Source organism: Anabrus simplex, chromosome 10, assembly GCF_040414725.1.
Source record: "Anabrus simplex isolate iqAnaSimp1 chromosome 10, ASM4041472v1, whole genome shotgun sequence".
Taxonomy (NCBI): domain Eukaryota; kingdom Metazoa; phylum Arthropoda; class Insecta; order Orthoptera; family Tettigoniidae; genus Anabrus; species Anabrus simplex.
The window spans coordinates 117,212,791-117,356,969 of record NC_090274.1 but is presented as its reverse complement, the minus strand read 5'-3'; the positions used below and the strand labels follow the sequence as shown (position 1 = coordinate 117,356,969).

At 39.0% G+C, this 144,179-nt stretch overlaps 1 protein-coding gene and 1 long non-coding RNA gene across 2 annotated transcripts; one reads left to right on the top strand and one right to left on the bottom strand.

The window, feature by feature from the left end:
• The first annotated feature begins 22,186 nt into the window (after window positions 1-22,186).
• Window positions 22,187-49,113, top strand: LOC136882057 (uncharacterized). The gene is made up of 4 exons (XM_068229366.1): window positions 22,187-22,282; window positions 27,364-27,491; window positions 39,664-39,744; window positions 49,027-49,113. Exons 1-4 carry the CDS (start codon window positions 22,267-22,269, stop codon window positions 49,111-49,113), a joined length of 312 nt encoding a protein of 103 aa, XP_068085467.1. The 5' UTR covers window positions 22,187-22,266.
• A 42,304-nt stretch (window positions 49,114-91,417) lies between these two features.
• Window positions 91,418-141,229, bottom strand: LOC136882031 (uncharacterized). The gene is made up of 4 exons (XR_010861068.2): window positions 141,090-141,229; window positions 125,983-126,108; window positions 101,062-101,142; window positions 91,418-92,008 (listed from the first exon to the last, which is right to left on the bottom strand). It is a non-coding gene; the product is annotated as an uncharacterized lncRNA (long non-coding RNA).
• Between the last annotated feature and the right edge of the window lie 2,950 nt (window positions 141,230-144,179).

Here is a 144,179-nt window from a genome sequence, read left to right as displayed (position 1 = left end):
TAAGTACGAATAACAAACAGCTTTGTCTAATCCCTGTAAGTCCTCGAGCAAAGAACTCTTTCCGCTCTCTGTACCCCAATTGTCATCATAAATGTCTTTGATTGCTCAATAGGTATATACAGTATACATATATTATTTGCTTTACGCCGCACATCAACACAGTTATGTCTTATGGCGTCGCTGCGATAGGAGCGGCCTACGAGAGGGAAGGAAGCTTCCATGGCCTTAATTAAGGTACAGCCACCTTTAGGACTGCCAACAGTGGGGTTCGAACCCACTATGTCCCGGATGCAAGCTCACAGCTGCACGCCTCCAACCAGACGGTCAACTCGCCCGATAATTATAGCGTATTATATTATGTTATATTATATTATAAATTTAGTGTGGCTATTTCTAGCCGGGTGCAGCCCTTGTAAGGCAGACCCTCCGATGAAGGTGGGCGGCATCTGTCATATGTAGACGCGTGTGAGTTGCAGCGATGTTGGAGACAGCACAAACACCCAGCCCCCGAGACACTGGAATTAATCTATGAAGGTTAAAATCCCCGAACCGGCCGGAAAATGAACTCCGGACCCTCTGAACCGAAGACCAGTAAGCTGACCATTCAGCCAATGAGTCGAATATTATATTATATTATATTATATTATATTATATTATATTATATTATATTATATTATATTATATTATATTATATTATATTATATTATATTATTTTAGCGGCTGAAGAGGGCAAAGGCCTTTGATTAGGAGCAGATGCAAAAAAAAAAAAAAATCCAGCGAAAACATTTGTTTTCACTCGGTAACAAATTCCTTCTCGCTTCTGCAGTGTAGTGGTTAGTGTGATTAGCTGTCACTCCCGGAGTCCCGGGTTCGATTCCATACTCTGCTACAAAATTTGAACAATTGTACGAGGGCTGGAAGGTGGTCAACCGAGTAGAGGTGGGTTCGATTCCCACCTCAGTCATCCTGGAAGTGGTTTTCCGTGGTACCCACCTCTCCTCCAGGCAAATGTCGGGATGGTAATTAACCTAAGGCTACTTCCACTTCCTTCCCTCTTCCTTGTCCACCCCTTCCAATCTTCCCAAACTCCACCAAGGCCCCTGTTCAGCATAGCAGGTGAGGCCGCCTGGGCGAGGTACTGGCCATCCTCCCAAGTTGTATCCCCCGACTCAATGTCTCATGCTCCAGGACACTGCCCCCGAGGCGGTAGAGGTGGGATCACTCGCTGAGTCGGAGGAAAAATCCAACCCTGGAGAGTAAACATTAAGAAGAAGACAAATTCTTTCTTTATTAATCGATTTACCCTACAGGGATGGTTTATTACTCAGACTCAGCGAGGGATCCCACGTTTACCGCTTCAAGAACAGTGTCCTGAAGCGTAAGACTTTGGGTTTTGGGATACAACTGGAAAAGAGGATAAGTACATCGTCCAGTTGGCCTCGCAAAAGTTCAAATAAAGCGTATAGGAATGTTTTGAGACATTAGCGAGCTATCGGCTGCCCTGAGAATACTTTACTGCAGTTTCCTATTTTACTTGCAGGTAAACAGCCGATTGCTTCCATCTGCTTACCCAGTTCCATTTCATCTTCATTTTTCTAGAAAAATCTTCAAATGTTGAGGATTTTTCCTTCATTAAAAATATTTTTCCCCTGTACAAGCATTTTTGCCAATGAACCTTGTTTGTTCAAAATTTAACGATTAAAATCTCTCATACTTTTGTAGTCACATTCCCGCAGATACTTGCGACTTGTCGCTAGCGCACTGACGTTGGGAGCTTTACTAATACATCCATTTTATTTTCTCAATAATTACTTTTTTGTTGTTGTCCTTCTTTTTGTTTGTTTTAGAGCTATCTGCAATAATTTGAATCTTTATTACTCCATGTTGGTTGACGTGAGTCTTATCGTTAGAATTAAAATGCAGCGCTGCGCTAAGTTCATTCGCATTGCGCCGAGTCTAACGCACTCTGCTCCACCATCAAGCTAAATTCTGTGATTCATAAGCAACTTTCACCTAATCCTTTTGTAGACATGATAAAGTATTTTATCAGAACAAAGAAGAGTTCGTAAATGTGAACAACTTCTGTTTTCAACGTGAAGTCGTGAGGTTAAATTGTTAGTCTTGCTCTACTTTGTTTCCAATAATAATGAGTCTAGGTCAAGCGATTCAAGGTCAGACGAGCAGTGAATATTATATATAATGAAGACAATAATGTAAATATTTATTATTTCTCTCTTTCTTAATCTGTTTGCCCTTCAGGATTGGTTTTCCTCTCGGACTCTGCGAGGGATCCCACCTCTACCGCCTCAAGATCAGTGTCCTGGAACGTGAGACTTTGGTTCGGGGGATACAACTGGAGGGGAGGACCAGTACCCCGCTAGCCTCTCCTGCATGCAGAACAGGGGACTTGTGGAGGATGGGAAGACTGGAAGGGATAAGGAAGGAAGCGGTCGTGGCTTTAAGGTAGGTACCATCCCTGCATTCGTCTGGGGGAGAAGTAGGAAACCACGGAAGTACACTTCGAGGATGACTGAGGTGGCAATGCCCCCTCTACTACAGTGGCGGACATTATTATTATTATTATTATTATTATTATTATTATTATTATTATTATTATTATTATTATTATTATTATTAATAATAATAATAATATTATTATATTTCATTTTACATAATTCACAATTTTATAATTGGGTTTATGAGCTTCTTCGGTACAATGTACATGGAAGAAGTACTATTTAGTACATACGCACACATGCTTCATACATATCGGTATATACTTAACATTGTTGACAAATAGACTTGACAGATATTTACTACATATAAACGGCCAAAATTATTAGTGGACGATTTTCATTAGTCCTCTGTGTATGGTGGATGGTGCATGCCAATAAACTTTCTTACTTTATGGCAAGTGGCCAGGATTGCTGCTTTCTGTAATTCTCTGTAAGCGAGAGGGTGGAGATTAAGAGCTTCAATGCTCCTGTGTAGTGTCTTTGGTATAATACCATTACATCCAATCACTACTGGAATTATGATAACATTGTTGAGTTTCCACATGGTTTTTATCTCTGCGGCCAGATCGGTGTATTTGGAAATCTTCTCTGTATGTGTTGATTGAAGGTTGTGAGTATTAGGGCATGGTAGGTATGTCAATTATGAAACAGATTTTCTTGTTTTTATCTACGAAAGTTATATCTGGTCTATTGCAGGTAATTGTTTTATCAGTGATGATACTTCTATCCCAGAAAATTTTGTAATTTTCACTTTCCAAGACTGATTGCGGTTTGTACTTCCAATATGCTGTGGTACAATGGATTAGGTTATTTTTTCGGGCTAATTTCTGGTGAATGATTTTTTGCAATTTGGTCATGTCTGTACTTGTAGTCTGTGTTTGCCAACCTGAGGTTATGTGCTGGATGGTTTCTGGAGATGTATTACATCGTCGGCGCAGATCTGACTAGACAGACGGATCATGTAGCATATGCTTTCTGTAGTTCCTTTTGGCAATAACTTGATCTTGTATGGCGAACATGAAGCCCTCTGTATCCGGGTATTTATCCGAGTGTGGCAGCCACTCATGCGACGCTTGTTTGTCGATATATGGCTGATTTAACTCATTTGGATATCGCCCTTGAAGAGGTTTCTTTTTTCACAGAACGATCTTTTCCTCATTTGTGGAGAATGACATTGTAAGTGAAGCTGGGCTGTTCATATTGGGGGGTGTAAAACCGTTATCTGCTACAACCATTGCACTATGTAGGGCAGAGGTTTCTGTTTTATGCTTGAAGTAGCACTTTAGTGATGTAATTTTTTCATTGTGTAATTTATCAAGGTCTATTAGTCCGCGACCACCATCGGAACGAGGCAAAGTGAGTCTTTCTGAGGCTGATTTTGGATGATGCATGTTGTGTTTTGTCAGTAATACATTCACTTTCGTTTGAAGATCCTTCAACTCAGTTGTAGTCCACTTTATGACTCCAAATGAGTATGTGAGAACAGGTAGAGCGAACGTGTTGATGGCCTTAACGATGCTTTCTCCTGTGAGCATAGAACGCAAGATTCGTCTTACTCGTTCAATATATGCCAGTCTCAATGCCTGTTTTGTGTCCTTGTGTTGAATCCTAGCTGATTGGTTATATCCAAGATATCGATATGTTCCATTTGTTGTCAGTGGTGAGATATTATTATTATTATTATTATTATTATTATTATTATTATTATTATTATTATTATTATTATTATTATTATTATTATTATTATTATTATTATTATTATTATACAGGGGGTACGCCTCCTCCGTCCTGTTGAACTGCGCGCCTTCTATAGGGCCATCTGTGTAAGTGAACTTCAACTAATATTATACAAGGTACCGTACTTGGGTTTGCAACTGTTAGACGTCGCTGCCATAGGTCCTAGTGTCTCCTGTGGTGGAATTAGGACAATTAATTCCAAATTGAAAGTTAATTTTCAGAGGTGGTTAACCATAGTTTTGAAGATTGTTTAGTTCTTCCGTCGAAATTGTCAACACTCCTACTGTTTCCTCCTTCCTTGGTCACCAACCAATTAGGAATTTTGCGAATATTTTCTCTAGCCAATTAGAATTGGGGTTGTGTACAGGCATCCATCCTGACCGTAAACAGTTCTGGAAACTTCCCCTCCAAATGCTGTAAAAGCTGCCCGCTTTAAGGCCGTATTGTCAGCTCCATAGCTCCAGTTCAGTGAGTGAGACGTGTGATCGGGAGGCAGAGGCCGCAGGTTGGTGTTTGGAAGGCCCAGAAAAACAAGGTAATGGATGAAGTTCCTTAACATGTGATAACTCTGGTAGATAACTTGAGGGGAAGGTTTAAAATCTCTTTCATTTTATTCAAAGTCGTAATTTTGTGGTTTAAATGTAGATTTTCAATAAGTCTGAGGACTGTTCAAATCCCTGCTGGGAAATATATAAACCAACGGAACGAAGAGTGTTCACCCTTTGTTGGTTGCCATTCAAGTTGGTATGGGGTGACTAAAATTGTCTAACACATTGTTGTCATTTAATATTTCGTGTTCAGTCACCCCTCTTAGCCTCTGCAACTTCGGGCCACAAGAGTTCTTCTAAAAGGGGTGCAAATGTTTCGCCTCCTAGCCTTTTATTCATGGCCGATCACGTTTGACCTTTTCTTTTTTACATTAAGGCCGTTTAGAACGGGCACCCATTGCCCCTGTTGAGAGACCAGTGTGTTAAGCAGGAGTGACTTTAAAAGCCAGATTGGAGATTTGTCAGGCATAACCTTGCAAGAAACTTGTTGAGCTCAGACTCCTAGGCTATGTGGAGCAAACATAGTGCACCTGTTCCGAGCTCACTCCTTGTATATTATCGTGTGGTTAACTCTCTGTTGTCAGAGCTGACGAGCGCATTTAACTGTTCCTTGTCCCAAATCTTCTATCTATCAAATATTGGAGTAAAAAGCGAAGAAAAGACATAAAATTTCAAAATATACTGCTTTATGTTCTGGTCGTTTCCTTGTCCGTCCGTTCACCTGTGTTCCACGAAATTCCCGTATCAATTGTTTTTATCATTATTGTAACTCCATCATCCTTCTCTATGGTGTAGTGGTTAGTGTGATTAGCTGCCACAGGAGGGCCGGTACGATTCCTGGCTCTGCCACGAGGGCTGGAACGGGGTCTACTCGGCCTCGGAAGGTCAACTGACTAGAGGAGCAGCCATTCTCGAAGTAGTTTCCGTGGCTTCCCACTTCTCCTCCAGGCAATACCTACCTTAAGGCCACGGCCGTTTCCTTCCCTCTTCCTTGTCTATCCGTTCAAATCTTTCCTCTTCCCCACAAGGCCCCTGTACAGTACAGCAGGTAAGGCTGGCGATGTGCCGGTCATCCTTTCCAGGACACTGCCACTGAGGCGGTAGTGGTGAGTCCGAGAGATAAACCAACTAACTGCCTCACCATTGTACATCATCTGAATTACTGTGGATACCTCGTCATCGTAACGAGCGAGTGTGTTCGTGCACGGAACACACGAACAGCAGAGAATTACAAGCTATGGAACACAAATGATTGGAGATTGCATTTTCCTTAGTTTTAACATGTTTGACGGCCAGATGGCCTTAATTTTGTGTCAACCATGGTTACCCGGTTCGATTCCCAGTGTTGCGTGAGGAACGCCACCTAAGTCACGAGTTTCCATTTCTGCCTGCATTCTACGCAATGTTCATGTCTACTCATGCTAGGAATCGCGGTACTCGGCACTTTCGAGTCCACGCTCGGACTCGTTTCCCTTGTAAAGACTTGATGCCGGCATGACGTCATAGTTCACTCTCTCGCCCGCTCTTCGATGAGTTGCGAATGCTTGTTAGTGATCGCTGAGCGACAGCGCGGAATTATATTCCAATGTGCTTGATCTTCTATTGAAAAGGTTTCAGTGATGAACATCTTGTATGTGTTGTCTATCATTATCAATAAGCTGTCGTTAGAATGGTTTCCCGTTGTTTCCGATTCTCGTCACCAGACCACGGCTACTACCCCTCCTTTGCCTTTCACCGCACCGCACATATCCTGGCCAGAGGGAGAGCAACAAACCTTCAGCCGTGTGTGGTTAATTCCCCGAGCTTGGGGACGTCATCCTCTCTTTACACCGGTCACACTTTTGGTGAGCAACCCCGCTACTGAGAGGATCTTTATAGATAAACAAAGATTCTTTTAGTAAGATGTGGGTCAGTCTTGATGGTGATGTCTTCCCGATAACCAGGATTCGTTTCACATAATGAGCATTAACTTTCTCTAGCGTTATCAAGTCGTAAAATTTAATTTTATCCCAGATTATATGGATCCCATAAGTTGCTGTTTTAAATAGTATCATTGCTGTTTTTGTTGAAAGTTTTTGTGGTTGTTGAATGTTGCTTTTATTGCTGATGTTGTTCTTTCTTTGATGTGATTCTAGTGTTGCTTGAAGAGTAACTCCGAGATATTTGAATTCTGTTACTAATTCTAGAGGTTTATTTCGAAGGGTCACTGTGTCTTTTGGAGAGAGCTTATAACTTCTTCTGAAAGTCATTTGTTTAGTTTTGTCATGATTTATTTGTAAGTCATTTTCTAGTGCCCATAAAATGAGTCTGTTGTTTTTACCAACTGGAGCTCTTCTTTGTCTTCTGAACCTATTACCATATCATCTGCATAGAGTAGAACTATTGCTGAACTGTTCTTAATGATGATGCGACAGTGGTTATGGACACTGACGAGTATAAGAATAAGATATCGGTTATATCGTCAGAGCCTGTCTACAGAGTGAGCTCACGTGACCGCACCACTCGTGTTTCCAACGCCACCGCGAAGCTCTTAAGGCAATTTTCAATTCCAAAAGAGGAGGCTAAACATCTGTTCCAGGAGGATGCAGTGCCACCTAGATTATATGGACTGTATAAGATCCATAGAAAAGATATTCCCCTCAGACCTATTGTTAGTGCGATAGGTTCTCCTACGTATGCTCTGGCTAAATATGTAAGCAAATTGCTTCAGCAAACATAGGACGTACTGAATCATACGTCAGGGGCTCTCGGTATTTCGTCAACAAGCTGTCAACCATAACCCTTCAACCTAATGCACTTTTGGTGAGTTTCGATGTGGAGTCCTTGTTCACTAAAGTGCCGATTGACTCGGTCATGTCATTCATTGAACGCCTGTTCCCGGAGGACATTACTAAGCTATTTCACCACTGCATGACGTCCAGCTATTTCATGTGGGGTGGGAATGTTTACGAACAGACGGACGAAGTGACTATGGGAAGGCCACTTTCGCCCGTAGTGGCTAAATTCTTTATGGAGCATTTTGAGAAGGAGGCTATTGCTTCGGCGCCCGTCAAGCCTATGATATGGCGGAGGTATGTTGATGATGTATTTGTGATCTGGACAGAAGGTACTGAGAAACTTCATCTATTCCTAGACCACCTGAATCAGCAACATCCGTCAATAAAATTCAGTATGGAGATGGAGTTGGAAGGATGTCTTCCTTTCTTGGATGTTCTAGTAAGAAAGAAACCGGACGGCTCCTCAGGACATACCGTCTATCGTAAGCCTACCCACACAAACCGCTGTCCTCATGCAGATTCTCACCACCATCCTCCACAAAAACAAGGCATCCAAGAGGGCGAGACGAATTTGTGAGCCATAACATATCCAGATGGAGATGGACACGCTCAAAGTCACGTTTAAGGGTAATGGTTACAGCGATTTGTAGATTCATAGAGCCCTACATCCCAGAGGAACGACCAAGCAAATCTTACAGAAGGAAGAAGTGAAGGGAACTGCCTACTTGCCTTACATTCACAACACCACAGACTGAATTGCCAAGGTCCTCCGCAAACACAATATAAAAACCGTGTTTGGCACCGCCATTAAAATTGCTCACAGTCTGAGTAAAAACAAGGACAAATTGTCCCCAATTTTACATCCTGGGGTATACGAAATTCCCTGTACGTGCGGTAAAGTATACATCGGCCAAACATGACGGTCCATTGGTACCCGTATCAAAGAACATGAACGTAATATTCGTCTCAACCTACCTGACAAATCAGCAATAGCTGAGCACTCTCTATCGTCGGGTATGATGTCATGTTCCAAGATGCTCGAGCTCTTACCCACACTAGACAATACAGGTCCAGGATTATACCTATCAGTGTCGGTGCGACGTAAAGCAACTAGCAAATAATAGCCTCTTGGGACATATATTTCCGCTGTACTTATCACAGTTCCAACAAAGCGCTTATAATTAAACCTTGTCGGTGGAATCCAATCCACATATTTATCTAAGTTTTCTGTAAATAGTATCCACTTGGCTGTGTTCAAGTTCCATTTAAGATGTGGAAATGACCATATTATTGTGATACTATGGCCCATTCCAAAGATAAATGCTGGTTTTGGCTATGTGGGAAATCTGTCTTGACGCTGGCAGTGGTTAATGATTATTGTCAGAAGAGACGGATCAGAGATCAGGATCATGGTCTGTCTCCCAAGCAGCGCATCGGAATAAACATAGATTTTTAGCTAGAAAGATAAGACTGAGGTTGTGCTGTTCTATCTAATCAACCAAAGCTATTCCATTGCCGTCATTATGACGATATTTACGCATTTCATGATGACTGTTGAAGTCTCCCACATATATTGCGGGATGGCTGTGAGAATGTTATCCGCGGAGGTTTGTAAATATTGACCTCAGCAACTTCACTTATCTTAGAAACAATCTCATGAATACCGTTATCTGTTTCAGTCGACACAATATATACGTTGTGTATATTACATAGGATACGTTGCAATACAATAGAACTTGTCATATATAGTACCAGGTATGTAGCCACATTAATAGAGTTGGTTTTCATCTTCTGCACGTGTTTCTTGTATCAATTTCATTACTGCACAGGATCTTGTGCAATATTTAGGTCCGCTAAAGATTTCCATATTCAATCGACAAATCTTCACATAGTGACCTAACTTTCTGGACAGTAGGTCCTCAGAAGGACCATTTACTGACCCACTTTCCATTGTGTATGGTATGCCAGGAGATCCAAGGGATCATCTTACACCCAAAACATCAGAAACGTATGTACAGAATAAGTTCACAAACTAACAAATACAAGAACAAGAGTGGATATCAACCACTGCTAATTGAACAAAGTGCTATCATCTTGAGGTGACATACTTAGAAACAGAAGGTCGTCAGTTCTGAACTGAGGGGTCTAATAGCAAGGACGGCAATCTCCAGTTTTGTATGTTTTGAGATGTAAGTCGAAAACTGTTTCAGGTACAGTGTACGCTCATTTTCATCAAATAATATGCACCGGTATCCGGAAATATATTTTAAGCCTCAAGAGATATTTAGAGACTAACGTATTGCTCAATGGTCTAAAAGATAGCATTTAAAATCTGGAGATTGCCGCGTATACTGGTAAAAGATGGAGATTGCCATGATTGCAGTGGTAAGTAAAACACATAAATGGTTTACCGTTATGCATTGTTTAAACAATATATTTTAAACACTTCCAAATTGAAATATTTCCTCTCACACTATTTAGTCATTTAGTTCTTCAATTTGGCCTCAAGAACCTCGTTAATTCTTAAATTTTTAAACAAATTTCAGACACTTGTAGCATTTAAATCTGAGTCCCCTCGCCACTAAGTTATCCAATTCCTCAATCCTATCGCACAATGGCTCTTCATTACAAGGCCTTTCTTCCCTTCATCCCTTACAGACAGATCACTGTAGTATCGTAGGCCGTTGACGTACCAGTCTTCTCCGTAACGCTTAATCAGTAAATTTCGATGTCATTCTCTTTTTCTCCTTAACACGATTCCCTTCTCGAGTTACCTATATCCAATATATAGTCAGGTTGTCCTCATATAACGGTACTAATAATTGTTCTAGTTCTCCTTAAGCGGAATCTCTTGAATTAGGAAATTTGATAATGCCCTGATGCAGTTTCTGCCTTCGCTGGCAGGACCTAGTGTTTACGGTGCACTATGTATTCTGGTATAGGCTAGAGCAATTTTGTTACTTTCATAGATCTGTCTCTGTCTTATCCTTGGCTTTGACAATATGAAAGTGACTGAGGTATTAGCGATGCTAGTAATGCCAATCCTTATGCAGCCAGTCTCTGCTATGAATGGTGTGAAAATGTTGCTCATAGGCTCGGTTGGTGTATGCATTTCAGTGGGCTTGGCAGACTAGTATGTAATAGCAAATCTGGCTCGGTGAGGAAAGCAACGGGAAACTACATCACTCCTCATTTCCCTAGTGCGCCTCTTCAATGATGCCTAGGCCATCTATGACAGCTGATGGCAGAGCTGTTGAGGATCCCACCAGCGGCATCGCTAACGGACTGAACACACATACATGATGCAGTTACCTTAAAACATTCCTGAACAACATTTTTCCAATTATATCCAGCACAATTTGGTTCCTAGTTTTACGACAGTCGTATGATCATCATCTCATCAATAATGTCTAGGTAGTGACCAGAAGTTGCAATCACTTTATTGGTGTGGATACCTTATTGAATATATCCGAAAATGTTATCGGGCAGAATGAAGCTATGTCCCACTAGAGGAAAAATTACTTCCATCATTTTCAAGTTCTGTGGGTTTTGTGTTGTGTCCACACTTAGGATGTTCTGGCAATGATTTAGAGGCATACCTTAAAAAGAAGCGGTATAACGTAATATTAATAACAGAAATGATAATATCACACGCATGCCTCGCTACACTTATGCAAATTTGGAGAATATAATACCAAATAGAACGAACCTCAAACACTTCGCTACATCTCTTTTCCATGTCTTTGGTGTTCTCGTTGCATTCGTTGGTGATACTGGAGACACTGACTGCTCTTGTATTCACATTAACATGCTACAATTGTAGCACAAGAAAGGGAGGAATCAAACACAAGACCATCAAAATGTGTTCTCCCACTCTCTGCGAATAGAGCAGCAGACTGTGTCACGTGATGCCGGTGCTGTTCAGCGATTGGCTGTGATAGAGAGTGCCGTCCTTGCAGTATAACATTGACTGGAAAGTGCCGTGTTTGCTGTTAATCCACAATTTCTTGCCTTCATAAAACAGGGAGAAAGTCAAGTATGCTACGGAACGTTTGAGGATATATAAGATAAAGCTTTCAAATATTATTATCCACTGTGAGCTAATTTTCCCAGAAGAGTGGAGATTGCAGGGTTTGCTATTAGACCCCTCAATTCTGAAGCAATATTAGGGATCAGTACAGATCTTTCACAAATCCAAGACGATGATTTTAGGTCAGTGTGTTGAATGTCAGCGAAGACGTGGTCTATATGATCATCAACGGTGTATACCAAAGCGCAGAACCCACCCGAAATGTCTATCACTTTTTTCTGATCATTCGCCAATTTCAAGCAACGTCCTTGTGAATTCACCTGCCCTGTGATCTCCTCTAAGTTTGACTCACTTATTAGATGTCAATGAATGCCGCCATAATTAAGAATATTTCAGGCTGTTATTTCTGAGAATCTGATCGAGAATTTCAGTGCTCCCCTTATGAGCCAATGTGCGTTCGTCCCAATCAAGAAGCCGGCAGTCATTCAACACTTGGGTGGTGCTCCTTCGTTTAGAGATTTTGCACGAAAGATAATCAAATTTTGTCTTTTTAGGTTAAGAGACGGCCTCCGTGCAAGAGTAGCTGCAGCACGTGAAGATGATAGTGAGGCTGATCTTTCCGATACCTCTTGGACCATCCCTCAAGATGAACTGGATAAAAACTCCTTTGGTCTGCTGTCAAACATTTGCTCATGGTTGATTACAACTCCATAGATTATCTACCACAAATACTATACATTTTCTAAGATTACACCACGCTACGTAGCCTTCGGTTGATCGTACTTGTTGAGAGTGCCTCCTCCCATCGTAGGAATTCTATCCCCGAGCAAGACAAAGGCTCAGTTGAAAATTCCTTGTCTTTGCACATTAGTGATTTCTTACGTGAAATACATTCTTTCAACCTCTTGCGTTCAGTCTTTTGACATTTTTCGACAGAACTGCTGCGTCAATCACTTAGAAAAAACCGTAAAATTATGGCAAAATCTCACGCAAAAATGAGTTTATCTCGAAACAGCACCAACTTGCAAACTTTTATGGCTATGACTGTCCTCTCCTAACGTGCAGACTGACTTGTTGGGTCCAAAGCACCACTTAGAGTATTCGAGTCTGCAAAGCAGATTGGCCCTCGTACATGTTGACAGTGTATTTCGAGTAGGAAGTATTTTAAGTTGCTTGAATGCACGGTGCAAACCCTGACAATCTCTCAGTCATATTATACACCCGGATGTTTCGGGATGGGAGTTCCTTGTTTCCTTCCAATAAACGTGTTATTTCTTCATAAATAATGCGTGCGTCGTCAATATAGTTCAAAGGAGGCCGTGAATGACGTATTTGCAACATCTTTTCCAGTAAAGTAAATACGTTGACCATATTCCAGGTGACTGACGCATTATCCGGAAAATGCTTCGTGTAACTATTAATGACGCCAGAGAAGCAATTTATGAAATAAAGTCAATAGTATAATAGGACAGTTCTGGCGCCGCCACCTCCTCCTGGCTTCCAGGGGCCTCCTCCACCACCGCCACCCGAGGGGCCTTCCCACGGGCCTCCTCCGCCACCGCCACCCGGGAGGCCTTCCCAGAGGCCCGCTCCTGCTCCCGCGGGAAATTTGAATTGATAAACAAAGCCACGTGCTTTTTGACAGCTGTCATCGACAACAACGCATCGCTAACCTCACTGCTGTAATCTTAACGGGCCTAAACCTCAGTGGTACCAACCTAACCTAACTAGCGCGAGATTTGAATCGGTAAACAAAGCCACGTGTTTTTGACAGCCACGTGCTTTTGGACAGACAACAACGCATCGCTAACCTCAGTACTGCCATCTTGACGGGCCTAAACCTCAGTAGTACCAACTTAACCTAACTAGCGCGAGATTTGAATCGGAAAACAAATCCACGTGCTTTTTGACAGCCACGTGCTTTTTGACAGACAACAACGTATCGCTAACCTCAGTGCTGCCATCTTGACGGGCCTAAACCTTCGTGCTGCCAACTTAACCTAACTAGCGCGAGATTTGAATCGGTAAACAAAGCCACGTGCAGCTGTCATCCGTAATCAAGAGAACACCGTGCTGCCCTCTTTCGTCAGCTGTCATCCGCCATCTTTAATCTACAGAGCACCGTGCTGCCCTCTTTAGTTGAAATGTGGTGGCGGCAAATTCTACATTCTCTTGTTTGGAAACAAACCCATGCGCTTTTTTGACAGCTATCATCCGCCATCTTTAATCCAGGGAGCACCGTGCTGCCCTCTTTAGCTACTTACCTTTGAAATGTGGTGGCGGCAAATTCCACGTGCTCTTGTTTGGAAACAAACCTATGTGCTTTTTTGACAGCCATCATCCGCCATCTTTAATACAGAGAGCACCGTGCTGCTCTCTTTAGCTACTTACCTTTGAAATGTGGTGGCGGAAAATTCCACGTGCTCTTGTTTGGAAACAAACCTATGTGCTTTTCTGACAGCTGTCAACCGCCATCTTTAATCCAGAGAGAACAGTGCTGCACTCTTTAGTTGAAATGTGGTGGCAGCAAATTCCACGTGCTCTTGTTTGGAAACAAATCAACGTGCTTTTTTGACAGCTGTCATCCGCCATCTTTAATCAACAGAGCAATGTGCTGCACTCTTTAGTTGAAATGTAGTGGCGGCAAATTCTACGTGCTCTTGTTTGGAAACAAATTCTACGTGCTCTTCAGCTGTCATCCACCATCTTTAATCCAGAGAGCACCGTGCTGCCCTCTTTGTGGTGGCGGATAATTTGAAAAAATCTTTTTGACAAGCAGCCATCTTTAATCAACAGAGCATCGTGCTGCCCTCTTTAGCTACTTACCCTTGAGGCGGTTAATTTCAAAAAAATTCTATTTGACAAGCTCCATCTTTAATGAACAGAGCGTCGTGCTGCTATCTTGCGGGTAATTTTTACGTCACAGCTGTCATCCACCATCTTGAATTGCTAACCTTAGTGCTTCCCTCTTTAGCTACTTACCTTTGAGGAGGACTATTTGAAAAATCTATTTGACAAGCTGTCATCCGCCATCTTACACCGCAAACCTCAGTGCTGTACTATTTAGTTGACATGTGGTAGCGGATAATATGAAAACATTCTTTTTTGACAAGCAGCCATCTTTAAACTACAGAACACCGTGCTGCTATCTTTATCGTAGTAGCGAGCAATTTAAAATCTAGATGCTTTTTTCTAACAGCTATCATCCGCCATCTTTAATCTAGAGAGCACCGTGCTGCCCTCTTTGTAGTGGTGGTAAATTCCACGTGCTTTACAAACCCACGTGCTTTTTTGACAGCTGTCATCCGCCATCTTTAATCAAGAGAGCGCAGTGCCGCACTCTATGTGGTGGCGGATAATTTGAAAAATTCTTTTTGACAAACAGCCATCTTTATTCAACACAGTTTCCGCTATCTTACATCGCTTACCTCGGTGCTGCACTCTTTAGTTGAAATGTGGTGGCGGTAAATTCGAACAACTTTAACCATACATCGGGGGAGCTAGAGTAAGCACGTGCTGCAGTGATGACGTCATCATGCATGTTTAGACTTGTCCGTTTTCTTAAGAGTAAGTCGGTGTAAAGGAATGTAATGGCGGTAAATTTGAACAAGTTTAAACATGCATCGGGAAAGCTAGAGTAAGCACGTGCTGCAGTGATGACGTCATTGTGCATGTTTAGACCTGATCGTTTTCTTAAGAGTAAGTCGGTGTAAAGCAATGCAATAAGTACAACATTTTTGAATGCGATCAAATATTTATTTATAAATGTACTACAACAGTGTTCGTTTTTGCTGCTGACAAGGTTAGTATGCTTCTTAACAACGTATGCTTCTGAAATGCCTCCTGCAACATTCAAATTAAACAAAACATTTAGAAATATATTATACTAAGTATGTTATGCTTTACAGAGAAGATCATATACTTCTTACCTTGTTGTTATTCCTTTTCGGAATCATCATCATCATCATGAGGTACTAGAGAAAGTTCATTCATACACTGCGTACAGTGTTCAATCTTCGGATTTGGTCCATCCCAATCATCATCACCATTTTCTCCTCGATGCTTTTAATGTCGTTGACAAGTTCTGCATAAAGCTACTTCGATCGATATCTTACTCTGCAGAGGAAGGATGCCCCAAAAATTATGTACGTAAGAGGCAGCGTAGGTAGATAAAATTCCTGGTGGTAAGTATTGAATAAGATGTTTCGGCATCGACGATCTATGTTTATAGAACATATTAATAGCCTCACTCACTCGTGTAAGATAAATAAGATGTTGCGTATGAGCAAGCAAACAGCCATGCAAATTTACAGTTTTGTTCCATAGCGTACGATGTCGAAGCACACACTAATGAAAATGATTTTACCTAAACAGAGACCTAGCACCGCATGTACGTGACATCAGTGTTAAAATAGTACCCTTCAGTGATCACCACGCTGGCCTACTGAAGATTCGTACCACTAGGAGAATACCTGTTATCGGGAAGGGATATTGGAAACTAAATAATGCGTTGCTTGATGACGAGCAAGTGAAAGAGGACTTTCAACAGATGTGGTCAAATATGCTCAGTCGTCTCACCCAACAGGGACATTTAACTGTACACAAGTGGTTGCATAAGGTTAAACCGGCGATTCAATCCTTCTTTAAGAAACATGGAGCAGAAAAAGCACGTAACAGACGGAAAACTCTGCACTCTTACTGCACTATACTAACTGACCTTCTGGCGCGTCAACAGGCAGGTTACAACGTAAACAGTCACATAGTCGCAGTTAAACGAAGAATAACAGCTATTCAGGAGAACATCCTACAGGGTTCCTTAGTTCATTCGTGTTCTAATTCACCCTTAGTAGAAGAAAAAGCTCAGCTTTATCATGTAGCCCATGAAAAAAGGAACGGGAAGAGCAAAGTAATATCTACTCTTCATATCGATGACAACAGACAACTCTTATCTACTAAAGACTGTCTAAATGTAAGTGAGAAATACTTCAGAGAAACGTTCCGGGACTGTGAGGATTCCCCGCTAGATCAAACGACCATTCTGTCGTTCCTCGATCAACAACTCAGTGATAATGACAGGCAACAGCTCCTCCGTCCAATTGCAGAAAGTGAACTATTCGAGGCCCTACGATCGGCCAGTAAGAGATCAGCTCCAGGCCCTGATGGGCTGACTTACCTCTTCTACAAAAAGTACTGGAACATCTTGAAAACAACCCTTTTAACACTCATGCAACTATTGTTCGCCAATCTACAAGATTGCACAGGCGTTAATGAAGGCATTATAATCCTTATACCCAAACTCGCCGCACCACGAACTGTATCGGATTTCCACCCGATAACACTCCTCAACACCGATTACAAACTCTTCATGAAAATACCGGCGAAAAGAATACGACCCTACCTTAATAACATCATCAAAGAAGGGCAAATAAGTGCTATTCCCGAAAGGAAAATTACCCACATCCTACAGGCAGTAAGAAATGCAGTGTTACACTTTGTAGCAGAACCAACTGAAATGGGCGCGATTCTCAACCTGGACTTCCGAAGAGCTTTCGACAGAGTGCATCATGGGTACTTGTTAGCAGTGCTGCAACGCTTGGGTCTCCCAACCGCAATATGCAGTCTTATTCGAACCCTGTATAGTTCGGCGCATTCTCGAATACTTCTTAATGGACACTTTTCTAGACCAATTCCAATCAAGACATCGGTTCGACAAGGATGTCCCCTATCCATGACTCTTTTTGCTTTAAGTATTGAGCCCTTTATTCGGGCAGTCCACTTTGTACTGTGCACGATTCCCAACCCCCAGAGCCTGTTCACGGTTGCAGCCTATGCTGACGACGTCACCATGTTACTGCAGACACCAACCGTTGCCCCACAGTTGAAGAGCATAATAACAACTTACGAGAAAGCCTCTAATGCCCAAGTCAGTTATCAAAAATCCGAGATACTACCGCTTGGTAGCTGGTCACAAGAGATGACAATTGCGTCCGTACCAATTAAAGATAGAATTAAGATTTTGGGATTAGTGTTTACCCCTACTATGTCCCAAAATATTGACATAAACTGGACAACCATAGTTTCAAGGGTACGCGCCACATTGTCAATCAGTTTGAGTCGAAACCTGAACATCATCCAAAAGGTGTGGCATATAAACTTGTTTGCCTTGTCTAAATTGTGGTATGTGGCACAAATTCTGCCCAAGCCGGTGAAAATAAGCCAGCGAGTTGAACTCTGTATTAGATATTATTTGTGGCGCGGATATATGTTTCGTGTAGCAAGGTCACAAGTGAGAAAATCCGTAGCGCAAGAAGGACTGGGTCTCATAGCAGTCGGCGAAAAATGTCAAGCGCTTTTAATGCGAGAGATAATGATTGCGAAGACAGGAGTAGGAGCTGCTCATAATACTTATTTTTGGAATACACATCAGCAAAACCCGAAGTATTTAGTGCCGACACGATGTTTTAGTAGAGCGCTGCAAGCGATAGATACGGTACGAGTGACAGAAAACAACGTTCTTCCTACACGAGTAATATACAATCATCTATTAAAGAAGAACGAAACACAACCCCAGATCACGCAGAAGTACCCAAATCGGAAATGGAATGAAATATGGAGTAATTTCAAAGATCCTCATATACCAACTGACTGGAAAGTAGCCGCATATAAAGCTATAAACGAAATTATCCCCACAGAAGATAAAAAATTCCGTCACAACATCACCCAATCCCCACTCTCTAAAAAATGTCTGGAGGTGGACACACAGAGGCATAAACTTACTACCTGTGGAAATGTCAAAGTAGTCTGGAAATGGTTTTGTTCTGTGCTAAGGCAGATGGCAGGATCGGCGAATCCTAATGCAGCTTACAAAGCAGCCTTAGAGCTCGATTTCGGTACGCAGCACTTGAAATTTGCGCAAACCTGGCTTGTTATGGGGTATCTTTATTATGTCCAGACAAACGAACAGTGCACCCTGAACACATTCATTCGTCTTCTAAAAGATGCCAAACGAAAATTACTGAAACGTGTGCCATCGAGTGAGAAACATCAAGTTAAGGAACTGGAGAGTGTTTCATTATAACAGTCGAATGGTCGTGCAGTGGCTAGTGCAGTGTTTCTCACGCAATGTGTTTTGTGCCAATGGCTTTTTTCTTTTTCTCTTTCTTTTTCATTCTCTTTCTTCTCAGTTGAATTGACTATTCTCTAGAACAATCAGGACAGAAGGACTTGTGACTAGTGCACATTATACTGTTATAAGATATTGAGTGCTTTGCTTGTTGTGTTACTTTTGTATGTTGATACTGTATCTTGTTATTTGTGAGAAATAAATGATTTACAAAAAAAAAAAAAACCACGATCTCCTATGGTGTCGCCCGTGATGTTCATTTCTTGGAGGTCGGCGTCAGTTTCTTCTAGCCAGTTTTTTTGACCTTCTTTGAGCTGATTACTAAAAATAATCTTTTGGTGAGTAATTAAAAAAAATGAGTGGTGTCTTTAAAAGTAGGAAAGATAAAGTTGGAATTCAGGAGGACAAATTGGGCAAATATTCATTTAAAGCAGATGGAGTTAGGGATTTGAATAACTTACCACGGGAGATGTTCAATAAATTTCCAATTTCTTTGCAATCATTTCAGAAAAGGCTAGGAAAACAACGGATAGGAATCTGCCACCTGGCCGACTGCACCAACTGCAGATCAGAATTGATTTATTGGTTAAATGATTGACAATCTACATATCAAAACTGCAAGCACATCTTTGACAACAGTAAGGAAGCTTAAAGGCCTGTTTTCACATGTGGGACTGTGCTGCGACTGTGCTTCGACCGTGCTGTGTCGTCCGCAATCGCCAAACAGTATAAACCATTCCATCTGCACTGAACAGCAGTTGAGTATTTTCACATGTAGGACTGTGCCCTACCGTGTTGGTACTGTGCTGTCATGGATCGCCAAGCAGAGCCATTACGGTTCACACAACTGTCGCCTGGTCTCAGCACAGTACCACATGTGAAAATTAGAAACGGTCGCCCTAGTGTCGCCAAGCCGGACTTCCGTCTTATTTCGGTGGTAATCGGAAGCACTCGGTCGCACGTGATCCAGAGATCAACGAGCACAGAATAACATCGAGTGCGCAATGCGCTGTCTGAGAATTGTGCTCATTGGTAGAGATACAGTGTCGATTGTTTGCAGTACAGTAGAAGTCCGATAGTCCGGCACGTCCGGGACCGGCCCGGTGCCGGATTACAGAAAATGCCGGACTATCGGGCGGTACCTCTTACTACGATATAGGTTAAGGTGTACAGCGAAAACAGCTATAACACGGCGTTTTGCAGTAAAATTATGATCAGCAGAATCATTAGTTTAATAACACACTCCTATTTTCAAACGTATTGTTTCTTATTGCCATTCCATAATAATGCCGGAGTTCATCGATGTTTTTATCTGTAAGTCTTCCTTTACAATTTAGAGACTTTCCATCTACAACTTCTCTTTTCCTTCTGTCCGCTTCAATTTTTGAAGGCATGTTCCCATCCGTTTTTGAAGGTGGCCCATACATTCAATTTTTGAAATCTGTTCTTTTATCATATGGTTGGCTTTCCAGTGTTCAGTGTAGCGCACAGCCTTCTAGACTGATATATTTCCAGAGATAGAGATAATTATTTAAGTAAGTCAGTGCATAACAACTGGAGTGTATGAGATACATTTGCACTTTGAACTTTGAAAAAATAAGAAATACGCTTCGAATGGTTTCGACAAACAATGCATCACATTGTTCAGGAGAGATCATTATTAAGAGATAATAACATTTAAAAAATCCTGGAATGGTGCCGGACCATCGGGCGTTCCGGACTGTCAGATGCCGGGCTAATGGAATTCTACTGTAGTAGGTGTGGCGCAGTTGTCTTCCGTTAAGATGGGCGAACAAGTGATAATTTTAGTTCAACAACATGAATGCCTTTATAATTTCCAGCATAGAGACTATGACATCAACCATTTAAAATACAAAATATGGAAGGATATTGCAGTGCAACTAAACATCACTGGTAAGTTTCTTCTAGAAGGCTGTTATTGCGCAGGAAGATATAGTTTAGGCCAAACTGAAGTGATTAATTTGTACTTCCCTGCTATTTTCAGCTGGAATGCAAAAATAAATGGACTTTGCTGAGATCTTACTATAGAAGAGCCTTGAAGAGGAGAGGGTGGTGGTGGTGCTTATTGTTTTAAGAGGAAGTACAACTAAACAACCATCCTCTATATAACACTAATCAGAGAGAAAAAATTGAAGAGGTCCGACACTTCGAAAAATGAAGTTATCGGTCAAAGGAAGACAAGGGCCACGAAGGGCGTGAAAATGAAAGACTCCCTAGCCCTCGCAAACCTAATAGCGCCGGGGTCGGAAAAGAACAAGAGTTGCCCAAGGGAGGTCGGATAGGATAGACGAAAGTGAGGAGCCTGGCACAAGTAAGTGGAAGCAATACCAAGACTCGGCTAAGGGCCCCGTGGTCGCCAATCCGCACTCCCAAGATGAAAGCCCCTTGGGCCCCTTGTAGTCACCTCTTACGACAGGCAGGGGATACCGTGGGTGTATTCTACATGTGTGTCCCCCACCCGCAGGGGGTGACCATAGAATTCTTCAGATATTTTCTTCCACATTTCCTCAGTAGGTTGGGACATTTCTTGTGGAGACAAAATGTCGCAAATAGCCTCACATGTGGAGACTATTATAGAGTGAACAGCTGACGGGGAAATTCTGTAACTGAAACTCATGGAGATCTGCGAATTTCCAGATGCGAGATACCTGGAAAATGTGTAAAAATTAATATTAATATCAACTCAGTGCATATTTGAATGTTAATTAACTGCATATATATGCGTATAATGCTAGTGGACATGTAAGTGCCAAATTTACACCAAACGTACACTGATGTACGATCAAAATACTTCAGTACATATGAATATTATTTACCGTAACGTTAATGCTAGTCTCTCTTCTGCACTTATGGATTTCCTCCATTTTGAATTCTTTTTCGTGAGATGTGCTTTCAGTTGTTGAAGCAAATGGTCGAACTTGGAGTAACTCATTCGAAAATATTTTACGATTTTTTCTTGCTCATTTCGTAGCCAACCGAAAATTGTGTGAAACTCTCCTTCTTCTCTCGTTGTCAACTATTTATGAACCCAGTATCGTTTCTTACTTTTCTTCTTCTTTTATAGTAAAACAACGTACGCTGCACAGGCAATAACTACGTCTTCTTCGTTCGGATCCATGTCTCCAACCTGTGAGCACAGGTGCAATGAACAAGGACCACATGACCACAGCACAGTCGCAGCACGGTCCTACATGTGAAAAGACAGAGTAGGCGACACCGCCATAGCACGGTCGAAGCACAAACGAAGCACAGTCCTACATGTGAAAACAGGCCTTAACAGTTAACTTGTAGGCTAGTTAGCCTATGAGCAAAGTGGTAATTGGTGGTATACGCTTCTGACTCCCATTCGTCTCTCGTCTGTCGGTAGGTACGCAAGCCATGTATTTTCTGTCTTCTTGTCTGAGTGTAATGGTGAGTCTTGGTTGTCCCAGATGACTTCTATCTATGTGCAGTAGTTAGCTGGAGATAAGTGAATTATACCGGGTATGTATGTATACGGTCGAGGAATGACGCCATGGTTATAAATATATGTGAGTAGCCCAACGAGCTAGAATAACATAGAGGGGCTGTATACCTGACATCAGCGCTCCCTGCTTGAAGCAAGTTGATAAGGGGCAGCCATGTTAACGGTTGTCAAAACAAAGCGAATTGGCGCGAGAGCATATGTTGAGGTGACAGGGAGATCGTGCATGCCAATTTAATTCCCTAAGTTTTAAGAAGTGAAAAGATAGATTCTCGCTTTCAAGAATGCCAGCCGTAAGCTCAGCGTATAGTTGTACTAATCGGAGTAATAAAACCAAGGATATATCGTACTTTAAAGTAAGTATTACTGAATTATAGCCGAGATTCCTTTTTGTAATTTCTGTTTGTAATTAAATCCATTTTATTGTTTACTTAGCGAAAGTACGGATAGCCACGGTAATTATTTGTCGAATTTTGTTTCAGACTTCGTTTAAAGAAAAGGGAATTAACGGAACAATGCGTTGTGAGGGCGAAAAGAGATAAATGGTATCCCACTTAATTCAGTTACTTATGCTCTGTACATTTCCAGCCCTATTTAATTTTCATTCACATTTACAAATAAAGGAAATGGAACGCCCACCACCAAGAAAACGTAACCACAAACAATCACTTATTTCGTTCAAACGTACACCAAGTATGATAAATACAGCATTTTAGAGCTATTTTTGAAATGTATACAGCCTTTATTGTAGATGTCTGTTGCCTTGGTTTTTAAAACTAAGCCACACTTCATAATGGACAACTTTCAAGCTAGTAATCCCAGTATGATATGATAATGGGAGAAACATGATATCCCCCCTATATTATAATAAATAATTACACTAAACGATTATTGTGGTAAAGTATTCATGGGCCGCCTCTGTGGTGCACTGGTTAGCGTGAGCAGCTGCCACCCCTGGAAGCCCGGGTTCGATTCCCAGCTCCGCCACGAAATTTTAAAAGGGGCACGAGGGCTGTAACCGGATTCTATCAGCCTGGGGAGGTCAACTGAGTAGAAGTAGGTTCGACTCCTACCTCAGCCATCCTCGAAGTGATTTTCCGTGGTTTCCCACTTCTCCTCCAGGCAAATGCCGGGATGGTACCTAACTTAAGGCCACGGCCGCTTCCTTCCCCCTTCCACAAGGCCCCTGTTCAGCATAGCAGGTGCAGCCCTCCCTCACAGTTGTATCCCCCGACCCAATGTCTCACGCTCCAGAACACTGTCCTTGAGGTGGTAGAGGTGGGATCCGTCGCTGAGTCCGTGGGAAAAACCAACCCGGGAGTGTAAACAGATTAAGAAAGGAACACAGTACTCATGAGGATGCAATAATTTTAAAAATATAAACAGAATGAGGTTGTAACCTATTATAGGTCCCTATGATTTTAAGGTTTCCTGTCATTAATATTTATGTCCATCGTTTTTATTCTAATTTACGCTTAAGCACAACCGCCATGCAGGGTAACGCTCTTGTTCCGATTTCGAGGCCTATTCGTATGTCACTGTGCGATGATTTCGAACTACCCTATAATCAACTGATCGTGATGTTGGCCTCGTGCTGCAATATGATGAAGTAGCGGTATTCGCTTTCATGTTTCAAGCTTTCGGCAACGGACTTTAATTCTCCCCCAGCGATTCTAAAATGCGCATTTTCTACACTTTTCGTCATTTAAAGGCCATGCCCCTTGCTTGTGTGACAACAGGAAACATGGCGGACGTTCGTTCTATTAGGTTCACCCAGGCAGCGCTTCCGCCTCTCTATGTTATTCTAGCTCGTTGGAGTAGCCCTATTCGCTATTTCCGGTTTCCTTTCGAACTGGTTGGCTTGTCGTTATTTAATGTTCGAATTAACTTGTTTTGTACTGTGCATCTCGGACATATTGCGGCTGCTTGTTAAGGTTTGTTCTGTGGATGGTGTTGTTTCTCTTTAGATTTTCTACATCAGGTAATTGCAGTTTTTTACGTTTTACACCGTGTCCAAAGGAGTCCGAGTCTTGTACATCTCCAACTTTATCCCGTACTTTACGTGATAGGAAATAAGGTAATCTTTATTGTTCAATTCGTATTTAAACATAAAAGATCAGCGGCAGATAATTCAATTTCTCAGTCGACTGTAAGCTGTCTCCGTTAAATATATCACAGTTACCATTCTTAGAGATAATACATGCAATTTTTTTCGAACATGGTACCGAATTGATTCTGAATAGCCTGCTCTTGCGCTGTAGTATACACTGGCACCCAAAAGTATTGGCACACCTATCATTATATACAAACTCCACACAAATAAAGGTGGTACTAAGGCACCAATATATTTATTGAAATGTACAATAGCAAATATAAGGTTCTTCAAGTATAATTGGTTTCTCGCAAAAAAAAAAAAAAAAAAATGTTTACAAAAAAAATCAGCTGCTCTCCACATGAAAAAATATTGACACACCTATACCAAACGAAATTAAGGTCTCTGTAATTCATGTAACTCAAGTCTAATAGCCTATGTGCATACCAGTGGCACTGATGACAGTTTGTAGACGTCTTGGCATAGAGGGAACCATGTTGCGAGTTATCCCTCCTGAGACACCGTCTGAAACTTGCGCTTCCCTGTACAAAGACATTTTCAAACTTTTGTCTCCAAGTGGTTTCAGAGATGCTCTATTGGGTTAAGACCAGGGCTCTGTGTGGAGAGAAAGCTCTTCTTGGTGCATTATATAGTAACCACTCCCGCGTTCACGAAGCTGTATGTTTTGGGTCGTTGTCTTTTTGAAGGTAAAAGATGCCATCAAACCCAGTTCCTGTACACTGCTACATAAGTGGCCTCGCAACACATTCGTATATTTACGATGATCCATGACACCTTCAATAATTGCCAAGTCAGCAAGACCAGAAGTTCCCATGCATCCCCAAACTGCTATCCTTCCTCCCCCGTGCTTTACTGTAGGTAGGGCATGTTGATTGTAGCTCTGTATTTGGTTTGCACCACACTTTTACATTTCCATCACATCCAAACAAGTTAAACTTGGATTTGTCAGATAATATCACAGAATTCCAAAAGTCAATTGATTTACCAACATAATCTTTGGCAAATTGGAAGTGTTTTCTTCGGTTAACTTCCAAAATAAATGGTTTCTTTCTGGGAGATCACCCATGAATATCAGCTGCATTCAAATATTCCTAATAGTTTGAGGACTGACTTGTTAGTTGGATGTTGACTGGATGTCTGATACAATCAACCCTGCATTTTAAAGAACTCTTTTAGTACATGACGAACTATGCTTTCTTGGACGTCCAGATCTCTGTTTATTGTCTGTTGTACCAGTCTCTTGAAACTTCTTGATGATTGCCTACACAGTTGAATAACTAACAGATAGTTCTCTACCAATTCCATGGTAACTTTTACCCTGCAAATGCAGGTGTGGAATGACAAGGAATGCTCCTTCGCCTTTGGATGCATTGTTACAAGTGAATGACCCATACACTGGCGTCAGGCTAGCTACTGAACTGTTTGTCAACTCTGATTGCACAAATCTGGTACACACGGCGCTGTCTGTAAAGCTCAATGACAAACGACGTACAGTTTGCCAATAATTTTTTGAGCAGGAGAAAACTCTAATTTAATAGATTACATGTGTTCAGGTTGTGTTTAGCAAATAGTTTAATATAGAAGTTATTTCTTTGTTCAGTAATTGTTTAACATTTTTGTAACAATTTGTTGATGGCATTGATACAGTTTACAAATGCCATTTACTAATTCCAACAAACCATTATTAACAATCAGTTCTGGAAGCATTCTGGTATTTATGCAATTGTATTAAATGCAAAAAGTTGTCTGTGCCAATATTTTTTGGTGCCAGTGTACATGCTGTTCCAACAGAAATTTGGAATTGCTTCTGAACTGTGAGTTCTGAATTCATACTGTTCTACCTCATTCAGAACCATTTCAGAGCCAATGCCAGCAGTGCACATTCATTACCAGGGACTGCATGTTCTATACATGCATATTTGATTACACCAGTAAATGGTGTGACTACATGCAGTATTTCTCATTGCAATAGCGAGATCTGCCATCATCAATTGTTTAACATTTTTGTAACAATTTGTTGATGGCATTGATACAGTTTACAAATGCCATTTACTAATTCCAACAAACCATTATTAACAATCAGTTCTGGAAGCATTCTGATTCATGTATGCTCATTATAATTATTTTGAAGGAGTTCATAGTCAGTTCGGAACTGTTTGTTGTAACAAACGAGTTCATAGCCATTTCGAAACTGCTTGTTGTAATGGACATACATTATAACCTGTAGCATAATAAGTAATGGTTGCAACATTTTGGATAAAGTTGCCATTGAGTACCTGGCTGTCCTATATTTTTTTTTGCAAGCTGGCTTATGTCGCACTGACACAGATAGGTCATATGGTGACGATGGTATAGGAAAGGGCTAGGAGTGTGATGGAAGCATCTGTGGCCTTAATTAAGGTACAGTGGGACAGGGAGTGGGATTCTGCCTTCACAGGGGCTAAAAGCAGATTATTTGCCCTGCAAGTTGAGCAAGAAATGAATAGTCTGGAAGGTTTGGTTGTAGAATTTTCTTTTTGTTTGTTACAGTTGGCTTTACATTGCACTGACACAGATCGGACTTATGGTAATGTTGGGATAGGAAAGGGCTAGGAGTGGGAAGGAAGTTGCAGCCCTAGAGACAGTTTTCTGTGTTTTCCCATTTTCACACCAAAGAAAAGCTGGGACTCTACCTTACTCAAGGCCACAGTCGCTTACTTCCCACTCCTAGCCATAATGCCATAAGTCCTATCTGTGTCAGTGTGATGTAAGCAAATCGTGAAAAGAAAAGAAGGTACATCAAACCAGTCTTTAGACTCCCAGTGTAGTGGGGGATATTTAAGTTGCATAGTCACAGGATTTTCACAAGGGTTATGCAAATTAATCCCTTTCTGTGGCTGTGTGCTGTCTATTCTTTCATTGAAAATGTTTATCCCTGAGATTCAGTTCCAGGTAAAACTGGAGGTCATGTGGCTATGAGCACAATATCAACAGCACCTAAAACTACAGACTTGACTACAAAACAGCAATAATAGTGTTTGTTGCTCATGTTTCAGTGCAAGGTCTGTGGACGTACTCAACATCCCAAAACAGTCTAAACCTTCACACGCTATTTAAAATGGACTTGGAAGTAAAGATCAAAGAGGAACCAGCCTGCTTTGAGGAAACTTCAAATACTTCATGTGTAAGTATCATTCCAGGTAACTTTATAGTAATTACAATAAAACCCTGTCAGTCATCTGAGTTTGACTGGTTACATAACTCTTCTTTTATCTGATGTACGGGAGATATACGAGTATCTTGCTGTCTATTCATAAGGCACAGATATATTTGTATACGAATGTCAAATTGACTAAGTAACATTTTTATGATTACACAAATGCAGAATTTCCACGTATGCACCTTTTATTTGGCACAGCATTACTGAAAGCTGAAGAAGAATTGGGTTTCTCTTCATCTCTCTTTGCTTTCTAGATCTAGTCAGGAAAAATGGCAGTCTGAGTAGCTCAGGTTGTGGAGGGGTTGCCTTCTGGTTTCGAGTTGGCATATTAAATCCTTTATCACCCTGATGGTATTAAAGGTGCTCAAATACATTGGCCTCTTGCGGAAACAATTTTTGTCATCTTAGTGTTTCGAAGCCTTTAAAGCTAGTTTGCACGACATGGAATCAATAAGTGTTAGGCTGGTGAGTGGGTGGTCTTCCTCCGCTTTGATAATTTACTGTAAGTAGAGAAAATCGTAGACACTAATTCAAGGACATGTCGGGAGGTTTGATCCACTCTGTCGAAATTCCAGTCCAACACCAACATAGAAAGATTCCATCTGACATGATATATTGAATTACATGATTAGATCTTAAGGAGTCAAATAATTCATTGGTGAAGCAGTTCATTCTAGAAAGTGTTCTAAGGATAACAAGACGAAAATGTTAACTTTGGTAGATAATAGTTAATTTTTTAATAGGCCTATGCTTACGTGGGCTACAACAGAACAAACAGTAGCAAGAATCCTTGCATCACTGATCAATTTTTCTAAGGAAACAATCTGACGTTTTAATACATGTTTGAAAGTGTTATGCAACATAAGAATAACCAGTTGAACTTTTCATAAATGTTCTAAAGTATTCCATTATGTTTTAAAGTGTTCCATTACAACAAACATTATTAAGAAGTGTATGTGTTAAAAATAATGGTATATATTGATGATGTCTGATGCATAGATGATATGGGGGATATTGATTTGTGTTGTAGAAATCGCTGATGGAGTGAGTTGGGGCTCCGAAACATGTACAAGTGAAATAATTGTACAAAATTAGAAAATGATAATATATTGAGAGGGCAGACCAAACCATCACCCATAGTATATTATGTGCTGGATGTCATTCATTGTTATTAGAAATAGTGGATAGTTGTTGGCATTGGAACCTTGTATTCAGTATTTTTCCCCTTGGATAGTTTCGTGGTTGGTTACGTACCACTAATTATTTTCATTGTAAATTAACTGAGCAAGCCCTATTCTTTAAAGAATGAGCACCTTTATCTTACATCCGAGGCCCCAGTAAGATTTTCAATGAATTTGGGATAGCAGTACCTGAAACTTAGTGCTGATTCTGAATCTTATCAGTGCTATGGACTTTTTTCATTATGTAAAACTACTGCAGTGATATTTAGGTTAGTGTTCATGATAAAATTACTGACTGTGACTGGTCACTTGCTTTTCGCCTAAAATCTTTATGGGATTGAGTCCATTAATGCGGTATTGATAATTCTAATTTATCCTGTTTGGCACGAACAGATTTAAATTAATGTTTATATGGGGAGCTTGCTCATTATTGTCTTTTACTCATCTTTTCTCTTGATTGAAAAGGTTTTATAACATTGATGGTCACCTTTGATAATTGGATTTTCCACTGTCACAATACTCTTAAGGATTCCTAAAGTGTTGCTTTTGTGATTGCATAGAGGGATAAATCTAGGGGAGTATATACTTATTCTCTGTTAGGGTGAGGAATTTACAGGGCTCGTAGAGATGGTTAAGTACTCCATTGAAATGAAAAGGCACCTTATACTGTATTTAAAACCAGTTAATGGCAAAATAGTGGACCATATCTTTTTTCACCATGATATTACAACACTGGTATCACCTGACCTGAGTGTGTGGCTGTAGGCACTGCAACAGCTTTATGATTATTATTATTATTATTATTATTATTTTTAAATGCTGTTTGTTTGGGGCGTCGACCTATAGAGATCTTTTGCCCCTAGTTGCATCACGTAATATGGAGCTGCATGTAATTGGAATGGGGGACGTGTAGAGTGTTGAATGTGAGGAAAGGAATGTTAAGGACGATACAAACACCCATTCCTCAGGCCAGGGATATAAATCATTTACAATTAAAAAACCCTGACCCAGCCGGGAATTGAACCCGGGCTAACGGGTAATAGGCGGGCGCCTTGCCCCCTACACCGCGGGGCCACCTTTAGTAATGTTCTATGTAATCTAGCACAACTGTAGGAATGTTATAACATTTAAATCTAAGAATTTCATTATTATTATTATTATTATTATTGCTATCCTTTTAGAAACAAATTCTTGCAGAATTTCATTAATTTAGTTTAGGAGCAGGTCTAGAGGTTTAGAGTGTTAGGGCAGGCCATGATGTTAATGTGATAAAAGAATTGTGGTAAATATTAGTTTAACTACAGTGCTATCCCTAAGACCTCGTAATGGGTGAAGTGCCCTGACATGTTTACAGACTGTCCAGCTAATATAACCTAGATATGCACAAGTTACATACTGTAAAACTGTTTAGTTAACTTATCAATCATGATTTTCAGCATATATACATCGGAGTTTAAATGTTTAGAGGTTTTGAATGATGTCACAGACCAGTATGGCTCTCCACAACAAAGGAATATTAATCCCCAGTATTGGATGATTATGAATGAGCAGTAAAACACTAGAAGTTCAAAATCCTCTCTTGTCTTGTTCAGGGTAAAAATAGTAAAATTGTTCAATTTTGCAGTTACTGTTACCCGTCTATTAATATGAATGCCTTGAGGGGAATAAATTGAAATTTTTCATATCCATTTTAGTGCGTAGTATTCCCCACGTAGCCACTCATTCGTGATACCCAGCTGACAAAAATTCTAGGGAAAACACTGCACTACTTAGGGAAGAAGCTGTTAGGACAGGATCAATTGACATGGAAAGCTCCATCATTCTAGTCCATGGACTGATAAGCCATGCATAATAGTAATGACTGTAATCTATATGAAAAAAATTGTAACAACTGTGTATCTATAAATTGATTATTTTAACAGCATTTTCGTTTAATTATCCATTTCACGTGTAGTAATGATACCTGAATATATTTTAGCTGAGTGTTCTTGCCTTTCTTTCTGTTGTTATTTCAGTTCTTGTAACTGAAGAACTACTGGATGTATTTGAACCCACATTTAGAATCCTCTTATCCATGGATAGTTTTTAGGTTCAATATAATATCAACATCCATGAATTGACTGGGGATTTATGTGAAGACTGAAACAGTGATTTTACTCTCCCAAAAAATATACATGGCCAACTGTATTTGAAATCTACCAGCCTAACTGGAAATCTATTTGTAAAACTTTCTGCTCATGTACACTATTTTGATAGGAGGATTAATGAGGGAGATGTCTTTTCAGAATGTCTTACCGTCTTAATTCCTAAAGCACATAGCCTGTGAGAAACTTTCTTTCTACCTGAGAGGAACTTTACATTTATTGTAAATCACTTAGATTTAAGCAGTTTTTATATTCACATTAAACAGTAGACGTGCTCTCGTAATACCACTTTGAGGAGTGATGTGTCAGACTGTTCATGGGAGTGAAAGCTTTTGGGACAGTCATCAGCATCCTCTCCCGTTTCAGAAGTCACTGACGTGGACTAGTCACCTCACCTGACAATGTTTTCAACCTCACAAATCTTCCAACTCTTTCCCACGATACACTTCCAGCACCCATGTTATTGGCCAGTCTATCCAGTTCCCCCCAATCACCTGCAGCCAGCACCACATCCACTTCTCCAGTGTTCATAGACATCGTATTCTGCTTCTGGATCAACTGACTTAGGTACTCCTCTCAAAATCTTGTTGCAACTGCAGTAGAAATCAAAATCTCCTTGACAAGTTCACAGAATCCAGTTGATCTAAATCTAGTATTGCCATGCAGACATCGTCTTGCAAAATATTTGAAGGTGAAAGTTGGTTGAGATCTTCAGGCAAGTAGGTAAGAGGAAGGGAATTAAAGATGGCTGCACACTCACACAGTAGTGTCGTCATCTCTTCACAACACAGTGAAGCTCTCCGGAGGACACATCTCAAATTTCTCTTTACTATCTGAATCAGACTTTGCTACCAACCACCCCACCAGCCTGCTGTGGGAGGGTTAATCCTCTACTGTATTCGCTGCACTGTGGATTCTCTTTCGGTGTGGTTTTAATTGACAGTTCAGAACCTATTATCTGTACCAGTGAAATTTGTTCCATTGTTGTTGCAGACACTTTTGGTCTTTCTCATGGGGTGATGAACCATTGAAAACTCCTTAAAAATCCATTCATTATGAAATTGCTGACCAGTTCCAAGTGCACAGCCCTATACACAGCAAATATAAAGAGCATAATCCACCCCTTCCTTTTTACTTTCAGTTTCAAAAGAGTCCAGCAAGGTCTGCACCTGTCACCTCAAATACCACAGCATCTTTTATTCTGTTTTCCGATAGAGTTCCAGAATCAGCATCCGCCTTCTTAGCTTTGTGCCGTTTTTCATCTTGCACATATTGACAGCATGGTCTGGCTGCTCTTTCGTCCTTGTATAACTGAAAATCTTTCACGCAAGTGCAACAGTAACATGCGAGTGTCAACATGTAATATTTTAACACCCAGTGCCTCTCTCTAAACCTGAACAGAACAGAGGGAATAATTTCAATTAAGTTCGGACCTTTGTCATACAGTCATTCAGTGCCAACTCCCTCTTCCTTTCACTGGTTATGTCGAGTATCGGCCTAATTCCCATCGTTGCACTGTCTTTAAATAAACCCCGATGAGGTAGAATGTAATCTTTACCTCTAGCCCCTTTATAATGTCTCACTTCAACAATACCATCTTCAGACCATTCTTAGCAGGACAGCATCATACTCATCATCTCATCAAATTAATTCTCACAGCTTGGTCTGGCTGCTCCTTCGTCCTTGTATCTTGTATCTTTCATGCAGGTGCAACAGTAACATGCAAGTGCCAATGTGTAATATTCTAACACCCACTGGCCTCTCTCTAAACCTGAACAGAACAGAGGGAATAAGTTCAATTAAGATTGGACCTTTGTCAGAGAGTCATTCAGTGAAAACTCCCTCTTCCTTTTACTGGGTACATCGAATATGGCCCTAATTCCCATCGTTGCACTGTCTTTAAATACACCCCGATGAGTAGAATGTAACCTTTACCTCTAAAACCAAACCAAACCCCATGGCACTGCAGTTCTTGAAGGGCCTTGGCCTACCAAGCGACCGCTGTTCAGCCCGAAGGCCTGCAGATTATGAGGTGTCGTGTGGTCAGCACGACAAATCCTCTTGGCCATTATTGTTGGCTTTCTAGACCAAACCTTTACCTCTAGCCCCTTCAGAATGTCTCTCTTCAACAATACCATCTTTAGACCATTCTTAGCAGTACAGCATCATACTCATCATCTCATCAGATTAATTCTCACGAATAATTTTCTCAGTCATAGAACACAGTCTTTTTTTTTTTTTTTTTGCAATATCGCTGTGTGTCATATATTACTTGCAATCCCTATTGTTTCTGAACTCTTGTGTCAAGAGGGCAATGTTGCTGGTGAAATTATTCTCAAAAAGGAATTGGAAAGGATGGTAGTAGATATACTCCAGTGTCATAAAGCAGCAGGAATAAATGAAATTGGACCTGAAATCATGAAGTATATTGGAAGGAAGTGTTGAAATGGCTTCAAAAATAAAATTATCATGGAGTGTTAGTACCTTCAGATTGGATGAAAGCTGTATTTGCACCTACCTATAAGCAAGCAAATAGTAAGGATTGCAAAAATTATGAAGGTATCTTAATAATCAGTATACCATGCAAGGTGTTCACTGGCATCTTGGAAGGGAGGTGAGTTCAGTGGTTCAGAGGAAGTATGAAGAAATGGAGTGTTGTTTCAGACCATAAAGGGACTGTCAGGATCGGATATTCTGTATTCGCCAGAATTTTGAAAAAATCATTGTTGTTCGTAGTTTACATAGATCATCTGCTAAAAGGTATAAAGTGGCAGGAAGGAATCCAGTAAGGTAAGCAATCTGGCATATGCTGACAACTTTATCTTAAGGGCAGATTTTTTTTGCTAGTTGCTTTACGTCACACCAACACAGAGAGGTGTAAAATGGGAAACCACAGAAAACCATTTTCAGGGCTGCTGACAGTGGGGTTTTGAACCCCCTATCTCCCGGATGCGAGCTCACAGCTGCGCGCTCCTAACTGCATGGCCAACTCGCCCGGTAATGGCAGATTTTGCCTAGAGCCTGCAGTCTACTCTCTTGGAACTTGAAAATAGTTGCAATGGGTTTGGTATGAAAATTAGCATTTCTAAGAATAAATTGATTTCAGTAGGTAAGACATCCAAGATAAATGAATGTTGGATTAGGGATACGAAGTTGGAACAGGTAGATAATTTCGAATATTTAAGATGTGTGCACTCCCAGGCTGCTAATGTAGTAAGTGAACTTGAATCAAGCTAATGCAGTCTGCTCACAGTTGCAATCAACAGTATTCTGGAAGAATGAAGTCAGCTCCTGGACGAAACTGTCTTTACATAGGTGTGTTTACTGACCAACTTTGCTGTATGGGAGTGAAAGCTCGGTGGGTTCAGGGTAACTTATTCACAACTTAGAAGTAACAGACATAAAAGTAGCAAGAATGATTGCTGGCAAAAACAGGTGGAACAACGGCAGGAGGGTACTTGTTATGAAGAAATAAAGGCTAAATTAGAATTGATCCCAATGGATGGAGCTGTAGTCAGGAAGCGAATCATGGTGGGGTCATGTGAGGCGAATAGAGCAGGATAGGTTATATAGGAGAATGATGGAGTCAGTCATGCAGGGTATGAGGAATACAGAGAGATGTAGACGATGATGATTAGATCCAGTTTTTAATGATTTAACAATATGAGATATAGAACTAGTTAGAAATAGGTTATTGTTGTAGTGATTAGTACATTCACAGGGGCTTGCAGACTGAGCATCAAAAGGAATAGCAGTCTATAATGAATATGTATGTATGTATCTGTTCCTTTAACAGGACGTTTCATAATGTGCTCATGGATAACAATTGAATTAGTTCAGTGTTCGTGTTTGCCACTTTTGGCAGCATGGTCTGAAGTTATCCCGGAAGATTTCTCTGTTCTTTGTGCAGTACAAAATACTGAATGCATTCTTACATACAATCATCAGTTTATTGCCTTATTACATGATATACAAAAATGCTACCTGATTTGAGTGTTGGTTCACTTTTAGTTCACCTCCTTGATGGTGATTTTTGATCAGTCAGCCCCATTAAGGAAGAGTCTTGCTATTAGCACATTGCGGACCGGGTGCCCTTCACCCCATGCACAGCCCTGTTCCCGGCCACTTTCTAACTACCTCCAAACTGGAGTGCATGCATTCAAATAAACTGCCAGAACTTCACTAGCATTTGAAGGACTACTGTGTTTTATTCTGGAGGCATTCCTGATTAGCATTTGAAATGCAGTTAGGTAAGTATTTGCTGAAATCTATTTCGGCTCATAGTTTTCCGAAATATATGGTTTTCTATTAGGGGATTGGTTGGCCAGTAATCTTTCAGATACAGTTTCTTAATCTGCCCTATCAATATACACAAAACAATTTTTTAATTTCCCTCCTAGGGACATTAGTCCACTGTAGGTTTTACGGGATACGTTATGAGAATGTGAATTCTGCTCATAGTATAAGTTTGTCTGCTCAGCTACATAATGAAAAAGTTCTCACAAACATAAGTACTGATACTTGTCCTACGTTTCCAGGTTCATTAGGCCATACCTTTATATCAGGAGCACGTTCAAAATCCTCTAGCCTAGGTTTACTGTTGTCCATAACCTAGTTGTCAGAAAACACTATATTATTTACAATATTTAGAATATTTACAACCGTAACACAATTATGAGACTCGTCCTGCGCCACGTGAGTTCCACACCTGGAAGATAAGGATATCTACTCGTCATCACTTGAAACATTTCCGTTAGAATGTATTTCATCATCGAACTCTAAATATTCAGCATCACTTCGACATTCTGAGCCTGTATCAGCACATAATACGCGAATAATTTCATCCCTGTCTAAACACGTGTGATCTCTGAGCGCTGCCATCTTGCATGGCTCTTCAAACGTTGTAAACATGTTGTCAGGAAATGTAAAGAAAAGCTATGATATGAAGAATAATCAAAAAGAAATGCGACTATTGATTGTGTAGAACCATGCATAAGAGTTCTAGCACCTTTGACCTCCAAATAGTTCCGGTATATATCAAAAGATAGCACTAAACTTCAGTCTGCTGCTAACACGAGATAACTCGGGACCGGTCCGCAACGTTCGGCCAGGCATGCACGAGTTTTCTCGGGACCGGTCCGCAATGTGTTAGAATAAGAATAAAACAAAATTTTCAAGGAATGGTCCTTCTCATCTTAATTTAGCCATTCAGAATAATAATAATAATAATAATAATAATAATAATTGTTATTGTGGCCTGTTGCCTGTTGCAGATTTTTGAACTGACACCTATAGAAAAACAAGAATGTCTAAGTACTGAGACAAAGAACACTAAATGTGTCATATCTTCCATACTGTGCATCTGAACTGTGATGAAAAGAAAAGGATGTGTTTCATGTAGACTCAGTACACTACCGATCCACATGTGTCAGTGCTTGTGCACTACAAAGGAATTATACCTTGATAGGACTCTGTTGGATCCTCATATTCAGTACAAGATATGAATTGCATTAGTGCAATGTGCATGTTTTCTCCTATTGGCAGCATGGCCTAAAGTTATCAGTGAAGTTCCCTGGAAGTTTGTGTTGATTAGGAGGATGTATTAAAGTCTTGTAGGTGTATAATTCAGTACTGCCGGTACGGATAAGAAGCTGATATTATGTAACACTGCAAAAGATGTAACTACTGCACATATGTAATTGATTTAGAGGTATTTTTTTTTTTTTGCTAGGGGCTTTACATCGCGCCGACGCAGATAGGTCTTACGGCGACGATGGGATTGGAAAGGCCTAGGAGTTGGAAGGAAGCGGCCGTGGCCTTAATTAAGGTACAGCCCCAGCATTTGCCTGGTGTGAAAATGGGAAACCACGGAAAACCATTTTCAGGGCTGCCGATAGTGGGATTCGAACCTACTATCTCCCGGATGCAAGCTCACAGCCGCGTGCCTCTACGCGTACGGCCAACTCGCCCGGTGAGGTATATTTTACACACTATTAAGTTAAAAGATGATATTTGATGGTTCAACCTTCCAATTCTATTAAAATAAGAAATGTAATTTTTACATTCCTACTTAATTATAATTTGTACCGGTTTTGACCATTATTCTTGGTCATCATCATCCAATCACAAATAAGTATAAAAGACTATGCACAGGCAAATAAAATGTGAAGTTTAAATTATTCCATCATTTGCTGGTTGTGAATCACTAAAACACACTACGGATCACTGTGTGTTGAAATTTGAGCCAATCACTAAAAAGTATAAATGACAATGCACAGGTAAACAAAATGTGAAGTTTAAAAAATTCTGTCAGATGCTGTGTAAGAAGCACTATAACAGATTAGGAAACACTGTATGTTGGAAATTCAATGTTATGAAGAGATCTAGGATCAAATACGTATTTTTAGTCGTAGTTCGTGAAGCAAAGTGCCAATTCGCACATATGTTTTGCTACCCTTCAAAACTTGCTCCGTTCTACATTTACATATTTGATCAACAACTTCTTCATGAGTTTGGAACTATCAACAGGCTGTGCTGATCCCTGAAATTATATAGTGCCTCACAAATTACTCTCCTCTATAAAACCTCAACTGCCATCAATAGATATTGCCCAGTGACAGAAAGGTTGAAAATGTGTTGGTGTAATAATTTCTTGAGGTACCGGTAACAGTAAGGATACTGGGGATATCGATGCCTTAAGTCTGACAAGGTCTTGGATCACCTCTTGGAAATAGCTACCCAGAACATTGAGACCTGAATCATTATAATTCTTGTGAAGACCTTCAGTGATTTCTTGCTGATGGAAGACTTTCCTCCTGTTCCTCTTGTTTGCTTTGCTATGATTTCAGCTTATTTTTCCTGGTAGCCTGCACCAATAGCTGCTTTTATTTCTTAGGGATGGGAGAAAAGCTGTAGTTTTTTCATAGGTTTGGTGATTTAAAAAATAAAACTAAAACAATGTTAAAACAATGTCACCCAGATCACTACAGTTTAAAATTGCATGATAAATAGGAGGAGCAAATGGTTAGGGGAAGATAATTTAAAACTATTTAATAGTCCTCACTTTATATACTTCAATTTCAATAGGTTGCCTCTGGTAGGTTTTCTGGGTTCTGTTTCATTGGCAGTGAGCACTCTGTTTTCCTTGTTTGCAAATGTGAGGGAAAATAAAATGCTTAGAACCATGTTGTGTTTGGCAGTAATAGCCACTGATCATTTGATACATGTAATTAACTTCGAAGTGTGGAGAGCGTAAATGGCTGTATTGGGTGGGATACTATTTGTCTCTTTTCATCCTCACAACCCATTGTTGAGTTAATTCCTTCGTCTTTAAAAAGGAAATCAGAAACATGATCAAAGGAACGATAACTCTGCTCACAGTACTTCCTCTGTTTAAACATTAAAATTGGTTTAATATCAAACAGAAATTGCAAAAGCAATGTCAGTTATAATTCAGTAACACTTAGTTGAAAGAAAATGTATCCTTGGATTAGTTACACTGATTAGTGCAGCCATATGCTGAACATAGGGCTGACATTCTTGAGAGACAGCAATCTGACCTTTTGCTTCTCAATACATATGATGTTCTGTCATAATGCACAATATATCTATATTGAGCAAGTGGCCTTGTGGTTAGGGTGGTTAGGGTCATACAGCTGTGAGCTTGTATTTGGGTAATAGCAGGTTGGACCCCACTGTTGGCAGCCCAGAAGGTGGCTTCCCATTGTTTCCTGTTTTCATGCCAGGCAAATGCTGGTGCTCTACCTTAATTAAAGCCATGGTCACTTCCTTTCCACTCCTAGCCCTTTCCTTTGCCATCATTGCCAAAAGACCTATCTGTGTCGGTGCAACGTAAAGCAAATTGCAATATCCCTGTCAGCTGACCATACGTACTCATGCCTTCCACAAGGAACACTGATGTAAGGCCCTCTATGATATTGTAGCTAACCTATAGGTTATGGTTCATGTTGTTTAGGGCTTATGACTTCCTTATGAGGTGGCCTACCCTAGTCCATCTCTGGTGAGATACTGTGTGCTCAATGCCTGTTGCCTTCTGGATTGGCCCAGAACAAGTTTGTAACTTGTAGTTTGGGTCTCAATCTCATCCTTGGCTCTTACAATATGAAAGTGATTGATATATGAGCAGTATGGGTAACACCATACCTAATACAGCCAGATCCAATAGGAAAGGGTGTAAGATTGACGTTCATATAGCTGGTCTGTGTGTACAGTTCAGTGAACATGAGAGACTCGTATATAACAGCACTGTCTAGCTAGAAGAGGAAAGCAATGAAAACTACCTTACTCTTCATTTCCTTAGTTTGCCTCCTCAGTGATACCTTGCTCTCTATGGCAGCTGATGGTAGAGCTGTTGAAGATCCTCCCTGCCTTCAGGCTGAGCATTTCATATACAAGAGGAAATATGGAAGATACTTTTTCCTGCTGAGTTGTATTTGTTGGTACAGGATGTGAAAGATAACAGTGATAAATTGTGAAGTTCTTAATATTTCAGAAGTGGTTTGTTTACATTGAGCAGATTATTTGTAAGTATGTCTGTACATTTTCGTGATCATTTGGTGTTATTTTGGAAGGTTTTATATTATATAATTGTTCTACTCTTCGAAATTTACTCTGGGCATAGATGTCATGCTTTTATGGATACTCAACATGGAGATTTTCTGACAATGATAATTATTTGAAACTGAAACTGTCTCATTTACTAGGAAATGATGAATTGTTTAGCCCACTCATATATAAATACATTTCCAGATGTGTCTAAAAAATTTGCCTAATATATTAATTTTTCCACAGGACAATTACAAAATTATATCAGGAGAGATGCATTTAAAAGAAGAACCAAGATCAGAGTTGGCAGTGCCAAGAGAAACACAGGTGAACATATTTGAAGTAATCTAATACTTTGATGACCTTTTTCTGTTAATGGAAATTGTAACAAGCAGCTGAATAGACTTAATTGAGTAACTCCTCATTTTAAAGCAGACATTTTGAAGATCCTTGGAAAGATGTACTGTAAGATTTCCAATATTTTGAAATGATTTTCATATATTGTTCATGTACTTCAAAATTTTATGCTAGGTAATATACAGCAGCTATCATTGTTCCAAGTCCCTCCACTGCATGGCATCTTGTGGCTGGTTTCTTCACTGTTACTGCTACCTTATCCTAACCGGATTTAGGCTATGAGCATGGCTATCTTCCTTTTGTCATGTGCTAAAGTGCTCCAACCCATTTCTTCAAAATATTGATCTGAGATGTCTGTCTTCTTCTAAGTCCTGTTTTGCCCAAATTTTTTCCTCAAAATATTTGTTACAGATTGTCCTGTTTAGGAGTCCTCATAATGTGATGCATGTATCCATCCTCTTGAGTTAAATTGTCTTGATAAGCTGAGGTTGACAGCTCGTTGTGTGGCGTACCCCACTGTCGGCAGCCCTGAAGATGGTTGTTATGGTTTCCCATTTTCATATCATTAATATGCTGGGGCTGTACCTTACTTAAGGCCACAGCTGCTTCCTTTCGACTCGTAGCCCTTTCCTATCCTTTTGTAGGCATAAGACCGATTTCTGTTGGTGCAACATGAAAATAACCCACAGGAATTACACAATTTGCTATTATACATCCACATCTTGAAATTTTAATTCTCTTTTCAGTGGGTAATAAAATATATAAGGCTCTGCAGTATTTAGTAGGATGGAGAGGACACAGCACATTGTTTTTCTCTTTTTGAGCTTTATTCTGAGATCATTTCAGGACAGGAGTTGCCACATGCTAATGAAGATGGACTCTGCTTTCTATATGCAGCAGTTGATTTCAGCACAATGGTCCTATGTTACTCCCTAGATATATATATTTTTTTTACCCTGTGCCTGTATGTTGTACATCAGAAACGTTTCCGATGGTGCAAGTTTCATTTTTACATTGCCTTTGTTGTGTTGAGGATAAAGTCACAATCTTTGGGTACAGCTTTTGCAAATTGTGGAGAACACTCATGTAAGTGCAGGACAGGAAGTGCGCTGTAGTGGAGGGTGACAAGTAGTAAGATCGAGCATACATAGGAGAGTATAAGTGAGGATATTGTACAATGCATGCCTTATGAAACATACAATCTCATCGTAAATTATAGTATTCCTGTTAAGAAGCCTTTCACAAATACTTCCAATAATATTACACACATAACTCAGTATGTCAATCACTCGATAGAAGATTATGGATCATTCAGTGTCACTGTATATAGAGAATGCCCCTCTCATGGTTTCATCATATTCTATATCCATGCCTATTTCAATTCTGCTCACAGTGTCTGTAGTTTTATTACCACTTTCTCTTGCGGTTTCAGTATTGCTTCCATCACTGTCACTATTTCTGTCCATTTCACTTCCCACGTTTATGTTTACCAAGGTCCAATAAAACTTCTGTTGAAATTACTGATCATCAAATTTATTTACATTCTCACAAATTTTACTTCCAATCCTCATTTGTAATAGAAGCAATTTGTTCACCGTAAATTATAGAAATTCTGAACATCATCTTTTGTTCAGAAATGTCATTCTTGACACATGCCCATATCAGCATAATGAGATTCAATTCTGGGTGATATGGAGTAAGGTGTAATACAGTATGACTTTGTTTGGCTTAAATACAGTCTATTTTATAACTGCACTGGACTGGCTTGTTCGTCTTGATTAATGAAACCGGGTTCTCAGCATATCCTCTTGGAAACGAATTGCACTCTCTGTTAACCAGGACACAATTTCTCACATGTTAGTGTTTGAGAGTCATCAGTCCAAAGACTGATCTGATGCAGCTCTTCATGTGCTCCTATAATGTGGTTCCTTTTCATCTCTAGAAAACTACAACATCCTACATCTGCTCTGATCTGCTTGTCGTATTCATAACTTGTTCTACCCCTACTGTTCTTACTGAATACAATTCTCTCAAAAACCATCTGAACAAGTCCTGGCTGTCTTAAGATATGTTCTATCATTCTATCTCTTCTTGTCAAATTTAGCCAAATGGATCTCTCACCAATTTGATTCCGTATCTCTTCATTTGTGATTCGATCTAACCTGCTCACCTTGAGTATTCATCTTTAACACTACCGTATATTTTAGGAGCTTCTACCCTCTTTTTTCCTGAGCTAGTTATCGTCCATGTCTTTCTTCCATACAACACCATGCTCCAGACAAATGTGTTCAAAAACATCTAAGCAATCCATTTATCACTGTTTGGAAGATGCAAATTTGTTCACAAGCTAAACACAGCAAGTGCCTGCTCCCCATATTCCCTCAGTTGTGTTTTCCCTGTTATAGTGTGCAGAGTGTAGCCTCGTGGTGATCGTGACAACATGAGGGCACAAGGGCAGGTTAGAATACTCGGCCGCCTGGAAGCAGGTCCAACATAGACCAAAGTCACCGTATTCTTGAATGTGCCACAAAGTTTCATTTCCAGGCTTTGGAGACAATTTCGTGACACAGGAGATGTTATTCGTAGGCCAGTACCAGGTCGACCAAGGGTAACCACCCCACAGCAGGACCGATATTTGGCCTTAATCACCACACGAAATCACAATGTATCTGCAAGACAATTGTCGGTGCGCCTTTCTGCTGTCTCAGGGGTTGCTGTTTCCTGGCAAACTGTTTACCAGAGGCTCAGAATCGCAGGGCCGTTTGCTCGACGTCCAGCAGTGTGCGTCCCGCTCACTCCAGCACAGATTCGGGCCCTTTTACTGTGCAACCATCAACATCGAAACTGGGCCATGAATGAATGAATGGAGGCATGTGCTCTTCACAGATGAATCCTGTTCAATTTGCAGGACCATTCCCATTGCACATTAACATGGAGAGCACCAGGTAGCCGATACAACCACAGGAACATCATGAAACAGGACCAGTATGGTGGTGGTAGCATCGTGTGTGGCGGCATCATGTTGAAGTGCCGTACAGACCTGCACATCTTCATGGGTAGTCCGAGGAACACTGTTAGCTGTTGGAGAGACAGGGATGAGGTACTGAGACAACATGTTCAACTCTTCACACGTGCGATTGTTCCAGACTTCCACTTAATGGACAATAATGCTGGACCACACCATGCTGCTCTGGTGGATGAAATTGTGGTTGGGGAAGACATTCATCGCATGGACTGGCCAGCGAGGTCTGCGGATCTGAAATGTGTAGAACATGCCTTGGATGCACTGGGGAGGCGAATTGCATCCTGTCAGCCTCTACCAAGGACCCTCCAAGACCTTCGCATTGCCCTTTCGGTGGAATGGGATTGACTTCCACAAGAGCTCTTGCACCATCCGTTAGAGAGCATGCCACATAGCTGCAAAGCATGTGTGGCCATTAGGGGTAACCATGCATCCTATCAACAGCATATGCTGTTGTGGAAGACGTTGCCAAGTTTTGTTAGTTGCTGGCAATAATGTATCTTAACCTTTACACTGCTACGCCCGAGATATCTCGGGCGTGGTAATGGGTCACGTCCTTGTTGCGCCCGCGATATCTCATCGGTAACTTTAGCTAAATTTCTGAACAGAAAATATATACCTTTGGAGTTTCCTTTGTTTTTCAAACTTGAGAGGCAGCAAGCTACATCTTTTAGCAGCATAATGGGCCATCAGTCAAAACGGAGATTGCATTTTAACACTATCTATGGTCAAATATCTAAAGTAATACACTCAGCCCAGCGTGCAATCTAGGTTGGCAGTCCCGCAAAGCACCTGTATCCAGGCTTTGTAAAAATGGCTTCAAGTAGTGGACGGTGCGTTCTTTCCGAGTTCGAACTTATAGAAGCTGTGAATACCCTTGAATCGGAAGATGAGTACTCAGATATCAGTGATTTGGGTAGTGATTACAGTCCTAGTGACAGTGATGACAGTGATAGTGCAGAGCCTCTAGTACCAGCTCCACAAACCAGGAAAGGAATTCCTTCCAAACCTGATTTATTTCAATGGTGCATGGGTAATATGTTTGGTCCTGTAATACACAGTTTTGATGACCGTTCATCAGGTATATCATTCGATGTGATTCATGATGAACCAGCAGTTTTAGACGTATTTCAGTGCTTCTTTTCACGAGAAATTATGGAGCATATAGCAGTTGAAACAAACAAGTACTTTGTATTTGTTACGCAAACAATGCCACCGTCTCCAAGTTCAAGGCTACAGAAATAGAGGGAAACCACGCCTGAAGAACTGTATGTCTTTTTTGCCTTGACAATGCTTGTGTCAAGAATGAAGAAACTTACAATTCTTGAATACTGGTCAATAATGACCCCGCAGTTCTCGGATTTCATGTCTAGAGACACGTATCTCTTATTATTGCGGTTGTTACATTTCAATGACAACAACAGTCAGCCTGAAGGTGACCATCTTAGAAACAAGTTCAGAGAAACGTTCACCCCGTTTGAAAACATTTGCATTGATGAAAGTTTGACGCTTTTCAAAGGCAGGCTTTCATTCATTCAGTTTATCCCATCTAAGAGACACAGATTTGGAATAAACATTTGTTATCTGCGATTGTGAGACCGGTTACGTGCTGGATTTTATTGTTTACACAGGGTCAACTACAGAAATAATTCCTGAACGTGAATTTGGGGTATCAGGTGCAGTTGTCTTGACACTAATTGAAAGGTACTTGCAGAAAAGACATACATTGTGGATAGATAACTGGTATTCAGGTCCACAACTGTACGATCACCTACACAGAAACAAAATGAACACATGTGGTACCATCAGGAGAAACAGGAGGGGTATGCCAAAATTTACTACAAAATTGAAGAAAGGACCAACTGAATCAAAAGTGACAGATAACATGATTGCCATCAGGTCGTTCGATCGTAGGAAAGTTTGTATGCTGACCACGCGACATACAGACAAAATGATACCTACAGGGAAGATGGACAGACAGACAAGACTGCCTGTAGAGAAACCCCATTGCGTTGTTGACTATAATAAGTATATGGGTCCTGTTGACTGGTCAGACATGATGATCAGTTCTATAGAGTGTGTGCGGAAGTCAATGAAATGGTGCCTAAAGTTCTTTTTCCATCAGCTGGACATTGCTGTACTAAATTCTCATGCCCTCTTCAATGTCAAAACTGGACAGAACGTATCACTAGCAGATTTCCAGCTACAGCTCATAAGGGAACTCATCCAGAAGTACCACGTATCTAGAGAAACCAGTAAAAGAGGATGTCCTACATCTGGTGACCAACCACTCAGACTAACGGAGAGACATTTCCCATCCCGTGAACAGCCTACTCCAAAGAAGAAATTTCCTACAAGATGCTGCCATGTCTGCTCCAACACAACAACTGGCGAAAAGAAGAGGCGGGAAACCCAGTACATGTGCATCAAATGTGACGTGGCCCTCTGTGTTCACCCCTGCTTCGAAATATACCACACATTAGTGAAGTTTTGAAGACGGGCACATGGAGTGTGTGTTGTAAATTTTGAAACAATTTGGTGTATATTAGGTGAGTTGATGTTTTAGAACTTGGTGTTTTCACTACATTTCTTATTTTGGCCAACCCTGGCTTAAATTTAATTTTTGTTACATTACTGTAATGTTCCTTGAGCTTTTTATTATGAAATAATTAGTCATAACCGATCTACTCAAAGCGATGACCAGTGAGTACTTTGACTATTATGGACAACCCTGATTTGAAAAATAGATAAAATGTCTCACATTCGTAACTGTTGAAAAAGCGTTGTCTAATTTGGTGAGAATTTAGCACTTGTTAAAATGGAATATAGAATTTTTCATAGGAAAGTGTATTTTTGGCTCACATGTACAACCCTGATTTATTCTGTTGTTATTTTTTGTGAAAAAAAATTAAAACGAAAGCTGTTCTGGAATTATTTGCCAATTCATATGAATTTTGCACAATTTTCATATTTTTCATGTATTTTGAGAGATTTTATTTTTAAAAAATAATTCAGCACCGAGGGTTCGGATAGTCGCTCACAATATTAGCAGCGAAAAGGTTAACTATCAGAATCTTTTTGAAACTGTTTTTTTACGACAATTTGTGTGACAGGGTGTGTGATTCAGCTTCCGTTTGTTCAGCAATCCTGACAATCCTATCAGGTGGTATGGCCTCGTTTAGAGATTATGCTTAACATTTGAACACTAGTGTAGAAGTTTCACTGAACTAAAAAGAGTAATGTGCATGCGGCACAAGACTTATCACTTGCTAGTAACTAAAACTCCAATCGTTTATAGGTTGGTACGGAACAGTTCCGTATGTCGGTGTTCGGTTCAAATTAGCGGCGTAAGGAATGGTTCTGTAAGTCGGTGCCAATGAGTTAATGCCAAGGTTGCTTCCTTCCCACTCCTAGCCCTTTCCCACCCCATCATTGCCATAAGACCTATCTGTGCTGGAGCACCATGAAGCAAGTTGTAAATAGAAACTATTGGGTTGGAACTTAAATAGTAGCAAGTATTCAATTAGAACTCATACAAAAGACATGAATGTTATACCATGTCTTACTGCCCTTCAGAGAAGTCACCAACAGCTTGTTACCAATGATGTGGACACCATGGAATATCTATTGCGGCACCTGTTATGGTGATAGTTCAAATGGAGCAGTTTACTGCCTGACCAATCTCTGAAACAGTTCTGGAGCAAAGACCCCGAAGTTGTTCCTTCATCTTGTGAATCAAGTTAAAGTCACAATCGATTAAATCTGTGGACTATAGTATATGGTACAGCAATTCCCAGCCCCATCAACCAAACAAATCAGCCAGAGTTGTACACTATGCAGCCGTGCATTGTCGTGGAAAATGTTGAGTAATACGCATTGACGGTATGCTGTGGAGGAACATAGTGCATTAGGATTAAACCACCACAGTCATACATGATTATAACAATAACTTTCATATGGCTGGGGTTCTCACAAACTCTCAATCTTTGTGGTTTCCCGTAATGTTGCCATTATTTCGATCAGCATTTCAGCTTGTGGCTCATACAATTTAGCCCATGACTCATCCAGCATAACAATATTGCATAAGAACCACTCTTCTATGTACTTAAAGTAGTCCAAATGGTTACGAGCAGCATCGAATTGTAATAATTTCTGCATTTCCGTTGAATCACAATGAGCCTATTTTGATGAGAATTTTCTCATGGCCTTCTAATATGAAGCACAGTCGTATTCGCTAACCCAGTGTCCTGGGGCAGCTCACATACCATATGACATCATCCAGTGTCCATTAATACGGCAAGAATATGCACTTCTCCTTCACTGACACTAGGATGACCTAACTGACACACATCTGCCACTTATTGGTGTCCCTTTTTAAAGACTTTTACTCACCATGCCACCGTCCCGTAAGGCTATGCAGTTTCACTGCAAGCTTCTTGCCAGCTAACCCTAGGCTGTGTTCATTATGCCAGTTTGCATGCGTGTGATGTGAAAAGGTATGCTCTGAGGTAACGTGTGCTGTCAGTGACATTATTAGATTCCATTGCACGGCGTCTCATCAGCTGTGTTGTCACTCTTAAAGTTCCAACCATCTTATCTCCCGTACTCCAGTTCGCCTTTATTTTCTAGAGCCAATTAAACATCATTTCTGTTTTCATTCACCTGTGGCCTACTTAATCTTCATATGACCAGTCTATTGAAAATATTTTATGGATATGTCTGGAGAATCACCTCTTTCCAGCATGTTTCTTCTCATGAAGTTAATATAGATTGTTGTTTAAAGCTTTGTTGTTGTGAACATATAGGGTTGCCTTTCTGGTATAAAATTTTACATTAAAGTTAGTATGATTTTACATGTTCTTCGTGGCATATCCGTAGATGGAGCCGATCCTGAAGAGACTCATCTGAGAGTAATTGTGCCTTGATAGTTTCCAGGGAAGTGTAACCCATGTGCTTTGGATCCTTGATTTTTTTTTTTTTTGCAACATTTGCTACACAGGAAATTGGGTATTTCTTCTCTTTTGCTGGTTGTTAATTTAATAATATACAACATTAATTATGATCCTTCAACTGCCATTAGTAAGGTTTAGATTGATGAATTCATTTGAATATTGCTCTGTTGATGAAATAATCAATGACGTTTAACTAAATTGAATCCTTTCACCCTTGTTAAAACAGTGGAAGTTTCATTGATGAGGAAGTAAAGTGTAAGGTTTCTCTCTCAAAAAACCCGAGAGATAACATTAATCTAACATTGCATACAAAGTCAAGTGTAGATTACTTCAGTTGAATGATAATTTTTTAAACAGTTTAGGCTATTCTGGTCAATTTTAGAAAACATACTAGGTAGTTTTAAACTCTCTGAAAAGAGTCCCTTTAAGACCAAACCAAAACCTGTGGCTGTACTGCTCTAATGAGCATTACACTGTCAAGTGACCCCTGCTCAGCCTGATGGCCTACACTTTATAAGTTGGTGTGTGGTGAGCAAAACAAATGTTCTTGGCCATTATTCTTGGCTTGTTGGACTAAGGACTAGACCTCTCTATCAATTAACAACTTCTTTGTTCTCATACAGCCTGACTGGACCAGCAACTAGCCGTCAGAGTCTGATAATAATCTCAGACTTGTCTGAGAATCAATTCTGGGGCTTCTGGGAATGCAGTGTACTTGCTATCCATAGAAAACACGGCCAGCATTGTCCTTTAAAATCTGAATTTATTGTTGTAAGTCTATATTAATAAAGCCTTCAGATTGTCTAGAGTCAATGAAAAGTCCAACAACTGACTACTTGTTGCACGAACTTGAAAATGGTAACCTTTCTGAGGTTAAAATCCAAAGGTTGTTATCTGACAATCAGTCATTGGGAACACCAGAAACAAACAAGTGACCAGTCATTTAAGAACACATAATAGGGTGAACATGATGACAGGAAGTTGTAGGAAGAGAAGAAAAAAATTGCAGAGATTATTGTTGTCCTTCAAGTTTTTCTTCTTCTTTTGCTCCCTCTTCCAGTGCTGTCCTCTTTACCTTATTACGAGTCCCATTTCTTGCTCCTGTTCTTCATATAATTTTGACTTGACACTTGTTTGCTTGTTTCGTTTTTACATTGGGAGAATAAATTGATATTTTTGTTGTGCAACTATGCAGTTTATTTTATAAGCTGTCATGTCTGTTTATAAACTTTTACTTTAGTTATTTCTTACTTTGTTTTGCATATTTATTCCTTACAGCCTTCCAGCAATGTTAAGAATGAAATAACTGTAGATGAACACCCAGTAGGTCAGTTGGTCGCTTGTGTCAAAGAAGAAGACAAGTAAGTACTGTTTAGCTTACTTAGAGTTTACACCCCTAACCCTCGACGGTGTGGAATTTGCTATTGGTATGTTCAGTAGCTCCCTCTGTAGGCAAAAGGTGGAGTGAAGTCCTTGATATCTGAATATCTTGGGTCAAGGTGAGCCCAGGTTCATCCAGATCATTCTCAAATTCTGTCTCCTGTACTTCACTCATGGTCCAAATTTGTTGGTTTGAACATGGCTCGTGAGAAAATTCCACAAAATTAAAATAAGTCAGCCTGTGGTGTCTAGTGATCAGCAGGCCGCCTAGTTGGCACCACTTGGTATCTGAACCAGTACAATGATAATTAATATTACCATCCCAGTTTTTTTCTCCATGTTCTAATAGGTGTTCTTGGAGTGTCTGGTTGACCTTGACTTTGCTGTTGGCCATTTTTGAAACATGACCAGTCCAGAGAATCAACCTTCTGTGTGTTAGGTACTGTATTCTGTATTCTTTCATTCCTCTGTACATCTTTATGATTCTTCTTTCGAAACCCCCTAGTTCTTTCATTAGTGTCACTTCGCATATACCTTCTTTCTGTGATATTGATATACTTACTGTCGCCCTCAGTGGCTTGCTCAGTTTCAAAGCCATTACATATAACGGCTCATATGATGGCATAGTAGATTTTTATCTTGGTGTTATTAAGTACATATTTTTTAATGCTTTTTCAGGTGGAAGAATAACATCGAAAACCTGCCTGGAATATTTCTTATATTTCAAGGCCCGATTATAAGCAGTTGGATGACCATGTTTTGATGTACTCAATTTGCTTTCCAGACTCAGAATTTAGTCTGACCTTTGATAATTTGATTTTGGGATCCTTTTGCTCAAAATCCAGCAATGATCCACACTGGCTGGTGTGTTATATTCCATCATCTGTATTTTGTTTATTCTTCTTCACCTCTATCACCTCATTCTAAACACTACTCCATGCAGTTTGGAGATGTTTAAGTGTCTAAATTTCAAGTCTTTATTGCTCTCCAACATTTAACTTGGCTTCCTGTTGCTCTTTCACAGTCTTTGTTCTTACATCTTGTCGGGGCGACGACAGGATAATACTATAGTTTGATATACCACAATGAAATAAAATGTACCATAATTGATAAGATAACGTTAGGTGATCAAACATGCTGAATAAAATATAGTAAGAAGTAGGCTATGATGAGGAAAATCGCGCAGTAAGGAAGGAACTAGGCCCAAAAGAAGATGACCAGAATAACAGTGCAAAATAATATATAAATATATTTTAACAACCATAAGTTAACAACCAGATAAAAAATTTGGAAATGGAAGAAAAATCTAAAAAAGATGTGCCACATTTACAAAAGTATATAATATGCATCGAAACCAGAACCTTGAAAAGGAAAAGGACGCATGGGAAGGGAAAGGGGACTAGGATGAGAAAGATCTTCTTCACTGGGTAATAGAATAGTTTAGGAGTAGCAATAGGTCATAAATGAGATCTGAAGAAGCTTTCTTTTTGCAAATAGTCCGTAGCGCAGTTCATAAGTAGAAAGAGTCTATGTGAAAGTTTTAAAGCGAAGCATTGCCACTTGACTGAGTAAAGTATTTATAATAGGCAAATGCCAGAATGAAGGTAAAGTCCAAATGTAAACAAATGTGTTATAAGCCTTGTTCACCGAGTTGTAGCAGATAATGTCCAGCTGAAGTTGACATAATAGCACAGCACACAGTTGTTAACGTGTTACACGTGTTAACCACTCCGCCACGAAAGCCCGACTCAAGGATGGATGGGCGGAGAGAGCAATTTTAAGAGGAAAGGAAGTTTCCAGAAACTAAGCAAAGGCTATACACACTAGCGAGTTCTAGAAAGAATAAAGTCACGTGGTGCACAGTACACAAGCACGGCAAAGTGTAGCACAGCTGACGTAATCAGTGGAGTTGACAGTAGGTGAGCAGAGTACATCATGCGGCGAGCGTAGAATTGAAGCAAGCAGCGCCAAGCAAGGTAGGGAAACATAGAGTATATAGGGAGATCGTAATAATAGTCCCCACATGCCGGCGAAAGCGAAGCGTCCAAAGATGAAGCAGCGTGTAGGTGACGGAGTGACGAAAGTGTAGCGGTCTTGACGAGTGGCGCCCACTCGAAAGAGCGAAGTACGCTAGAAGCAGAAAGCAGACGGCAAAAGACAGAGTACCCAATGAAGAAAAGAGGCAATGAAGAAAGAAACTGGAAGAGATGGGAAGGACTAGAACAAAGGAGGATGGCGAGGAGGATGGAGGGGGAGATGAAGATGAGAAAAATGAATACAAGGATGACAAGAAACTGGACCGGTCCAAAAATAAAGGAGTCATAGGTTAACACAATTTTTAGATATAGATACACATGTTACAAAAAGGTACAATATAAAAAAATACAACAAATATATATATATGTGGCATGAAGATATATAACAATTTAGTGGCAGATACATGAAAGGAATTCCATGAGAGAAAAAAAGAAAAGGTTTATCAAAAAAGGAAAATATTCAAAGGACCCAAAAAAATAATATATATATAATAACTGAACTGTGCTAGGAAAGAGAGACCCGAACAAAGATGGGTATAAAACAAGAAGTATCAATCCGGGAAGAAAATCAATTCCCAAGAAAAGGAAAAGGGAAAAGGGTGGAGAAAGAAAGAAAAAGGAGAAAAATATATTATTTATCAGAAATAGAAGTATTGAATTTCTTTAGCTGAGAGATATGCACACGTTTGACATCAACAGGATCAGAAGTAGACTGTAAAAGGGCATTAGCAGGGGTAGGCAAAGAAATAATGCGAAATGGGCCTAACCAGCGGGAAGCTAATTTCGCAGAAATCTGGTCACTAGCAGAACTTTGGGGATGGTTACGTAAAAGAACCAAATCACCTAGTTTAAAGGTGGAGGGTCGATGACGGAAATCATGAGTTTTCTTGGAGAGGAGTTGAGCAGCTTGAAGATTGGAAAGAACTTCTGACCAAAGAGATGGAAGAGATGAGAATCATCTGATTCTAAAAGGGGATGTAGATCCCAAGAGAGTGACAAAGGGGTGTGAAGGTCACGACCCAGAAACAATTTAGCAGGAGTGAATCGGGTGGAAGAATTTACTCTGGAATTAAAGGCAAGAACTAAATCAGAAAGATTGCGATCCCAGTCCTTATGATAGGAGGAATGAAAAATGGAAAGAACAATTTTAAGACTTCTGTGATAGCGTTCGACATTGTTAGCCTGAGGATAATAAGGAGAAATATTGATCTTCTTAATTCCAAGTTGAAAGCACATTTGAAAGAAAGCTTTTGAGGTAAAGATAGATGCATTGTCAGAAACTAAATTTGAAGGCAAACCGATAAGAGGAAATATAACGTTGGAAAGAAGATCGATAACAATAGAAGAAAAACCGTCCAATAAAGAAAAAATATAGGTGTTACCACGTGATGAACGAACAAGAGGTCCGACCAGATCAATAAAAAAGATGTGAGCTGGGTAGGTGGGGGGAAGAGCAGAATGAAGGCCAGCAGATCTGACAGGGTTAGCGGGTGGAAACATAGTGACGGACAGAATTACGCAAATTAGGCCAAAAATAAAGAGAGGCAATGCGGGCTTAAGTTTTAGCAAATCCGAAATGCCCGCCTACAGGAGAAGAATGATAATAGGAAAGTATCATGGGCTGTAAAATAGAAGGGGCGACAACTCTGGGAGAAGACTTAGGTGTGGGTTTGAAGAGAAGTAAACCTTTAGAGAAAACAAAAGGACCATGATAAGAAGGGTCAGAAAGCAAAGCCTTCGTTTTAACACAAAAATCATCCTGAAGTTGATGAGATTGACAGGATTGAAAGGATAATGGAAAATAAATCAATGAACAAATTAAAGTATCCAAAGGCGGTGAATCAGAGGAGGGAAGAGACTGAGAAGTAGGAAGAAAAGAAGAAACATCAGAAGGGGAAGGATCAAAAAGATGAGATAGAGCATCAGCAACATAATTCTGAGTACTAGAGATAAATTTAATAGAAAATTTAAAACGAGAAAGACGGAGCAACCAGCGGCCAGTTTTTCCAATTTTAGGGGCATTAGAAAGGAGCCATGAAAGGGCTTGGTTATCAGTTTTGACGAGAAATTCCTTGTGATCAAGGTAGTCGGAGAAATGTTCTAGAGTAGTGACTAAAGCTAAAGCCTCTCGCTCATAAATAGAGTAAGTGCGTTCGGCAGGTGAAGGTAATTTACTAAAATAAGCAATAGGTAGAGGGTTATCCTGAACAATTTGATGAAGAGCTCCAGAAATAGCATGATCAGAAGCATCAGTGTGGACCTTGAAGGGTAAAGAAAAATCGAGAAACTGTAGAATGGGAGCTTTAACAAGAAGAGATTTAAGGGTAGAAAAGGCCTGTTGTTGAGTAGAAGTCCAAAGAAATTTAACACCCTTACATTTAAGATAGTGCAATGGTTCAGCAATGTGAGAAAAATTGGGAATAAAACGATTATAAAAAGAAACCATACCAAGAAAAGTACATAGTTGTTTGATGTTTTTAAGAGGAGAAAGTTGAGTAATAGCAGCAGTACGATCAGGATCAACAGAAACGCCTTGAGAAGAAATGATATGACCTAAACATTTCACGGAGGTTTGGGCAAGAGAGAGCTTGCAAGGGTTAATAGTGAGACCAGCGGTACGAAGACGGGAGAGTACTTCAGTAAGATGAAAGATATGAGAATCAAAATCAGGAGAAAAGATCAATAAATCGTCGACATAGGGATAAAGATATAAATATAATATAATGTCCGAAAAAAGGGAGTCAACAAGGCGTTGCATGACTTGAGAACTGACGTTAAGATCGAAAGGCAACTTAGTAAATTGATAGAGGCCATTAGGGGTAATAAAGGCAGTAAGTTTAGAACTCGCCGCATCAAGAGGAATTTGGTGAAAGGCAGAGTTGCAATCAAAAATAGAAAAATATTTGGCATTAGCAAAAAACTGAAAGGCGTTTTGTAACTTAGGTAGAGGATAGGCATCGTATTGAATCTTATTGTTGAGATGACGGTAATCAACTACGAAATGCGTAGAATTGTCAGGCTTATTAACCGGAAAGGCAGGAGAAGCATAATTGGAGGTAGAAGGGATAATAGTGCCATCAGTTAGCATTTGGGATATGTGCCGTTCCAAAAGTTGCATGCGAGGTGGACTAAGATGGTAAGGGGGGGATCTGATTGGAGAGTGGTCCAAAAGATCAATGTGGGCCTCATAATTGCGAACAGTACCAATTTGTTCCTTAACGACATCAGAAAATTCATCAAGAAGTGAAGTTAAGACTTCTTGTTGAGACTGAGTAACATAAATATGCAGGTGAGAAAAACGGAACGACGTAGGGTAATCAGAAGGATTAATCAACAGAATACTAGTTACAGAATCAAAGTGAAAAGAGATGGAAGAAGTGTGAGAGTGGAGAATGAGACCAGTATGAGAAAAAAAATTATAACCTAGTATAAGGGGAATAGGAAGATCCTGAGCAACATAAAAAGGAAAAGACCAAGAAAATTTAGAAATCTCAACTGTAAGAATAAGTTGACCCAAAATATTTAAGGGGTGACATGAGATAGAAGTGCAGAATAAATACGAAGAATGTAATTGCAGATGAGGGTGTAATTGCAGTAGCTGTTGGAAAAACGAGGAACTGATAAGTGAAAGAGAGGCCCCAGAATCTAACAAAGCAATAGAAGGAATATTCTGAAGTAGAGCCAGAATGTAAAAAGATGGAGTCGAGCACAGGACAGCAGATGGCAGATTTTCCCCCATGGACCGAATGCTGCCTACACACGGCGGGAGGGAGCGTTTCCCGAACGTGGAGTGGGACAATTACGGGCAAGATGACCTCGGCCTTGACAGCGGAAACAAGAAAGTGAAGAGATGGGCGGAGGAGTAAGAGAAGAAGGAGGAGAAGAAAAGGTAGGAAAAGGAGGGGGAACAGAAGCATAATACGAAGCATTACTGTAGGAATTAAAGGTATCCATTTGAGCTAGATGATAAAGATGAGAAATAGAAGTAGGAGGAGAAAAGGGGTTAATTAAGATTCGAACCAGAGGGGCAGCATAAAAATGAACAAGCGAAATGATTTCTTGAGGATGTTCGGAGAGAGCAAGAACGTCAGCAAAGGTGATAAGAAAATCTAAAAAGTCATAAGTGGGTTCGTCAGGGCGTTGATGACGACGTAAGAATACCGAGCTTAATTGTTGGCGAACTTCATAGGGAAGAAAATAACTATGCACAAGAGAGCGGAATTGAAACCAATCAGAACAAGCAGACATATGTTGTAACAAAAAATTGCTGAAGTGGCCAGTAGTTTTAGGATACAAAAGGGAAAGCAGTTGAGAAAATGGAGCCAGATTCAATTTAAAAAATTTCCGAGCAGAAAACAACCAAAGGGTGAGTACATGCGGATGCGTAGAAGTGAGCTGGGTGACTAAGTCGACAGAAGTCTTAATAAGATGACAATTTATGGCATCCGAATGAGAAGAAGTAGAGAAAGGATTGGAAGATTCATACAAAAATTGCGGAGACAGAGTAGGTGGTGGTGTAGGCTGAGGGGGGCGGTAGGAGAGAAAGGCGGGGGAGGGGGCGATTGACAGAGCGAAGTTTTGTCAGGCAGAAGGAAAGCCGTATAATCCCTAAAGGGTGCTTTCATTGGTGAAGAAGTTGCAAAGGATAATGCAGAAGACGAAACAGAATCTGTTGAAGAAGAAAAAGAACTAGTAGAAAGTATATCATAAGTAAGAAAAGGGTTTGGAGCAGAAGGAAAAGTAGAAGAAGTGTCAGATTGATAAGGAGAAAAATTATCGGAAAAACAAGCCATCATAAAAAGACGCAAAAGGCAGAGAAAAAGAAAAGACAGGAATCGAACCCGAGTTGATCTGCTACCAATACTGTCGGGGCGATGAGAGGATAATATTATAGTTTGATATACCACAATGAAATAAAATGTACCATAATTGATAAGATAACGTTAGGTGATCAAACGTGCTTAATAAAATATAGGAAGAAGTAGGCTATGATGAGGAAAATCGCGCAGTGAGGAAGGAACTAGGCCCAAAAGAAGATGACCAGAATAACAGTGCAAACTAATATAAAAATATATTTTAACAACCATAAGTTAACAACCAGGTAAAAATTTGGAAATGGAAAAAATCTAAAAAAGATGTGCCACATTTACAAAAGTATACAATATGCATCGAAACCAGAACCCTGAAAAGAAAAAGGACGCATGGGAAGGGAAAGGGGACTAGGATGAGAAAGGATCTTCTTCACCGGGTAATAGAATAGTTTAGCAGTAGCAATAGATCATAAATGAGAACTGAAGAAGCTTTCTTTTTGCAAATAGTCCGTAGCGCAGTTCATAAGTAGAAAGAGTCTATGTGAAAGTTTTAAAGCGAAGCATTGCCACTCGACTGAGTAAAGTATTTATAATAGGCAAATGCCAGAATGAAGGTAAAGTCCAAATGTAAACAAATGTGTTATAAGCCTTGCTCACCGAGTTGTAGCAGATAATGTCCAGCTGAAGTTGACATAATAGCACAGCACACAGTTGTTAACGTGTTACACGTGTTAACCACTCCGCCACGAAAGCCCGACTCAAGGATGGATGGGCGGAGAGAGCAATTTAAAGAGGAAAGGATGTTTCCAGAAATGAAGTGAAGGCTATACACACTAGCGAGTTCTAGAAAGAATAAAGTCACGTGGTGCACAGTACACAGGCACGGCAAAGTGTAGCACAGCTGACGTAATCAGTCGAGTTGACAGTAGGTGAGCAGAGTACATCATGCGGCGAGCGTAGAATTGAAGCAAGCAGCGCCAAGCAAGGTAGGGAAACGTAGAGTATATAGGGAGATCGTAATAATCTGACAGTGTAAGTAGTAGCTGATTTCTGCACAATCATGTGCAATGTATGGTAGAAATGCAAAACACCACTCACTCACTCATCACAATATTTCAAGAACTATCAAATCAATCAAACTTAAATATGATCATGAGTAACAGGTAAGCAACCTATTTTAGAAATGCATCATGTTACGGCAAAATTAAGTGAGTAAACAAAGGCAAAAGTTGGGTTGATTCAGAGTGAGAGGTTGGCCTCGGCATCCTCATTGTTCTGGCAGGTGGAAAGTATATTCTGTAATAATAATGTTGGCAACACTGCCTCTTGTCTGGCTGTGTTGTATGAAAATGAAGGATTCGGATGTTTAGTTTAGCAAAAATGCAATTCTTGAATATTTAAATATGCAGCTCATCACCTTAAAATAACCAGAAAATAGTTCAAGATGGTGGCCAGCAGCTCCGTAGTGATACGAGTTCTCTGAGTTTGTGTCGTGTTTTTAATGGTATAAAGTGTAATAATATCTGCAAAAGTAGTATGAAAGTACTCCTTGACAAACAGAGAATTGTACACAGATTTGGAAATTAATAAGCGTTTATTAGTAGTATCTGATTGTGAGATTAATTCTTGGGCATGGTGTAGATGTGAAGGTCTGCAGTCCACCATAGGAATGGTTATTAGACGTTTGGGGGGTTTGAGGGTTACCGTAGGGAGCAAAGTTACCAAACCGCCTGTATCATTTCCCCATCTTGTGATGTGTTCAGTTGGTCGTAATGGAGATGTGGAATTGAACCCGGTATCAAACACAAAAGTTGCATTCATATGCCTGTGTAATGTGTAATTATAAACATCATGTGAATCAGCTATTTGTGACATCTACATCTGTTCACTCACCAGTCCGGAGGACATGTGCTATGATTAATACATCTCTACTGTAGAAAATTAACTCAGGGGTGAAGACATGGTCATATTGGAACTGTAGTTCTCATCAATCTCAGAATCATTTTTTAACATGACATCAAGCGGTGTAAATAATGATGTTAGCAACTCAGAATATTGGACTGCACATAACAGGACAGTTACTGTGTTTTGATTTAGTGTTCACAGCCTGAAATATGTGAAGTGTAAACAGGCTGTTCTGACAACTCTTGCTGCTTTAGACCCACCATTTTTGTGCATTAGTGAATCCTGGCTGAATTCGTCACTCTATGACAAAGAAGTGATGCCTCAGTTGTACGCAGTATATAGGAAACCCCAGGGGGAGGAACACTTATTGCCATGAAATCCAAATTCAACCGTCTGCACTTTGAGGGGTTGGAAACCAAGGCAGAATTTTGTATTATAATCTATCATTTTCATGTCCGTATTGATACTTGTATTCACAGTTACAAAGGAAGTGTACCATCCACCTAATCAATACTTTATTATATCTTATTACTATGCAGTACCGGGTTCGACCTTCAAAGAGGTCATCCTCAGCTGGTCATGAGATCCAAAGGAAATGTAACGTATTATTTGAATACATAACTATACCAAATGAAGGAAGTGACATGATATGAGTGATAATATTAAAATATTATCTGTCCTCTGGTTTAAAAACAAGCATTGATATTTTATGACATGCATATGTTACTTAAATTTCTGGTGTACTGTTCGTGAGTAATAGATAATTTGTTAAAATACAATTTTTACACTTAAAATGTTTATAGCATTCTTGAGGTACACTTCGGAGTTTAATTCATGTTAGTAAATCGTTGAATATGTTCATGGATGTGTTTGTACCAAGCATTCCAGAATATTCCAAGATATGGATATGATAAAATCTAGTAACACACAGCACATTAAAATACAATGTTCTGTAACATAAAATGTCACGGTATACTTGAGGTACACTTTGGAGTTATATTAATGTTGGTAAAACATTATGTACATTCTCAGGTATGTTTGTACCATGCGTTCTAGAATGTTCAGTGATGTTTATCTTGTGCGTTCATACAGTTGAGAATGTTGGATGATTTACATCGAAATATTGTGGTGTGTCATTAATTTCATTTTTACTAATCTCGTTATAAGATATTGAATAGGTGCAGATGCTCCCTCCTTATAGTTGTGTTGTTGGACATGCTAGTAATCTACGAGAACAGAAAAGAAAGTGAAGAATAAGTGTTTTGTCAATGGAACGTCTATTGAACATGTGGAATAAGTGCTTACATACATAGTAGTGTTGACTGGTCGATGTGTACAGTTAGGGAGCACGTCGTGCACTGCTCCATGTACGTCTAGGGCTGGTACTTGCAGTTATGGAGAGGGGAAGTGAAGGGGCAGTAGGGGTGTTGATTGGCGAAGGTAAGGTACAGGTGACGGAGAGGAGGACTGGAGGGGAATATTGGGTAATGATTGGGGAAGGTGAGGTAGAGCTGGGTGTGTCTTTGGGAGGTTCCTTGATTTGTATTAGATTCTGTTTCTTAACTATTTGTATGTAGGTGTTTTTCTAAAATCGGGATAACTGTAAACTATCTGTAATTTCATTTAAGTTAAAATTTGTGTTTGCTTATTGATCTGTACTAATGTAAAATACTTCCATTGTATTGGGTGGAGGGTCCTTGAGGATCATACTTAGAATCTGCATTTTGTTTTCAATATTTGTAAAATTATGCTTATAATCCTCGTTATGTTGAGCTATAGATGAAAAGTGATTATGTTTTAAGGTTTTGATGTGTTCATTGTAACGGATAAAGACATTTCTTCCAGTACGTCCGATTTAGCTAGCTTCACAATTGTCGCATTTCATTCAATACACTCCTGAACATCTGTATCTACTATTATCATTAACGGATTTGATGTTGGCACTGTTATGCATGGTTTTATATGCTAATTTTAGATAGCATTTAAAAAAATTATTAGTTATAGAATGAACATGGGTATTATTGTATGTGTAAAGTACATAATCTTTCTTGGAGTCATTAGCTCTGGTTAGTCTTGATTTGGGTTGATATTTTATCTTTGATCTTATTGACCATTTCTCTATTAAATCCGTTTTGATGGGCTATTTCGTAAATCGTGTTTAATTCTTTCTTCAGCTCTTCGTGGGAAAGAGTTATATTGAATGCTCTGTGTACCACTCTGTGATAAGCTGCTTTTTTGTGGGTTTTAGGGTGGATAGAATCTATTCTAATTTTATTGGAGGTTTGTGTGGGTTTCCTATATACTTGATATGTCAGCTAATGACAGATATATGAAAATAATTCAAAGTCTAGTCATTTCCTTTTTCTATTGTGAATTTTATATGTGGGTCTATTTAGTTGTTCTAACACGTTTGTCTTATTGGTGAATCTATTGTCTATAATAACAAAAATGTCATCTACAAAACTGCACCAGGAAAAGATGTTCTCAATTTCGCTTATCTCTTGGTGCTCTAAATGGTCAGTGTAGATTTCTGCTAGTATACCTGAAGCAGGAAGACCTTATTTTTGTTCTTAAATAGTGTATGGAATTTGTAATAATTATTGATGATGGTGAATTCAAGGAAAATCATAAACTTTTCTCTTTCGAGGATGCTTAACGCATGGGTGACGGGCCCCGAGAAATCTTGTTGTACGCTCGCCAGCAGTGGGTGACGGGCCCCGAGAAATCTCGGTTTTATTCACGACACTGTTTCCGGTCTTCCTGTGACATCTCTTGACCATATCTTGAACTATTTTGGACGTGCACATTGAGTAGAATAAATCATAGATGTATATCTGCCACTTTTCTTTTACTCACGGCCTCTTTTATTCTTTGATTTAGTTTCAAAGCATTGACTTTCTTTCTGCCGATTCAGTCAATGACAAGGTGGAGCGCCTGCAGAATACGGTGTTAGCTGACAACGATATTTTAGAAGAATTATATGCCGATGATCGTTCAAATGGAAATAGTCTAATGAATTAGTGCAACCTGAATGTGAGAGTGATAGTGGAAGTGATATTCAAGCCTCTACAGGCCGTAATTTACCTAGTGAACCTATTTATTCAAGTGATTCTGATGACGACAATGATGTACACATAGGTTGGGAATTGACGCTGAAGATGGTTTTGTAAAGGCAGATCCACTACTACTAGGGGCATTGGAGAGTACCCATACCAACTTACAGATAAAATATTGACTGGTTTAATATTTATGTACATTTTTATAATCAAGTTCACCCTAGTATGCTTAGTAATGTGTTAAGTTACTGTGCTTTTTAAAATTATTTTCAAATAACTTTATTGTTTTTTGAGTAGGTACATTAGGATCCGTTTTCGTTATATCGTATGATGCTAGACTATGGTACTGCTTGATTCCTAGTTTTTTGGTAATGTTGCAAAATTCTATAGAGTTCTGTATTGTTCTCTGGGCTAAAAATATGTAATGTTTGTTCAGGAATGTATGAATAAACTGCGACAATTTGTAAGTTGGGCTAGATATGTAATTTATGATTGGTGTCGTAGGTACATTTACTTTATGAATTTTTGGGAAAGCTTTTGCGGTCGGTAGTTTCGGGTTCATTAGAGTTAACTTTGCGATTTCTTGTTTATTTAAAAGAAAGTGAGTATTCTTCAGTTACATTTGCAGATTTTGGATATGGTGGGGTCTTTACGTTTAATTTGAAAAGTACTATCTCGGAAACACTGTTTGGTTTTGGTTATGTATTTATTTTTGTCCATTATGACAATAGTGTTGCTTTTATCTGTTTTCATCACTATTAAATTATTTTGCTTCATTTTGTCTTTCAGTTTTTTATTTGTGCGATATTGATGGTATTATTATTATTATTATTATTATTATTATTATTATTATTATTATTATTATTATTAATCTTGGCGATGTATTGTGGCAGTTTTCTCATTATTTCATACCTGGCTTCATCTCGTAAGTCATGTGGAATTTGTTTAGGGTGTTTTCAGTTTCCGTGATGATGGTCGTGATGTTTTGAAAGGTTGAAATAACCCCCCAGTTGTGTTTGGGTCCTCTACTCAATATATCGGCTTCTATTTCATTAATGTTTGTGTATGTTAAGTTTTTTATAGGAGGGTGAAACATATGTTTATCAGCTTTGTTAGGTTTATGAGGGATGTTTTCATCGAGAGAATTGTCCTTTGTGCTTTGATTATGTGAATGTCTAAGTGCGTTTAATTTCCTGTCTAATGTATTTTGTTCCTGGACTGCTATGTGTGCTCATTTTTTTGTGTCATTATTAGGAATTTATCCCAATAGCTTTGTGGTAGATTTTGCGAGGCTCTTAAATGTGCTTCATAAATTTGTGTGTTGAGGAAATAGACCTTTAAAAGTAGTTAGTGGGATGTAAACCAAATAACATTATTATTATTATTATTATTATTATTATTATTATTATTATTATTATTATTATTATTATTATTATTATTAGGAGTTGAACTAGTTGTTCTGTACATGATAGTGTGTATACATTTTTTATATGGGGTGGGGATGTGGTGTAAGGCCTAACATATCTGAATTGCTTATATGGACGTAATGCAGGTCGATCTCAGGGCTGAGCGACCATGGAGTCGCTTCTTGATTTTAACCTTTTTAGCTTATAGATTACAGCTAGAGACTTCTAATTGCATTCCATAATGTTTACATCACTTAGAGATTAAAGCTCTGGCTTCAGAATTTTAAAAAATTTGTTGAAAGGTAGCTATCAAGTCTCTGTAGACTAACTTAGGAGGTGAGCGCTCCACTGTCATCAGCCTAAAGGGATGATCTAAGGTTCACTAGACAGAGGTGATGCTGAAACATTGCAGACTAACTTAGGCTGAGTATCTCAGGTGGCAGAGCACTAGCTTTTTGAGTCTTGAAATACTGCATTGCGCTGATCTAAGAATAATAGTAAGAAGTGAACTTAAATACGTAGTAGCATTATATTTATTTATTTATTTATTTATTTATTTATTTATTTATTTATTAAATGTGCCACCAACAGAGACACACTTCAATTATAGGTGGCTTTTAACAATTATTTTACACCAAACACACAAAAATACCAAAGAGAAGAAAATATGAAGATGCTATGTAAATGAGATGATGAAATGGACGAAACAATATCTCATATACAGAAGTCTGCTACTACATTAAAAAATAAAATGTAACCAAATCATGTAAATATTATACATATAAACAAATCACTTTGACGAGTACAATTCTTTTAATATATTTACATATGTGTCATATTCATACGCAAAGTCAAGATCTATATGATATTTATTAATTTATTGTTTCACACTTATTGATAAATGGAGAGTTCTTAAAAAATACAGTTTTGTAGACTGGAGTTATGAACAATTGCCGAAATCTTAAATTTCCCATTTTCATACCAGGCAAATGCCGGGGCTGTACCTTAATTAAGGCCACGGCCACTTCCTTCCAATTCCTAGGCCTTTCCCATCCCATCGTCACCGTAAGACATATCTGTCGGTGCGACGTAAAGCAAATAGCAAAAAATTAAATTTCCTTTTCTAACATTAAAGCGTAACTCATGAAGCAAAGTATTATTGTCAACTAATGCATTAACTATCTTATAGAGATAAATGTATTGAGCTATTACATGCCCACTGACTAGTGATACATATTTACATTCATTCAACAAAAATTCATGTGGAATATAATTTCTAAAATGGAATATCTTATATTTATATAATAAAGGTACCTTAAAAAGCGTTTCTGCAATCTTTCAACTTGATTTCGATAATATTTATAACATGAAGACCAAATTATACATGAATACTCAAGTTTTGATCAGACAGTACTATTGAACAATAAGGTGAGTGCATACACGTTAGTAAAATTTCTTGAATTTCTAATTTAAAAAAAAAACTAATTTCCTATAGGAATCATTAATCATGGTATTAAGATGCTCCTTGAAAGATAAATTTCTTGTAATAATTACCCCTAAGTCATTAACAGAGTGAACAACTTTGACTTCGTTATTAATTTTATATTTATAATTTATTAATTTATATTAATTCACAAACAGTTTTCAGTACTCCATGCATATGAGTAATCTTAATCATATTGTAATTTCAACATATCATCAACATTTTTACTCTCTTTATAAAGTTTGATATCATCAGCATATAATAAACATTGAGAAAATCTAATTCTAGTGGCCAAATCTTTAATATATATAATAAAGAATAATGGACCAAGGTTTGACCCTTGTGGTACACCAGAAGTACCATTGTATGCATAAGATTCATGTTGATGATAGCAAACATATTGTTTCCATGCACTAAAATAAGATGCAAGCAGTTTTAACCAAGGATGGGTCAGACCGAAACACGACAATTTTCTCATTAATATGCCATGATCTAATTTACAAAGGAAAAAATTAAATGTATCCACCTAATTCAATACAAAACATAATTCCATAATTATATGGAGCAATAAAATTCAAACATATTTCGGCTCATTTGAGGCACCTTCAGTGAAATAGGGCAGGGTTAAAGTAATCTACATAATACAAGCTAAAAATATGCCAAAAACATAACAAAGGTACAAATGAAATACAAAGGAGACATGACAGAAATAAAAACAATAACAATATCCTGTACAATATTTACATTTAGAAGGAGCAATAAATAACTCGCTATCGGGCGAGTTGGCCGTGTGGTTAGGAGCGTGAAGCTGTAAGCTCGCATCCGGGAGATAGTGGGTTCGAACCCCAGTGTTCGCAGCCTCGAAAATGGTTTCCAGTGGTTTCCAGAGTCTAATTGTTATTGGCGTAAATCCTAAAAAAGTTTCTTTGTCACTGATAAGTACAACACTATTTTATCTATAACAGTTCATCAATCCACCATTTTATATGTACATTATCATATCACATACATGCAAGCACAGAAATGGTGTCCCGACGTAAACAATCAACACTGCCCAACTCCAGTACTGAAAGGTGGCGAGGGAGTGAAGGTGTAGTGTCGAAGGCCACTCCAGTACCGAGAAAGAGGGGAGGGAGTGAACGGGTAGTGCTGAAGGCAGGGTGTGTGTATTGCTATACATCCAGCACTGTGCCCATTTCAATCACAACAGTCTTGTAGCGGGCTGTCTACCTGCAGCAATGCGTTAAGCGTGGAGGTGGGGGTATACCATGCTTTGTTTATACCGGGACACCATTTCTGTGCCCGCATGTACACAGTTCATTCTTTTTAAATCTTATTTCCACAATGTAACTCTGTCTTAGGACTTCGGCAAATCTATAAGTGTATCTTAGTAAGGCTGATGATGACCCATATAGGGTCGAAAGTAGTACCTTGGTAACGTATTTATAAACATTGCAATTACTGTACAGTATTGAGTAAGTGGAATAAACTTTTATATTATATGTAATCTTAATTCAATGTGGAACCAATAATGAAATTTATAACCTTGAATGCTGGTAGTAAATATTAATTACATTAAAATCATTTTTCTGAAAATACAACAGCTACATAGTCTCATTTAATCCATTCACAGCGTCAAGGGTTTTTAGATTAAACACCCTCTCTTTTTTGGAGTATAATGTTACCTCGATGCACTTGCCATAGAAAAGCATAATTTCTCTCCTTAATTTTTCGAGCTTGGCCATGGACCTTTTTTTGGTAGGGACATCAAACTATGGTTTATATACATACACCGTATCATACTCAGAGAATCTGAGATGAGACCCATTTAAATCCCTTCTAACCTTGTGTTTTTGAATGAGTTCATTCTTAACACTACGGTGTACAAACTTCAATACAATGACACCTGAAACTTGATGCAATTGCCTCTTCAACCTATGACATGCATCAATTGATTCATTCTTCATTTCCACATTTAATACTCGACCTACATGCTTAACAATTTCATAAACATCCTCATTAACTCATTCAGGTATGCCTAACATTTCAACAGTGTTACGACGACCATACTGATTGAGTTCATCTGTGTTTATGTGTCTTCTAATTGCTTCTTAAGATTTAAATTTTCTTCTCTCAATTTCTTAATTTTCTCCAGGCATTGATTTATTTCTTCCGACTTAGAAAAAAAAAAAATGTTGCATTCTCATTCTACTTTACGTGAGCTAACTCCAATCTTTTGCCTAACTCTCGCTCAACCTCTACACTTGATTTCTTAACCTCTGCTATTTCTTTCTTCACCTCATATAAGAGCTGATAGATGTCCCCAGTAGATTGTGTTGTTGCTAGTTCCAAGCCATCTGCATTATTTCTTCTTTCCTTTTCACAATGAGCACACCTCCAGACCTGATTTTCAGATTTTATAAAATATAAATGTACATCTCCTGTATTAATACATTTGCAATGGAAACAATCTTGACAGTTACTACTCTGAATCGTACAATTTAAATTTTGCCTAGAAACAGCCTTCTGACCTGCTACACCAGAGCTCATGGTGGTGAAGAATGGTATCGCGATCTATATAGAAATTGAATGTGTAGGCTCAGGATAACTGCACTTCACCACTCTTTGGACATATGTTCAAGTTTGTAGCACTTCACCTCAATGTTTATACAAACAGATTCTTCCTCAAATGACTTAAACTTGACTGGGAATACCTCAGTAAATAATATCAATAACAATCTAATACGTACATCAGTTCTTCAAACCTTAGTAATCCAGCGGCACACAGTTTCACTTCGTTATTCAAACTAGGTACAACCATAATTACAAAATATTGAGGAGCCCTATTGTCGCACATCCACTACTCAGCCATTGCCATGTTGCCATATCTAGTTTGTATAGACTGAGTTAGGCTGAGGAAATGTCATCTTATTCTCAATATGGTACAAACACCCATCCATCTTCCAAGTTTGGTAAACTGCCTTGGTGAGGGGTAAGACTGTTGAAAACTGCATGGTCATCAGCAATGAGCAGTTGCTAATTAGAAAGGGTCATTTAAGCATGACATAATGAGGAGGGTCTAATAAGCAATTGCAAAAGATCAGGTGTCCATTGAGCAAGAGAGTATTAGCAGTTACAAATGGCTGCATGCTAATGAACAGTGATTAAAAAGTGTGGATTAATGCGGTGTGCGTTACAAGTTTTTTTTTTTTACATTTTTTGCAACTATCTCCCTACAACACAGTTAAGTTTATATTGTTGAGTATATGTGTACAAAAATTTGGAAACTCAAGTTCAGCCAGAAATGATTAGAAATGTTATGTTTTACATCTTTAGTTATGTAGTATAGAACAATAAAACTACTACTAACACTGTTATACAAGAATTACATTTTATACTTCCCCCTAAACTACCATTTTAACTAGCCTACAATTTCAGGTGTCTCTCTTGCTTTATCCAGGCTTGAGACCTGCTTTACAGATAGAGTTGTAGAAAACACCCTAAGAGATGTAGGTTATTGAAGAGTCTGCAACATTATAGTGTACCGTATACCACAGAAAAAAGAAAGGTACTGTACTGACTGTATTGTAAAATCTATTACTCAGTAATACCCACACAATGTAATTCTTGCCCTATTTCTAGAATCTCTGCTTCATATTTTGTGTAATGACAACCTTGATTGGCTCTTTTCTCTTACAAGCGTTCTACAAGTAGGTTAGGAACTTACATCTGCATATGGTAACAGAGGCTTGTTGTTAACATTTCGGACTATGTGCAGACAGTTGATATGTAGAAAACTGTACTTAACTTGCTTTGTTGGTAAAAAGGCGTTGAGACCTTCTCTGTCATCTTCTTTTTCATTGCCTTCTTCATTTTGTACTTCATCCTGCTGCTCTCCTTTAGATTTTTGCACTGCAATAGAACATACAGTAGGCTTAGGCAATGAAGTAAAATTAAAGACTCTGATGGTAAATACCATTGAGATCATCTGTTTCTTCTCTTCTTTATCTTGCTTCTCTTCCTCTTGAGATGTGAGCATAGGAACAGAACTTGTTGTAAATCTAGACAATGAAGTAGAGTTTGAAATAATTTGTAAAGGTTTACTATTCATAAATAAATAATTATCTGGTAGAATACATTTCAGCTCTTTAAACTTCTTTCTCGATGAAGCTACACTACAACATTCTACATAATGTTTGCCGTTGGAAGGGTTGTAGAACAGACTTTTACGCTGTTTGCACCAAAAATTGCACTACACGACATCTTATGGCACTCTTGTTGTACCACCAGAGGAAGGTTCTTCCACAATTCTTGCTAATATAATTCTGGGTAGGTTCTTTCATGAGAGATATATTCCTAAAGGCAGAGAGAGGCAAAGAGAAATGAACCAATGTTTTTACTTTAACAGTTATTTCATTCTCCCCACTACAGGAGTGAGCCATCAGTCTAACAAATGGACTCTGGCCAATTACATTTACAGATATTTGTTTCAGTTATGGTTATGTGCTAATTTCACATGTTTAATGGAAGGAAATTAAAAAAACTTTTCTTCAGCTTTTGAAAAATACATATTGAATCATGACAAATATAATAAGAGAACAGGAAACATAGTTTTTCTCGAAGTGAAATAATATGAAATATATTTATTTTCTATTTTTACTAAGAAACATTTTTATATATTTCAAATTTCAATATATAGTCGATGACAAAAAAATTATTAGTTTATTCTTCTCCATGTGAATAAGCCAAGTTGTCATAATTTCTGAGGAAAAAATAAAAAGGAGAGCCTTAGTCAGAGATGTGCGATCTGTATTTGTACACAATTCCATTTTGAGCTTAAATTTATCTACGGTCTGACTCAGAAGCGGGAAGTGATGCTTGGTAGGAAGATTGATTTGTATGGCTTTTAATGCCCAGGTTTGACCTAACAGCCAGGTGAGGAGGTGAATCCTGTGGGATGCCTTTTTATAAATTTGGTCGAAATGTACATTCCATTGAAAATTATCTTGAAACGTTATGCCTAGGTAGGTAATTGTGATTGTTACAGCAAGGGGTTGATTATTTAAGGTTAGAAAGGGTTTGTTAATGGCACCCCATGTACATTTACAGTTACAAAAAAAAATTATACATTTTTGCTGACATTATTTTTGATTTGTCAGAGATTGAGCCATTGTTCGAGTTCATGTAAATTGGTTTGGTGATGGGATTGCAAGGATCAGTTATTGGATTCCATAGCCAGTACTGCTGTGTGTTCGGGAGAGTATAGGTTTTGTCGTACTGATACAAAGCAGGATATATAAAATTGGTGCCAGTGGGATACCTTGCGGTACTCGTTGCTTTAATTGGAGAGGTGCAGGCAAATGTGTCTTGGATATTAATTTTGGCTAGGATATTGGTGATTGTCATTGGAACTGGAAAATGATGGAATTTATGTATCAGTCGATCGAAAGACATTCTCAACATATTTTTGTAGATAAATATTTTGTGATGGATATAGAGATATGAAAGACATGGTCATGTAAGGAGTGCTGAGGACAGAAACTGGCCTGTTACCGAGGAATGAAATGGAGGGAATCAAGATAGGTGTATATACAGTGAGCAAAGATGGTTTCTAAGATTTTAGAATACTCTGTTAGAAAATTTATGGAACAATATGAAGTTAATTTTCATTGTAGTTGTTGAGGTTTTCAAAATGACAACAGTTTGGCATGTACCCAATTAGGGGGGAGGGGTGGGGGAGAATCAAGGATGGAGAATTATGGTGTATATTTCATTTTGAAATTGTAGGTGGGGATGTGGAGCTTCTTTTATGTGTTGGTAAGTAATTTGGTATAGTCCAGCGGCAGTGTTCTTCATAGTCCTGAGTGCGTCTTTTATGTCGTAGACTGTGATAGGAGCATTTAGGGGGTGTTGGGAGTCAAGAGCTGGAGGTGATTCAAAGATAAGTCAAAGAGGATTTTGTGTGATATCTGAATATTCTGATATTGCATCATGGTCAGGATGGTAGATATTGGGATCAGAAGATGGTGAGATAAATTACTTCATAATGATGTTAAAAAATGTCTGTCATTGTTTTATTATCACAGAGTACAGACTTGTTATGCATTAGTAGATAATAGGGGTAGGATTGCTTTATGTTTGTCAGTGAATTAAAGGTATTTTGGGTCCAACTTTTCAATACTAATTTATTTATGTGATTTATATCACATGCAGTTCATAAAAGAGTGGTACTATTTTCGACACTAATTACCTGTCATCATCAGCCAGTGATACAATTAAACAAAATACCAACATCCAAAAAACACTACCAACACATGCCACACATACAGTAGTGATTAAAAATAAGTTAAAATTATGGTACAAAATTATCGAATGGGATTATGGTGCGTCAGACCATGAAGTAAAATTCTTTAATATCTAAGGTGAGAAACTCAGTTGTTAAGTCCGTACACACATGAGAGATTATCCAGCTTGAAGCATATAAGTCATAAAATGTTCATATCCTCGTCTTGTTAAAAGAAAGTAGCAAAACATATGTCATTCATGTGAAGAATAACTGTTGTTTTTATAAGGTGTGGCGTTTGACGGTCTTAACTCAGGTGGTTCCAGAGAAAATAGTATGGTCATATGAAGACCTTATTTTGAAACCATGCTTGATTCCCAGTTCAATATGGGACCATGGACATCTGATGAAAAAATGATGAATGCCAAATTAGTCATATATGAATTACAAACGCGGAAGGAAGAGTAGAAAAAGGTTTGAACTCTTCCTGAATATTTCGGTCACAGGTTCGAAGGTATGCCTTGTAATGTTCACCAGTATATTTTAATATTTACAGTGCTTAGGGAGGCAGGGGAGGTTTGCATGTTTGCATAGATGGGAGGTGTGCTGAGGAATGTGGAGTCGGTTGACAATAGTTAGTGGGGATTCTAATTTCTTAACTTTATCTTGTAATTCATGCTGTGAAGTATGTGGTTCACTATTGCATATTATGTCTGATATTGTTGGGACTGTTTGGCTATGTTGGTTATGTTGCTATGGGTTTGTTAGTATACTTTTTATGGTTAGCAATGCAGGGACATGGTTATTTCCGATTGAAGGGAGCATGGTGATGCCACTGTCCATTGCTAGGTTAGGGCTGGGGATCAGAAATTCGGGGCTCGTATTTCATGTAGGGCGGGTTGGGGGTAGGGAAGTTAAGTATATCATGTAATTGTTGATCGTAAATAGCTTGTTGTTGTTGATATGCTGTAATTTTAAAATCTATGCTCGTGATGTATGTACTGTATTTATGATCAGTACTTTCTACAAATTTCTGAGGTGGGGAATAGCCAAGAGTTATGTACATTGTTGATAAAGCTACTATTTGATTTCCAATAGTGATTTCTATTTATAAGTTTTCAAATAGTTATTCATTTAAAGAATGATAATGTTGTTCTGAAGGAATGGATTTATGAATACTAATTGCTACCCCTCCGTGACATCTATTGGGGCAGCAGTCACTTGACCCTTAAAGAACACACATTAATGTAATAAACATTCATTTACTACAACAGTTGACTAGGATCAAGGAGAAATAATGCACAATGCATTCACGTCCCAGAGAAGGTTCCGTCAAGGTGAGTCAGGAAGATCAATCGTGCTGCTGGCTGGATCTGATACAGAACATCAGGACGTTGGAATGAGACAATATTCTGGAGCTCCATAGTGATGATTCTCAGAATGATCTCAGTAGATGTAGTGGGAGAGTGGAAGGGGAGGGTGGGGCAGAGGTGTAAATTGGTGTGATAGGTAATACTTTTTCCGGCTGCGTGGGAGAATTTTGACGCTTACCCCTACATTTAACTGAGAAAGGTGGATAATCTTCACTGGAAGTGTTGCATTTGTGTGATCCCTTTCTCGTGCAAAGACCCGAGGTGTGTTGGCCACTACAAATAGCACACATTTTGAAGAGAGCAGTAGTAGGATGTTCATAGGATTGGCAGTGATTGCAGTGTCTGCGCTGTGGTCAAGATGACCACGAGGTCTCCCCATGATGTCACTGCATGTAGATCAGCAAACCATCCCTTAGAAGCTGGTTCATGTTGCCATAATCTGGGACAGGATACGCATCAGCGAGGTGTGCCCGTTAGAATTCCGGATCCGAATGGCCAGGAATGTTTGAAGTCTCTGTTTCTGAAGATGGCCAGTGATTGCATCCTCTTTGTAGCTGCTATCAACCCCATGTACCAACGCTGATAAGTGGAGGCTCTATGTAAAGGTGGTTAGTTGTGCCGCATTCTTGAGACAGGTTCTGTGCTGCAGCATGTGTCCAAATTGTGCGAGTCCTATTTTGTTGTCTAGGACTGTATAAACATTTCTAGATATTTTGATGGAGTGGTCATCTTTGCTGTACAGAATTTCTAGGAGATAATCTCGTGTGGCATTGGGCAGAAGCTTGGTGATTATATTGTTAGATTTGGAGGATGTGGTTGATATCCGGGTTCAAATTTCTCATCCTCACTCTGTAGAAAGGGACAGGAAGACCAGTGTTTGTCGTTGTGCCACTGCATTGTACTTTGTGTGAGCAGTGCTGGATTTTTGCTGCCTCTGGTTAGCTCCTGATATTTAATGGCATAAATAGGGACAAACTGTCACAGCTGGTAAATGGAACTGTGCTAGAATATCACTCTGATGTTGAGATGTGATGTGCTGCCTAATGTAGTGTGCTGTGTGTGTTCTCCCAGTCACTGCAAGTCGTATTTATTCCTCTGGAGCAATAGCAAGCTATGTGCAATGATTTGGGCTTGGAGAATCACTATCTTCCAGGCTCCTAGCCTGCTTGCCTGCATTCTCCTACATCGCAATTTGTTTTCCTCGTGATGGTGGTGATGGTGAAGAATTTTCAGACACCATGGAAGAAGCTTTTCCTGCAGTAGTATATTTCTTACTGATGGTGCTCTCTGTTGTTTTCTGTTGAAGTTATTATGTCACAGCTCATAGTTGCTTTGCCATACTACTCAATATCATAGGATATAAAGTTCATGGCTTTGATCCGTATTGAATTGTGATCACAATAATAATTAAACTTATGTTTAAATGGTCCACCTTTCCAATACCATATAGTCTATACACCTTGTATAATATAGAATTGAAAGGTGGACCATTAAAACATAAGTTTAGTTTTAATAGTGATACTACTCAATAGTCGAATCTCATTATGAACTGATTTTCTATAAAAAGATTATATCAATACCTGTTTCCTAAGTGAATATGAGTGTAGTTTTTGTTGTAGTTTTGAGGGTTCAAATCTCTATCTCAGAACTCAGAGATTCAGCGTTTGTTTCTTAGTGGTGTTGGTGGTAGTGGTGGTGAGGAAGGAATTTGTTTTAATCTGAATGGATTAAGTATAAATGTTAACAGGAATTCATTTAGGTCTATTCGATAAAGGTCTAAGTTTGATTATTACTGTAAGAGGTCTGGGGGATATATCTGAGATTTACTCAATTTATTAACAGAAGTGAGTACTGAGTAGGAAGAGGTCATACAATACTCTGTCCATATGAGAAAGTCAATTGCTACTACTTATTTGAGGAGAGGGAGTTTCACACTACAATGACGTTATGGTAATCAGCTGGGTATGAAACTGTGAAACCACTTTAAAGCTATCTTTTTAACTGCGGATTCGAACTTACCATCCTTCGAGTGGGTGTTCATGGCTATAGGACCTAAAAACATTTAGCAAACGCTCTGTGGAGGAGGAAAGCACGCCGACACCGGTATGCAAACAGGCTGATGCAACATTGAGCACGGGACCCCAAGCTAAGTTGTATGTTTTATCCTAAAGTTCCTTATAATCCTACCCTGCATAGTGAAGTCATTATAGCATTGTCAATCGGATCCACTGATTGTTTTGAATACATGCTAATTTTTCATCATCATTTTATTTAGATTTTTGTCAATGAATACATGTTCAAGTTTTAATTGTTTCATTTTGTTGCACCTTATACCAATAGTGTATGATTACCTAGCGGGTAGGCCCCTTTAAACCAGAATTATCATCGTCGTCATCATCATTGATCTAGTCGGTGACCGTGTTTAGTCCCGCTATGTGGGGAACACCATTGGTCTTTGTTACTTGTGAGTGGTGCCACTATGTATGACATGCCATGTGTCTGTATTACCTCTGATTAGTACCACTATAGAAGGAATGCCATGGTTATGCTTTAACGGTAATTAATGCTATTGCAAGGTTCAGGTTCATGGACTTTGGACCCTTTTGACAACAAGCATTATCTCTGAAAATAAGGCATTGTGAATTGGATCCACTGGTTGTCTTCGATCCATGGCCATTTTGTCATTGTCATTCATTTTAGATTTTATTTCACAATACCAACAAGAGCATTTCCTTTAATTGTAGGTGTTGAAAACTTGATAATTGTAGCAATTCTGATTGTAGAAAATTCAAACAAACATTGATTATTGCAGTAAGTTTGTCAGGGAAAAACCTTTGTATCTATGTTTTTGCTTCTCATTTATCTAAACAGTGTAAGCGACACAAGTGTCAGTATCATGCAGCGGCTTCAAATCCAAAGTGGTGAATTAAGGAAGGCCCAGTATTTCCTAAAAGAGTTAAAAGGAGATGACCTGCAATTATATTAGCAGCTAAGCGAATAGCTAATGTGCCTGGACCTTATTGGTTTGTAAAGAACAAGCAATTCCCAATAATGATATAATTGTTAGAAGTTCTGCAATTGTGCGCCCCACTCAAATATTTAGTAAAGTACAGCTTGTGTAGCAGTGAAGAACAGTTCAGGAGAGGTTGTACTAGTTAAAGATTTTTTGGACTGGGGGAGTTATTTGTTCTTAGTATCTTGTAGTCTTGTCATGGAGCTTGGCATTTGTACTGAGATTTGTAGGCAACCTATCACCTGGTGTATCGCCTGGATGATCCCCATGCAACGTAGTTTCGTTCTCTAATGTGTCTGATTGTACATTGAAGTCGAACTGTGCAGTTGTGAATACAACCACAAGCCAACTTCCTGCACAACAAATTGATTGCTCCAGTTGGTATATTGCTTGTGATGCCATTTTATGTATTAATATCTTTAAGCAGCATTCTGCTATTTATATCTTGCTAGAAGCTGAAGTCTACTATGATATTTTGTCTTCTAATAAGAGAGGTTATCTCGCCTTGTTAGATGACCAAATTTGGTTGGGGATTGTGAAGCACCATTCCTGACTTTTGTGTTAATAATAACGCCAAGGTTCGGAGTGCCGGGCTTATAAATCTTGGTTCTCCTTACACAAAATTGCACTGGTTTTGGAGGCTTGAAGAACTCTTATCAACCATTTCTTACTCCTGAAGAAAGGGCATTCAAAAAATATTTTCTTGAATAATGCTCAAATGGATGATTCTGGCAGGTTTAATGGCAAATTTCGTATTCGTCCTGAAGAGTCACCTGTAGCTCAGTCTAAGCATAATGCTCGAACACATTGTAAATAAGTTTTCTAGATTTCCAGATTTGAAACAGCCGCATGTAATTTTTGTCTGAATAAAGTGAAACGTGACACACGGAAATTGTACCCCTTGTGACTTCTAACTCATCAAGCTTTCATATGCCCCATCATTTTGTGCTCATAGATTGTAGCACGACAACCAAGCCAAGAGTTGAGTTTTACAGATATGGAATAGTTTTGAACTCTCTAAATGGTTGACCCTGAAATTCAGCCTGACTTCCTATCTATTGTTTTAAGGTCAAAACTTATCCTGTTACTCTCTCAGCTGATATTCCTAAGATGTACAAATTTGTGTTGATACATCCCGACCACAAGAGTCTTCAGAATATTGCGTGGCATGAATCCTCTGATGAAGAGATCAAGGACTACCACCTTACTGTTGACAGGTACTAGCTCAGTTGAAGTAGCTGGGGAGCTTCAGTCAGCAATTTCTTCCCGGCTTTATAGTACACACGTGTATCTCAGAAATTGGACGTCAATTTGTCCAGGAGTTCCTGCCAATGTCGCTGTAGATGATAGAGAAATCTTGTTAATATGTTACCTCACCAAGGATGAAACTATTAAAACATTAGGTGATATTTGGCATCCTAAATATGATGAATCTCGGTTAAAAGAAAGTTGAAGAATGTACGTAAAGAAATCACTAATGGAAGCATTCTCACAGTTATTGCTTTCATATTGGACCGTTTTGAATTGTTCGGATGTGCTGTGATTAAGTGCAAACCTATCGTATATTCTATTTGGCTATTGAAAATTATATGGGCTTGTGTTAGAGCCTTTATCTGAAATTATTGAGATTTGTAGTGCTATGAAATATGATAAGAAGCAATCTTGATACATGCATTATGTTTGTTTCTGGATATTGTTTTTGATTTTGTAATCTTAATCATAAAAAGTAAAGACTTTTTGTTTTCTGCTTTCTAGTTGTGGGAATGTTGCTTTATTGACTGGAAGTCCAGTGCGTACACGTAACAGTAGGTGCAAGATATTGAAAGAAGGAAGTGAGGTAATGTGCATTTTGTCCACTCGTGATGATTGCGACGTACACATGTGCTCTGACTCTGATCAAAGGCAAATCCATCCAATTAGCCGAAGGGCACTATGTCGTAATAAATGCGGTTGTGATTTTTCTTGGAAGTCGCATACTGATGAGCGGTCGCTTTCCTGTAATCAATGTGGTAGGAAGTTTTCTGTAAACTCCAATCTTCGAAAGCACTTGCCCACAGAGCGTCAACTTTCGTGTGATGATTGTGGAAAGACGTTTTCTCGGAAACCGCATCTCCGGCGTCACCTCGTTACACATACAGGTGAGTTTCAAGTTTCCTGTGATCAATGTGGTTCGATGTTTTCTGGAAACTCAAGTCTTCGGAAGCATACGCTTGCACATACTGCAGAGCGTTCATTTACCTGTAATGAGTGTGGGGAGTCGTTCTTTCGGAAGCCGCATCTTCGGCGTCACCTGATTATACATACTGGTGAGCGACCACATTATTGTAAACAATGTGGTAGGGAGTTTGTAGATAAGTCTAATCTTCGGCAACACCTGCTAAGACATAGCGGCTACCGACCGCATACCTGTAACCATTGTTGTAAGGTGTTTCTTCTGAAATCGGAACTTCAGCGTCACCTGCTTACACATACTGGAGAGCGTCCAAATTCCTGTCATCATTGTTGTAAGAAGTTCTCCCATAAATCGACTCTTCAGCAGCACATGCTTACACATACTATAGTACGTCCACATTCTGGTGATGAAAAAGTCACATCACTTCGGGAGCACTTACTTGTGCATACTGGTGAGTGTCCAGCCAAGACGACTAATCAGCAAGACCTGCTTATGCACACTACTGAGAGTTCACGTTCTGTTAATCACTCGGCGATGAATCTTTTTGAAGAGGAAATTCTTCGACAATATACGTTGACGACTATTCAGCAAGACCTGCTTCTGCACAGTACTGAGAGTTCACGTTCTGTTAATGGCTCTGCGATGAATTTTTTTGAAGAGGAAATTCTTCGACAATATACGTTGAGCAACACTGAGCGTGCGTCTACATTCATGTAATGAATGCGATACTTAGTATTAATACCAAGTCCAGTCTTCGAAAGCACAAGATATATTGCAGTTTCCCACTTTGTTGAGATCAATATGTGTAACAGTTTTGTTGAATATGCCCTTGCTTATATATGTATTAGTTGCGTAAAAAAACACACGTCCACATCATTTTGTTTAATGAGGTAATATTCGATAACATATGTTTGCGATTAACGGATAACGCCCACGTTGTCGTAGTGGATATGGTAGGAAGTTTATTGAAGAGTGCAAACTTTATATACAATATCTTGCACACACTGTATTATATGTGAATAACAATTAAAATCATTATTAACCATTACCATATGTCTAAAATAATCAAATAAAGTAATTAAGGGCCTCACGCTGGGCGTCATTTGTAATATATTGCTAATAATTAACAATGCTATATGATTAAAATCAAATATGAATAAAATATTTAATTGCCTCACGTTGGGCGTCAGATGAAATCTATCCTAATAAACTACTAATGTAATTAAAATGAAATAAATTAATATTTCAATATGTCTGTAGTATAGGCACAAGAGTTCACCAGAATGGACCCCTTGAATTTTAATAGAGCGTGATAATTCTTTCTCTCTCAGGGCATGTACATAAGGTTGTGTACTGGTACATCTTCAGGCCTTCTGAAAACGACTTAATAGGTAAGGTTTTCAGCTGGCTTCATCAATAACTCCACTCATTATAAAATAGTTCACTATATTCTGTAAAATATTGGTGATGGGCACCACATAAACGCACCTCAACATACACAAAATACCCTCACGATATATTGCTGGAAGACTCCATATTTATACAACAATCGACAAAAAAAGTGAGAACCTAAAAGCGAGTGCCAAGCCACAACTTGCAGTCAGCACACTATCTCTAACATTTTTAAAGATACATCACTCAAGCAACACACGCTTTTTGTTCCGGAACATAAATTGTGGAAGTCTGAAATACACCACCCCATACCTCTCACCAACATATAATAAAAAGCTGCCTTAAGTGGTACAGTACCAAGTGCCTAAGCACACCACAGTTATAGGTTATAATACCACACTTCACAAACACAATAAAACCAGGTTCCTACAAGTTACATCTCGTCTCCGCTGTTTGAAGTCAAGTTTTCTAGACCAAAGTTTGAAGTCCAGACCAGTATGAAGCAGAGTCCAGTATGCTTCTCACCGTTTGAACACATGCCTATATAGACCTCTTGCATCATACGTCTAGGTTCATCCTGGCCATCCAATCAAGTGTAGATCTTGTCAAGACCAGGTCCCGAACGACTTCCGGACCTCATGATTTCAACAAGGCCACGTCGTCCGACTCTGGGATGTCCGAATGACTTATACAAATTTCCGAGTTGTAATTACCACAGTTTCCCATCCGTTTGTACAAAACAAATTACTCATTGTACACCTGCTCAAAGCCTGAGTACTGATTAGACGGCGCCCAGATATTTAATTGGAGATTTCGTATCTTCATATACATTTTTATTGTGTATTAGTTGCGATAGATTCGGACCATACCACCCCCTGAGATCAATGCTGGTTGGGACTTAGGCTTTGAGCAGGTACGTAATGGCGCTGCTAATCGCGGGGCTTTATTGTATTGGCAAGCACACCAGGATGCAAATTTGGGCTTTATTGCACTAACGATCGCATCAGGCCTCAAAAGTATTGTTTATTGCAATTTTGATTAGACCCATTCGGGGTATTCGAATTAAATATTGACCGCATCATGGCTTTCCGTTATTGGGAAACATTTATTCAGATCTAGGAAGGTAAATTTAAATAAAAATGACATCATCCAGTGAACGAGACCAGGTCCCGAACGACTTCCGGACCTCATGATTTCAACAAGGCCACGTCGTCCGACTCTGGGATGTCCGAATGACTTATACAAATTTCCGAGTTGTAATTACCACAGTTTCCCATCCGTTCTTTCTTCACATTTACTTGTTTTTATATTTTTAAGTTATTATTTCATTGTGTTCAGACACTAAAATAGCTTAGGCTAGTAGTAATTTCCAAACGGGGCTCATTTGATAGGTTGATAGAAGTAGGTTGTTGGTCTCTTCCAGACGAGTAGTGATACCCGACTCGCAGAGGCTCATCAGTTAGTAATCTATAGTTTTTGAGTAATTGAGGAGTTGGATGCAATAACAGCGTAAGTAGATTTACGTTATTTTGAGAAACAGAAGCTTGAAGTTTATAAATGTTCTGAGTTAAAAGTAATATTAGGAATCAACCTGAATTTCATTAAAAGACGTTTGAAACAGCCAGGAAATGTATTTCCCAAAGAATTTTATTGATCTTTTAGCGTATAAGAAAGACAGAGTTATTTAAAATTTCCTTTTATACGCTGTAATTGCATGAAGAGCAGGAATATTATATTTTGCCATACACCAGTATTGATCAGGGAGATAGAAAAGCATGATCACCCACTATAGAGGAACAAAAGTGGCAGTTTATCACACCTCAGTTCTCAAAAATGTCTAAACTTACTCAAATTAAGAACAAATTCATTAAAATAATTGTCAGCTAAGAAAGGTAAAAAATAAGTTTATTCGTTATATAATATTCACCTTTTTTGTTCTTTATTGAGCAAAGGGCCGAGAGAGGTTTGTTACAGTGTTCTCCCCAACTATAGTATTAGGCTATGGTAATTCCCCACCTTCCCCAACAAATATTTGAAATGTTACAAAATTAGAAACATTGCTTTCTGAACAACTTTTATTCCTATTTTCATTTAAAAAGTGGTTCTCTAAACTTAAAAAATGAAAAGAAACCAAAAACATATCACAAAGTATATAATTAGGATTTAGACAATGTATGTCTTACTTGTTTAAAATACTTAAATACCGCATCATTGACCAAAATCAGGATGATTCACCTTTCACATGCTGCATTAGCAGACTGTAGGGAATCATTACGCACACATGACTTTCACACACCACTCAAAATTTTCAGGTTTTAAGTATTTCATTAGTGAAAGAACATCAACCCTTTTGTCTGCACTAGCCACAAAACCTTCTCTTGCGCTCGCTGACATCTTCTCTAGCCAAAGAACTGGCAGCAACTGAACGTGCCGCTCGTAAAGCATGCTTCATGCAATAACAGCGTAGCGCATGGTACTGGTTTTAGTGAGCTCCTGACCTTTATCGGCACCCTAGCGAACTAAGACCTGGACTAGGTTGTAGTGAAGGGACCGAGAAATCCAAAAACGGTATTTATGCAATAACAGCGTAAGTCTACTTACGCTGTTATTGCATCTAGCTCCTCAATTGGTGATGATGCGATTTTATATCTGCGAATAGGGTGGCTCCATACTTTGGTCAGTAAGGGGTCGGTAGGAGAAGATTGTAGGAACAAGGACAATATGATAAAAATTATCCTGAGTACCAAACTCCAAGTTAATGAAGGAGTGAGGACTGGAACTGTGTCGACGAGAATGTATTTATTTCAGATTTAAAGCTACGAGATTGCTGTGTTAAGTCAAAATTTCTAGGTGTTGTTTGACATTGCAGTTTCCAAATTTTTTGTGTGTGTCAGATAAGTATTTATTCTGGAGGCAAAAAGAAAGAGTGGTTGTCCTTATTTTACTCGTTGTTTGATACGAGTGATTGAATTTAAAATGTTTTAAGATAATATGAATTTAATTCAGGTAGTGAACCGTTATATGATAGGGCCTTGACCAAGTGTTAAAACGTAGTGCCGTAGGGCGAGGAGCCTGTTGGCCCTTGTTTTTAATACATAAGAGAAATCCCAGGATGGACATGTAGGAGAGGAAGAATCGTTGATGTTAGCGGATGTAATGAGGGCTATGGCGGAGGAAAAGGAACAATCTAATAAGACTAATAGGTCGATAGAACAAAATAATAATTCGATTGAACAGAGTAAAGAACAGTCTAAGGAACAGACTGTTAGGTCGATGGAACAAATTAATAAGTCTGTGGAGCAGAAATTTGAACAAATACGGATCACGTGTGATAGTGGAAGAATGGAGTTAGCGGAGCAAGTAGTTGAAGTGCGGACCGCGTGTGAGAAATACAGGCTGGAATTTACCCGAGGGCTAGACCAGGTACGCGAGGCGTGTCATAAGACGAAAGATGAAATGAAAGAACATTTCGATGCAACTCTTATCCGAGTGACCGGGATGGTTGAGCGAGTTAAGTACGAAGCATTGGAGGTTCGTAACGAGATCAGGAAAGGACTTTTGGCAGGATTCAATTAAGTTAAGACCCAGATGCCAGCTGATCGTGATGAATCAAAAGCGCTAAATGAAAAGATGCGAGAAGAGTGTCGGCAAGGACGCGAAGCGATTAGAACTCAGGTCGAAGGCCATATCATCCAAGATGCACGGGAGATCGACGAAATTGTACGAAACGTGGAAAATCTACTTACAGACCATGAAAGCACAGAAGCGAAGATTTCGGTTCTGGAGTCAGAGGTTGAATCCCTCAAAAGTAATCGCGAAATTTCAACAAAGTTAGAGGATGCGGGAGTCAGAATCGAAAGCTTAGATTGCAGGTAGGAGGCCTGTGAAGAAATAAATGACAAGCTGATCAAAGCAACCAAAGCGCTTGAAATACGGGAGCAGAAGACCGAAGAGTCGGACAGAAAACTATGCAGTAAACCGGAAGAGTGCGTGGAAAGGCAGTTTAAAACTACGTTCATTGCGGAGGTCAACACGGACAAGACAGATGAACTGAGAAAAGAATTTGAACTGTTAAAGTCGCACAAGGACAGGTCCGGTACTCGAGATTTTAACTTTGAGTATAGGGAGTTCGAGACCCCAGAGAACAGAGGGATGAACAGGGTGAAGGAGGAAACCTTGGCAGCCGATACGACAGCTTCGAAACTCCATATGGGAGACGGATCGTCGTCAGCCTCAGCAAAACCTGCTACTTGTCCTGTAGTTCATTTTGTGAGGATGTCAGATGACAAACCTCCCATGTTCGATGTTCGCGGGAAAATAACGCCCAAATGGTTCATTAGGGAGATAACCAATTCTGTACAAGAGCACAGGATACTTGCCGAAAGACAACTGCGGACGGTGGAAAAATTCTTGGACGGAGCGCAAGCAATTTTGTTCAAGGCGTTTCTCTACACCTTCGATGACTTTATGGGGTTCCGCCAAGCATTTTTACAAAAGTATTGGAGTATGGAATCGCAGCAGAACCTCAGGTTAATATTTTACTCGAGATGGTACACTACTTCTGCGCCAACAAAGTATTCCGACTACTTCACGGCCCAATTTCATAAGATGCGCGAATTATATAATCCGGTCTGTGAGACCGAACTCATAAGTGCCATTGCAAAGCAGTTGCCATTCGAGATTCAGCGAATGGTAATTGCTACTAATGTACGCTCGGCAGTACGGGCGGAAAGTTTGTTAAGGCAACTTGACCAGACGACCCATCACGGGAATGGTAGGCACCAAAGATCTTCAGAGCCGCAGGTCAATAATATAGAAAGGGGGGCAAGCCCAAGAACAGAGTCCACTAGAGATCGGAGCACGAACACCAGTCCTGAACTAACGAGTTCTAGTCGGGACTGCAAGAGAACGTATGAGCAGAATTGGCAACACATATCGTGGAACCACCGAGGGGCATTTCAGGAGAAAGGAAGACCGCAGTACCGCGGAAACTTCCAAAGAGATAGAGGATACCGAGGATATGAGGGGAGGAGGAATGACAGTCGGCCTTACCCGTACCCAGGACATAACCCAGCCCAGCAAAGAGCTCGTCAGAATGCTAATAAAGAATTAGTAGAGCGACATCAGGAGAGCAGGCGGTAAATTGAGGAGCTTAATAAACGAAAATGGAAGGATGTTATCCAAACTAGAAACCCAGATGAGCACGTTTCCGGAGCTGAAAGCTTACAGCTACAGCAAGCCAGGTCGGAGCGCTAATTGAATCCGAACGCGAACCTATTTGAACCTGAACAAATGTTCGGGGCTACAAAAAGCCGCCAAATTTTAGAGGGGGTATGTACGATCGCAAAGATCGATTCATGGATTGCGAACCCGGAGGAATTGATTGACGACCCTCAGTCTCAGATCGCTAAAGGCATCAGACAGTTAGCTCTTATCTTTACCAGTATTGGGAACTTGAAGATACGCTCACTTATTGATACAGGAGCAAGCATCTCCGTATTTTCAAAAAATTTAATAGAAGAGTTAATATCAAATTTTAATATTAAAAGTAATAAACTTCATTGTTAGGTTCCGTATTGAGTTGAGACTATGCTTAAAGTAAATACAAAATTTTAATATTCCACCTTCTCAATACTAAAAAATCATGTGATGTTTTTACAAAAACATTACAATGACATTAAAAGGTACTAGTTTCGGTCCACTGTGGACCATCATCAGCCTAGCCAAATTACAACAGTAAAAGACATAGTGATAAAAATAGTATGGAGAAATGAGAGGATCTAAAAGGATGGGATGGTGGTGGAATGACAGATAAAAGTGAAAAAACCGTATTTGCAAATAATGATAAAAGTAACAGAAGTGTTCACAATGACAAGTAAAATCTTGTGAAGTCACGTAAAAACTCTTGATGAGATAGTCAGGTTGGCAGTTGCTCCTCTGTTGCACGATTGACATATAGAACTACGTATATGCTTCTAGAAAGTTGTAGATGTAAGTTCCACTTTTGCGTAGAGGGAAGAATTGTCCAATGAGACTAGCACCAGATTAAAATTGACAAAGTTGAACCTGTTCTATGGTGGAATTAAAGGCTTTCTGTGTTGAACAGAAGTCTCAGTTCAATCGGGACCCCAATGAACCTAGGGAAAGAAGATAGTATTAACGCGGGTAATCGGATAGAGAACAAGCGAGGCACCGGAAAATATAAACGATGACTCACCTTGCGCTGCGTGGAACAAACTTGCTGGATTGAATGCAACTTACGGAGTGAGCGTGGCGCGGAGTAGATCAGCAGGAAAGGGGTAGGTGAATACGGAGGGGAGGAATGACGTAAGTGGTGGAGGGTGGGAGGGATGGGAAGGTTCAAGGCGGGGTGGACGGGAGAGGAAGTGAAGGTGTTTGTACTGTCGGGGGACCCTTAATTGACTTAACCCTTTCGCACTCAGCGCGCCGATAGATCGGCGCGAGAGGTTATGGCGAAAACGCTCACGGCGCCGATACATCGGCTCTATCTTATTTACGGATTTTGGTCATTTGCGTAGCTGTTAAATCGTAACAGTTGATCGTGACGGTACATTAAAGCGTCGAATTTGCGTTTGACTCAACAGATATATCCACCAGCCCTACAAAATATTTTTATTTTCGACAAATGAAATCTGTTGACCGTGAATGTTTATATTGTGTTTATTTGAAGTTGTTATTGCGTGGATATGTTTTGATTGGCTTATGAATACAACAAGTTGATCTTGCTATGAGTTTTGTTTATAGTTTATTTCGTTTCTTTGGTATATCGTGTGTTCGATGTACTTCGTAAACTACAATTTTACTCCTTTTCATAACTGCGTTGTTGCACGTGCTTGCGTCATCTTTTTATAGTAATGGCTAGGCCATATTCAAGGCCGAATGAGGCTGATATCCTTGAATTTTCAGATGATTTAGACAGTAATAATGACCTTCTTTTGCCGAAAGTGATTCCCGTTATTTGGGAAGTGACACGGTCGTAACTGCTCACCGTGCATCGGACCGCGAGGCCCTGACATTGATGACCGTTACATGTACACTGAATAACTTTTGTGCAATGCTTCATGAGTGAATTGCAGCACACACATCATATTGATATCAAATTATTCAGAATTAAATGTTCTTTCATTCACGTCTAAGAGTAAAGCAGGAAGACGCAACAATGTCTAATTTTTCTGTCATTGAAAACAATAATTTATTTTTAAAAATTTATTTTCGAAATTTAATAATTTTTTTGGGCTTAACCAATAACAATACGTCCAAGGTATATTCATTTCTGAAATGCTCATAGTTTCCTATATTAGTGTGATTAATTTTATTTTAATGTGTGTTAAACTCTTTACGTGTTGAATTTTTGTAATTTGCTTTGGAAAATCACAAAAATTAGTCTGAGTGTCTTCGAGTAAACACCTGCATATAGGCTGAGTGCCAAAGGGTTAAAGAAAGAATTTTGAACAACCGATTTGTTTTTCTGTAATAAATAATGAAAAGGTCAAATAAAATATTGGGTTTCTCAGTTATTTCATTAAGGTTATAGTTGGCATTAAAGTATTGATCTAAATGAATGTAAAAGTTCTCTATTATATTGAGTAGAGGTCCTTTCTTAGCTATTTTGAGAATGTCCATGTCTGTTTCAATATTGGTGAATTTGTGGTTATAGTCGACCATATGTTGGCCGATAGCTGAAAATTTGTTGTATCTGACTGCATTGAAATGTTCCAAATATCTAATGTTGAAGCTCCGGCCGGTTTGCCCCACATAAGAAATATTAGAGCATGTATTACATTTAATCCTGTAGACGCCTGATTTTGTGTAGCTATTTATTTTATTAACACGTGATGTGTTATGTAAGATTTGTGTGTTGTTGTTGTTGGTTTTAAAGGCTATTTTCATACCTTTTTTTCTTTAAAACGTTGGTGATCTTGTTAATTCCATTGACGTAAGTGAAGATGGAAAAAGAGTCATGTTTAGGTGGTTCTTTTTTAAGTGTGGTTTTGGGGCGAAATTTATGTTTGTTAATGATGTTTTCTATGAAATGGCTATTGAAGCCATTGAATCTGGCGATGTAGCGGATAGTATTCAATTCGGTATGAAGATAATTTTTATTCATAGGAACGTTGAATGCTCTATGTACAAGACTGTTATATGTTGCTTTTTTGTGGGGGAGGGGGTGAGCTGAATCTTGTCGGATTGTGACGGCCGATTGGGTGGGCTTTCTGTAGATCTTGTAGGTTAAAGATTCCTGTTGTCTAGTGATTGTAATATCCAGAAAATTGATTTTTTGATCTACTTCTGACTCCAATGTGAATTTAATATGCGGATCGATGTTATTAAGTGTTTGGAGTGTGGTGTGAGCATCTTCCAAGTTCTCGTTGATAACTACTAGGACATCGTCGACGTACCTAGCCCAAAGGAGAATATTGTCGAATTTATTGTCGATTTTAGTGTTCTCAAGAAAGTCCAGATAGATTTCTGCGAGAATGCCTGATGCAGGTGAACCCATTGCCAGACCGTTTTCTTGATAGATGGTATCATTAAACGTAAAAAAGTTGTTATTTACGACTAATTTCAACAATGTAATGAAATCTTGAATTTCCAATTTACTCAAATGACTGTTTTTGTATAAGTTACTTTTGATGATGGGAATTAATTTAGAAATTGGAATGCTTGGGTACATGTTTACGATATCAAAGGAGTGAAGTGAGTAATGAGGTTGCATGTTAAATTTATTAAGTTTGTCTATTAATTCAAAGGTATTTCTAACCGATTTATTGGATGAAAAACGGTAATTTTTGCTTAGGAACTTTTGAATAAATTATGCGGTTTTATATAAAGGGCTCGGTCTAAAATTGATGATTGGACGAATGGGAGCACCTGCCTTATGAATTTTTGGAAGAGCTCTAGCCGTAGGAAGCCCAGGGTTCATACTTATAAGCTGGCTTTTTTCATGTTGAGTGAGTACGAAGGAGGAGTTTTTAGGGTTTGTTTAAGGAGTCTTTGGACTTTTTGTGTGGGGTCTTTTTTAATTATGGAAAAGGAACTATCTTTAAAGAAATCTGATGTTTTACTGATATATTCATTCTTATCAATGATTACGGTCGTGTTGCCTTTATCGGCCTTGGTCACGATTAGGTCGTTGTCCTTAATTTTTTTGTTTAGGGTGTGCAGGAGCTTCAGATCGGTTAGTACATTCCTGTTATTAGAATTGGCGGCAAAATTAGGTGAATTATTGCGAAAAAGGATGTTATTAAGTTTCTTTTTGATGTCATATCTTAATTCATCTTGTGTGTCTAAAGGCGTTTTAGAGATAGTTAATTCCGATTCTGTTATCATTGTAATAAGTGAATTGGTTGTGTTCAAATCGGGCCAGTTATGTTTGGGTCCCTTGGCTAAAATTCCTTCTTCATTTGGATTTAGGGGAGTATTGGATAGGTTAATTACGGGTGGATGAAAATGGTTACGATCGTCTGCTGGTCTACTATTGCGTCTAATTTGATAAACTTGCGATTTGGATCTCTTTAATTTCTCCAATTTATTATCCAAAATATGTTGTTTCTTGGTTAAGTCTATAAATAATGTATCTTCAGCTGATTGGAAGAAGATTGTCCAATGCGCTTTAGATAACAATTTTGTTGCCGCAAGGTGAGACTCGTATAGTTTGAGGTTAAGGAATGATTTTTTCCTATAAAGAAACTTGATTTCATCTTTCAACCAAATTTTATTAGTCTTAGTTTGAGTTTTGGAAGTTTGTGACGTGATACGATGTTTCTTTTTGTTGTGTCTTAAGAAATGTGGCGTTAAATAAAACCGAATGCACTGTTTGAGAAAATCTATGTCTTTGCCTAATTTGGCTATTTTCAACTTAATGCCTAGATATTGAAAGGCTTTGTCTTTAGCTTGGTTAGCGTCATCATTAAAAGTAATAAACTTCATTGTTAGGTTCCGTATTGAGTTGAGACTATGCTTAAAGTAAATACAAAATTTTAATATTCCACCTCCTCAATACTAAAAAATCATGTGATGTTTTTACAAAAACATTACAATGACATTAAAAGGTACTAGTTTCGGTCCACTGTGGACCATCGTCAGCCTAGCCAAATTACAACAGTAAAAGACATAGTGATAAAAATAGTATGGAGAAATGAGAGGATCTAAAAGGAAGGGATGGTGGTGGAATGACAGATAAAAGTGAAAAAACCGTATTTGCAAATAATGATAAAAGTAACAGAAGTGTTCACAATGACAAGTAAAATCTTGTGAAGTCACGTAAAAACTCTTGATGAGATAGTCAGGTTGGCAGTTGCTCCTCTGTTGCACGATTGACATATAGAACTACGTATATGCTTCTAGAAAGTTGTAGATGTAAGTTCCACTTTTGCGTAGAGGGAAGAATTGTCCAATGAGACTAGAACCAGATTAAAATTGACAAAGTTGAACCTGTTCTATGGTGGAATTAAAGGCTTTCTGTGTTGAACAGAAGTCTCAGTTCAATCGGGACCCCAATGAACCTGGGGAAAGAAGATGGTATTAAAGCGGGTAATCGGATAGAACGATCGTAACCATTTTCATCCACTCGTAATTAACCTATCCAATACTCCCCTAAATCCAAATGAAGAAGGAATTTTAGCCAAGGGACCCAAACATAACTGGCCCGATTTGAACACAACCAATTCACTTATTACAATGATAACAGAATCGGAATTAGCTATCTCTAAAACGCCTTTAGACACACAAGATGAATTAAGATATGACATCAAAAAGAAACTTAATAACATCCTTTTTCGCAATAATTCACCTAATTTTGCCGCCAATTCTAATAACAGGAATGTACTAACCGATCTAAAGCTCCTGCACACCCTAAACAAAAAAATTAAGGACAACGACCTAATCGTGACCAAGGCCGATAAAGGCAACACGACCGTAATCATTGATAAGAATGAATATATCAGTAAAACATCAGATTTCTTTAAAGATAGTTCCTTTTCCATAATTAAAAAAGACCCCACACAAAAAGTCCAAAGACTCCTTAAACAAACCCTAAAAACTCCTCCTTCGTACTCACTCAACATGAAAAAAGCCAGCTTATAAGTATGAACCCTGGGCTTCCTACGGCTAGAGCTCTTCCAAAAATTCATAAGGCAGGTGCTCCCATTCGTCCAATCATCAATTTTAGACCGAGCCCTTTATATAAAACCGCATAATTTATTCAAAAGTTCCTAAGCAAAAATTACCGTTTTTCATCCAATAAATCGGTTAGAAATACCTTTGAATTAATAGACAAACTTAATAAATTTAACATGCAACCTCATTACTCACTTCACTCCTTTGATATCGTAAACATGTACCCAAGCATTCCAATTTCTAAATTAATTCCCATCATCAAAAGTAACTTATACAAAAACAGTCATTTGAGTAAATTGGAAATTCAAGATTTCATTACATTGTTGAAATTAGTCGTAAATAACAACTTTTTTACGTTTAATGATACCATCTATCAAGAAAACGGTCTGGCAATGGGTTCACCTGCATCAGGCATTCTCGCAGAAATCTATCTGGACTTTCTCGAGAACACTAAAATCGACAATAAATTCGACAATATTCTCCTTTGGGCTAGGTACGTCGACGATGTCCTAGTAGTTATCAACGAGAACTTGGAAGATGCTCACACCACACTCCAAACACTTAATAACATCGATCCGCATATTAAATTCACATTGGAGTCAGAAGTAGATCAAAAAATCAATTTTCTGGATATTACAATCACTAGACAACAGGAATCTTTAACCTACAAGATCTACAGAAAGCCCACCCAATCGGCCGTCACAATCCGACAAGATTCAGCTCACCCCCTCCCCCACAAAAAAGCAACATATAACAGTCTTGTACATAGAGCATTCAACGTTCCTATGAATAAAAATTATCTTCATACCGAATTGAATACTATCCGCTACATCGCCAGATTCAATGGCTTCAATAGCCATTTCATAGAAAACATCATTAACAAACATAAATTTCGCCCCAAAACCACACTTAAAAAAGAACCACCTAAACATGACTCTTTTTCCATCTTCACTTACGTCAATGGAATTCACAAGATCACCAACGTTTTAAAGAAAAAAAGGTATGAAAATAGCCTTTAAAACCAACAACAACAACACACAAATCTTACATAACACATCACGTGTTAATAAAATAAATAGCTACACAAAATCAGGCGTCTACAGGATTAAATGTAATACATGCTCTAATATTTCTTATGTGGGGCAAACCGGCCGGAGCTTCAACATTAGATATTTGGAACATTTCAATGCAGTCAGATACAACAAATTTTCAGCTATCGGCCAACATATGGTCGACTATAACCACAAATTCACGAATATTGAAACAGACATGGACATTCTCAAAATAGCTAAGAAAGGACCTCTACTCAATATAATAGAGAACTTTTACATTCACTTAGATCAATACTTTAATGCCAACTATAACCTTAACGAAATAACTGAGAAACCCAATATTTTATTTGACCTTTTCATTACTTATTACAGAAAAAACAAATCGGTCGTTCAAAATTCTTTCTTTAAGTCAATTAAGGGTCCCCCGACAGTACAAACACCTTCACTTCCTCTCCCGTCCACCCCGCCTTGAACCTTCCCATCCCTCCCACCCTCCACCACTTACGTCATTCCTCCCCTCCGTATTCACCTACCCCTTTCCTGCTGATCTACTCCGCGCCACGCTCACTCCGTAAATTGCATTCAATCCAGCAAGTTTGTTCCATGCAGCGCAAGGTGAGTCATCGTTTATATTTTCCGGTGCCTCGCTTGTTCTCTATCCGATTACCCGCGTTAATACTATCTTCTTTCCCCAGGTTCATTGGGGTCCCGATTGAACTGAGGCTTCGACTACGACTAACATCTCCTATGTCTACAAAGCCTGGAAATGACACATTTTGGCACATTCATGGATACGGAGACTTCGGTCCATGTCTGGCCTGCTTCCAGGTGACCGAGTATTCAGCCTGCCAAACGGGGTCCAAAAAAATTGCATCCTTGTGCCATTATGTTGTCACGTTCACCACATGACTACACTCCGCACATTATACCAGGGCAAACACGATTGAGGGAATATGGGACGTGGGCACTGGCTATGTTTACATTGCGGTTATGCCGCTAGTCAAAACTGGGAACACTCCTTTCCCTTACAGAGCGAACACGTAAGGTTGACAGGTGCATATCACAGAGTCTATTTTTTTAAGGTCCAACATCTTCAATACAAATTACCAGTTGAATAAGATATTATTTACATTTATTTAATAATGGTACCTGTTTCGACATTTAAATGTCACCATTAGCCATAAAATACATTAATCACACAATTGAGAAAAGACATGATAATTAAAATTGACGTTATGATATATAAATACAACCATAGTTTTTTAAGAATAAATCATTACAGAGTCCTGACATGTTATCGACGTATAAAAGTCTCTTGAAATGCATATTTACACTGTGTGCTGAATAAAACAGTAAAAAAACTTATAGCAATCAATTGATACACTGTTTTTTTCGATCTGTTTATTTGCTAATACTCAAATCATCACATATCATATTTACTGTTGCATTTGAATCTTTGGCGATAATTTGTCCGTCAATTAAGACAATTGTTATTCAAATGTTGTCAAAGTGAAAACGTAATGTTAGTTGATAACACCTTGTTCATGAAAAGAACTTGTAGAAATATGCGTTAGTATATCTCGTTACACTCGTTGCCTCGAAAGATTTGTTGTGGTCCTTAAAATTATACAATGATGTATTAATAAAATTATAAAGTAAGAAATGGTTAATGGTAATTGGTTGTCCTACCGTCTTCTCTTCCGATGTAATACAGGTGAACTAAAATTTCCCAGTTCAATCGGAAGGATTTGAATCAGCCTGTAGCGAAATCAAAACAAAGGAATTATAAGTATTAAAATATAATGGGGCTGGAAAAGCGTGTGTGTAATATACAGTATATATGGCTCACCTTGGACAGCGTGTTGGGCAGCTACAGTTTATGAGAAGGTACGAACTAATAGTGACGGGTGGAGTGTAGTGTAGGTTATACCTGGTAGGGAGAGGAGTAGGGTGAGGAGCGGTTTGGGGGACGATAGGAGGAGGGGTTTAAGGCAGGTCCTGTGAACGGTGTGATAGGAGTTTGTTACGTGACAGGGCATTGTTTATCGCGCTAAATATTGACCACCTATTGGGAGGATCGACACATCTAAAGACTTTAATTGAAAAATCAAAGAGAATGTTAGTTTTTTCCTGAGATTTTGTTCAGGTTCGAAATGGAGTTAAAGAACTGATCCAAGTGAATCAAGCCTTCCTATGTGACGTTGAGAACAGGGCCTTTGCTCACATTCATAAGAACCTATAAATCCTGTTTCATGTTACTGAAGCTATGCTTGAAATCTTGAATGTGTTGTCCGACTGCCGAGTATCTATTATGTTTTATGGCATTTATATGCTCCATGTATCTGATTTTGAAGCTCCTCCCGGTCTGTCCGATATACGAGGACTCACAGCTTTTATATTGGAATCTGCAGACACCTTTTTTTATTTCATAAATGTCAGTTTTATTAATTGAGCTGGTATTATATATGATGTCCATATATCTATTATCAGTTCGATATGTGATTTTAGTATTATGTTTCTTTAAGATATTTTTTATGCTGTAAATATCTTCATTGAAAGTAAAGGTTGAATAATGATCAGGTTAAGTTTTCTCTGTATCTAAAGTTGAATTTAAGCAATATCTGCGTTTATTGACAATGCGCTCTATGCGCAAATTATATTTAATTCATTGCTTAAATTTTCTTAATTTAGAGGTATACTGAATGCCCGGTCTACCATACTGCTGTAGGTGGCACATTTGTGTGCTTTGGGATGGAAAAAACCTTTCTTGATGGTAGTAGCTATCTGTGTCAGTTTCATGTAAATATTGCATTCTATCAAAGAAGGAAGTCTGTTTAACGTGAGATCTAGAAAATGTATACTCCATTTGACTCAGATTCCAGAGTGAACTTTACCTGCGGATCAATATTGTTTAAATTGCTAATGGTGGAGCCTGCATCAGTAATTCTTTCGTCAAGGATAACGTGAGTGTCATCTACAAACCTGGCCCAAAATTTTATGTTTGCAAAGTCACTATTGTTATTTATTGCCATATGCTCTAAATGGACAATGTATATTTCTGCTAATATCCCTGAGCCCGGTGACTCATAGTCAAACCGTCCTGCAGATATATGCAAATATTAAAAAAGATGAAATTATTTTAACTACTAGTTTCAAAATTACCATGAAATCTTGGATCTCGAATTTACTGAGGTTACTATACTTATTTCAATTACATTGGATAATAGGAAAATGTTTCTTAGTATTGATACTCGGATATATATTTGTTATGTTGAAAGAATGCAACGAGTGGAAAGGCTGTATTTCAAAGCTACCTAGTTTTTTAATTAACTCAACTGTATTTTCCACACATATTTTCAACAGAAAATTCTAATTCTTTCTTAGAAATTTCTGGATAAATTGTGTTAATTTATACAATGCGCTTGGCCTATGATTGATGATGGGGCGTGTGGGGACGCCAGCCTTATGGATCTTAGGTAAAGCTTTCATTACTGGCAGTCCGGGGTTCATAGTTATTAGTTTTGTCTTCTCTTGTTCTCTAAAAAAATGATGTATTTTTAGGGTTGATTTTAGGAGACGTTGTATCTGTTGGGTCGGATCTTGTTTAGTCATCGGAAAAGATCTCTTCTTGAAAAATACTTTGGTTTTTCGGCATAATCTGTTTTTCCATTATTACTGTCATGTTCCCTTTATGTGCCCTAGAGATAATGAGGTTCTTATCTTTAATTTTTCTTTTTGAGGTTTATTACCTGTTGCCGTTCTACAAAATGTTCTTGGTTTCTATTGTTACTAGTAGGTAATGTTCTTTTTGATACATGGATTTTGTTCAGTTTTCTCCTAATATCGAACCTGACCTCATCTTGTATTTCCAGGATGCATTTTATTAACAGCTACTTCCGACTCAATAATCATTTTGGCAGTGGCATTGATTATATTCGTGTTCGCCAATTCTGTTTCAGACCTTTTTCTAGTATCGTGTTTTCCTGTTCTGTTAGTACTGTTTTTGACAAATTTATAACGGGAGGGTGAAATTTCTCAATCAAGGTATTGAAATGGTTATGATTTTCCCTTTCCCTTTTTGTACTGGTTTTTCGTCACATTAGCCTTATGTGCGTTGAGATTTTTGTCTGATACGAGCTGTTTTTGGTTTATATTTTCTGCTCTCTTCTTGAAAATTTCTCCTTTCCTCTCAAGAAGAGAGCAGAAAATACATTACGTTCAACATAGCGACTAACTTAATAGGTATTATTTATTTATTTATGAATCGAAAATTTATCTATTTCAAATGTTTTATTAAATGACAATGAAAATGTAAATTTTGACACAAAGAAACATTTTATTCTTTTTTAGATGTAATTAAGGATTAAGTTCCAAGAGCAGAGCAGAATTAAAATTTCAGCATATAGTGACAAATTTAATAGATTTTATGCATTTATGATTGGAAAATTACTATTTTAAAGTCTGTAATGAATGGCATAGTAAGTACCATAAGTCAAGTTGAAACACAAAGAAATATTTCAAAAATTTCAAGATTTATATATAGCCTAACTGTCCTGTTTATTAGTATATTTGTACCAATTCCAAAGATAACTGAAGTTTTGGCACCGCTGAAGAACAGAGTAGTTAGCTCTCGAGACATGCATGGTGATTAAGTATAATAAAATGTGTAAACTATTGACAAGGTGGGAAAGTGTTCTATACAAATTTGAATATAAGTCAATTCGAGACATGCATGGTAATTAAGTATAATAAAATGTGTAAAGTATTGACAAGGTGGGAAAGTGTTCTATACAAATTTGAATATAAGTCAATACGGACAGGATTAATCAACGTGGTGAAAATAATCAATGCTAACAATATTCTCACCATAAAATGGAAAGACAGAAAGGATGTGCATTTACTTTCAACTGTTGATAAGGACTTGGACTTTGATGTAAAATTCAAAGAAAATGAGGTGGAGGAGAGGAGGTAGTGGAAAACCCCAAGGGTATTGCAAGATACAAGTGGAAAATGAATGCAGTATATCGTCAAGACCAAGTCCTTACATGTTTCCTCACAACGCAATGGACTATCAAGGGTTTTAAAGAGACAATGCTGTATCTATTGGATATGGCTATCTTCAATTCATACATTGTGTTCATGAAGGTTACTGGCAGGTGGCTGCATTATACAGATTTTTCACAGCATTTGCCAAGCGATTGCTGCAGAGTTTTGCTCTCCTGCCCAGAACAACAAAAGGTAGAATGCCCAGTCAACACAGCCACCTGAGGCTTCAGGCAAATGTATGGGGACAATTTCCAGTGCCTATTCCTCCAACAGAAAGGAAGAAACATACTTCTAGGCCCTGCAAAGTTGGCAAGGGTCATAAAATAACGTCTGAAGTGAGGTGGCTATATGAAAAACGTGGAATTCCACTTCATCTGGACAGCTGCTCCAAAAAATATTACACGATGATTCACTACCGAAGACTGAGAAACAGTTGATGAACAGTTAGGCATTGACCTGTGATGTATATAGATTTGAAAAATGCCACTTTTGGCGAATCCTCAATATAGAAAATTAAAACATAATTTTCAAAAATAAATAGTTGTCTGTCCCTGCAAGGTTAGAATATTAGTCAGGTTCCAATGGGTTAATTAAAGTATAGTTTCAGAATTTGCCTGGTTTAAATGTGAGAAATCACAGCCATCTTTGCAAGAATGGCTGAAAGAGAAGTGCATGGATGCTCAAGGTTTTATGATCCTAGGAAAGGTACAAACAGCATGCAGGAAAATCAAGGAAGCCTTTGGAGAAAGCAAAACTAGGTAAGAAAGAGTAGTGATGGGAGATACAACAGTGCCGATGGATTGGATATGGAGGAACATAATTAACAGCTTGCTGATAATCCTATGAAACTGCAGTCCAACGACTAGGCTCACTTCGTATGTGCATCTTTCTCACTGTACCCAAGAAAATCCCCTCAACAAGAGCTCAGATGGAAAAAACTTCTAGCAAAAAAGACAAAGCAGAAATATGGCAAAAACATATCCAACACCAGTATCAAGGTAAAGAAGTAGATGATAGGGTTCTGGAAATATAACGAGATTGTTGATGCTGATGAAATGGGAGTCCCAATTTTGAGGTCAGAATTCGAGAAGTTTTGAAAGACATAAGTATAAACACGGCACCAGGAATTGACGACATACTCTCAAAATAACTGACTGTCGTAAGAGAAACCAGAATGGTGAGGTTATTCCATTTTTGTGCAAGATACATGGAAAAGGAGAATTGGCATACGATTTTTGGTTGAATAATGTTATATCTATTCAAATGAAAGCCGGTGCTGACAAGTGTGAAAACTATCGCACCATTAGTTTAGTATGGAAAAACAATTTAACACTGAGTTGGAGAACATACAATTTGGCTACAGAAGGAATGTAAGAACACATGAAGCAATCCTGAGTTTACGTCTGATCTTATAGGGTTGAATTAAGGACAAGCTCACATACATAGTGTCAGTAGAACAACAAAAGGCATTCATAATCAGATACCGAGAAAGAAGAATAATTTACAATCTGCAAAAAAACAGTCTGCTGTGATAAGAATCAAAGACTTTGAGAAAGCAGCAGTATTCCATAAGGGAGTGAGGCAGGACTGGATGTACCCCCTCCTTCACAACATTCATATACACTGACTGACAGAGCAAATGCAACACCAAGAAGGAGTGGTTCGAAAGGGATGAAAGTTGGGGAAAAAACAGAGACGGCACGGACGAATAATTGATGTTTATTTCAAACCGATATGCAGGTTACACAATGCGCACGGCATCGACTCAGTAGGATGTAGGACCACCGCGAGTGGCGATGCACGCAGAAACACGTTGAGGTACAGAGTCAATAAGAGTGCGGATGATGTCCTGAGGGATGGTTCTCCATTCTCTGTCAACCATTTGCCACAGTTGGTCGTCCGTACGAGGCTGGGGCAGAGTTTGCAAACGGCGTCCAATGAGATCCCACACGTGTTCGATTGGTGAGAGATCCGGAGATTACGCTGGCCACGGAAGCATCTGTACACCTCGTAGAGCCTGTTGGCAGATGCGAGCAGTGTGTGGGCGGGCATTATCCTGCTGAAACAGAGCATTGGGCAGCCCCTGAAGGTACGGGAGTGCCACCGGCCGCAGCACATGCTGCACGTAGCGGTGGGCATTTAACGTGCCTTGAATACGCACTAGAGGTCACGTGGAATCATACGTAATAGCGCCCCAAACCATGATGCCGCGTTGTCTAGCGGTAGGGCGCTCCACAGTTACTGCCGGATTTGACCTTTCTCCACGCCGACGCCACACTCCTCTGCGGTGACTATCACTGACAGAACAGAAGCGTGACTCATCGGAGAAACGACGTTCCGCCATTCCCTCATCCAAGTCGCTCTAGCCCGGCACCATGCCAGGCGTGCACGTCTATGCTGTGGAGTCAATGGTAGTCTTCTGAGCGGACGCCGGGAGTGCAGGCCTCCTTCAACCAATCGACGGGAAATTGTTCTGGTCGATATTGGAACAGCCAGGGTGTCTTGCACATGCTGAAGAATGGCGGTTGACGTGGCGTGCGGGGCTGCCACCGCTTGGCGGCGGATGCGCCGATCCTCGCGTGCTGACGTCACTCTGGCTGCGCCTGGACCCCTCGCACGTGCCACATGTCCCTGCGCCAACCATCTTCGCCACAGGCGCTGCACCGTGGACACATCCCTATGGGTATCGGCTGCGATTTGACGAAGCGGCCAACCTGCCCTTCTCAGCCCGATCACCATACTCCTCGTAAAGTCGTCCGTCTGCTGGAAATGCCTCCGTTGATGGCGGCCTGGCAGTCTTAGCTATACACGTGTCCTGTGACACACGACAACACGTTCTACAATGACTGTCAGCTGAGAAATCACGGTACGAAGTGGGCCATTCACCAACGCCGTGTCCCATTTATCGTTCGCTACGTGCGCAGCACAGCGGCGCATTTCACATCATGAGCATACTTCAGTGACGTCAGTCTACCCTGCAATTGGCATAAAGTTCTGACCACTCCTTCTTGGTGTTGCATTTGCTCTGTCAGTCAGTGTATAAGAAAGAGGCAGTAAACAAAATCAAAGAGCAATTTGGAAAGGATATCGCAATCAATTCTCTGTAATTTTCTCATGATATTGTTATTTTATCTCAGTCTGCAGAAGATCTGGAGAAATTGTTGAATGATACAGACAGAATCTTGGGGAAGGAGTACAAGACCAAAATAAATTAATCCGAAACGAAAGTAATGGAGTGCGGTAGAACAAAGTCAGCTGACGCAGGAATAATTAGATTAGGAAATGAACTTCTAAAGGTAGGAGATGAATATTGTTACTTGGGTAGTAAATAAACTAACGACAGCAGAAGTGATGAGGACATAAAATGCAGACTGCAGTCTAGCACATGCAAGGAAGGACTTTCTCCAGAAAACAAATTTGCACCTTTCAAACACATTTGTCTGGAGCACGGTGTTGTATGGAAGAAAACCATCGACAATAACTAGCTCAGAAAGAAAAGAGGGTAGAAGTTCCTGAAACATAGTGTTAAAGATGAATGCTGAAGGTGAGCTGGGTAGATCGAATCACGAATGAAGAGATACGGAATTAAACTGGTAAGAGATCAATTTGGCTAAGTTTGAAAAGAAGAGATAGAATGATAGGACATGTAATAAGACATCCAGGACTTAGTCAGTTGGTTTTTGAGGGAAGTGTAGTCAGTAAGAACAGTAGGGGTAGACTAAGATATGAATATGACAAGCAGATCAGAGCAGATGTATGATGTAGTAGTTATCTAGAGATGAAAAGGACACCACACGATAGGGGCACATGAAAAGTTGCATTAAACCAGTCTTTGGACTGACGACTCTCAAATAATAACAAGTGAGAAATTGTGCCCTGGTTAACAGAGACTGCAATTTGTTTCCAAGAGGACATGCTGAGAACCCGGTTATATTCATTAATCTAGATGAATAAGCCAGTCCAGTGCACTTATAAAGTAGAATGTATTTAAGCCAACATGGTCATACTGTATTACACGTTTCTCCATATCACCCAGAACAGAATCCCATTAAGCTGATATGGGCAAGTGTCAAGAATGGCATTTCTGAACAAAATGTGATCTTCACAATGGAAGAATTTCTATAATTTATGGCGAATAAATTGCTTCTAGTAAAAACGAGGACTGGAAGTAAAATTTGTGAGCATGTAAATAAATTTGAAGATCAGTAATTTCAACTGAAGGTTTATTGGACCATTGTAAACACACACGTTGGAAGTGAAATGGACAGAAATAGTGACAGTGATGGAAGCAATACTGAAACCGCAAGAGAAAGTGGTAATAAAACCACAGACACTGCCTGCGGAAGTGAAAAAGGCACGGATACAGAATATGATGAAACAGTGGGAGGGGCATTCCCTAAGAGATTTAGTATGATTAGATATAGGGACTGTGAATGATCCATAGTCTTCTATCAAGTGATTAACATACTCAGTTATATGTAATGTGCAGTAGTGTGTAATTATTGGAAGGATTTGTGAAAGGCTTCTTAACAGGAATACTATAATTTACAATAAGATTGTATGTTTCATAAGGCATGCATTGTACAATATCCTCACTTATACTCTCCTATGTAGGCTCGAACTTAGTCCTTGTCAGCTTCCACTACAGCGCACTCCCTGTCCTGCACTTAAACGAGTGATCTCCACAATTTGCAAAAGGTGTACCCGAAGATTGTGACTTTGTACTCAACACCACAAAAGCAATGTAAAACAGAAACCTAAACTGCCAGAAATTGCTCTGATGTACAACATTGAGGCAGACAGGGTAAAAAAGTATGGTATATCTGGGGAGTAACATAGGACCATTGTGCTGAAATCAAATGCTGGACAGAGAAACTAGTCTATCTTCATTAGCATGTGATAACTCCTATCCTGAAACAATCTCAGAACAAAGCTCAAAAAGAGAATAACAAAGTACTGTGGCCTCTCCACCCTACCCACAGAAAAGAGAATCCAAACTTTCAAGATGTGGATATATAATGTCAAATTGTATAATTCCTGTGGGTTATTTTCATGTTGCACCAACGGAGACAGTTCTTATACCGACAACAGGATAGGAAAGGGCTAGAAGTAAAAAGAAAGCAGCCGTGGCCTTAATTAAGGTACAGCCCCAGCATATTAATGATATGAAAATGGGAAACCATAAAAACCACCTTCAGGGCAGCCGACAGTGGGGCACCTCACACAACGAGCTGTCGACCTCAGCTTATTAAGACAATTTAACTCAAGAGATTGAAACACGTGTATCACATTGTGGGGACTCCTATAAAGGACAGTCTGTTACAAATAATATTTTGAGGAAAACCATTAGGCAAAAGAGGACTTAGAAGAAGAAGACAGGACATCTCTGATCAACATTTTGAAGAAATGGGTTGGAGCTCTTTGGCACATGACAAAAGGAAGATAGCCATGCTCGTAGCCTAAATCTGGTTAGGATAAGGTAGCAGTAACAGTGAAGAAACCAGCCACCAGATGCCATGCAGTGGAGGGACTTTGAACAATAACAGTTGCTATATATTACCTAGCATAAACTTTCGAACTACATGACGAAAATATGAAAATCATCTCAAAATGTTGGAAATCTAACTATACATATTTCCAAGGATCTTTAAAATGCCTGCTTTAAAATGAGGAGTTGCTTAATGAAGTCTATTCAGCAGTTTGTTGCAATATCCATTATCAGAAAAAATGTCTTCAAGATATTAGATTACTTCAAATGTGTTCACCTGTGTTTCTCTTGGCACTGCCAACTCTGATTTTGGTTCTTCTTTCAAATGCATCTCTTCTGATATAATTTTGTAGTTGTCCTGTGGAAAAGTTAATATATTAGGCAATTTTGCAGACACATCTGGATATATATTTATATAGAAGTGGGCTTAACAATTCATCATTTCCTAGTAAATGAGAGTTTCAGTTTCAAATCTTCATTTTCTTTTGTCAGAAAATCTCCATGTCGAGTACCGGTATCCATAAAAGCATGACAACTAAGAGACCTTCAGGAGTGGAGGAATGTCCTGTTTGAATGCTCAGAATTATTTTTGAAGAGTAGAAAAATTATATAATATAAAACTTGAAAATAATCTGCTCATTATAAACAAACCAATTCTGAAAGATTAACAAATTCACAATTTATCACTGTTATATTTGACATCCTGTACCAGCAAATAGAACTTAGCAGAAAAATGTATCTTCCATATTTCCTCTTGTATATAAAGTGTTCAGCCTGAAGGCAGGGAGGACCCTTAACAGCTCTAGGATCAGCTGCCATAGATAGCTAGGTGTCACTGAGGACGCAAACTAAGGAAATGAAGAGTAAGGTAGTTTTCCATTGCTTTCCTCTTCCAGGCAGACAGTGCTGTTACATACGAGTCTCTCATGTTCACTGAACTGTACACACAGACCAGCTATTTCACACCTTTTCCTATAGGATAAGGCCATAATAGGAGTGGTGTCACCCATACTGCTCATGTCTCAGTCACTTTTATATCGTAAGAGCCAAGGATGAGACTGAGACCCAAAATACAAGTGACAAACTTGTCCTGGGCAAATCCAGAAGACAACAGGCATTGAGCACACAGTATCTAACCAGAGATGGATTAGGGCAGGCGACCTCATATGGAAGCCATAAGCCCAAAACAACATGAACCATAACCTACAATGAAGGCACGAGTACGTATGGTCAGCTGACAGGGATAATGCAATTTGCTTTACGCTGCACCGATACAGATAGATCTTTGGTGATGATGGGATAGGAAAAGGCTAGGAGTGGAAAGGAAGTAACTGAGGCCTTAATTAAGATACAGCCCCAGCATTTGCCTGGCATGAAAACAGGAACCACAGAAAACCATCCTTAGGGCTGCCAACAGTAGGTTCGAACCACTATTTCCCGAATACACGCTAACAGCTGTATGACCCTAACCGCATGGCCACTTGCTCAATATAGATATATTGTGCATTGTGACAGGACTTCATACGTATTGAGAAGCAAAAGGTCAGATTGTTGTCTTGAGAATGCCAGCTCTATGTCTGGCACATGGCTGCACTAATCAGTGTAGTTAATCCCAAGATACATTTTGTTTTAAGTAAGTGTTACTGAATTATTACTGACATTGCTTTTGCAAATCCTGTTTGATATCAAACCATTTTAATGTTTAAACAGAGGAAGTACTGCGAGGCAGAGTTATTATTCATTTGATCATGTTTCTGGTTTACTTTCTAAAGACCAAGGAATTAACTCAACAATGGGTTGTGAGGATGCAAAGAGACAAATTGTATCCCACCCAATACAGTCATTTATGCGCCGCGCACTTCCAAGTAAAGTACATGTATCAAATGACCAGTGGCTATTTCTGCCAAACATGACATGGTTCTAAGCATTTTATTTACCCTCACATTTGCAAACAAAGAAAATAGAGTGCTCACTGCCAATAAAACATAACCAAGAAAACCCACGAGATGCAACTTGTTAAAATTAAAGTATATAAAGTGGGGACTATTAAATAGTTTTAAATTTTCTTTCCGTAAACATTTGCTGCTCCTATTTATCATGCACTTTAAAATCACAGTGATCTGGGTGATGCTGTTTTAAAATTTTATTCTTTAAATCACCAAACCTGTGACCTAAACTACAGCTTATGCCCCATCCCTAAGAAATTAAAGCAGCAATTGGTGCAGGCTACCAGGAAAATAAAACGGCTGAAATAATAGCAAAGCAAACAAAGGGGAACAGGAGGAAAGTCTTCCATCAGCAATAAATCATTGAAGGTCTTCATGAGAAACATAATGATTCATGTTCGGGGTGGCTATTTCCAAGAGGTGATCCAAGACCTTATCAGGCTTCAGGCCAACCCAACCATGCATCGATATCCCCAGCATCCCGATTGTTACCGGTACCTCAGGAAATTTTTACAACACCACATCTCCAAAATCTTTGTCACTGGGCAACATCTATTGATGGCAGTTCAGGTTTTACAGCGGAGAGTAGTACGTGAAGCACTATATAATTTTAGATATAAGCACTGCGTGTCGATAGTTCCAAAATCATGAAAAAGTCGCAGATCAAATATGTAAATGTAGTACGGAGCAAGTTTTTGAAGACTAGCAAGACATATGTGTGGATCAGCACTTTGCTTAATGAACTACAACTAAAAATACATATTTGATCTTAGACTTCTTCATACCATTGAATTTCCAACACACTGTGCTCCCTAAAGTGTTATGGTGCTTCTTAGACAGCATCTGATGGAATTTTTTAAACTTCACATTTTGTTCATCTGTGCATTGTCTTTTATACTTATTTGTGATCGGCTGATGATGACCAAGAATGATAGTCAAAACTGGTACCAATTACAACTAAGCAGGAATGTAAAAATTACATTTCTTATTTTAATAGAATTGGAAGGTTGAACCATCATATATCATCTTTTAAATAGTATGTAAAATATACCTCTAAATCAATTAAATATGTGCAGTATTTGCATCTTTTGCAGTGTTACATAATATCAGCTTCATATCCGTACTGGCAGTACCGAATTATACACCTACAAGACTTAATTACATCCTCCTAATCAACACAAACTTCCGGGTAACTTCACTGATAACTTCAGGCCATGCTGACAATGGAAGAAAACATGGACACTGCACTAAAGCAATTCATATCTTGTATTGAATATGAGGATCCAATAGATTCCTACGCCCAGGCCCGCGGTGTTGCCCACATGGGTACAACGCACGGGTACTGGAATCCACCAGGCCAGGCTTTTTACTGCAACTAATCACAAACCTATTTCGTACCAATTTAGTGATACTACTCGCAAGTACATGCAACCCATGGTGTTCCCCGCATGATGGTACGAATCAAGAGTAGTTCCATGGTTCTAATCTAATCATCCCTTGGTCGCCCCTTGTAGAAGCCTCTTACGACAGGCAGGGGATACCGCGGCTGTATTCTACATGTGCGTCCCCCACCCGCAGGGGGTGCTTAGACATTCATGTTTTTCTATAGGTGTCAGTTCAGAAAATCTGCAACAGGCCACAATTTGTAGCGGTATAATTTAAGGACTATGTGAAATCACCGCTACACCAGAAATTTGATCATGTGGAATTCATAAGAAGAAGTGGAATGGAAACTATTGTTTAATTTTGCCCAAAAATAGGGAACTCTGCGATAACTAATTGTTGTACGGTTGGGATTCTTATAGGTGCAAATTGTAATATAACTGGACAATTGCTTCGCCATTGGACTTTTATTTGAACGTGGTTGTCTATGAGTTTGTTATTGGGTAGCTCCACTGCTCGATAGTCAACTGTTCTGCATGGCGCGCCCTAGCGGCCATTATTCCAAACGAGCACTTCTGTTCCAGCGCTTGGCTAGTGCAGGCGTCATGTCGCTTGGCTTGCTGCCAGTCGCTATGGCAGGCAAGAATGATGTGAAACCACCGTAAGGTGATTGTGAAGGAAGGCGTAGGCCTGTGTTGACATTTATATGTGGTGGTGTAATTTTAACTTGTAAGTGTGGAATGCAACTTTATTCACGACTACGAGTGCATGCAGCTGATTATAATATGTTTCTTGGGAATATTTTGAAGAAAACTGTATAAGTGAGTACTTAAAAAATGTCTTCAACAATCCGGTAAGTGATTGTCTGGCATCATATTTACCCCAACAGACCTTCCATGTCATCTTCAGGGAATTATTCTGCAGTGTGTAAGACGCCAACATGGCTACCTTCATCCATGTTTTGAATTAATAATAATTTATTTGGGAGACTTCTTGTGAATCACAACCTCGATATATTACTTGCAGGAGAGCAATGTGTATTCGCCAAATTATGTTCTGAGAAGATTCCCGTGTGAAACCCATTTGATACGCTGATTTTTATATGTGGCACTAATAATAATAATAATAACTCATTTCAGTGAAGAACTCATAAAATCTAGTCGTGAGCAATGTGCTTGTTTCGTAAGCAGTCTTGTGGGTTTCTTCTCTCAAATCTGCTTGGGTTAATATTATATTGTGCCACATCTTCGTGATGTGATAAGGATGGGTTCCAGGCCGTAATAAATGCAATGTTTTTGAAACTACTTGGTAAAAATATTAGCTGCCGGACACTCTCGCAAATTTATATTTGTTAATTTGAGATTTTAGGTAGATTCATTATATTTTCTTCCTTCTAAAGTATACGGAAATTGCTAATGTTCATACTATTATTGTAATATCGATCTTGTGACCGTTAGGTTGAGTTATCTTGATCTTATTTGTGATTCTCGGTCGCATCTCCCATTATTGAATTCCGCTAATCTAAATATGCCCTACCAATTATGTTATACTTAAACAAGTAAATAATTTTTATTGATGCACATACTTATGCGTACCCGGAACAGTGTGGTTTAAAATGATCTGCTCTTTATACTGTGACAAGTGAAGGTGTGTGTAGTATCTTGTATCATTAGCCTCATAAAGGCGACTGAATATTTAATATTATTTTAAACCCTAATGAATACTGAAGAGTGCTTTGGATCGAAGTGAATTTAATTTAATATTCCCTTTCAAAATTATTTTTTATTATTATTGTTATTATTATTATTATTATTATTATTATTAATAATATTATTATTATTTGAGAAATCACCTTTTCCCTGAATTTCGATTAATATTATTGATCTGGAGCTTCACTCCATTTCTATTCCATTGTTGTTGGTATGCATTCATTTGTTTTTCTGATAACGGTGTGATAAGCTGGCATTGTAGCGGTGTGTGTGTTTTAACAATACCCGTGAAGTGCAGACGTTCGTTGTTGCATGGCGTACCTGTGTTGGTGATGTGATGAACTGGTCACAAGATTGAGTTTTAATTGTTTCTACATTATTGTGCTACCTTATTATTATTATTATTATTATTATTATTATTATTGATGTCCTTCCGTAATTTTTTCTTTTTCTTTTGATGTCGGCTCTTTACTAATTTTAATTCTTTGCTTTCCTTAATGTTTCTTGAGGACATTGTTAGTGTGTTAGGGGACGCGGTTGATGGTTTTAATTTGAAACGCTTCCGTGTTCACTGAGGAATTTCAAAAATGTAATAAGTTATCATTTTGGGAAATTTTATTGGAACGCGCGTTCCCACAACTGGTGCACCTACGTTATTTATGACTTCCCTTAAGGAAAGATGGGTTCGAGCTCGAACAAGTAACTTATAATAAACAAGTAAACTGTCACAAACTAGCTAATTGTAATGAAGCTTTTCAATCTACTGAAGTTAATTGTGTCTGGGAAATATTGTTAAATTTCTTTAAAAAAAATTAGTTGTAACTACTGGTACGGTGACTACGATTGGTGGTTTTTCTGTATACGAGCCTTGTCATCAGTTTTCTCTTTTCTTAAAGGATAATGTTTTGTTTTTATTTTCTTATATTTTAAATTGCACCACCCACCCTTATTATTCTTTTAAATCAAATTATATTTTGGTCTTTTTAAGTGTGACTGAGTGTGTCATTATTATGAATTGCTCTACCTCATATTCCTTCCACCCTCTGTTATGGTTGTTAACCTATTGGCTTCGCCCGTATTCCCATCGCTTCCCATTTCCTGTGTTTGTGTTCTATCGAGGCCCTTCTCTAATTAGCTGGCGTGATCACGCTGGGAAGAGCCTCTTATCTCTTTGGTGGTTGCGCTGGCAATCGTGGAATCGGGCTGCAGTGTTGTGCCACCTGTTGTTTGTTTGCCCTCTCTGCGGTTGTTGGTGTGCCACAAATTATTATTGTTATTATTATTATTATTATTATTATTATTATCATCAAGATTCTGAATGGCTAAATTGAGATGGGAAAGACCATTCCTCGTAAATTTTGTTTCATTCTTATTCTAATAGCAAGACTCTTCCTTAATTGGTCTGACTGATCAAAAATTACCATTAAGGAGGTGAACTAAAAGTGAACCAACACTCAAATCAGATAGCATTTTAGTATATCATGTAATAAGGCAATAAACTGATGATTGTATGCAAGAATGCATTTAGTATTTTGTACTGCATAAAGAACAGAGGAATCTTCCGGGTAACTTCAGACCATGCTGCAAATAGTGGCAAACACGTACACTGCGCTAATAGGATAGATACATACCGTAACCGTTCATCACCATGCCATAGGCATGTTAGCAGGTTTTGTCAACCGTATACGCCGTTTTCCGCAACATTCTGAGACATATAGTGTCGTAGTTAGCAATTCACGCCCCAAACCAGGACACGAGTTGCGATACGCAAGCTCGAAGGGAGCAGCCCTCTGTGCTGTATCGAGAAAAGGATAGCGTATTACCGTGGAACCTTGAAATCGTGCTCTCACTCGGAGCGAGAAAGAAGAAGAGATGACGCTACGCGTAAAAGTGTATTTTGTCAGATAGTGGGGTAAATTAAGGTGTGTTAACCCTAGAAATAAAATTCCTTACTAATTCAACACTGCATTCATTGGTGCCAATTCACCATATCTAACTAATAAGGAGAAGAAGAATACTTTTTTTGATATAACCTATGGAAATTTATTAGTCAGGACTCATTCGAACAGGCGCATTTTATGCAACTTGTTGTTGCACATAAACGGAATACTTTAATAGTGGATCGGTAATGACGCACGTCATATAGCAGTGCGCAGACTGAAGCTGAGTGCTACGATTTGGCAACGTGATGAAAATGGTGGGTGTTGTTACGAGAGAAACCAATACGCGTGAATTTATAAAAGGACGCTTTCGAGATTGTGAAAGAACCGCTGATCGGATAGACATAAAACGAGATCAGTATGAAACAGGGGTCAAGAGCTATAATTTGATTACTCTCACGTCGCTGAAAGATTACGTTTAGCAGAGCCGAATTTCGACTAGGGGCTTGGTTTACCACCTCTCCGACCACTCGGCCAAAATACTATAAATGGAACCTGGACCTAGATGCAGGAACCCATTGTAATTTGTGCAGTTGTAGTACATACGTGTCGGTGATGAACTATGCAAAAATGGATTACAGTGTGTGAAGTGCTGTGTCGAAGAAAAACATATAAGTGCGGTGTAAATATCACGAAACAAGCCGAGTGGCACGAGATAAAGTACAGCAGTGATTAATAGAGGTGTTATTTCAACATTTATACCTTTAATATGTGTGACTTCAATGATGGCTTATGATGCAATTTTGAAAGAACAGGCAAACGCACCAGGTTGCATAGAATTAGTGAGACAGTCGATTACGTTCAGTAATTAATAGTGGCCAATTTTAAGGCATTTAAACAGTGAGTGACGCTCAGTAAATTAAAAGAACGGTGTTCGTGTTAGGAAAACGTTGCATACTACTTGGTCACTCGTGGTAACAATTAGTCAGGCAGTGTAATAAAAGGGAAAATGAATAGTGATTTATACAAACTTACGGCGATTCGGATTAGTCCATTAGAATTAATAAGTGGTTCTAATCACCAGTAGGTTCTTTGAAAATACCTAAAGAGTGTTCATAAACCAATTTCCCAATTTTGCCTCTATGTTCATGAGTGATCGTCGAACCCAGGATTGGAATCAACGAGAGTCGCGCCTAGTGACAGGGTTCATCTCTTCAGGGAACATCTAGAGATTCCAACAGTGAAAGACCACAATTCAAGACATGGACGGTACCAAAAGGGAAAGGAACCAAGGGGTATTTTTTTGCTAGTTGTTTTACGTCGCACCGACACAGATAGGTCTTACGGCGACGATGGGACAGGGAAGGGCTAGGAGTGGGAGGGAAGCGGCCGTGGCCTTAATTAAGGTACAGCCCCAGCATTTGCCTGGTGTGAAAATGGGAAACCACGGAAAACCATTTTCAGGTCTAACGACAGTGGGGTTCGAACCTACTATCTCCCGAATACTGCAAGGACTATTTAAGAGTGAAGCTGTCGTCATGAAGGTCTAAAACCACATGCAGTATCGATAAGTACATTTTCTTAAATATACTAAAGCATGAGAATTGCACGTACATATCGACATAGTTGTATATTAAAAGACTTGTTTATTTTATGTAATTAATAATATTAAATGTAGGGAACACTATATGTGTGTGACTGAGAAAGATTATTTTATTAATTTAATTAGGATTTTCTTCTGTGATTTAAGGATAATCACTAATATTTCAGCGGGCTTATTTGCATGAATTAGTACATAAGATACCATGAAATTTAGTGTGTGTGAAGCATATGTTTTAAGGGAGAATGGCACTTCAGCTAAATTTATAATTTTTTCTTAATGTTACTAACCGCTATGGATCTTCATAATAATCTGAATATGTATTATGTATTTGCCTTTGCTGGCAGGACCTAGTGTTTACAGTGCAGTATGTCTTCTGGTATGGGCTGGAGCAATTTTGTTACTTTAATTGATATATCTCAGCTTTATCCTTGGCTTTGACAAAATGAAAGTGACTGAGGTATGAGTGATGCTAGTAATGCCATTCCTTATGCTGCGAGTCCCTGCTATGAATGGTGTGAAAATGTAGCTCATAGGGTCGGTGGGTTCAGGCATTTCAGTGGGCTTGGCAGACTGATATGTAATACCAACTTCTGGCTCGGTGAGGAAGGCAACAGAAAAATACCTCACTCCTCATTTCCCTAGTACGCTTCTTCAGTGATGCCTAGGCCATCTATGACAGCTGATGGCGGAGGTGTTGGGAATCCAACCAGCCTTCGGACTGATGACTAAACATACAGATTATGTATTCGCTTCACATGGTAATGCATGTATTTTATAAATCCCATAATAATAATTAAAAATATGATCACTGAAGATGTTCAAGCCCGAGGTGCAACTTGTGAATTATATAGATATGCGAGTGAGATGGAATTAGTTCAATTACTTGTGGGAATAGAGTCGTCTACGTAATTTAATAAGGTGGATTTGAGATGCAGTAGCGTGACAATGCGGAAGATGAGACTTGTGAAATGTTTGAGATGACAGAATGGCAAAGAATTAGAATAATGTTGGTTATCGCGACGTATTGAATTAGGCTATATATGGCCGGAATAATAAGAGATAAGAATTGGCAGCCCTTAAATAAATGTGTACTTGGAAACGAGCAAAAATGAGAAGAAAGAAAGAAAATATAAAGTATCTTTGTGGCCGCAACGCAGAGCATTGACCACAACAAGAGAGACAGATTTATGATGTAATGGATTTGACCGGTCCGTGTACGGACCTAGTCGGTCCTAAGAATCTTCAGAACTTTCACCAAGTTTCCTTTCACTCGCTGCGGCATTGACAATCCCATGCTAATAAAATATTACGACTAGCGTTGATAATTGTATGATTCTGTGAAGGACGTATTCCTCCCCATTTTCATTTATTGAATTAGCTCGTGAGAGGAGTTTCAGATTTTTGCACCTTGGAAGCTGGGGAACGTGGGTTCGTGCCAGCGTCAGAACGATGGATTTAACCTGACACCATAAGGCTTGACTAGGCCATATTTACAAGATGTATTGTTTGCTAATGTGTTTAATATTTCTCTGTGTACTGTATTTATGTATTTCTGCTGTTCTTAAGTGTTTATGGTGGTGAGTAGGAACCCCTCGTTGTGTTGATCCGCTTCGAATATAACAGGGTCAGGTAAACCCAGAATACGTGTATGTGTTCAGTATAATCGGGAATTGATATGGTCAAATAGACCATGTGTTCGATATGCGACGATATGATCTCATGGGTGATAAAGTGTACTGATTGATCTGCCTAAATTCCATAACCATGACAGCCAACTAATAGTATGACTTGATGAGATAAGGTCATCTTGACCTTATAACCAATCCATTCAAATAATAGATAGCATCGACTATCACTGCTCAGAGATAAGTAACACTTACGTTAGTGTAAAGTGTATACAGTATTAGTGCGCGCTAATAAGGTTATTCAAAGTATGCCAATCGATAGCCAAAACAATGTATGAACTAACAAAGACTGTGAGGCATACTGCATACAAATGATTTCTTCGTTATTATTTTATTTTTTTACTAGCTGATGTAGCCGTGCTTCGCTACGGGATTCTCGGAAAGACTGACTTAGTTATTTTCCTAACTGAACTCAACATAGGTAATTGCAAAAACGTCAGTAGGAATGTAGCGATTGAAGCAATGTTATAAAATACTCGATCAAATGACAAACCGCACACGTTCTCACTTTCAACGAACAGTACTACGGTGCCGATCTAACAGTCTAAAGTTCCAGAGCTGGAATGACCAGGTCGCAGACTGCCGTGAACACTCCTCTGCCATTATTCCGTTAAATATGCATACTGCCCATTCCAATCAGTGCCTCAGAGTAGGGACTGAAAGCTCGAATGCTATGATGAACCAGTGTGTTACGTACCGGTAGTATCAGAAAATTTATGAACCAGAGGAATGGCATGCTAAAGAAGAAAGTTATCTAACTCCCCAGCTACTTCCCGCCAATATTCAGGCAGGCTGTTACACTCGGTACGACCGGGCGAGTTGGCCGTGTGGTTAGAGCCACGCACTTGTGAGCTTGCATCCGGGAGAGACTGGATTCGAACCCCACTGCCGGCAGCCCTGAAGTTGGTATTCGGTGGTCTCCCATTTTCACACAAGGTAAGTACTGGGGCTGTACATTAATTAAGGCAACGGCTTATGGGTGCACTACACACCCCTAGACATTTCCTATCCCATCGTCGCCATAAGACCCACCTGTGTCGGTGCGACGTAAAGCAAATTTTATAAAATTCTCGGTACGCAGCAGTAACCCTATCTATCGGAGATGAGTGGAAAAAGAAGACACAAAGCACATCACAACAAACAATGGTCAATGTAATGTTATTGTTGATTAATTTTATGAGCTTTCTATACTGTAGGCCTTCACATTAATTTTCTTTCGGCTTTGTAATATTAGGGCGTCTTATAAAATTATTTATATCGTAGAGTGTACTTCCTTATTCTCAGACCTTACACACCGATTTTCTTAAAATTCTGTTTACCCATTTTCTCGTGACTCAGCGCTGATATGGACTTAGTAACAAATATCCAAATTCATGAATATCTCTGTGATTATAAGCGGTGCGGTAACAATGTATAAGACATAATTGATCGGAAATTTAATAACTTACTACGTTACTACTACCAACTTACTACATAAGTAAAGTTATGTTAGTTATGTAGTATTTATCGATACGACCACTAATAACAAATATTTGAGAATAACATTTTAAGCCTTCTCATAAACTACAATTTCAGTCAGCGTGAATAAAATTATTGATGACCTAGATTGTAGCGATTTATTTGCCGACTTTGCCTACCGTTTTTCATTAAGATACGACCAGTAGTAAGATAAAACAAGAAGATGGCGGCCGGTGCAGTGTGAGTGTTAAGTGCTCTCTGTTATATCCTGCGAAAACAGCAAGAACAACCGCATCTAGGTACGAACTCTGTCACTGAAAACATTTGTACAGTGCTCTAGTGGAAATATATCACTAAAACATGACACGAAAAGAAGTCAATCAAGGAATAACTGTCTTTGAAAGTCAACTGAGTGACTTCCAAGCTCGCCTAGCAGCAGCGACCACCAGTGCTGGCGACACTACTACCAACCCACGACAAGAAATACAGAGCCTGGCTGCCGACTTTGAAACCTTCAAGGACCAAGTGACCATTGAAATTGCCGAACTAAGGACTAAGATATCGACAATGGACGAGAATCTAACCCGTCATGAAGAAATGATTGACGATTTGGCTCAGTATAGCCGTCGTAACTGCCTCCTACTGCACGGAGTTGCCGAGGAACCTGATGAAGACGTGTATAAAAATCTTACGGACTTCATCCGGTATAAGCTACAACTGGACATCTCACTAGGAGACATTGACCGCTGCCACAGGCTTGGTGGGCGGAAACATACAACAGCTGAAGCCGTAGTGACGGGAAGACGACCGATCATCGTGAAGTTCCTTAGGTTTCAAGATCGTAACCGGGTTTGGAGAGTTAAAAAACTTCTCAAAGGATCTAAATTTCTAATAACTGAATCGCTTACGAGTATCCGGAAACAGATTCTAAACAGAGCTAGGGATATCCTAGGGCATAAGCGGGTATGGACAGTCGAAGGACGCATAGTAGTGTTACTAAATAATGGAAGGAAAGAATATATTAGTACTGTAGGTGACTTGAACAGAACTCTAAACTCAGCAGGTGTAACAGTGAATTAAGGTTTAAGTCTTAAAATGTTCAGTAGTTTTCATGTGTATATATTTGTGTGTGTGTCTGAGTGTGTGCGAATTGAGTCAGCGAATGTGCCTGGGAAATTCTCGGTAAGTATTTCTTTAGTTATGCATGATAATGGCTAAGACTAATGAGCCTGTGCTTGTAGCAGATTAGGAATTCCTGCATGCCATTGACCCGGACGTATTCCAAGACAATGACAACCCTCTTTCACAATGACGAATTGCTCCCCCACCCGAACCCGAGCCCACAGGAATCCTATTGAAACGTGCCTTGTCGCAGTTTCCTAGAACCCTCCAATGTTGCCACATTAACTGTTTATCACTTTTAAGTCACTTTGACGAAGTCCGTTCTATAATTACTGATACAAATATGCATTAAATCGGCCTGAGTGAAAGTTGGTTGACTAACGGTATCAGTTCCGTGCTTGTGAAAATTGATAGGTATATTTTATACAGGAATGACCGCGCAGGTAAACGAGGCGGTGGTGTTTCAGTGTACTGTAGAGACAACATTAAGAGCAAAATAATCTGTAAATCTTCCCCCAATGTCACTCCGCATACTGAATATATGTTCCTTGAGGCGATTGTCAACAACCAGAAATTGTTAATAGTAGTAGTATATAAGCCACCCCAGGTAAGTAATATAGACGCACTTGAAGCGGATCTACTAAAACTATACCAGGCTACGAACACATCATAATCCTCGGTGATTTTAACATAAATCTCCTGACCCAGACTAGTAATTCAACCGAATTCGCAGGCTATTCATGTCAGTGGACATGACCATCTTACCGTTAGACGCAACTAACCATGTACATACACGTAACGGCTCAACCCACACCCTAATTGATTACTTAGTGACAAATAATCCCCATAAGGCTGTCAAGCGCGGACAAATCTCTGTCCCTGGTATCTCTACACACGATCTTATCTATCTGTGCTACTCACTGCGGGTGCCGAAGTGTAAAGCTAAGTATGTAAACTACAGAGACATGAAAAATATAGACTTAACTATACTACAATATGACGCATATAATTTACCTTGGGACGACATACATCAATTGCACGACGTGAATTTGAAAGTACAACGATTTAACTCCTTATTGTTAGGACTCTATGACAAGCATGCTCCTGTTCTGCAGGCAAGGGTTTCTCGCTCTCCTGCTCCATGGTTAAACACTGAGATAAAAGCAACAATGGCCCGCCGAGATGCTTTGTTTCGCCGGTACAGAGCAACAAAAGAGCAAACGGATTTTGAACAATACTGTCGTCTACGGAACAAAACGAAACAATTAATTAGAAACAGTAAATTTAAATATATCAGAAATCAAACAAAAATCTGAATACAGTTAATGCGTGGAATCAGTTACGTTCAATAGGAATAGGAAAAATTAAAGAACCTCATATACCAACAATATCGTTGGACATACTTAACTCTCATTTCACTGGTAATCAAATCAAAGAAACTCGACCCCGATCCGGAATCCCGTTACACGAAGATGGCAATTACTTGAATATTGAACTAACATTCTCATTGCGAACTGTCAATATAAACGAAGTAAAACGAGTCTTAAATTCCATTAAATCTCAAGCGAAAGGAGCAGATCATATTCCAATAGGCTTCATAAAAAATGTCATCGGCGCAGTATTACCGATCATTACTCATATCTTCAATTACTGTATAAACTCAGGAACTTTTCCAGACATTTGGAAGGATGCTCTAGTTATTCCAGTATTAAAGAACACCGCATCAAATTATCCATCGGACTACCGCCCTATATCAATACTCCCTCCGCTTGCGAAAGCCCTTGGACGACTTATTCACGAGCAACTAACTGAATATCTCACAAATCATTCACTACTAGACCCGTTGCAATCTGGCTTCAGGAAGGGCCACAGTTCGACGACAGCACTCCTTCGGGTAACAAATCATATCAGGCTTGCTATGGATAAGCGACAGGTGACGGTACTCACGCTCCTTGACATTAGCAGTGCATTTGATACAGTCAACATACAACTACACCTTTCAAAATTGCGCTTCCTTGGCGTTGACCGGAATGCACTCAATTTCTTTATATCCTACCTCACAAATCGTCGTCAGTGTGTCTCAGTAAAAGATGTTACGTCCAAATGGGCTATCAGATTGTCTGGCGTGCCTCAAGGATCTGTGCTTGGACCTTTATTATTCAGCCTGCATATCAATGATATTTCATCCCCACTTGTCCACTGTAAATACCATCTGTATGCTGATGACCTACAGGTATATTATCATACCAGTGTAGATAGTATATGCGAAGCAATCCAGCATATGAATACAGACCTACAAGGACTCACAACGTATGCCAGGAACAACGCCTTACTCATCAACCCACGAAAGACCCAAAGCATAATAATTGAACACAAAAAATTACTATGTGCTCTAAATAGTAATCACAATCCTCCTCCAATTACCATTGATGATACCGAAGTGCCATACTCCAAGATTGTTACAAACCTCGGGGTCACCTTAAATGAGACTCTGACCTGGAATGAGCATATAACCAATGTGTGCAGAAAAGTACACGCATCTATTTATCCTCTGAAGCGTCATAAAAATGTTCTCCCACTGGACCTTAAATTAAAACTCATACAAACACTTCTATTTCCAATCTTTGACTACTGTGACAGTTTATTGACTGATCTAACCTGTGAACAAGCAACAACGCTACAACGTGTACAGAACTCTTGCATTCGATATGCCTTCCAGCTCCGGCATGATGCTCATATAACACCATACTACAAAAAGTTGGTATGGCTACGTTTAAATGACCGTAGCAAAATGCACCAAATGACCCTTGTCTATCAGTTGCTTTCTTCAAACAGTCCCACCTACCTGTCGTCCAATTTTAGGCTTCTTTCTTCGTTCCACGAAATTAACACTCGTTCCGGATCACTACTTGAAATAGCACCGCATCGAACGAATACCTACAGCCATTCATTTTTGGTCTCCGCTACGAGGTTATGGAATACGATCCCGGATGATATTAAGAAGTCTTGCTCGTCTAGGACATTTAAAACAGCCTACCGTAAATTCCTCCAGAATACATCCAGATGACTCGAATGAATGTAAGAGTGAATGACGTGTGAATGAAACCAAAAAAGAAGTACTAGATTTAAGTTCTTAGGCTATCCCATTTACGTTCATACTACTCTCATTTAAGGCTATAGACTGTTCATAGAAACAGACTACAAAGTAACATTGATTTCAGTACACTCAGATAGTAACATACTAGTTAATTTATTTTAGCCTTATATTTGAATAAGTTTTTCTTTAAGCTAGTAGTAGATATATTCTTTAGGTTATAAGTTGATATTTTTTTTGTTATTATCCACTCTCTCTTTATCCTATAATTTTTCATCAGTAGTAACCTTAATTAATTGTATTATTGCAATTCCTTATCTGACATACATATCTCAATAACAGTAATTGATTACAATGTTACTTTAGATTAATACTGTAAAAATAAAAAAATTGTATGTGGTTAAGTGTAAGAGAGGGCCAAGAGCCCTAACTTCGCCACTTAATAAAGACACAAATAAATAAATAAATAAATAAATATTTGAGAGTTAAATTTTAGACATTTCCCTAAACTGCCATTTCGCTCAGCGTGAATACAACCATTTATGGCCTAGATTATATCGACTTATTACCCCGACTTTGCATACCGATTTTCATTAAGATACGACCATTAATAACAAATATTTGAGAATGAAATTTCAGGCCTTCCCCTAAACTACCATTTCACTCACCGTGAATAAAATTATTTATAGCCTAGATTGTAGCGGTTCATAACCCGACTTAACATACCAATTTTCATTAAATTCGCTTCAGCCGTTTTCTCGTGATGCGTGTATATACATACATACATACAGACAGACAGACAGACAGAAATTACGGAAAAGTAAAAAGTGCATTTCCTTGTTACTGTGGACATGAGCGATACAGAAATACCATTCGCTTCAAAATCTGTGCAATGTACAGACAAAACTCTTATTTTATATACATAGATGTGTAATAAATGGCTTTATCTCGTGTATTTTATCATGCGGTTTTATCAGTTTAACAAAATTCTTAGTACATATTGGGAACAAAACACTCCTCATTTAATAATATTAATGTATTCCTCTTACATTATAGAGAATCCTACTTTCGTTATATTTAATGTAGTGCCCATTTTTCTTTTACGAACATTCTATTAACCGAATGCTCCTGAGCTTTAGCCGTTGACGCAATGGAAGTAGGAGGATGAGACTCTCAGCCTGGGAAGAGATTTCCGAAGTTTCTCATCCAGGAACTCCATTTATATATTTATTTGTGAAGCCGAATTATTTAATTGATGGCCTGATATGCCCGGGATGGGTACAATACATACATAGTCATTATTGACTGTTACTCCTTTTGATGTTCAGTCTGCAAGCCTCTGTGAATGTACTAATCACCACAACAATCCTCTATTTCTAACTAATTCTATATCTCTTATCTTTAAATCATTAGAAACTGAGTCTAATCATCATCGCCCTGGTCTCCCTGTGTTCCTCTTTCCCTCCGTGACCGACTCCATCATTCTTCTCCTAGGTAAACTATCCTGCTCCATTCACCTCACATGACCCCACCATGATTTGCTACATGACTACAGCTCCATCCATTGAGTTCAATCCTAACTTAGCCTTTATTTCTTCATAACAAGTACCCTCCTGCCATTGTTCCAACCTGTTTTTATCAGCAATCATTCTTGCTAATTTCAGGTATGTTACTTCTAAGTTGTGAATACGTTATCCTGCATACACCGAGGTTTCACTCCCGTATAGCAAAGTTGGTGTGAAAAAAAACCTATGTAAAGATAGATTCGTCCAGGAGTTGACTTCATTCTTCCAGAATAATGTTGATTGCAACTGTGAGCAGACTGCATTAGTTTGATTCAAGTTTGCTTACTATATTACCAGCCTGGGAGTGCACACATCCTAAATATTTGAAATTATCTACTTGTTCCAACTTCGTATCCCCAATCTGTCATTCATTTATTTTGGATGTCTTACCTACTGACATCAATTTAGTCTTAGAAGGGCTAATTTTCATACCATACTCATTGTACCTCTTTTCAGGTTCCAAGTCAGTAGACTGCAAGCTTTAGGCCAAAACTGCCGTTAAGATAAAGTTGTCAGCATACGCCAGATTGCTTACTAAATTTTCACCTTACTTAATCCCTTCCTGGCGCTTTATATGTTTTAGCAGATGATCTATGTAAACTACGAACGACAAAGATTTTTAAAAATTCTGGCGAATACAGAAAATCCGATCCTGACAGCCCCTTTATGGGCTGAAACCACACCGCTTTTCATCCTACTTCCTCTGAACCACTGACCTCACCTCCCTTCCAAGATGCCAGTGAACAGCTTGCCTGATATACCGATGATTAAGATACTTTGATAATTGTTGCAATCCTTCCTCTTTGCTTGCAAATAGGTAGGTGGAAATATAGCTTTCAGCCAATCTGAAGGTACCATACTAACACTCCATGATAATCTTATTTTATTAAGCCATTTCCACCCTACCTTCTCACTATACTTCACCATTTCAGGTCTAATTTCATTTATTCCTGTGGCTTTATGACAATGGAGTATATCTACCATCCTTCCCAATTCCTTAAGAATAATTTCACAAACATCATTTCCCGCGATGCCAGAGTTGAGAAACAATAGGGATTGCAAGTAATATATGACACAGCAATGTTGCAGAAAAAAGACTGTGTTCTATGAGTGAGAAAATTATTCATGAGAATTAATTTGATGAGTATGATGGTGCACTGCAAGAATGGACTAAAGATGGTATTGTTGAAAGAGACATTACAAAGGGACTAGAGGTAAAAGATACATTCTACCTCATCGGGGTGTATTTAAGGACAGTGCAACGATGCGAATTAGGTCCATATTCGACGTATCCAGTTAAAGGAAGAGGGAGTTGTCACTGAAGGACTGTATGACAAAAGTCCAAACTTAATTGAACTTATTCCCTCTGTTCTGTTCAGGTTCAGAGAGAGGCCAGTGGGTGTTGGAATATTACACGTTGGCACTCCCATGTTACTGTTGCACTTGCGTGAAAGATTTTTGGTTATACAAGGACGAAGGAACAGCCAGACCATGCTGTCAAGATGTGCGAGATGAAAAACGGTACAAAGCTAAGAAGGTGGATGTCGATTCTGGAACTCTATCTGAAAACAGAATAAAAGATGCTGTGGTATTTGAGGTGACAGGTGTAGACCGTGCTGGACTCGTGATAAAGTAAAAAGGAAGGGACGAATTACGCTCTTTACATTTGCTGTGTATAGAGCAGTGTACTTGGAACTGGTCAGGAATTTCATAACGAATGGAATTTTACTGTGTTTTCGACGGTTCATCACTCCATAAGAAAGACCAAAAGTGTGTACAACAACAATGGAACAAATTTCACTGGTACAATAATTTGTTTTGAACTGTTGACTAAAACCATACAGAAAGAGAGTCCACAATGCAGCAAATACAGTAGAGGATTAACCCTCCCACAGCAGGCTGGTGCGGTGGTTGGTGGCAAAGTCTGATTCAGATAGTAAAGAGAAATTTGTGGTATGTCCTCGGGAGAGCTTCACTGTGTTGCGAAGAGATGACGATACTACTGTGTGAGTGTGAAGCCATCGTTAATTGCCGTCCTCTTACCTACTTGCCTGAGAAGCCTGAAGATCTCAACCGACATTCACCTTCAAGTATTCTGCATGGGAATACCAGATTTAGTTCAACTGGATTCTGTGAACTTATCAAGGAGATTTTTGATTTCTACTGCAGTTGCAACAAGATTTTGAGAAGAGTACCTAAGTCAGTTGATCCAGAACAGAATAAGATGTCTATAAACACTGGAGAGGGGGATGTGGTGCTGGTTGCAGCTGATGGGAAGAACTGGATCGACTGGCCATTTACACAGGTGCTGGAAGTGTATCATGGGAAAGAGTTGGAAGATTTGTGAGGTTGAAAACATTGTCAGGTGAGGTTACTAGTCCACATCAGTGAGTTCTGAAACTGTGAAGGAGGATGCTGACGACTGCCCCAGTAGCTTTCACTCTCATGAACAGTCTGACTCATCACTCCTCAAAGTGGTATTATGACAGCACGTCTACTGTCTCATGTGAATATAAAAACTAATTCAATCTAAGTGATTTACAATAAATGTGAAGTTCCTCTCAGGTAGAAAGACAGTTTCTCACAGGCTATGTGCATTCGGAGATAAGACTGTACGGTATTCTGAAAAGATTTCAAATAAGGTCGGTCACGTATATTTTTTGGGAGAGTAAAATCCCTGTTTCAGCTTCACATAAATCCCCAGTCAATTCATAGATGCTGAAATGATACTGAACCTAAAAACTATCCATTGACAAGAGGTATATGTGGGTTCAAACACATCCAGTAGTTTTTCAGTTACAAGAACTCAAACAACAACAAAAAGAAAGGCAAGACCCGTAAGCTAAAATATATTTAGGTATCATTATTACACCTGAAATGGATAATTATTATAAGAAAATGCTGTCAAATTAATCAATATATAAATACACAGTTGTTACAGTTAATAAATACAGATTACAGTCATTACTAATAAGCATGGCTTATCAGTCCATGGACTACAATGATGCAGCTTTCCTTGTCAATTTATCCTGTCCTATCAGCTTCTTCTCCAAGTAGTGCAGTGTTCGTTTCCCCACAAATTTTGTCAGCTGGGTATCAGGAATGAGTGGCTAAGTGGGGAATACTATGCACTAAAATGGATATGAAATTTTTTTAATTTATTAGAGCGATAAGCCAGGCCATGATGTTAATGTGATAAAAGAATTGTAGTAAATATTAGTTCAACTAGAGTGCTATCCCTAAGACCTCCTAATGGGTGTAGTGCCCTGCCATGTTTACAGACCACCCAGCTAACATAACCTAGATATGCACTAATTACATAGTGTAAAACTGTTTAGTTAAATGATCAATCATTATCTTCAGCATGATTACATCAGAGTTTAAATGTTTAGAGGTTTTGAATGATGTCACAAACCCGTATGGCACTCCACAGCAATGGAATAGTAATCCCCAGTATTGAATGATTATAAATGAGCAGTAAATCACTAGAGGTTCAAAATCCTCTGTTGTCTTATTCAGTGTAAACATTCAAAAATAGTTCAATTTAGCAGTTACCCGTCTGTTAATACGAATGCCATGAGGGGAACAATTTTGGATAGATGAAGTTTGTTTGGAATTTTCTTTGTAATGTTTATTTTGGAAAATAATATCTTGAACACCAAGGGATCACCGTTGATTTCTCTGGAAACCCACAATCTTCGTATTCCAATGGCCCTGGTGGGTTTTCCAGACCTGCTCCACATTCCTTTATTACAGTCGTCACATTGCCCAACCTGATGTTGTTTCTATTGGTGCAGTTCATCTCATGTTTTATGGTGTGCTGAGGTTTTAATGGTGCCGTGTAAACCTTTTTTTTAACTGTGTATCTTGTAACCACTGGAAGCCAGTTACATATTGGTAGCCGACCAAGTGATTGGTTGCGGACGAAAGAAAAGTGAATGGTGATCGTACCTAACCTAAAACACTTTAAAGTCTAAAATTCATAAATCATATTGAAATTAGTTTCTACCTGTCAGGATGGCTCGTGCTTTTCCCATCTTGTATGGCTAATGCCAACACCACCATCTCGTTCTTGAAAAAGATCTTTGCATCATTTGGACGTTGTCAATTTTTGACGAGTGGTAATGCAACAGCTTTAACCTCTGTCCAGTTCCAGAATTTCTGTTCTGATCTATCCATTGCTCATGTAACCACTACCACGTATTACCCGAGGCCAAATTATGCTGAAAGAGTGAATCGTAACCTTCGATCTGTTCTCATCACGTATCACTCCGCCGACCACTTTAAGTGGGATTCATCACTAAATTGGTTGTCGTTTGCCTTTAACACTGCGTCCATGAAAGTCACAAGCAAACTCCTGCTTCCTTAACGTTGGTCTTTACACCAAATTCTCCACTGTCAAATCTGTGGTCAATCAATGATCTTCTGCCTGACGACGCTAGCCCAGAAAAGATCCGAGCTAATTGGCACCATGCGCAAAAATCTTAAAAGTTTATTACGCTAAATTTCAGCATAATTAGAACCACGGGCAAAGGACGCACAATCTGTCTGTGGCTGACCAGGCATTTATTAAAATTCAGCCCGTCAGTAGTGGTGCAGACCATGTTATCTGTAAGTTGGCCTCCAGGTTTCGAGGTCCCTGCACCATCTTAAAGTTCCTTACGCCGGTGTCATTATTGGTGAGTGATCCCGAAAGGAAGAGGATCAGCAGAGTTCAGCTCTCTCAGGTAAAGGTACCTTAAGTTGCATAGTGAGGTGTCTATTCCATTGTTTGTGACCATGAAGATTTAGTTGTAAAATATTTGTAAGATTTTTGGTAAGGTATTTGTAAGATTTTAGATGCTGGCTAGCAACTATTAGTTATATCTATACCCTAATCATAAGTGATTTGAGTAGCTGAGTCATAAAAATTGTAATTGTTGTGTCTAAATACATTAGGTATCCTCAAGCATTTATCTCCCTTAGTGTAATGGGTTTGTATGATAAGTTAGGTTGGTTTTAGTTTAAGATCAATGATTGGAATTTATTCCCCTAACATTTTGGGCTGCGGATAAACTCCTGTAGTTCTATTTTCTTTCACCCACCTTAATCTTCTCTAAAATGTATGGATAGTGCTTGCCCGGGGCTAGGTGCCCTAATGTCCCTGGTGTGGGAGGGGTCTCTCCATGAAATTCATTGAGCCACCAGTTGGGTGACTCTATGCTAGTCAGTAAATTAAAGAAAGAACACTAACCCTCCTTTGAAAACAGTTTTGTCTCCAAGATAATCTAGTCCAGCAGGGTAGCTTTGCCTGGAGTATTCCTCTATCTGCTGCATGTTGGTTTATGATGCAGTGGCTGCAAGGACCGATTTCGTCTGACGGCAACATAACGTACCAAGTTGAGAGGTACAGTGTATGACTTGGGCGCTACCATCCGGCACCACTACCCAGTGGCCAAGTGTCCCGATTGAGGCAGTCTGGTTATACTGCGCCTCACCCCTCTGCCCAATACAAGTTGGTTCAAGATACGGCTGGGCTGCACTGCAACTCACCTAGCAACCTGGTTATGACTGAACTTGAATGGAGGCTGTTTGCAAATGGCCGTGGCGGCAGCCACACCATCAGCAATAACCTGTGGTCTAGTCGCGCAACTCCGATCCTATGATTAGTGTCAAAACTGATGCAAGATCTACTTATTCCAAAATTTTGCTAAGAAGGATGCCTTCTTACAAGAAAGTGAATGGGTTCTGGATTACTGATATTTGGTGGAAGGAATGAGTGTACAATCTTTTCTGTGGACAGAGTAAAAATGGTCAAAGCAATTTTGGAATGTTGGAAATGCATTTCTGCATTGTAGTAGGCTTATCACATTTTGACATTTATGTTGTGTTCATATGTAACACTTAAAATACTGCAAGTTACTGAATGGACTCTTCGTGTAGTGACAGTTCGTTTTTTTACTGGAAGTTCACCTTGAAGAAATTCATGTTTGTCAGTAAGGTGACCATCGAACTTTCCGAGAAATATCAGCACACCATATACATGAAAATAGTTTGTGAATGCCATTACGTTATGTTCTAAAGATCTGTGCTATGGTGCGCCAGTTTCCGCGTGTGATCAACATCCACCCCCCCTTCCAGTAATCTTTTGGTAATTGTCGAGCATAGCTCGATTTTCGTGGGGAGGAAGGATGAGACTTGTGGAGAATCTCTTTTAATGAATGTTTACTGTAAGGTGTAAAATGTTGTAGTAGAATATTTTATTTGTATTCCCTTTATCTACCTAAGTAACTACTAGAGGGTAAATTATTATTTTTCTGTGATATCTTGTAATGTCCCGGAAATTTTGTGATGCGGACATTTGGAACAGGGTGTGTTGGCCCCTGTCGATTCTACAAGCATGTCTTTGCTAATTCTGGAGGACGGAATGTTCTTAATTAGTGTCTGCCATTGTTCTGGAATATTGTGAAAATATCATGACTTGATAAAGAGTTTTGATTGGTGGATCTGGGTGGCCATAGGGAAGCTCCTGTGCTCTGATAGGTCACTCGCTAATCACACCGGGGCCAGCTTTGCCTTTTTAAGAGAGTGAGGTGAGATTTCGTGACTTTTCGTTCTCTCGCCAGTCCAGTGATCAGATGCACGTCGGCGTATCCTTGCTCCTGAAATGGGCTACCTTGGTGTAAGCACTGTTGGTTTCAGTTCCACCTTAACTTTTACATCTAATGTTCGCTTGTACTTTCACATAGAAATTTGCCGTACTCACCCAGACTCACCCAATTTCTCAGATGCCTTACAAAGCACGTTTCAATTCATTTAATATGGTATCTGTATCTTGTGTTTCCTCTTAGCCTCAAAATTGTATGGTAGGAGTCGCATTATGTTAAGATATCTCTTGTTAACCTCTTGACCTAATAGCAAAGCTCTTGGCAAAGTACATCTAATTTGTATTTTGGAGATGGTGTAACTGGATTGTTTGGATAGATGAAGTTTGTTCGGAATTTTCTTTGTAATGTTTATTTTGGAAAATAATACCTTGAACCAAGGGATCATGGTTGATTTTTCTGGAAACCCGCAACCTTCATATTCCAATGGCCCTGGTGGGTTTTCCAGACCTGCTCCACATTCCTTTATTATAGTCGTCACGTTGCCCAACCTGATGTTGTTTCTATTGGCACAGTTCATCTGATGCTTTATGGTGTGCTAAGGTTTTAAAGGTGCTGTGTAATTTGTTTTGTTTCCCCTTTTCTTAACTGTGTATCATGTAACCACTGGAAACTGGTTACAAAATAAAAGATGCATACCTGTAAATTCTGCATTTGTGTAATCATAACAAATATACTTAGTCAATTTGAGATGAGTATAGAAATATATATTGCCTTAAGAATAGACACGGAGCTCGATAGCTGCAGTCACTTAAGTGCAGCCAGTATCCAGTATTCGGGAGATAGTAGGTTCGAACCCCACTGTCGGCAGCCCTGAATATGGTTTTCCGTGGTTTCCCATTTTCACACCAGGCAAATGCTGGGGCTGTACCTTAATTAAGGCCATGGCCGCTTCCTCCCTCTCTTAGCCCTTTCCTGTCCCATCGTTGCCATAAGACCTATCTGTGTCGGTGCGACGTAAAGCAACTAGCAAAATAAAAAATAGACAGGAAGATACTCATATATCACCTGAACATCAGATAAAAGTAGAGTTATATAGCCAGTCAAACTCAGACGACTGGTAAGGGTTTAATTGTAATCACTATAAAGTCACCTGGAATGATACTTACGCATGAAGTATTTGGTGTTTCCTCAAAGCTGAGTGGTTCCTCTTTGATCTTTACTTCCAAGTCCATTTTAAATAGCGTAAAGGTATAGACGGTTTTGGGATGTAGATTACTTCCACAGACCTTGCACTGAAACATGAGCAACAAGCACTATTATTGCTGCTTTGTAGTCAAGTCTGTAGTTTTAGCTGATTATTGATATTGTGCTCATAGCCACAGGACCTCCAGTTTTACCTGGAAACTGAACCTCACGGATAAACATTTTCACTGAAAGAATATCCCACACCCACAGAATGGGATTAATTTGCACACCACTTGTGAAAAGCCTGTGACTTACATGTTGCCCACTACACTGGGAGTCTAATGACTCACACTGACTCAGACAGTACTTATGGCATTATGGCTAGGAGTGGGAAGCAAATGACTGTCGAATTGAGTGAGGTAGAGTACCAGCATTTCTTTGGTGTGAAAATGGGAAAACACAGAAAACTGTCTCTAGGGCTGCGACTTCCTTCGCAATCCTAGCCCTTTTCTACCCCATCATTACGATAAGTCCTATCTGTGTCAGTGTAATATAAAGCCATTTGTAACAAAAAAAAAAAAAAAAGAAATTCTACAACCAAACCTTCGAAACTATTCATTTCATGCTCAACTAGCGGGGCAAATGATCCGCTTTTAGGCACTGTGAAGACACAATCCCCGCGCCCTGTCCTTCCACTAGCTCCTCTGATCATGTACATTTTGTACTGCTCAATATAAACCTCACTCTCTTTACACTAGAGTCCAGCAGTGATTCAGATACGATATAAAATTTGAAAGTCACTTTTAGGAATGTTCTGATATAGTACATTCAGTTTTGTTTTCAATCCAGAAACTTTCTGATGGTAAGTGGTGAGCGCAGTCTTATTCATAACACTTACAAATTACATAAATATCCTGGATATTATTGACAATTGTGGGTAAGGCCTGTGCCTTATGTATTTTAATAAGCCAGTTTCTTACACAGATATAGCCATAGTTCCTCTCTCGACACACAGTACTCACCTGGGCTAGTAGCCCCTTTAAGAGCTAGCATATAATATGTTGAATTCAGTAGCAGTTTAGCTAGATTCCTTATTGATCAAACAAATTATTTGATAATGGATAGCCAGGAACTCATTCTCAACTTCCAAAAATTTGCAACCATTACTGATTATGCTACAATATATACTGTATGTCCATTACAACAAATATTTTCGAACCGGCTATGAACTCCTTTGTTACAATGAACAGTTCTGAACTGGCTATAAACTACTTCATTACTACAAACAGTTCCGAACTGGCTATGAAATCCTTGAAAATTATTTTAATGAGCATACATGAATCACAATGCTTCCACAACCGATTGTTAATAATGGTTTGTTGGAATTGGTAAAGTGCATTTGTGAACCATATCAACGCCATCTACAAATTGTTACAAAACGTTAAACAATGGTTGATGGAAGACCTCACTATTCCAGTGGGAAGTACTGCATGTAGTCACACCATTTACTGGTCAAATCAAATGTGCATGCATGCAACATGCAGTCCCTGGTATTGAACGCGCACTGCTGGCATTGGCTCTGAAATGGTTCTGAATGTAGTTAGAACAGCATGAATTCAGAACTGACAATTCAGAAGGAGTTCTGAATTTCTGTTCTAACAGCATGTACACAGACAAAAAAGTATTGACACAGGCACCTTTTCACATAAATACCAGGAACATTATGTGTATACCATTAACACTTACTCAATAAACAATAATTTGTATACTAAACTATTTTCAAAACATAACATAAACACATGTAATCTATTAAATTAGGGTTTTCTCCTGCTCAAGAAAGGATTGGCACACTGTTGGTCGTTTGTTACTGAGCTTTACAGACAGAGCCGTGTGTACCAAATTTGTTCAATCAGAGTAGACAAACAGTTCTGTCGCTTGCCTGACGCCAGTGTATGTGTCATTCACTTGTCACGATGAATCCGAAGGCGAATTCCATGCCATTCCGCACCAAGGTGGTATTCTTGCATTTGCAGGGTAAAAGTTACCGTGAAATTGGTAAAGAACTTTCTGTTACTTATTCAACAGTGCGGGCAATCATCAAGAAGTTCCAAGAGACTGGTACAACAGACAATAAATGCAAATATGGACATCCAAGAGTTCTTACATATAGGGAGCATCGAAGCATAGTTCGTCTTGCACTAAAAGAGTTCTTTAAAATGCAGGGTTGATTGTAGTGGACATCCAGTCAACATACAACACAACAGATCGTCCTCAAACTATTATGAATGTTTTGATGCAGCTGATATTCATGGGTGATCTCCTAGAAAGAAACCATTTATTTTGGAAGTTAACCGAAGAAAACACTTCCAGTTCACCAAAAGTTATGTCAATAAATCGATTGAATTTTGAAATTCTGTGATATTTTCTGATGAATCCTTGTTTGACTTGTTTGGATCTGATGGAAATGTAAAAGTGTGGTGCAAACCAAATACAGAGCTCCAATCACTACATACCATACCTACAGTGAAACATGGGGGAGAAAGCTTAGTGGTTTGGGGATGCATGGGAACTTCCGGTGTTGGTGACTTGGCAATTATTGAAGATGTCATGGATCATCATAAATGTACCGATGTGTTGCGAGGTCACTTATGTAGCAGTGCACAGAAACTGGGTCTTGATGGCATCTTTTACTTTCAACAAGACAACGACCCGAAACATACGGTTCTGCGAACGCGGGAGTGGTTAATTATAATGCACCAAGAATAGTTTTCACTCCACATAAAGCATTGATCTTAACCCAATAGAGCATCTTTGGAATCACTTGGAGACAAAAGTTTGAAAATGTCGTTCTGCAGGGAAGCGCGAATTTCAGACGGTGTTGTAGGAGGAATGGTCAAAGATCTCAGGAGAGATAACTCGCAACATGGTTCCTTCCGTGCCAAGACGTCTACAAACTGTCATCGGTGCCAATGGTATGCACACCGGCAACTAGACATGGGTTACGTGAATTACAGAGACTTTAATTTCATTCGTGTATAGGTGTGCTAATACTTTTTTGATGTGTAGAGCAACTGATTTTGTTTTGTAAACATTTATTTTTGTTGTGAGAAACCAATTATTCTCGAAGAACATTATATTTACTACTGTACATTTCAATAAATATATCGGTGCCTTAGATCACCTTTATTTGTGTGGAATTTGTATATAATGGTCTCCTTCTTAATTCTCAATCCTAAGATTGGTTGGCAGCAATTCGTCTTCTCCACTCTTCTGCGTAATCCGCTAATCTCTTCATTTCCACATATGAGCCTGTTCCTACGTCATCTCTGATCTGTCTTGAATATTGTAGTCTAGGTCTTCCTCTTCCTCTTTTACCTTGAATCTTTCCTTCTATGACATTAACTATGAATCCATTGTGCCTATAGAGATGGCCAATTAACTGGTCTCTTCTTTTTCTTATTGTTGCTAAAAAGGATCTTTTTTCAGTTATTCGTCGAAGAACTTTTTCATTGGTGAGTTTTCTGTCCAAGAGATCTTTTCCATCCTCCTCCAGCCCCACATCTCAAATGCTTCCAAACGTTTCTTATCACGTGCACTAATAGTCCACGTTTCTGAACCATACAAGGCCACACTCCAGACATAGCACTTAATAAAACTCTTCTTGGTCTCCACATTTAAATTCCTTGATGTAAGTAGTATCCTTTTCTTGTAAAAAGCAATTTTTGCTTGGGAAATTCTGCTCTTTATGTCGACTGAACTTTTGCCATCTGGAGTGATTTTACTTCCTAAGTAGGTAAAGGCATTTACTTGCCTTAGTGGTATATCACTAATTTTGATGTCGACTGCAATATGCTGGTGGTTGCATACCATAATTTCGGTCTTTCTTGTATTAATTTTCATGTTATACTTATCTCTCTATATCGTATTCATTCTTATTAATGCACTTTGTAGTTTCTCTTCATTCTCCTCTATGACAGCTATGTCATCAGCTAATCTTATCATTTTGATTTCTACTCCATTTATCTTTATTCCTTCCATTTCCTCTTTTCATTCTTCAATTCCTTTCTCAATATACAGGTTGAACAGCACTGGTGAAAAATTACATCCCTGTCGTACTCCTTTCTTTATATAAGCTTCCCGTACTTCACCATTTATGTTTATGATGCCTCTTTGGTTGTTATAGAGTTCATATACTATTCGTCTATCTCTAAAATCTAAACCAACACTAGTCATAATCTTCATTAACATATTCTAGTTCACATTATCAAAAGCTTTTTCTAAATCCACGAATGCAATAAACAAAGGTTTCCTTACGTCTAGCATTTTGTCTATAACCTGTCGTAATGTTAGAATAGCTTCTCGTGTGCCTCTATTCCGCCTAAATCCAAACTGATCTTCAGCCAAATGTGGTTCAATTTTATTGCTTATTCGGTTATATATTATTCTTGTCAATATTTTTGACATGTGCGACAACAGACTCAAGGTGCGATGTTCTTCACATTTTAGAGTTTCAGACTTTTTAAAATCTTCTGGAATTTCTCCGGTTTCATATATTTCCATGATCAGTTTAAAAATATAGCCGTGTGTTTCATCATCCAGTGTCTGTATCATTTCTCCAGTTATTTCATCGCATCCTGGCGCTGTAAGAGGTTTCAATTCTTTCGCAGCCTTGAGGTATTCTTCTTTTGTTAAAGAGGGCCCCATTTGGTCACTTGTTATGTTGTCTTCATTTTCAAGTTCATTTATGTCAGTAGGATCTTCATATAATGTTTCTATGTATCGCTTCCATCTTTCTCCCACTATAATGGTAAGTATGCCAATCAACGAGCTAGAATTACATATAGAGAGGTGGAAGCGCTGCCTGGGTGAAGCTAATAGAACGAACATCCACCATGTTTCCTGTTGTCACACAAGCAAGGGGGTGTGGCTCTTGAATGACGAAAAGTGTAGAAAATACGCACTTCAGAACCAATGGGGAAGAATTAACGAATGTTAGCCGAGAGCTTAAAGCATTAAAAATCATAGACTGCGAATACCACCACTTCATTGTGTTGCGACACGAGGCCAACATCACGATCATTTGAATATAGGGTAGTTCTAAATCGTCTCACTGACATACGAATAGGCCTTGAAATTGGAACAAGACGTTACCGTGCTTTGTTGTTGTGGTGTAAATTAGAATAAAGACCGTGGACATAAATATTTATGAGAGAAATCCTTAAAATGATAGGGACCTACAATAGGTTACAACCTCATTCGTAACATAATTTAAAAGTATAATATAAACATGTTCGGCCCCGCGGTGTAGGGGGCAACGTGTTCACCTGTCACCCGGCGGCCCCGGGTTCAATTCCCGGCGGGTCAGGGGGTTTTTAATTGTAATGATTAATGTCCCTATCCTGGGGACTGGGTGTTTGACATCCTTCCTCACACACAACATTCATACAATATGGTGCCAGTAGGGCATTTAAATATATATATATATTAAAATTTGCATTTGCCATGCAGACATGTTACAGTGGGTAGGTCTTTTAAAAGTATCACATCCCCACGAGTACGGTTTAATGTACCGGTAATTATTTATTATAATATAGGGGACATGATCTTCTTTTTTTTTCCATCACCATATCATTCTTGGATTATTAGCTGAAAGGTAACCTTGAAAGTTATCCATTATGAGGTGTAGCCTAGTTTTAAATGCCAATGTAACGTACATTTACTATAAAGGCAGCATAAATTTCACAAACAGCAGTAAAATACTGTGTTTACTATGCTTGGTGTACGTTTGACCATAAGAGGCCTACATCAAACCAATGCCCAAGCACAAGAAGAGAGTAAGTAACACATAGCCTTCAGGACCACAATGGAGGGGGGGAAGAAAGAACCTGAATATCAGACTTCAGTGGCATATGGCAACAAAAATGAATTCTCAAGGGCAAAGATAAACAGATACCAAGAAATAATCACTCATAATAAGTCTGTGAAAACGGAACATTATCATGCACTATACGGTACATACTCAGCAACTTGGTGACAACATAATAATAACAAGAGGTAACATCTGCAGAAAAAAAAAAGAAAACATCCAACATTCAGCAGTGTTCTTCCCCTAGTACAGAAACAAGTCATGCCAATGCGTAAAGTAGTTTAAGAATTAATTTGAAAAGGTTAGCACAGGATAGGGTGGCCTGGACAGCTGCATCAAACCAGTCTATGGACTGATGACTCAAACCAGTACACATCAACCTCACTCTCTGGCAGAGTAATTAGAGAGAATATGAAAAAAGACTTATGCCTATAAAGTAAAACACTAGGTAATACAAAATCATCCTCTGACATAGACCTATTATATTTTGTCTCATTTCGAGTCTGAAAGCACTATCGTCCAGAGTCGCCAAACTCCTTAGTGATGAAATGGCATCGGCATCCTGTTGACAAGCAGAGCGACGCCAGAGTTCGCAGCGGCCAGCAAGCTATAATTGTGAGGAACAATTCTCTACCCAACAGCTGATTTTATCTTCCCACGTAAATTATGAACTGTAACCACCTCAACAAATATATTAATCATAAATTTTAAGAAAACACACTGATACACTAGACTACTTATAGCTACAGCATGGCATAATACCGAAGGAAAACAACACTACTTCCTGAAAAGACCAGTCTTTCTGTGAAAGCTTTGTATCTGAAAACAATAAAGTTTTCCTGTTTCAAGTCATGTTTTATTGTGGAATTTCACTTTGAAATACTCATCAAAATTCCCCACTTCAGCTTACAAATGTGGTTGTCAAGGGGTGGTGAATGACAGGCATCCTCGTAAAGTTCTACAAACAGTTCTCTCTTAGAATAGCTTAGAACTGCCATTAAAAGCACGTTTTAAGGGTTTTCCAACATTGTAACTTTTTCACATTTCCCGCAGTTGTAAATCACATCGTATGATGGGATAGAAAGGCCACCTCTGTTATTTGTCTTCAGGAGAGCTGGCTGCTCTGAAACTGCTATTTGGAGAACTGCCTTGCAAACATCACTTTTCACTACTTGTGTAAATTTTTCACAGCAAAACCAGCTATATTGCACTACATCCTTAACATACATCAAGTTAGCTGGATGTGGAATATGGTCATGATCATGACAAACAGAGAGTACATCAGTACTGTTGGCAGGCAGATTAATAGGGTCACCAGTTATCTGAGTGAGGTCTATACAATTCACAGTTACAGTAGTGTCAACTGCAGAGCAATTGGCACTGGTTAGAGTACCTATCTGTATATGAAGCAAGTGCTGCTTCAAACTACCTAGCTGTGTCATGGTTCATAAGGTCACCATGACTAATGGCACTAAAAAATACTTCCAAGTGATCCTGACTAAGTTTAGAAGTGAGCAGAAAGTGAATCTTCAGTATGAAATGTTCAAAATCAAGTTATACACTCCTAAGACAGGTTTTAAACACAATCAGACTTATAATAGCAATACAGTTGGTCCGTTACTGGTCAGTATAAATTTTCCAGCTAACTCATTCCTGGTTGCCAGCGTTTCACCCCGCGTGCTAAGTTGGGCTTATCAGTTGGTAAACAGCACACCTACCAAGATGCATGGCTAGTGAATACCGTGGAGGCCACTGCGTAGGCTACTTGGAGCCACTGGCAGTGCCCTATGGGAATAAACATCTTTATCATCTGATGGCCAGGCAGGCATCAATTTTTTAAACTGATACAAAGTGTCTCATAGTGCAATGACACTGTCAGTGGCTCCAAGTAGCCTACGCAGTGGCCTTCACGGTATGCACTAGCCATGCATCTTGGTGGGTGTGCTGTTTACCAGCTGATGAGCCCAACTTAGCACACTGGGGAGAAATGCTGGCAACTGGAAATGAGTTAGCTGGGAAATTTATAATGTCCAATAACGGGCCATTTATGTTGGTATTATTAGAATACAAGTAATGTGACTGTGGAAAGGCATTTCTTGGTTCACATAGAAAAAATAATTGTACATATATTACAGACACCTGACTTAACAATTTATGAAACATATAAACCATATATATCATCGTTTGTGATGGTCTAAGAAACAACAGATTAATTTAGGTAAATATCATCTTACCTGTGAAAAGAACTGCCAGATTCTTTCCTGAAAGTCTCCTTGCACCCATATGCCACACAGTAGTTCACCATATTTATATTAAAATAGCTTAACCTTACATTGTTGGTTCCTGAAGGGACCAGTCTTCCTTTGAACTTTGCATCCACACACTGTGAAGTTTTTCTGTCTCAAGCCATGCTTTACTGTGGAATCTCACTTTGAAATACTCCATCAAAACTCCCCACTTCAGCTGATGAATGTGGTTGTCAAGGAGTAGTGAATCAAGTGCATCCTAAAAGTCAGTTTTAAATATGCTGTTCACTAACCTGCCTATAACACAATGTTCAAAACTCTCCTGGTATCCCATAGTCAGCTTATCAAGATCTCTAATTTGAGTATGTAACCTTATCAGCTACGTATGGGTAACAAGACCGAAGGTTGTAAGTGTGTACTCATGTGGTATTATGCCATTAATAAAGCACCCAACCAGTATCATACCGAGCTCGATAGCTGCAGTCGCTTAAGTGCGGCCAGTATCCAGTAATCGGGAGATAGTGGGTTCGAATCCCACTGTCGGCAGCCCTGAAGATGGTTTTCCATGGTTTCCCATTTTCACACCAGGCAAATGCTGTGGCTGTACCTTAATTAAGGCCATAGCCGCTTCCTTCCTATTCCTAGGCTTTTCCTCTCCCATCATCACCATAAGACCTACCTGTGTCGGTGCAACGTAAAGCAAAAATAAAAGAAATATCATAAGTATCGCTAACCAAATTTTTATTTTCTGCAATTGGCAATTTAGCTAGGAGTCAGAGTAGCATCAAGAAAACATGCTGTATATTCTTAAATATCAATGTTTTATTTCTTCACATATACATATATACATACATCCACATTATAGACTGTTATGCTTTTCAGGAGTCTGCAACCCTCTGGGAATTTAAAAAAATGCCGCCACAATCTTCTATTTGTAACAAATTCTGTGGTCTTGTTTAGTTCCATACCTCTTATCTATCATTAAAGAAACTTGACAGAGTCCATTATTCTTCCAGGTAACCTACCCCCTGCATTTGCCTCACAAGACTCACACCACCGAAGCTAGTTTATGCGTACAGCTTCATCAATAGAGTTAATTCCTAACTTAGCTTTTATCTCCTCAATCCATGTACCCTCCTGCAATTGTTCACACCTGTTTGCACCAGCGATTATTCTTGCAAATTCCATGTCTGTTACTTCTTACTTACAAATGAGATATCCTGAGTCCACTCAGCTTTTACTTCCATCAAGCAAGGGTGGTCTGCTTCATAAAACTTGTGAACTTCATCCTCATCTGCACCCTCACACGGTGAATAGAGTGAGGCCATATTTGTCCTAATTCCTCCCAACAGCTAGATCTACCCACATCATTCACTCATTTACATGCCTAAATGTTGCATGCATAGTTTTCCTGATAAAGAGTCATACCCTACACTCTGTCCTTCCCTTTCCAGCACCTGTTAAGAATACTTCATAATCTCCTCCTCTCTCTTCCTCGTTATCTCCCCTTATCCTAATATCATTAACTAGTAACACATCCAGACACAACCTCTTTGATGATTCAGACAGTTCTACTTTATTTCTTCCAGTGGCCGTGGGCTCGCAGGAGCACATGAACAACCAATTTTAATGCGTATTCACACATTCATGGATAATTCAAAATTGTTTCCTTTGTTTTGACCCAATTTTATGAATCGATTACAAGAATTCGACTTATATCGAAGCTCCATTACATAGACAGCTGTTCGTTTCGACTGACCAGATGCACAGATAAACCCAATGAGCGAGGAGGATGGTAAGACATGTACCTTTCCATCTAAGCCACCCTCAAACGAGATATAGTATTACAAGGGTCCGCCACCTCCCCTGTTACTGATGGCCACAGCTCCCAGAAGTTACTATTGCATTATATCGCCGGAAGATTTCGCCAGTAGGTAATTCTGAACAGGCGTTCGTAATCACGGTAAGAAATTTGATTTACATTATGGGTGGAAAATAGTTTCTACTGAAATTAAATTGAGTACCGGTAAATGTGATAACAGTACGCTTGTCGTCATACCTAGGTGAACTTCGTGCTATGTAAAACCAAGAATAGTGTTCGCATGTTAATATTCCCTACAATAGCCTACAGCATTGTAGCAAAGATGCTGTGAATTTTGCTTTAACCGAGATGAGTAGCTTTGGTTTTTCAGATCTACATTCGGGAAGCGGTGGGGTTGGTCTCCTCCTGTCCGCTGTCCTGAGAATGGTTTTCCGTGGTTTTTCATTTTCCTCTCTTAAGCGAATGATGAAATACATCAACAGTTCCTTTTATAGGCCACGATCCCTTTTTTCACATGTTCTCACCTCGAATCACCGCAGCACATCTCCTAGAGGACGTCGCTCTCTAGGAGGCCCACCATCAGGGTACGGAATGCGAACATTTTAGTAGTAGTCATAATTTTAACATTTATAATAATAATGTTATTGTTTCTACATCCCATAACTACTCGTACGGTTTTCAGAGAAGCCGAGGTGTCAGAATATAGTGCTGCAGGAGTTCCTTTACGTGCTAGTCAATCTACCAAACAAGGCTTATGTATTTCAGCACCTTCAAATACCACCAGACTGAGCCAGTATCAAACCTGTCAAGTTGGGGTCAGAAGGCCAATGCTTCAACCATCTGAGCTACTCAGCTCGGCAGTCATATTTTAGTTTTGTTGTACACTCACAGATTAATCTTGGAAAAATTCATCCTCGGTTCTACTATATTATGAGAGGAGAATGAAATGTACAAGGAACTTTTCCAGTAGTAAGCTATTTTGTACCGATTTTCATTCTACTTTGGTACTTTGGGGCGTGAACAAAAATGTTGCTGTGAACCCCCTGAACATTTTTTCACGAGCTGCCACTGCTTTCTTCCACGAGCCACATTAATATTCACAGCACCCCACCGAATTCCATTTTGTTTGCCAATCTGGTTCCTAACGGTCCCTCGCCTGTCATATGGAAGTGGGACTCCATTACTACCATAGGTCCAAGGCTTGCTTAGAATGTTCTGAACTCTGTAAATTCTGTGAAGCAGGATGCTACCCAACTAACACATGATCCCAGTAACGATCTCTCTCTTAATGGGTTAGGGCCCACTGGTTGATTGTATAGTCCTAGCTACATGAGTACAAGAAGGGACATGACTCGGAATGTGTCCGAGATGCCCACTCCCTTTCCATAGCAACTGGTATCCCAACTCTCTGGACCACTTACTACGCCACTCAGCTGTTGCCCATGGTTCACGAACTAGGACGTGACTACAGTAACCCACACCACAAACCACTAAGGTACAGAAATATAATATATACCATATATACATGGTTCTATATAACAACAAAAATTAGTGCACAGAACAAGAACAAAATGATTATCCAATAACAATGAAAATTGAAGAGTCCAATAACAAATCCTAAAAGAAAAACTAGACTTGAAACAAAAGTTTTACACTATTATAAGCAACGCAGAGTAAATTATGATTAAAAACTATAGGATAACACTACCGAGGGTACTGTACAATAAGAAAAGGGAAGGGGAGGGGTGGGGTGGAAGATATAGTAATTCAACATCATAAACAATTTTACAGGATGATTACAGAAGGAAGATAATGGCAATTCTGCAAGACATGTAGTGTTATATACAATAATGAAAAAGTCAAACCATCCTGTTAGTAGGACAAAGTGTTCATCACTGGCCCTTGAATAGGATGAACTTAGTGAGAGTTTGCCTCACTTGAGTTCCTCTCAGTATGTGTGATTTTTCCCTAAGGGCATGATGGAGTCTGCCGGAATAGTACTTCTGCAAAAGAAGTTTGATAAGAGCAACATAATGAGATTCCTCAGTGCGTTCGGTAGCAGTAAACAAATGTTCATGACCTGAGAATAAACATCTGTCTAACATTGAAAATACATCTGACTGATATTTCAGCATGATATTTCTTCGGTTTTTTCCCAAAGTAGAAAGATTACTTCTAAAGACCTTCTCTGCCACTTTACATAGGTATCTGATATCGTCAGAAGGGTTCAAAAGTGAATTATTTACATCTTTACATTTCACCAATCCACATTTTGCAACAGTGCTCACACTCTGCAAGACACACAAACACTGCACACATTTCATTGATTTAGAGATGCTTTTTCACTACACTGCCTGCAATATAATCAACAACATGTTCAATATATAAAGAAAGGGCTTCATAATCGGTGACATAATCATGATCAAATCTGGTAAAATTAATTTGTTGTGGAACTGTCTGTACTTCATCAGGGTTCAGGATAACACAATCATTCAACGACACATTAGAATTACAAGACGGGTCGATCTGACCAATGAGACACTTCCTGTATGCAGCTTTGAATTGGGCAGCATTGGGATTGTTTCTATTTCCTCCTATGTTCCTCACACACGAAAAGAATAATTCCAGGTGATCCTGGCTCAACCTGCGTGTAAGGAGATAATTTAGTACATAACCATCTCCCCAGACATATGTTTCTGCAAGGCCTTGCACACTTAACAAATCAAAAATGATACCATTTACCGCAATTTTCTTCTTAGAATTACAGAGGGAAGAGCCATCAGTTAATGTAATATTTTTAAGGTAACGTATGCATTTCTCAACATCAGCACAGATTTTGGCCTTGTTGAATTTTCTGATTGCAGCCTTGGTTCCCTTACCCATAGGATGACATGAATTTAATAAATCAAATGCAAGATTTAGGATCATAATAAACTCAATGGTATTTTCACAATCAAAACTCTTCAAGGCCACAGAATTACTGAAGGTTTGTGCAGCTAAGGAAACCTTCATTTTCTGTCTCTCCCACTCTAAATGTTTTCTCCTTAATTTATTACCAGCATGCAGGCCTTCTGCTTCCTGTAAGTTTACAAGTTTCTCCAATTATTTCCACTCAATTTTATTTTCCTGCTCTGGAGCACTACCATCTATTAGTACCTGCTCTTCTGCCAGCAAATTCCTTGCAAGTTTTATAAGATGAGCAGCATCGAGTAAAACAAACACCTTTTGTTCAGAATCTGCTGGATGGGAAAAACAACACTGAGAGTTCAGACCATCAAATTTCACTCCTAAGCCTTGCATCACACAACTATTAGTCACAGTCCCATCACATACTACTGCAACAATTTTTATACCTGTCTCATGCAGTTTTCTCAAGTACTGTTTCACCAAATTTAACTTCACTTCTTTGGGCACTCCACTGACAAGACAATAACCTACCAGTATTTTCCAGCTTCTATTCAGTGCTGTCACCATAAACACTAATGCCTCCTTAGCCACTTTACACTCCTCAGTGTCTAAATACCCTTGACCTAAGTCATTATACCCACAAATCTGTTTATTGTCCCAAACCAAGTCCTTTTTAATAGCCATTTCATCAAATATTAAAGTTCCCAGGATTGGTTCTGAACTATCCCTAACTTCTTTTGAAATTTTTTCAAAACTCTCCTCTGTAAAACCTGGACTGCCATCGACAGATGTTGCCCAATGACGAAGAGTTCGAGGATGTGGTAGTTTAAAAAACTTCCTGAGGTAACAGTATGCCTGAGCTGAAGAAAAGTTTATAGTCAAAGCAAACTTCCTCACAGACTGGGGATACTGATGCACAGTTGGATTGGCCTGAAGTTTGGTCAGGTCTTGGATAACCTCTTGGAAGTAGCTGCCCAAAACATTCAGACCTGAAGATTAAGCCTCTTTTTAAGACCTTTGATGATTTCTTGCTGATTTAAAACTTTCTTCTTGTGCCTCTTTGCTTTCTGTGCCATGACTTTACATTTCTCTTTCAGCTGTTTTAATTTCCTATCAGTCTGCACCAATTGCTGTTTTAATTTCTTAGGGCTGGGACAGAAACTGTAGTTGTGGTCATCAGTCTGGTGATCTGAAAGATAAAAATAATTTTAAAACAACGTCATCCAGCACACTCAAATTTTATATTTTTTTAATATTGCATAATAAATAGGAGTAGCAAGTGATTAAGAATGTAAATAATTAGTAATTATTTTTTAGTCCCTACTTTATATACTTACATCTTTTAGCAGGAGGTTCCTCATCAGTCGCCTCAGGTGACTTTTCGTGGTCACGTTTCCTTGGAGGTGGACGCTCCGATATCTTTGCACGTAAATGAGGAGGAAAATTAAATATGGTTGGGACGGCATTTGCCAGTAAACGCCGTTGGTCATTTGTTTTATACATGTACTTTTCTTCAAAATGTACAGAGCATAAACGACTGGATTGAGTGGCATACCATTTATCTCTTTTCATCCTCACAACCCACTGTTGCGTTAATTCCTTGTTCTTTAAAGGAAACCTGAAACATAATCCGCCAAATAATTACCATGGCTATCAGTATTTTGCTGTTTAAGCATTAAAATGGGTTTAATTACGAACAGAACTCACAAAGAAATGATCTCGGCTATCACTCAGTAATACTTACTTAAAATACGATATATCCTTGGTTTTAGTACTCCGATTAGTACAACCGTACGCTGAGCATACGGCTGGCATTCTTGAAAACAAAACACTTTCTTTTCACTCCATAAAAATTTATGAAAACTTACGAAATTAAATTACCATGCACTATCTCACTGTCACCTCAACATATGTTCTCGCGCCAACAAGCTTTTGTTTTGACAACCGTTAACATGGCTGACCTTTATCAACTTGCTTCAAGCCGGGAGCGCTGATGTCAGGCATACAGCCCCTCTATGTTATTCTAGCTCGTTGATGCCAATACTTTTTGGTGCCAGTGTATACTACTGCGCATGAGCAGGCTATTTAGAATCAATTCGGTACCATGTTGGAAAAAATGTGCATGTATTATCACTAAGAATGGTAGCTGAGATATATTTAATATAGACAGCTTACAGTAGGCTGGAAAACAGAATTATCTGCCGCTGATCTTTTATGTTTAAATACGAACTGAACAATAAAGCTTACCGTAATTCCTATCTCGTAAAGTACGATATTAACTTCCTTATGGAGATGTACAAGACTGAGACTCTTTTCGACACGGTATAAAACGTAAGGAACTGCAATTACCTGATGTAGATAATCTTAAGCGAAACAGCACAATCCACAGAATAAACATGCGGACGAGATGCACAGTACAAAACAAAATAATTCCTGTATTAAATAACGACAAGCTAACCACTTCGAAAGTAAACCGGAAATAGCGAATAGGGCCGTGACCACCGATAGAGTAGGCCTCCGCATTCAAGCGTGACGTCATGACAGGTGGTGACACGGACACCATCCTCCCTCAAGCCAACATGAAGTAGCTTTATAGCTATTACTAAAAAGCGTTGCACTTGCAAATGTTCTTAATTATGCTATGTTTTCATTTAAAATTCAGCAGCTCAATAAACCTAACAAAATATTTTCGAAATATCATACGCTGAGAACAAAAATAAAACATGATTTCCAGTATATATTGAAATCAAGATTTCTTACGCAAAATAATGTGGGGTAAAATTAAGCAGTTGCCTATCTCACAACAAACAAACAAACAAACAAACAAACAAACAAACAAATAAATAAATGAATAAATAAATAAATAAATAAATAAATAAATGATAACTAAAAGTAAAACATGTTCTCTTGATTCTCTAAAACATTCATAATAGTTGTTAGACACAGTCAAGAAAGTATTGCATATGAGACAGTTTATTGATGAATCAAACAGTAATCAATTCACATACTAGCAATTTAGGGTTTACTTACCATTGTTAGATGATGATGATGATGATGATGATTGTTGTTTTAAGGGGCCTAACATCGAAGGTCATCGGCCCCTCTTACCATTGTTAGAAGGTCCATTGTACGTTCAAAAAATCTGAATATATAGGTACAGTACTGCATGGAAATATTCAACCTGTAAGGAACTTACATACTGTACATTGTTTTATTTAAGAAAAATGTCATAAAAAGAGATATTCTGTATCGTTATGACAGCTGTAAAATACATTGTGTACTTTGTATAAACCAAATATCCGAGAGTACAGCATTGTAAGCTTGGTATTTCTACAAATTCCTGCAAGCTCGTTTCTTCAGGATTACCAGTACTGAATTTGGGGGGAAGGATTTTGGAGATGGCCATAAGTATAGAGAATAACAATTATGGTTTGCAATAAATACTGTAACTTTATTATGTCAACAAAATTATTACTTTCTCAAAATACTTTTTAAAAACTGTGCACAAACAACTCAAATTTAGACCTTCAGGTGCATTAAAACTACCTGAACTATCTGAAATGAACATACCATAAGCAAACTAAATATTGGTGTTAGATTATCCACTCAATAATGATACCTTAACACATATTCATGATAAACTTTTAGGCTACCAGTATTCAATCTGCAAGCCTCTGTGAACTTCCTAAACTTTATCTAATCCTCTATTTGTAACAAGCCTTGTGACCTCGTTTAGTTCCATACCTCTAATCTCTAAATAACTAGAAACTGAGGATAACCATCATCGTCAAGGTCTCCCTCTACTTCTCTTACCATCCATGACCAGGTCCATTATTCTCCTAGGTAACCTATTCTCCTCCATTCACTTCACATGACCCCAACACCGAAACCGGTTTATGTGTACCACTTCATCAATAGAGTTCGTCTCCTCATTCAAAGTACCTTCCTGCCATTGTTTCCACCTATTTGTAGCAGTGATCATTCCCGTTATGCCTGTTACTTCTAAGTTACGAATAAGATATCCTGAGCCCATCCAGTTTTCACACCGTAAAGCAAAGTTAGCCCGAAACAGACCAGTGTAAAGATAGTTTTGTTCATCGCAAGTACACTGAATTAGCTTTGCTGCACCTTGATTCAATCAATCGCTAGTAATATGCATTTAAGGCAGTCGCCCAGGTGGCAGTTTCCCTATCTGTTGTTTTCCTAGCCTTTTCTTAAATGATTGCAAAGAAATTGGAAAGCTATTGAACATCTCCCTTGGTAAGTTATTCTAATCCCTAACTCCCCTTCCTATAAATTAATATTTGCCCCAATTTGTGCTCTTGTATTCCAACTTCATCTTCATATTGTGGTCTTTCCTACTTTTAAAGACACCAATCAAGTAAGTACTTCAGATATGGTACTATATCCCAACCCAATGCATTTAGTATATCCCCCAAAACCTTATAAATTCCAGCTGCTTTTCTAGTTTTCAAATTTTGTATCTTACTGTAAACGTCATTGCTGTCATAGGTAAATATTATTACTCCTTTATCCTCTATCTGGACATTATCCTTGTAACCAACAATATTTACATACTGTTGACTGAAAACTTCTGCCTTTTGAAGATCCTCGCATATATACTCCCATTGTTCATTAATGATTCCTGGAATGTCCTTCTTGGAACCTGTTTCTAGCTTAAAGTACCTATACATACTCTTCCATTTTTCACAAAAATTTGTATGACCACCAATTATGCTTGCCATCATGTTATCCTTAGCTGACTTCTTTGCTAGATTCAATTTCCTAGTAAATTCCTTCAACTTCTCCTTACTTCCAGAGCCATTTCTAACTCTAATTCTTTCCAAACTGCACCTCCTTCTTAGACTCTTTACTTCTCTAGTATAATATAGTGGATCTTTACCATTTCTTACCACCTTTAAAGGTACAAACCTATTTTCACATTCCACAACAATTGCTTTAAACCCATCCCAGAGTCTGTTTACATTTTTATTTATCATTTTTCACTGATCATAGTTACTCTTTTTTAAACTTTCTCATGCCTGTTTTATCAGCCATATGGTACTGTATACTGGGAGAACACACATTCTAAATACTTGAAATGATATACTTGTTCCACTTTTGTATTCTTAACCATAAATTCAGTTCTCTTAGGCTTCTTACCTACTGTGATAGTACATATATCACACCCCCGAATTATATGTAGAAGTTAGAGGTATTATTGTCAGTATTCAATTTATTATTATTATTATTGTACCAGGCGGTACACCTCCACGCCGCGAATTCAAATATTGCGCCAGTTGAAACTTCTCTATAGGAGAAAGCCTGAACTTTAAC

Bases quoted from the DNA above. Each gene is read 5' to 3' on its own strand.
- LOC136882057 (XM_068229366.1), top strand. The intron at 27,492-39,663 runs GTAAGTATCATT...ATTTTTCCACAG, and splicing joins AAACTTCAAATACTTCATGT to GACAATTACAAAATTATATC. The intron at 39,745-49,026 runs GTGAACATATTT...TATTCCTTACAG, and splicing joins CAGTGCCAAGAGAAACACAG to CCTTCCAGCAATGTTAAGAA.